At 39.3% G+C, this 144,179-nt stretch overlaps 1 protein-coding gene across 1 annotated transcript; it reads left to right on the forward strand.

Moving 5' to 3' along the window:
- Positions 1-1,863: 1,863 nt before the first annotated feature.
- epha8 (eph receptor A8) lies at positions 1,864-119,637 on the forward strand. The gene is made up of 23 exons (XM_040159805.1): positions 1,864-2,038; positions 28,552-28,616; positions 54,811-54,864; positions 56,210-56,353; positions 57,415-57,477; positions 57,883-57,956; positions 58,657-58,660; positions 64,739-65,054; positions 90,839-90,994; positions 91,208-91,365; positions 91,447-91,633; positions 94,975-95,099; positions 97,866-98,028; positions 100,557-100,653; positions 105,716-105,814; positions 106,093-106,226; positions 106,804-106,989; positions 109,363-109,424; positions 110,301-110,510; positions 114,115-114,264; positions 114,347-114,537; positions 115,451-115,600; positions 116,556-119,637. The coding sequence occupies exons 1-23, from the start codon at positions 1,951-1,953 to the stop codon at positions 116,668-116,670; spliced, it is 2,991 nt and encodes a 996-aa protein (XP_040015739.1). The 5' UTR covers positions 1,864-1,950; the 3' UTR covers positions 116,671-119,637.
- The last annotated feature ends 24,542 nt before the right edge of the window (positions 119,638-144,179 follow it).

The following is a 144,179-nucleotide window of genomic DNA, read 5'->3' on the forward strand; positions in this document are numbered from 1 at the left end:
ACTCATCCTGTACACATTAGACCGGAGTTGCAAGTTACCCCCATGCCCGGGGTGGGATGAAAATAAACTATAAACCAGTATATGGCAAAGAAACTAATAATAATAGAGACTCATGTAGCCTTTAAAATGATTAAATAACTTATACAAATACCATAATCATTATTATTGTTATTATTATTAGTAGTAGTAGTAACAGCAGCCGCAATAATAATAGTAGTATTTGTAGTGGAAGTTGTACAAGCAGCACAAAGTACAAATTATTCTATTATTACTATTAGTGTATACAATTAATAACACTTGATTTAATAATAGTAACAGCGGTAGTAGTACCTGAAAAAAAATTAACACAGTATAAATGATTAATATTATTATAATATTAGTACTTGTAGAAGTAGTAGAAGTGGTAGTATTAGGAGTAGTATTTAAATATCATTATTAATATTATTATGAGTAGTATTAGAAGTAGTAAGTTAGTAAAAAAAATGTATACATCATGATTATCAGCATTATTAGTAGTATTGTAATGGCAGTAGTTGCAGTAATATAAACCAGGTACTAGAACACAATTATTATTACTAGCTGTAGTAGTAGTAGTAGTAATAGTAACAGCAGTAGAGGTAGTAGAAATAGTAATAGCATTTATTACTAATAAATACAGAATGCATCTGATGTTAATTGCCATGGTGACCACTATAACTGTGTATTATTGTTGAACTTATAAGTTCATTGTTGAAGATGTAAACAACGTCTGAGGAAACAATCTCGGTAGCCACTCTTTGAGTTTCTGGAGCGACTGATTCGTCAACTGTATATTATTTGTTTTACATCAGTTTAGAAGCAGTTAACCTGAATCTTACCTCACAGTTTTGGACGGGATGACACAGGACTAAAAATCTCATTTCCTATCAGGTTTGTGGACCACAGTGTGTGTGTGTGTGTGTGTGTGTGTGTAATGATTTTACCTCAACAGCTCAGGTCACTGCAGTGGTGTGTGAAGGAAGTTGTGCGTGTATTGTGTTGGAGTGTGACTGGACTGAAAAACCAATTGATTAGGAAAGGTATTGTGATCTGGCACATCACACCACCATCACACAAATCAATACATGATCACAGTCCTTGAATAACCGACAAACGGATGAGCACACACACACACACACACACACACACACATACACACTCATTTGAGGTCACACTCTGCTGCACCTGGACTTACTGTAGATAATAGCTTTATGAATACCAATACGGTAGATCGATGACTGATCACTGTACTTGAGCCTTGCAGAGATGCTGCTGTTTCCAGTTCATCCCATCACTCCGATACTTGCCACTGGGGGGGGGGGCAATGACAAATGAGGGTAAATTACAGAAGGGGAGGGGGGGGCTGCTCATGACCCGGAGAGATAAAGAGAAAGTGAGAGTTGGCCAGGCAGGTAGGACGAGAGGGTGTGGCAACGGAGGGAGCGTTTGGTGTGCAGCGCCGGACGATCCCGCACTCTTATTGGCTGTTGGGACTTTGACAGACGCGCTCGTCCCCCCCCCCCTCCGGCTGCCTGCCGAAAGTGAATGTATGTATTTGTGTGTGTGTGTGAGGGAGCCGGCAGACTGAAGCAAGCCACAGAGGCAGGCTCTAACACCAACCCAATGAGCTTGCAGCCCTCACAGTCACACACATTCCTCACACACACACACACACACACACACACACACACACACACACACACACACACACACACACACACACACACACTCTCTCTCTCTCTCTCTCTCTCTCTCTCTCTCTCTCCCCAGCGCCGGCTCTCGCTCTCGCTTCAACCCTGGGACACAGAAGAAGAAGGAGAGGTGAGAGAGGCAGCGAGTGGCAGAGAGGGTGAGTGAGGGCGAGGGAGTAAGAGAGGAGAGAGGGAGAGAGAGAGGCAGAGGGAGACTGGCGGGGTGTACCGGGAGAACACCATGGCTTCAGATCCGGGGCTGGCTGCGATGCTGCTATGGACTATATCACTCCAGGCTGTGGGCACGGCGGGAACTAACAGCAACGAAGGTAAGAGAGTGTGTGTGTGTGTGTGTGTGTGTGTGTGTGTGTGTGTGTGCTCATTTGAATAGATAGAGTTAAATAATACATCTTCTCTGACAGAGGAGATTAACTTCATACATGTGGAACTCCTGGAAAACACACACATTAAAACAAATGTGAACACACACACACTCACAGACAGTGTGTTTGTGTGTCAAGACCAGAGCATCAGATCAAAGTTTGCTCCGCACAGTAACTCAAGGAAATCTGTGTGTGTGTGTGTGTGTGTGTGTGTGATGTCTGTGTGAGTGTGTGTGTGTGTGTGTGTGTGTGTGTGTGTGTGTGTGTGTGTGTGTGTGTGTGTGTGTGTGAACTTGTCTTGACATTGCTCATATTTGCGTGTCAGCTGCAGTAACAGCGCATGTGTCTGCTGTGGGGTTAAGGCAGTGATGTGAAAGTGTGTGTGTGAGGTGAACGTCTTTATGAATTTCACTTGTGTATTTCCTTTTGAGCTCCTTAAACGATGCACGTGTGTGTGTGTGAGTGTGTGTCTCTACATATGTGCACACACTGCACACTTTTGCTCCCTTAAGCCCAGCCTGGGTTTGTTTACTTCCATCCTCCTGTCCTTCATCTTTCCACCACGAGACGGAAAACTGTTGTTGTCACTTGTTCAACTAATGCCACACACACACAAACACACCACAAAGTCCCCCGGCGCCTTTCTGTGTGTGTGTATGTCTGCTCGTGTGTGTGACACACACACACACACACACACACACACACACACACATAGATCTGGTCTTGACATAGGTCTGGTCTCAGGAGGCTGAGTGACAGCAGCAATTCGACTGTAAAGGCCTTCTTCGGCCCTGACGGCGACACTCAGCTTACCACCGCAGGGAAAAAAGCAGCAGCCGAAGAGGAGAAGATAGTGGAAAAAAAGAGAGAGAGATCAGTACTTTGGCTCAGGTGGGATCACCTCAGCGTCGGTGAGGTGAGGGCAGCCACTTATCCTGTATTACACTCTGTAAAGTCGGGATGGGAGAGTCAGACGGAGCAGGAGGCATGGACCCACATGCAGACAGACTAACAGACAGACGGACGGTCTGTCCAGTCGAGCTGCCCTCGTGTGTGTTGCCTCAGTGACCATCGCATTTATAACCCACCATTAAAGGCCTGTGTTATTTACATGTCAGATTTTATTCCGTTGTCCTCCCCACTGCTCCTGATTGGACCATAATTTGACTCACTGACTTCCATGTGGACTGTCCTCATCTTCCCCTCTCTTGTGTCTTTGCTATTCAAATTCAGTCAACTCCTCCCGCGATGATTGTTGCTCTTTGCCGATGAGCGCTTCGGTGTGATTAGATAAATAAGGCGATAGACACACTTCATTTTTGTCCCGTCACCTACTCCCTGCTCACTGAATTTAAGAAATTGGTTTATGGTCCTTTGTCCCAGTCCACGTTAAATAAGCAAACCTGACAGTCTGAATCCAGGTGTAACATTAAGTCGGAAAACAAGAGTTCCTTTTGAAAAGTCTCATTTTTCACGAGTCTGTTTTACCGTCCATCATTTGTCTGCCGGTATGAATGTGTTTCCGCAGAGTACAAGTGCAGGAGGAATCAGTCGCTTGAAACTTATGATTAACAGACAGACTGCTACTAAGACCAGATCGCTACAACAAAGTATCTGCAAAACCGATATCAATGTCATTTTTTTTCAAGATTGAGAGGCAGATTTTTAAACCTAAAGGATCCACTTATCCACATTTTTGCCTTCATTTGAATTGTTGACAGTGCGGATGTAAACAGGCAACTGTGGGGAGAGAGAGAGAGGGATGTGACATGCAACAAAGCTCCCCGGCTGGAATTAAACCAGGGACATTGCGGTCATATCTTAAGCGCCTTAACCATTAGGTTGCAACGTTCCTCTTAGTGTTTCTGAATGTGGTAATTTTTGGCCCAAAATTGTTTCCTCAGATGACGGAAAATGAGTGTTTTCGGGGTTGGAAATCCCATTGAAACAGCAATTAGACATGTCTCACCTTAACAAATTCCTTTTAAAATGTTATTTCTCCTATTAATAACAAAATAATTAATATGAAAAACATAATAATTTGCAAAAATATAATATTTTCACAGATGGCTTTTTGGAACCCATTTATATGGTCATATATGCTTGAAAAATACAACAGCAGATGTCAAACACAGTGCTGGAAAGTTGTGAGTAGAAATGTTAAATGGTTTCCAGGCCTCCCCTGGGTATACTTCTTTGTTCTGTCAACTGAAAACTGTGTAGCTTGAAGAATAATATAATAATAATAATATAGCGGGTTTCAGCAGTTCAGTTAATGTGAAGGAATCAGTTGGTTTTTATTCACACCAGCTCATCCCATAAAGACCTTCTCGCTCTATGAAAAAAGTCAGTCAGAGAGTTGTGAATCTAATGTTCCCCAAAATTAGATTTTACTCTTATCCCGCACATTAATTCATCGAAATAAACAAAGAAGAAAAACCAATCATTTTTCAAGATCCTGCAAAGCCCTTACCACTGTCTTCAGTCTAGTTTGGAAGTGATTAGGGGCAACACTGTTGATTAAGTCCAAGAAAATAGTTGATGTCTAAAAGATATCTGATGGCGTTCAAAAATGATAGTACCAAAAATTTAATTTCTCTTCTTTGCTTTGGTTTGGCCGCAGTCCGTCTCGAGGGCAATCACGAATATTACATGTACATGGATGAGATAACCTTTGGAATAAATGAGGAACTGGAAATTAAATTGGGAGAAGAACAGGTAACTGTTCACAGAAACCATTCAGAGCTCCGTTTTGACAACACGCACGCTGCTACACACACGCAACGCTCACGAACACACACACAGGACAGACACTGTGACCGGTTTTTGCACGTATATATGATGTATGAGCAGGAGCCATGGCCAGCCATTTTGTTTTTCTTCATCGTTCATATTTGCAGTCGTATTCATCATGTGTGACTATACACTCCACTACCACTACTCACTGACAACAGTGAGGTCTTGAATCATATATAAGCTTCTAATAATCTTCGATCCTTTTCACATCATAACTTATGTGTCCTTCAAACCCTGTAATTTATTTATTTGTGTTGGAGCGCTGTTTGTGTCTGTGTCTGTGTGGGTGTGTACATTTATGTGTGTGTGCATATGATAAGGAGGGTCAGAGCTAGAGGAACAAAGAGACGAAGGGAAAGCTAGTCTTAATATGTTGACGTCTCATAACACGTTTTTGTATTTCTTCAATAGGAGATGTGAAATATTGAATCTTGCAGTGGGTCCTGAGAGATACCAGTAATTATTATAGAATCGGATTGCTGCATTTTTTCTATCCAGGAACAGAAAAAAGAGAAAGCGCTGGAATCAGTAACAGACCAGCAGGGATGTAGAGGAGGAAGGTAAAGCCTCCTCAGCTCAGCATTCCCACATATTTCATTTGCAGAGATGGAGTTTAGCACCTTATCAGCTGGTTTAAAGCTTTATTTTCTTTATGCAAAATTGTAGCAGAAATCACGGGAGTGCTGCAGTATCAGGGGTAAAGTTAAGATTATTTAATTGCAAAATCGATTCTTTCATGATGTACAAAGTACCGTGAAATAAAGCGCTTTAAGATGCATCCCTTTGCTGACCTGTGAAAACCATGTATGTCCAAAATTTGTCACGAGTTAATAAAAAACAGGTCTTTTTTTGGCTTTGTAAGAAAGCATTTTTTAAATAACCCAATGAGTTTTGAAATAGTTTGTTTAGTGCTATGACAATTTCCTATAAAGGAACAAAAATAATCCTTCAGTTTATCTAAAAAAAATTTAAAAAATCATAGATTTTGGAGATACATGGTTTTCATTGGACAGCGATGATACTATCAATTGTCAATCTATCTCCACAGTTTTACTTTTTACTGTAAACGATTGAAAAATGCTTTCAGCAAAATGCTTAAAAATAATTACAAACAATTACAAAAATATGATTTCTGATTAGATGATTCTTCAAAAAGCTAATGTGGGAGGTTTCACCGCATAGCACGATCACCAGCATATTTTAGCATCCTATTTATTCATCAATATGTGAGATATATGCATGCCAATATGAGAATTTATTATTACTATTATTATTATTATTATTATTATTATTAATTTATTTATTTTTACAATTTTTTGGCTAAATGGAGGCCCAAAGTGTTAAAAACTCTATGAATAAAAAAGATATTTGCAAAACTAATTATATGAGTAAATACAAATCATATACATATACATATATATATATTTATATATGTGTATATGTATGTATATGAAACCAAAACATTGTGAAATATTCCTACACATTATCACTCATCACTCGGCTTATGATGAAATGTTACTGTACATAAAATGACAGTCCATTATTATTCACAAGGTCTTTGTCTGCCAGTGAAGACAAACAGGGTAAGCCAGTTATGTGATTGGCTGTTTGCTCATTCAGCAACAGCCAGTCACACAACTGGGGAAAAGACATTTTGAGTCAAAAACTGCTGCCGTGTATTTGACAAAGTTATGGTTATGTTCATTATCTTTATTTATAAATATGATTGTTATAGTGTTTTTCTTTATTTATTTTCGAACATGTCGGGTCTCCATAGAAGTAGTATTTTCCTGCAGTACAATGGCAAAATTGAGAAGCTCACATTTTACATGTCGCTTCAGACACTTCTTCACTTCCGCACTGACAAAGACAAAGAATCAATACACATTACACACTCATACTAGAAGAGAAACTTTCCTCTTGCGAAGTGTGGGGAAGCTATAAACTGTAAACATCACTACAGCACTAAGAGTCCTTCAAACAGGAGGTATTTAGTGCAGAAATTATGTTTTCAAGGAAAAAATTTTTGGAGAGAACACTGAATCTCTGTTACCTTGGGGGCCACATTAAATTATTGGCACAAAATAGCGAACAGGGAGTAACAAATGAAGACCAATCTTGCTGTATTTCCAGCATCTCCCGCATTTGTTGCGCGTGTGCGTGTGTGTGTGTGCACTGAATCATTTGCCTGTATGGAGCTGGTGGTTTCTCTGACCAGCTCCTCCTGTGTGCAGGCGGGGTCCCCGATTCAACTTCGGCACAACCGTTTCACACCGTCACATTTCCGGCGAGGATAGAGAGCGTTCCTCCAGGTTGTTGTTAGTGCTGAAGAACATGAAAAGACCCATGCAGAGAGCAGGACTCGCTGCTAATGAGCAAACTGTAGCTGGATGATTATTACAACATACCTCTGCTGTAGGAGGACACACGGGAGAAATAGAGACAGAAGCAAGGAACAATGAATAACAGTAAAGATTTTTTTTTTTTTTGGCATTATTTTAAGATTTAAACATGTAATTTTGAAGCTACAAAATCACAGGGAAAACAGGAAATGAAGAGGGAGAAATTGAAAAAAGGCAGGCTGCTGGGAGCTGCATTTTTTTTCTCTTTGTGCAATGAAAGGCAAAGACAAAGTTTTTTCTGTGAAAAAAAAAAAACAGACAGTGAGGCTTTTGATTTTTGATCACTGCTACAGTCGACTCAGATGCTGCAGTTTGTATTGATCTCTCCTCAGTCAATAGAGTACCTGTTGCATGTTTGGTAACATCACATGAGAGAAAAATGCATGAGATTTTTTTCATAATTAATGGAGGGGAAATCTCTCTGCAACAGATTACCGAGAAATAAAACATTTAAGCTACTGTACTAAGCACTGAAGTTGCTGCAGTATGTGTTGGTCAAGCACACTTTAGCAGGTTTGCTGGCAAGGAAAGATGTTTCCCTTCGTGGAGTCTGATATTTCAGCTCCTAACGCCTTTTATTGACTCACAGAGCTGCTTGTTTCCACCTCCCCACCACACAGAGCGGCCAAACTATATCCTGACGCCTCGCGCATCAAAAATAGATCACCCGCCCCATCAATCAGTCTGTCAGTGTGTTTCTTTCACACGCAAACTTGCCTCTTTTGTTTGTTTTGCTCAATCACTTACAGCTGTCAGTTCCTGGTCACTAATAGATAGGAGAGCTTTAGGAGTTATGGTAGGATCTAGGAAAGGACTAGGAAAAGGGTTGTGCTTTGTGCTAGCACAGCTCTGATTTTAGTTACTCAAGATTTTACCTTGAAACTGCGAGATGATCTTTTGAATTTGAGTTATAATAATTGTATTAACAGCAAATGACTGCAACCTACTTCTCTGTATCACTTTAAAAGCAATAGTTCACATCAGTCATGTCAATAATCATTCAAATTGTATTCTTCCTTGCCTCATGACCCATTCTAACTTTCTGCTCAGTAGTAAAACTTTCTTGTGTTGCCCTGAAGGGGGAAAGCCTAGATATGCAGCGTTGTGGGAGTGCATTAAAAAAGCAGAGAGGGGGGCGTGCACCTTCCTCTACCTCTGTCAGCTGGTTTGTCTTAAAACAGGTTGCTGTTGGCTGACCGGCTGCTGCCCCTTTTCTCCCTAAGGCACCGGTCTTTATTGAGACATCAGCCTTGTTAGCCAGCTGTCGGCAGGAATACAGGAGCTACCAGATCGATACAGCTGGGTCTGCCGGTCCTCCTGAGCTGCGGCCAGAAGCAAGCAAGGCCACACAAAGCACGGGCCTCTCTTGAGCCCTTTAGCAGGACCTGATGCTGGGCTGGCCAGAGTTCAGCAGCCCCTGGGCCGGCTCTGCCATGCTCCATGATTTCAGCTGTATCATTGGTATCATCACTGCTAGAATGTGTGCTAGAATATATCATCACTGCTAGAATGTGGGTTAGAAGATCCCTCACTGAAATGGCTGAGGATAAAGCGAAAGAGTGAGACACAGGGAGAGATGGTTGTAGGCGACACTTGACAGCTCTGTAATGGGCTGGTGTTGTGGTTGTGTTAGCCCATCCCTCCTGGAGAGAGATCTCTATGATGTTCCCTTCATGGGGACTGATGAATGACGGAGATCTGGCTCTGCAGCAACAGCCTCCTCTTCTCTGTTAGAGACAGACAGAGGAGCACAGCGTGTGTTAGAAACAAAAGAGAGGCTGTGTGATAGAGGGATACACAGAAAAAGAGAGAGAGAGAAGGAGCAAAGGAGAGAAACAGGGGGAGTGTGAGATGGTCATGGCAAGAGAACAGTGAGATGAAGAGAGGGAAAGAGGGGGAGGCTGCTGTCTGAAATGCGTCTCTTCAAGTTCCATCGGTGGGTGTCTTTATCAAGAGAGCGTCTAGCTGATAATTTGCCGCTCTCAATTCCCTTCAATCCATTAAAGGATTTAAATGTTCATTAAGTTTAATAGAAGCCCAGCGAAGGTCTAATATGCTCTGATAAACACTGGCAAACCTGCCAACCTGTTCCAATTGCTGCAGCAACTAAGAGGCGTCCGACTAATAAGGTCAAACTCAAAGTTTGTGCTCAGCTCACTTTGTGAAGAGTGTTTCCTCCGAGTCACAGCAGCTCAATAAGCAACGAGCTGAGAGCATAGTGTGTGAATTCATCAAGTCCTCTAAACTGAATGATGAAATAGGTTGCTTGTCATTGCCTTCCAGAATGACTCATACGAGATTTTTCTCCTGACGCCCCTATCGGCAGGACGACGTTGTTTGTCAGTGCGTTCCAAAATGCGAAAGACTGTTCTGAGAATGATTAGATTGTTCTCTGATCTGCCACCTCTGTTGCTGAGGTTTGGTTAAGTTTAAGCAATTAAAAGTACTTGGTTGAGGCTCGGGAAAATGGTGGTCATGGTTCAATGAAACAAACTTTACTGTTGATAGGAGATTGTGATTGAACAGTGATCTTTTGATCTCTAAGCAGTGGCGGAGCCAAGGGGTGGCCTTGATCACCACAGACTAAGCCCGGGAGCCCCTGTTTCTAGTATGTAACCATTTCTTGCGTGTTTGAAGAATTTGAGCAAAAACACATTTTTTTGGGTGTCTACATTGTGAATTTTAGTGGAATACCCAGCTGTGTTTATGCTTGAAGTTCTTTGATATTTTTTTTTATGTATAAATACTAAAATTCATCACTATTATTTCTGCCCACAAGACTCTTGGGAGCTTAATTTAGGTAATATTACCATACTTTGGCTGAGAGATAACTTTAAAGCCAGACTGTCATTTTTAAGAATAACTGACTTTATGGTTCTTCGCTACTTGTGGGATGGTCACACTAAATTAATGTAAAACATCTCAATAGTTTTATAGGTACAATTTGAAGTAAACAGTCTGTGCCGTCAAATATTAGTATTGTGATATCAGTATTACAAATCGGTTATATAAAAGAAAAGCCCGACAAATTATGATTCCTGTTGGTTTACTTGTAATACCTGTGAGCTTCAGGGTGCACATTTAACAGTCGCTGCTACTGATGAAAGAGGAAGTGACTTGAAACTACTGAGAAATCAGCCTAAACTGCAGAAAAATACAAATCTGAGCACGACTCCTGTTAATGCTAGCACACTAGAAAGAAGTAAACTCTTTGTAAATTCTTTGCCCCGCCCCTGCTACTCAGTCATTTGCTTTGTCGGCCCAACAAACTCCTCACTAAGAACTTAAGAGGTTTTCCTTCTGCTCGGAGAGTACACTCAAAAGAGGTCCGTGCCAGGTATACTTACACGTTGGCTGTGTTAGGCATTTTGAAAAACCGATGCTGTCATTCTTCTCGTGAGGACAGTCTCGAATTCATACGGTTGTAGGAGTTTAGATTCCCTCTCTGATTGTGGCAGGTAAGCTGGATGCTCACGCATGATTTAGTGAGCCCCAAACCAACCGGGATGCGAGCTGATGGATCTCTCCCAGAGCCGGTTTCCATATGGAAATAATGCGTTTTACACCCAGTAATCTGTCCATATATCACGGGCCTGATGTAATTAATATGTTGCGAGGGAGGGGGTGTGAAGTAGATAACTCATCTCTCATCTGATGAAAATCCAGACACACATGCACACACAATCCAAACATATGTACACGTATATGTATACATATGCTTGCTCACACGCACACTCCACCTTACCGCGTTATCTCTGTGGCGATGATATTAATGCCTGGTATATGTGAAGCATTAGTCTAAAGGGAAAGGAAGCGTTTGTAATGTCTTACTTATGTACACAGATGGGGAAAAGGAGAAACGGAGGAGAAGAGGAGAAAGAGAATAAATAAAATGAAAGGTATTTTGGAAAAAGATTTGGAAAAGCCTATTTCATTGTCTTGCATCAGCGCCTAGCCTTTGAGTTACCTCCTGCTGAAGTAACCACAGCTTTTAGCGTAAAAAAAGGTAGTTTTAGTAAGACCCTCTCCTTGTTTGGAGGACAGGACTGTTTGTGTGGTAAATGAAGCCTGAAAAGGACCTGTGCCTGTCCTTAACCACTGATTTTAGAGTGTACTATCACCATTTTACAGCGAGTTCATCATTACGTCAAGACATTCAGTGCACAGGCCAGGACACAAAGAGCATTTCTAGATCCTTTTGTCACATGATGTCAGTCAAAATACCTCACAAAGGTTAGAAAAAAGTTGACAAGACTGCCAAGCTGTGCCAGCTGTGAGTCATTTATTTGATTTATTACTAATTGCAAAAATGTGTATAATTTTCTTTTATCTATTCTCTTTTGCTCTGTGTTTTATCACTTTGTGAATGGCTAACATGACAAATCAGGGCAGCCTTGCATATGTGAGGTCCTGCAAAACTGCAGGGAGCAAATTTGAGGATAAACAATATCATGGTTGATTCTGGAAGGTTGCCAGAAAATCATCATCAATCATCCAAACTGCAATAGTCAAGCCCAGAAAGAGTAAGACGACTGGAATCTTAGAGACAAGATAAAGATCTTACAGACATCTGTTCCAGTGATGTTTAATGGAACGATTCAGTAGCTAACCTACAAACAGAGCCTAAGCAGGGAATCCAAAACCTCCTTTACTCTTCTCTCTGATCTCTGTTCCCTTTTAAATGCATGAAGCTAAATTCATTCATCTACTCACATGTGAACTAGATTAACAACAAAGCTTATGTATCCCCGAGAGGCTTCGGAGCTGAGATAGTGCTGGTGACTCTTTTCGGTTGTGATGACAGAAGAGGAAAAGCTCGAGTTAGCCCAACAGTGCAACTTTCCACACTCTGACACATCATTCTGTGGGGAAAACAAATGAATACAGCAGCATGTCATCGCGTTAAGTGTTAGAGTTTACGCTTTGATACTGAGTCATACGCCTCGCTTCTTCTTGCTGATGTTTCTATCTTCAGACTATATTAGTTGTTACTAATAAGAGTGAGAGTCAGTGCGTTGTGTTGCGATGTCACTGCATGGACAGCTGGTGGCTGCGTGACGGCGCTCATTCGGGTGCACAGCATCAGGATTTTACCCCGACTGAGCTACGCTCACACACGCACAGACAGGGACATGTGGGAAAAGGGTCATACACGTGCATGTGAGTGCATCAAGGCTGTTAGTGGTGAGAGAACGTATTCATTAATCACAATCATCATCTGTTGTCCCCTGGGGATAACTGGAGTTAACTAAAACCTAAGTAATCCTGGTCCAAAAAAGTGATATGTAGGATGTAATAGGTGCACTGCATCCAGTGGCTACGTTGGTGATGATGGACAGATAAACTCAGTTACAGAGGACCTAGTCTCGCATAGCCGGGGTTAGAGTTAGGGTTTCTCCACGGTGCTGTGTCAGTGCTGGAGAATGGTCAGGCTGCACCCATTATCATCCTGCTATAGGGGAAAAAAATGCTCCGGCTTCTTTATATTTCTCGAAACAAATCACAATCATCTTGGCCAGTGCTAAGCCCGGGATGCAGCGATGGTGCCTCTGCAAAATATTGCCAGGGGGAACTTGTTTTGGTGTTTGCATGTGGGAAGGTGACGAATAGCGATTAAAATGGCTACTTTCCGCATAGGAAACGCCGCAAAAAACAGTAAAAGACGTACGTCGACTTGTGTGATTGCCCAACCCTTCGTCAAACCTTTTCATTTTCAACATGTAGGTTGCTAGCTCGGAGGTTGTTGTTGTTTGCTATAGCGAACAGGCAGGGGTAGCGGAAAGGGAAAATGCTGCGTGAGACATGTGGCAAATGGCAGGCTTGTACCAGCAGTCTACAACCGGTGAGGACGGACTAGGGACGACCTAAAGTAGCTCAAAATCAGTATTCTTTTGTTCTGGGCTTGACAAAAAAGACTGTGCTAAGTCAAGGTAATTACTGCAGAAATAGTCTATTATGGTGTATATAAAGTCATCTAAATGTATTTAGGTTTTTTCTTGTGGCCTAGTAGCAAATGTTTCATGGCCAAGTGCTAGTCCACTGTCCAGAGGTTGGGAACCACTGCTTTAACTAACCTTACTAGTGTACCACGTATATGTCATGTGTTACTGGAGGTTTTTCATGAAATGGAGTCATGACCACGTATGTTGAAGTACAGTAGGTGGCCCACTTTATTATGGTATGCAGCTTTGGATATTGCCGACTCTTCTCTCTCTTTAAGCCCACACACTCCAGAGCAGAAATAGTGATGTGACCATGGCACGTTAGACACACTGACTGACAGTAATTATCACCATTCATCATTAACGGTAAGCCAGGGATGATAAGAGCTCTTTATGTAAAATGTCAGCTCACTGAAATGATGAAAATGATTAATCAGTGTGAAATAGAGACATACATACTGCTCAAGAGCTGAAAACGAGCTGACAGCGTGGTGGCCTGCGGCTGGAGCAGGGAGTGGGAAAATAAATAAAGAATAAAATTAATTTTATTTATTAAAGGGGGAAGCAGAGTGAGAACTGGGCTGGTATATAAACCTCACAAAAATCTCCGGGCTGCGAGTTGAGTCTGTATTGATAGGATATCGCCGCGGTCTTGTTTCAGCTGTTCTTTCTGCTGTATTCCGCTCCCTCTCAGTTCAGCACAGCTAACCTCTGTGTGAACTCTCTCTGCACTAGATCAATAAGTTGAGGCATACTTTGTTAGTGTTTGCACCAGCAGGCCGTGCTAAAAGTCAGGGGCTCTTTTCTGTTCCGCAGGTGTTGCAGACAACGTCAACCCAGATCTCTGTGGACTCTGTCGGCTTCCGATATCACACTGTCGTCTACTTTTAGACTCTTCTGTCTCTCCTCTTCTTGTTTTCAACTCCCCTGTTCTATCTCACTCCCCCCTCTCTTTCTTCCCTCACCTTTCCGCTTTACCTGCTCTATAAATAGCTCCACAAGCCTCTCCTCCACTACATCTATACCCCTCTGGATCTTTTCCCTGGGGAAGCCAGGCAGGCCTAGGCAGCAGTGTGGTCTGCTATTCACTCCTCTCCCCTGGGAAAGGATAAGCTTCGCTGGCCCTGAGCATCTTCCACCCTCTGTCATGCAGCAAACACGATGCCTTGCAGGGATACACAAAGCAAGGTCCCATGCCCCAGCCTGGGAGCACCTGCTAAAATAAGATATGAGGGATTGTGCTGGGGTGCGCTGGCCAACATAAACCGAATCATCTAGTCACCACTCCAGCAGAGGAGCAGACAGTCCACTGCCCACTCTCTCTGACCTAATCTTTGGATTTTGGAAAGGGATAAACTGGGGTGTGTATATTCATTTTTTTATTTTTTATTTCACTTATTTATTTATTTAGTAGAAAAAAATGCTGTCTCTAGTGCATTTTGTGCTGATATTATAAAAAAGTTGCACAGTGCACAGTTCCTCTCCTCATTTCCATAACAATTTTTTTATGCTCTGGCGGTGATGATGATGTGCGCTGTTGCGTCTCCAGTGTAAACATACTTGTAGGTTACAGAAACAGCAGATCCATATGTGCATGTAATGGATGGACCATTTTTGGATTTCTGTGTATTTTGTTCAGCCACTTACAGTTTCGGTGATAAGCCTTTCAGGTGAATGAATACCTGATTGGCTTATCAGTCAATAAATGGCACATGCCCATCCACACTTTGCATTTGCAAAAACACATGTACACCAAAAGCATAAATAAATATCTACACTTCATATTTCCTAATTAGATGATTTGTTAATTATGTAGGAGGAAAAAATGATCATAAAATTCTTGCCATGTAGTTTGACATTGATACATCAGTAACATATTAGAATTCTGTGCTCTGTTGTCTCCTTTTGTCTCCTGTAACATTGATCTGGCAAAATCAACAAATCAAAAATGCATGAGACATGTATCAGTTTCATCAAAAAAGTATCAAGCATGTGCCAGAGTCCTATTACTCTGGGGTAATGCTAGAAACAGTTTAGTACGCCAAACAAATCAAGTCTTCAATCCCAGCTCTCTGTCTTCTGGTGGTCCGAGGGGCCCTCCTGTGCTGCATGGTACCCAGTTGCGGCCTGTAGAGTCAGTTTGTCTATTTACTTATATTTTCATGTGTGCTAAATGTCAAAGACTTGATTTGTTAGTCATATTGAACTTTTTTTTCTAGAATGATCCTAAATCACCTAGACAATGTAACACAAATCACTGCTTGACAAAACAGTGGCTCGTGCATTTTTTATTTGTTCATTTTCAGACTTTGCCAGGTCAGTCACAGGGATTCATTACTGATGTGTTTTATAGCTGATAATAAACATCTCTGCTTCAAATGCATCCAGTCATATCCTCAGTATGACAGCACTGTTTGGATATTTTCCCCATCGTCCACGGATCATTTACTTAAGTAACAAGCGCCAATATAGAAATAAAAACACGCTCCATTACAGGTAAAGGCCCTGCTTTCAAACCCCTGCAGAAATATAATCAGCAACATATACTTAAAGTATCAGGTGTAAAAGTACTGGTTGCATAGAAAAACGTCCCCTGTGACTGGCTTTAACTACTTTCTGAACAGTTAGAAATTTTAGTTTCATTGGTTCCAAACCTAGGGGTCAGGCTCTTCCACCAGGACACAAACGAAATCTGGGAGGAACAGAGATGATTAATGGGAGGAAAAGAAGAAAAAAGAAAGTCTTGCTTTGCTCTTTTGCTATTTGCTATTTTGTATAATACTGGATAATTTTACCTCCGTAGGTTTTGAAAAGTGACTTAAATGAAACCACGTGAACATTTTAGTGGGGAAAATGTCGCTTCAGTGGAACAGATAACAATTCATAGACATGAAAATATGAAAAATGGCAACAGGCCCCAGCTACACGCTGTTTTTTAAGGGTCACAGAAACATTTTCGGAAAGATGCTTATTTGCTTTCTGGTTGAGAGTTACATGAGAGGGGTGACACCACTCTCATATTTTCCATACAAATGGAAAACTAAAGTGTAAAAATGACAATTCACTGTTTTATTGGGGATATATGCTCCCATAAAATATAAACATATATATAAAATGTCAAGCTATTCCTTTAACAAGGCATTGTATATTTATAAGCTTGTTTAGTTTTTTTATGTAACATTTTGATCTGTGAAGTAATTAGTAACTACAACCGTCAGATAAATGAACGATATTTCCATCTAAAATGTAGTAAAGTAGGAGGATGATGCACCATAAAATGGAAATAAGTACAAGCACATCAAAACAGCGCCTTGGTACAGTACCGTGTTGCTTTCCACCACTGATCAAAATATTTTCAACTGAAAGTCAGTGGAATGAAAATTATGCTGGGCCCTTGTCCTAAAGTGGCCATTTTCAGTCTTTGCACAAACAGTGGGTTTGTTCCGCTCTATTTTTTTTTTAAACTTTGATGAAAACGGGAAAATCACCACACCTAAAGATACAGGGTTTTGCCCCAGATATGCTAAAATGTATGGATGTGGCTGTGTGTGTATGTGCTTCGGGCTGGATACTGTTGTTTGCACTTGTTGGCTCTGTTTACCACTTTAAACCTCTAAAATCTCATTCCCTGCACTCACCATACAAACAAAGCAGAGTTCAGAGGGAGAAGATGAAAAGTGGAAAATAAACTGTTTTTTGGGGGGAAACGTCTGCAAAATAGTGTCATCAGTAATAAGTCTCTCAGCAGTCTTCTCCCTCCGTCCGTCTGTGCTGCTTTCTCTGCACCAAGGACAAAATGCTTACACCACAGTGGAGACGCGGGGAGAAAAGAAGGGCCTCTGGGGAGAAAAACTTCAGGGAGAGTTTGGAGAAAGATGAGATGGGGAGGAGGAGGAGAGAAGAAGGTGAGTGTAGGTGTAGAGGTAATGAGATGAAGCTTTAATGATCCCCGTGGAGAAAATAGGCCACTGCTGCAACAGATACTTAGAGGATACAGCAAGACAAAAAGAAAGAAAAAAGGACAGAAAAAGAGTGTCACAGCAGAGATGAAAAGACGTTACCATATAAGTGCAACACCACTGACCAAACCACAGTTTTAGCTTAACATTTTAAATTAGACATTTGGAAGAGTTTGTATGGAAAGTCAGGGACTGCAACAAAGCCTATGGTGTATGTGAGAATAAACCTAAAACATGAAAATGCTTAGTGCCTTGTATTGTTGTCTAATATATACCAAATTGGGGAAAAAATGGGTTCCATGCTAGCACTCCATAGCGTGCACTATTTTGAGTGAGTTTGTTATCAACAACAGAAACAGTCATTCCAGCAAGTGCCCAAAAGTGATTTACTGTGATGTTGTTACAGACCGTCAAAGTCCACATTGGGAGCAGGTCAGGGTGGACGAATATCTCAAGAAGGTCATCAGACTTTAACAAAGGGGACCTCTGTTGGTTTCCTGTTTGAAACCATCTGTTTTTTCTAAAAGCATGACCACGATCGTTACCTTAACTACAAGTTTATTGTGACCAAGATGACAGGGAGTCCCCTAACCTTAACAAATGTGTTGCCCTAGAGGGCATGGACAAACTACATAAACACATCCATTTTGTATAAATTTGGAGAACTTGTTGCTGGTCTCCTATGACAGTCCAAAGTCAGTGACATAGAGTTGGACACTCTTAATTGGTTGTAAGTGTGAATGTGAGTGTCAGTGTGTGCAGCTGTTATGTGTCTCTGATACACTGGTGACCTTTCCAGGGTGTACACTGTGCCCTGCCCAGTGCTTGCTGGGATAGGTTTCAGCCCCTTGTGACCCTGAATAGCATGAGCAGGTACAGATATTGGACTGATGAAGAAAGCTGAGTGGCCTATTAGTTACTTAAAAAAGTTGTTGATTTATTATTTACATATACTGTATGCAGATGAGTTTAGAACATTATATTATTAAATACATCATTATTATTACTAAATTACGGATGTATCCATGTTTTCTTTTTGGAGCAAATGAAGTTGCTTCTGATTACAAAACAGAAAGTCTCTCTCATGTTCATATTCATTATAAACCAGACCATTCACTAATGGATAACCACCACAGTGTATTGGTGGTTTCTCCTCTCTCATTCATGGGATAGGGTTAGTGTCTCTGTTATTTAGTACAGTGTAAGCTAAATTGTTAGGATGGTGTATGCCAACAATCTCCTGGAGCCACATAAATGATTTTTGTCTTTAAAGGATCAAACTGGTGACACGGTATTTTGTACAGTATCTTTCTTACTGTCAGTAAATTCCATGGATAGACCAACAATGAAGCGATCAAAGCACCAAGTAGGGATTCTCTGATCTGAACCTGTTTTTCGTGATTGTATCCAAAACCTGATATATCTTATTACTCTGTGCCATAGAGCTCCATTGTTGTCCAAACACTCTTAAAAACACATCAGAGAACCACACTGTTGGACTGGGTGAAATGTAGAGACTTTCCTCCCTTAAAAAAACGACCCTACGGGTCATCTGTGCAAGCAGCTCATTATGACCCACAGTTGCGTATTATTGTTAGGCGACCTCTTGTGGTGTTAGTAACTATTACTGGAGCAAAGGAGGCAGTCAGGTGATGTTGTAAAAAGAGCAACAAAGTCTGCTTAGGGAGGAGGTTGGGGTGGATGGATGGGTCAGCAAAACACAGGACTTTTTCCTGTTGACATGGGAGACCTCTGTTCATCTCCCGTTTGAAACTAAAAGTAATCATTGTTTCTTGTGACCCGTTTCCACAGCCTTAACTGCTTGTTTACTATCGTAATCATGACGACGATGGTCCTCTAACCTTAATGAAGTTCTTATTTTAACCCAAACCACAATCTTTCCCTAAACCTAACCATGTGTTTTATTGCCTAAACCTAACCAAATCACGACCGTTCCATAAGCTTCACCGCATGTTTATTATCATAACCATGACAATGAAGGTCTGGTACACCTGCTGCCATAGGGGCACCATTTAATGAGATGCTCCTATGAGTCGCCTCAGAGGGTAGGGACAAACAACCTATATGGTCGTACAGGTTGGAGGACTTGTTGGAAATTTTCCTTCATGACCATAAATACACATACTTTAGTTTATTCTGACTCAATCCCACATTACATAAAATACTCACTAGAGCACCAAATATGTATTAATCCGCAGATGAACTATTTACTCCCATTTTAGTATCTTTTGTTAAAAACTACAGAGCCCAGCTGTTTAGAAAATATTAGAAATTACTGAGCCATTTTTAAAAATTAAACTATAGATTTGTTTTGTTGTTAAAGATTTACATCTTCAGTGCTAACCAATGACTTGGGGAGGATCATGTTGTTGTAAAATTTGCTCACATCATATTCCGCTGCCAGGAGACACAAATTCTTGACACAGCTGGTTCCAAGAAAATCTGCCCTTCTGTAACATGCATCCCTGGTCTTATTGATCATCCCTTCCTGCCGTAAACAAGGGGATGTTAATAAAATACAGAAAATTGCTGGTGTTTTGTCATACTGAAATTAGTAGAGGTGCGTCATTTGTGAATAAATATCTCAGAGTAGCTCTGACACACACTGTATTTGACTTTGAATGATCATCACTGATAAAACGGTAGTGATCTCTGACGGGAGCAGCAGTGAAGTTAACTTTACACTTAAGGGAGGAACAACAATTGATGCAATGATTGTTTTACTTTCCTGAAGACTTTTGTTTCAAAAATGTGCATTATGTGCATTGGGTTAAGTGAACTGGATAAATCTAGTTTAAGTGTAGCCATTTAGCATTTATGGGCAGTACATAAACACTTAATAAATTGCTATAAAACACAATAATGCAGTTGTAAGCAGATATTAGATTTATAGTGTTTATAATTGTATTTGTAAGCTATAATATGTTTTATAAAGCATTAGAAAGTGTAGTCTGACAAAAATTTCTTAACTCAGGCTCCACTTACTATTTTTCTTACAGAGGTTTCAGGTGAATCTCATGACCTTCTTCAGTGGACAGGGGAATATTGAATAAATCAAGACAAATAATAGTACACACTTCATATGTTCCAAATCATATTAAAGATTAACATTAATTTCATATGATTACAAATGTATAATATTATACTGTAAATAAATTAATTATCTATTTATAAACTAGTTATGGATGATCCACATCAGGAGTTGACAGTTGTTGACAAATTCATAAATAAACACTAAGTTATTCTTGTATTGGGTTACACTATAACATTATAATGTGTTATAGTGTGTTGTAAACTATTTATTAATTGTATATTAACTGTTTATAAATGCTAAATGTGGGGGGGGGGTGTTCCTTAATGAAGACATTTTTATCAGTTAATCAAGTTTACAACAAAAAGTATGTTATGAAGTATTACTATTTCGTGACATACGTCAGGGTGTGGGTAAGCAGATGAAGCAACACAGCAACACAAATATGTTATGTATTGGGTGTGATCCCAGCTTTGAGTTTTGCTCCCATGTGTTTTGCCTTATTTACAGCCCATTTGTCAACTAGAAAGCCACACAATTTTGTTCCCTAGTCTATAAAATGAAAGGGATTGCTGGCTGAGTAAACTTTGCAAAAATCACTTTAGAGTCTGTTTTTACTGATGCACTGTTTACATCTTTTCAAACGTAAACCTGGCTCTTAACTTGGTGCAGCTGCCATGACAATCAAATTTATGCACAGATACAAAAATTGGCGAGGGTGTTGCTCCTCACCAGGGTGGTGAGGATCTGCAAGGTAGAGTATGGCTTGGATATTTCTAATTATATGTTCAGGGCCTTAGCTACCGGTCATTTCTAATAAGGTTAGATCTGTGATATCTGGGAAATCTGGGGGTTTGAATGGCATTAAGAGGAGTTACATTCTATACACATTCACATATTACACATGTTGGTTTTTAAGGCTGATTCTGCTACGTTTTAAACATAAATGTGACCTGTGGAGTTTAAATGTGGAGTCTTTTAAATAAACAAAAGTTACAATATGTTCATATTCAGTGTTTCTCACAAAAAAACATATTGTGTGTCCCTGATGCCTAACAAACATAATAATCACATTTCTTTCCTCATAAAACATTTGCCAATTTTTTTTTTTTTTTTTTTTTTTTTTATAATTTGGATCCTGCATTGTTTACATTTATATATACGTGTTACCTAAGTATGGTTGTTTGCTAGTCATCTTCCTCAGTGCCTTTTTTTCGTGCATTGCTATAGTTATTGGCACTTTACAGCCACCATCTGTGGATCAACGGATCACTTCTGCCGGTCCACTGGCAGGATGTGAATTGCCTCAGTCACATGCTCATGGACAAAATACAAACAAAATGGAGACCCAGTTTTAAAAACATTGCTCCATTGCACGGCTAATGCTCAAAAACTCCACAGGGCACCTTTAACAGAGAGGAGAATTTAAACCCTAACTTAGGGAGATACAATATAATTTACATAAAATGTAAACGAACAGTTAAATAATAAATAACGTGAAATTGCATGTAGTATTTAATGTAAATGGTAAATGGACTGCATATATATAGCGCCTTTGTAGTCTAATTGACCACTCAAAGTGCTTTGCACTACTGCCACATTCACCCATTCACACACACACACACACACACACACACACATACATACACACACTCACACACCGATGATACATTTGGGACAATTTAGGGTTCAGTATCTTGCGGACAAGCGGGCCAGAGGAGCCGGGGATCGGACCACCAACCTTTCAGTTAGTGGACAACCCGCTCTACCACCTGAGCCTCAGCCTCCCAAATGTAAATAGGTCAAAACTTCCTTAGATAAGATGGGTTCTGCTGGGGGAATGTGGACTCACCCAAGTATTTCTAGAATCCTGGCTACAGATCTGGATATGTTCTTTTTAAAGTCAGAAGAAATTTGTTTACAGATGTTTGGCATCTATAGTAAATGATGGCTGTACTATCCAAAATAAAAATCATACTTTTCAAATATTGGCATGCACCACAGTCATGCATGAGGAAACATGAGCTTGCCTTTCTCTTACCTGATGGTTTTGATCTGAAAATGCTTGAAGAGACTTGCTTTAAGCATTGCTTTGCTTGTGTGCTTGAGGGTCCTTATGTGCTGCAAAAACACGATCCACTACCCCTGTGCTCCTTTCTCTTCTATTTGCTAACAGGCACCAAATGAACAATTTGTAAATCAAAGGAGTCATTGAACATCCTTAATTCTACACCTCTCTAAACCTATCACTAGCCATTATCAGGATTACTATTGAAAAAACTGTGAAAAATAAATTTGCATCGAGGAGGAGGAGGGGAGGGGCTACCACTGGTGATGAAAACAATTATTTCTTGTCATTTTGTATTGGTTTGTTGCCACCTTGAATGAGCAAAGGCTCAGGAACATTTTCTTTTTTCTTTTTTTTTTGAGAGGTAGTAATTTGTGTGGACTTGCTTTAGTAATTGGAGAGTGGGGAATTGGCGTTAGGACTGTGGAGCAAATGCAAAACAAAACTGGAAAGGATAAAGATGGGTGTCTGTGTGTGTGTGTGTGTGTGAGAGAGAGAGAGAGAGAGGGTTCGGTATTTTGGTGGAGCTCCTCTCATCTCTGCAAAGGCTTTTATCATCTCCTCTGGTTGCAGCGCTGATGAGACGCTTTACAGGCGGCGAGAGGAGAGAGACGAGAAGAAGAGGCTTTTTAGAGAGGGGAGGTGTTGATGAGATAATTACACCGCTGTCATAGTTTCTGTCTAGCCCAAGAGCTATGCCATCAATGTGTCTGTGTGTGTACATGCAGTATATGTCAGCGATGTGTGTGTTTGTACATTTTTGGGAGGGTGTATGTTTGTCAAACTCATGTTTGTTAGTGTTACGTTCTTTTCCGGAAATCGGTACAATGCACATTTATGATTGCCATCACATGTTGTCTGTTGTCTATGTGTATGTATGTATATACTGTGTGTGTTAGTGAGTGTGTGTTTAGACACTTGGTGTAGAATAATGGCTGCACTTTTTCCTTTGAAATGTATGGCCATGTCTTTTTGGGTGGAAATGAGGTTTAGACCATCTGCTCTACTCTGCCATTTCATTATTTCATTATACACCCCCCCTCCATGTGTTTTATTTTTTAAAGGCAATATTGTTGTCGTCAGCTGTATGGAGTCACTGCAGGCGCTGCAGACAAACTCCACTTCCTCCTAGACAGCCCATAATTCTTCTATGACTTCAGATGCCTGCACTCTCTCTTTCAGCCTGGCATGACCACTGCTAGAGAAAGAGAGTGTGTTTGTGTGTATGTGCGTGCGTCACTGCGTTTCAAAAGAATCGGCGGGCCTGGCTGATTTGATACATGCCTGAGACATGAATGGCAGGCCGCAGGCGTCCACACACCCACTAACCTACTGGCCAGATTGAGTTGCAGGGCGAAGGGGAAAAGTAATGGTGGAGGAAAGTTGACCACCGCCCTGGGAAATATGTGGCGTGTCTCTGAGCGAGCAAAAACAAGTTTTCAAGTCGGCGGACAGCTTTTTCATTCGGTGCTCTCCAAGATGTGGAGGAGTGCAGGGTAGAGAGGGTGAGAGAGAAATTGGTGGAGGTGGTGGTGTGGGGACACGCGGAGGGCTGGTATTGGTGGTTTGTGTTTCTGTTATGAACAGAATGCTGAGAAGCAGGAACAAACTCAATTTCAAGCCTGCAGTCCTTAAGGAGAAGCACTTGGTCCCTCCACCCGCCTCCACCGCCAAATGAAGACTTTAACCTCTTCACTGCTGCAGACTGTTTTTTTTTTTTTTTTTGGAGCTCTTTTACCAGACCCTCTAGAGCTACTTCTCATCAATGTGTCCTGAATGTCACTTAGAACCCATAAAAACATTGTGAAGCACTTTTTTAACTCACTGTCATGACAAAGCCTGAAAATTAGGGTGGAGAAGTCAGATGCAAAAACAAATGCCTTGCCATGAAGGTGGAAGTGGGATAGAGAGAGAGAGAATTGGTCCTTACTTCTGTTTTCCTGTTTATTTCACATAGTTCCTATCACATTAAAGCAGAACACCAGACATTCCACTATACAAGTCATAATTCAGACAACTAGAGCAAATTAGATAAATGACTCCAACCACCTTCAAAGACAGTGGTTTCTCATTAGAGTGGAAATTATATTAATACCACAGGCAATGGTTCATGAATCGTCACATGGTCTGCTGTGCTGATAACACACTACCTTAAAATGTTTTTTGATGCAGGGAGGGGATCTATTTGTCTTTTTTTTGTCCTTTAATAATAACAGTATAGCAGAGCAAAATTCCCTCGGTGCGTTGAAAAATGATTAAATCCACTTTCGCCAGTACACTGTTTTTATTATGTCACTGTGGTGGGCCGATGAAGAGCACTTAGAGGAGTGCAATTGGCGGTATCCATTTGTGACCTTGGCTATAGCGTGAGGGGCCATCTCATCATCAATACGAGACGACGGGATGTCGGTGCCCTGAGGAAGGCAGAGGCAGAAAGAAGGCTGGATGGATGGATAGATGGGGAAGGGATGGATGGAGGGATGAGAGGATGGTGGCACTGCCATCTGTCTGTGTGTTCTGACCCACTGCTCTCCTCAGCGGCCCAGTGCCCAAATTAGGAGAAGTGACACACCAGCTAATTGCAACACGTGAGTTTGTGTGTGTGTTTGTGCGAGAAGCAACAGTCTTTGCACAGAGAAATTAGAAGATCATGAGGCTCCACTTGGCAAGATTTTTATGGAAAAATACTCCCATCTTATTAGCCTAAATCATGAAGTAGACAAGAGTACTCTATCCCCATTACATTTTACACTCGTCCCTTGCGCCTCTATGAATTGCCGGTGTAGACACTTCTTGACCCATGTTGTGGGTGTTGTGGGTTGTTTAGTGTTGGACTAACCCAGATGAGATCTCATCTCTTCGGTGTGATTTTGTACAGGTGCATCCTGTGTGCAGTTTACTTTCACGTTACAAAGGTTTTCGCTATTGAAGTTCATTATTTTCAGAATGGCTGACTTCTGCTATTTGGAGCCACCAAAGAGACAGACTACCTGGAATAGTTTTAATAAAGTGATGTGCAAAATCAGTGATAATTTTTGGACATCATTTGTGTTAAAGCCCTGTCAGCCCACATAGGTATTTTCAGTTATTGTGGCTCATTAGATCTTTTTTTGCAGGGTTAAGTTGGGCAGAGCTGAGAGTTTGTGAAATGCACAAACTTTTAGTGCTTAAAGCTACATTAATTTGTATTTTACATATTAACATTGCATCATCATAGAATTATCAGCCAGTTCTGCAGTGACTGGTCCATCACTTTGGTCTAGGCTGAAATAACAACTGGATGGAAAACCAGTAGATTTTGTAGAGACATTCTTAACGATAACTGTAGCTATTGTAGAACTATTCCCTGGTTTCTGTCTTTATCGCCATCATCAGGTAGAAATTTAAATTTGCAGGCATTTACTTTATGACCACAACTTATGGCATTCGAATTGGGCCCAGCTATACGTTGTGGTTAGTGAAAATTAGCTCATGTTAGCATGCTGACACACTAAACTAATGCAATAAACATGGTAAGCATTACTTGCTAAACATAATCTCAAGTTAGCAACCAGCTATTTTAAGCTAAAACAAAGCTAAAAGTACTGTGGGTATTACATGCAAATCTATTTGGATGATGGTGCCTCATGTCTACCAGATGAATAAGTAAGCAACTGCTTGCAAACACAATAGCCCAAACAATTTTTAAGGCAATAATATGACAGAGCTGACTGTCTTTTAGCCTGGCCTGTAGTTCTTCTAATCCCTAGTGATCAAAAGAGTATTACTGCAGTATCAAAAGAACAAGAAAGGCGTTTGTTGTCCTGATCAACAGGTGAAATAAACATTTCCCGAAAAGTCAGGCAGAAGAGAAAACACCTGTATGAGAGTCATTTGGCTGTGCAGACACAGTTTTCATACTGCAGATGCTGGGAGTCACTGGTCAGCCCAACTGTGTGGGTTGCTCTTGTTTTGATTTTCTGTAGTTTGTGCTGTTTTCTTTCTTTTTCAGCCATGATAGTTACTAATCAATAATTAAAAAGAAAAACTAACGTCATAATTTCCTTTTCGCCAGTGGACTTGAAAAACATCTACCAAACTGTGCATATTCAGAGCATCTAATGTCAAGTATTTCTTGAACTTTCAGTTTGCAACATTTCCAAAATTGCCACAAATGGATACTAAATAATCCCTGAATGTTTATCTGCAATCTCATCAGTATGAGCAAAAAGTATCTGGACATGACCTTGGCCAGCTGAGGGGGAGTAGGCCAGGCCTTGCAGTTCACTTCCTGCTTCAAGGCAAAAACATTGCATATTGTAGCTTTAACATGCAGTAGAGACAGGAAGAGAGCAAGTGTCAGATAGAAAGATAAAGGATGAGAAACTGGAAGCTAAGAACTGTGAAGTGTTTTGTTAAACTCATTCTAATGTGAGGAACAGCACTTGGCTGCCTGACAAGCAGCCCTAGGGCAGCGATCATATTAGGTGTTGAAGGGGAGAAACACATACACACAAGCCCCTGTTAGAGTGAAAGATATGGACACTGCCATTGGGTAGAATTTGTTTTTCTCTAAGTTCTTCATCCATCTTTTTCCTCATCTGTCCATTCTTCTTGTAATATCCCGTCACTCAAAGGCTAAAGGTTTGCTCAGACAGGATGTGAACTGAATTTTAGATGTGGCAGGTGTGCATACATAGAGTAGTTAATGGAAAGATGTGAGTGGACGCAAATAGATGCAAAATAGCTCTAGGCAGAGAAGACACATCTGTGTGACTTAAATATGTTACAACTTAATTTATTTATCACTGGACTTTATGCATCTAATTCATAAATACACAGAGAAAATAAGAAAATGGAGAGAATAGAAGAAAATAACATAAAAGAACTGGACTTCCCGGAGAGCCTGGAGATCAGTCAGAAAAATCAAACAGCAATTTCAGCGGTCAACTAGCAAAGTATGGTCGGTCTGTACGTTGCTAGCTAAAATCTGTACTGGCCATATTGGCTGTTGCTGCACAAAAATTTTAGCATACCCTTACAGACTGTCTGTGTTTACCATGAAACTTTTATTTTAAATTATAAGCTCAGCCTAATATAGCTAATAATAAGCTAATAACGCTAATCATCAGCCATGTTGTATTTAATTTGTATTCTCACATAAAATAAATTAGTATTCAAAAATGATGAATATTAAATTCAATAATAGGTGGTAGTGACATTTAATAATACAGTGAATATTAGTAAAAATATAAACATGTTTGAAACAGATTAAACATGTATGTTGCCTGGCAAGATGCTCAACAAACTACATCCAAGTACTTCATTAATATACAGAGACGAGAAGAAAGTGGAGAGGAAAATAACATAAGGAAAATAACAGAAAGAAATGGAGTTTCCGGTGGGTTGTGAGATCTGAGGCTGAGCTGATCACGCTGAACACGCTGTTTGGGATGATGCACAAATCCAGTGTTCAAATTTTACTAAGGAACATAACGTATAATTCACATTGTGTTTAGGTAGCTAGCAACAGCTAAATTTGATACTGGCATTTTGGAACTGAATAAAAGTGTTAGCGATTTGTAAGATTATTACTTAATTTCTGGTACGTTGGCCATATTTTGTTAATTTATTATACTGTCAGTATGCTTGTCTTCAGTATATTTTATTCCTCGTTGTCTGTTTGGTTTTATTGATGCACGCTGTTGTTGTTACTATATGTTCTTTTGTGCCCGACTTTAAATGCATTAAAATGTTTCTATGTTGATCTGTCATTTAAAACTTTAAAAAAAAGAAGAAAAGAGGAGCTCGACAGAATAGTGCATGAATTGCAGTCTGACAGGGGATCTTGACTTGGACCCTTCGTTATCAATTCAACAGTTTATTGGATATTTTACAGTGGCTTCCAGATAATTGCTGCGGAGATTCTATTTCACACTGCGCATTCAACAGTAAACCTTTTGTTTCCTGTTCTATTCTGAGCCTGGACCACTGAGGTCTTAGCTCCAAGGGCTCTGTGGTTGTACCAGGTCAAGGTGACACCACACACTGTGACACCCGGCCCAGAGTTGCCGTGACGAAAGTCCTGCCTCATCAATCACACCTGTCAGACACTTGTATGCGTGTACGTGCGTGACTCTGTTGAGTGCCCGTGCACACAGAGGAGGATGATGATGGACAGGATGGATGGGGGAGGATGGGAAAAACAATCATTTAAAGTTCATCACTTACCTCTGCTGTTGATTTGTTCTTTCTCTACAGTGAATCTACTGGACACGACAACGATCACAGGAGACTGGGGCTGGCTAACGTATCCGTCGCATGGGGTAAGGTTTCAGAATATAGCACAAACAAGATGTCCACTGGGGAATTTATCAGTGACCAAAACTTTCACATGATAGCAATGCAGTAAACACGCATACTACATTCAGATGTTGAATCAACACTGAATCAACATCTAGTTAGGATCAGCATGTTTGCAAGGTATTTCTCATTGTATCTCTGTGAAATCCCAACTGTACAAATTTCCATCACAAAGCAACCCCTATTGCAAAGGTTTTCCTATTTTAATTCAATCGGAAGGAAAGTGAGGCAGTGATTTTCCAGTCGAGGGGGAGCCTGTGCTTTTTGAACGGGACCTGGGTTGTAACGCTGTCACCATAGGCTAATTACATGTTCGTTACTTACAGCCAGACAACTACACGCAATGCTCACCTAATTCCAGCATCAGCTCCGACATCGCTTTCAACCGCCACCACATATTGGCAGTAAGGTGCATATCACAGAAGGGGGGAACTTACAGCCCTCCCAGGCGTGGAAGATAAGAGGAGGGTGGAGGGAGGTGGGAGAAAGATGAAAGGGAGAGAGCGAGGTGACGGCGAGGGCATGGCGTCGCTACATTAGCATATTGTAATGCCACATGATGATGCCTGGGGTGATGAATTAGGACTCCAGCCGTGATCTTTATAGCAGCGAGATGCCACCGTGTCCCCGACACCCCCATCTCTCCGTGGAATGGTAGAAGCATTTAACTCACCTCCAGCCCACACAACAGAAGGCGGTGTGACTGAACAGTGGCCAGAAGGAACAGATGGATTGTCTTTCAAGTCCTGAGAAAAGAGGTGGAAGAATTGGATTAGAGTTTTTGCGAAATGATTCCTTCTGTGTAAAGTCATCGTGAGAAGTGAATCTGCTCCGTCCTGACAGGCCTGTGTTATAACATCTAGATTACATAAACTCACCCTGTAGTATTTCATATAATTGCTTCAATATGCCAGAAATATTCACTCCTAACTTGATGAGAGATGTTTTTTCCCTCTGAGCTCCTGCACATGAAATGTTCGATTGAATAGATTTAGTGCTGGAGCTCAGATTTGTGGCGTTATGATTAGATTACATGAGGTATGCATCTTTTGCTGTATGGCAAGGATCTGAGGAAGGTGAAACAAGCTGTATGATGCTTTGTACTCGCGGCATACATCTACAAGGGAGAAATGACCATACTGTTGTCTTTTCGGGTGAAGATGATGGTTCATGTGAATTACTTAGTTACTGGACTGTGTATGAAATCATACCCTTGTAAAATCCTTCGCTATTCTCAAACTTTTTTAAACCACGGCACCCCTTCACGGATATCCATCCACAAGCAGTCAGAACTGTAAAGCTGTGAGCCAAGTAGCTTTCAGTGCAGTCTTATTTTACTTCTTTTAATTGCCTCAGTTGAGGACTTTTCTGACTCTTTCGAGGGCTGAGGTGCATCAGCATTTCTTTCAGCTCCGTTTAAAATGACAAATCTTTCCATTTATTGCTGTGAAAGCTGCTATGTCTCTTGCTGGGTAGCAGGGAAAACTCAAGCCAGAGAACATGTTGTATTACTATGACAACAAAGCTGTGGCATAATTACAAAGGTGATATTTACTGCCTTTTTTAGTCAATTTGAATATGTTTAAAAATGCAATATAAAATTGTTTCCACCAGTTTTTTTAATGTTGGGAATAATGTCAACAAATCTTAATGGGCACCTGCTTTTGGGAACCACAATACTACATACTGTAATTTAATCTACTGATCAGTAAACTGAGACTGTGGGCACTTACAAATAATCCTCATTTTGCGTCATCACTGACGGATGTACTCTTTTGTAATGATGGCATACGTGAAGAAATTGCTTTTGGGCCAGTGTGCATTATGTGACGTGGAATTCTGACTGTAGCCGCTGCGACAAAATACACCTCACAACCCTGCACTGTGAGTCTGCGATGGATTTCATTGAGTGACTGTTAGCAGAAGGTAGTGTACACGCCATGGACACTTTCTTGCTTCATGGAAATCTTTGAGGGCACTATATAGCACATACATTTCACACTCACATTTCAGACACTCAGATAAAATGTTGGAAGGTATACCGTATGTAGTGCACTATATATCGAACAGTGTTATTTTTGACATGGCCTGATACATGGCTTGCATAGCTTAGTTTCTCTCAGCTTGCAGAAAATAAGTAAACGGCCAACTTAAATGTGTCATTGTCTTTTCCAAGTCTTTTTGGTGAGGTGTTTATTTCAGGTCAGTTCCCTGTAAGTGAAACCTTTTAGTTTTGCAGGCAACATCCTGTCTGCCTTGTCAGTTAACTTTTACAGGTGGGATGTGCACATGAGTTTGAGAGTGTTGTAACCCATGGCACATCTGATTTTCTGATTTTTATTATTCTTTTATCAAATTCTTATCTCATTTTATGTTTTTATGGTTTTTCTTCAGTGGTGGATATTAACTAAGTGCATTTACTCAAGTACCATACTTCAGTACAATTGTACTTTACTTGAGTGTTTAAATTTTATGTAACTTTATACTTCTACTTCACTACAATTCTGAGAAAAAAATATTGTAATTTTTACTCCACTTCGTTTATTTGACAGCTTTAGTTATTTGGTACTTGGCAGATTAGTAGGAGTGTATTAAATATGATTAAACTAAGTAGTAGTGTATAAAGTAAATCTTAAATTCACTAAACATTGACAAATTAGAAATTACAAACATTAAGTAATAATATCCAATAATATAACATATTATTAATAACATTCTAAAAGTGTTACTGCATATGTAAATACTTTTACATTTAATAATTTATTTACATTTTGTTTTTGTTTGTACTTTTACTTAACATTGAATACAGGACTTTTACTTGTAATGTGTTTTTAAACTACTTTATTTAAACTTTTACTTAAGTAAACAATCTGCATACTTCTTCCACCACTGTTCTTATTGTTATATCATATGACATATACAACTGGTGTAACGGTTTAATGATGCCTACCCATCTTTAAACTTGTTACTGAATTACAGAACACTCACTGTGCACTTTATTAGGAACAACATACTAATACTGGGTCAGCCCTCGATTTACTCTCAAAACAGCCAATTCCTCATGACATGGATTCCACAAGATGTTGGAAACATTCCTTTGAGATTCTGGTCCATGTTGACCTGATTGCATCACATCATTTCTGCCGAATTGTCAGCTGCACATTCATGCTGCCAATTCCCTTTCCACCACATCCCAAAGGTGCTCAGTTGGATTCAGATCTGGTGACTGGGAAAGCCAATGAAGTTCACTGAACTGTCATGTTCATAAAACCAGTTTGAGACGACTTTTGCTTTGTGACATGGTCCATTATCAGGCTGGCAGTAGTCATTAGAAGATGAAAAACTATGGCCATAAAGGGATGCACATGGTCAGCAGCAATACTCAGAGAGGCTGTAGCATTCAAACAATAATTGATTGGTATTAAGACGCCCAAAGTGTGCCAAGAAAACATTCCCCACACCATTACACCACCACCGCCAGCCTGGACTGTTGACACAAGGCAGGTTGGGCCCATGGATTCATGCTGTTGATGCCAAATTCTGACTCTACCATCTGCATGCTTTACCAGAAATTGAGATTCGTCAGAGCAGGCTTCGTTTTTCCAGTCTTCAACTGGTGAGCCTGCACCCACTGCAGTCTCAGATTTCTGTTCTTGGCTTACAGGAGTGGTGGAGTGGAGCCCAACGTGGTCGTCTGCTGTTGTAGCCCACCCAACTCAAGGTTGGAGATGTTATGTATTTTGAAATACTTTTCTGCTGACCACAGTTATAGAGAGTGGTTATCTGAGTGAACGTAGCCTTTCTGTTAGCTCAAACCAATATGGCCATTCTCCACCGACCTCTCTGAATGTAAGGCGTATCCATCCCCAGAACTGCTGCTCAGTGGATGTTTTTTGTTTTTCTCACCATTCTGATATTTGATGCGAACATTAAATGGAGATCCTGACCTGTATCTTCATGATATCATACATTGTACTGCTGCCACATGATTTGCTTATTGGAATATAGCATGTAAAAGCAGGTGTACTGGTGTTCCTAATACAGTGCTCAGTGAATTCATTTCTGGGTAGAGCCATCTACCTAAAAGCACTCATAACATAATAGAATGTACAGGGTTTGACAAAAGGAACTTATACACAAAAAGAACATTTTACACACATACACTTACACAAATGTATAAATTGAAAATATTTCTTTTAAATAGTTCCTCAATGTTTCTGAAACCCGAAGTTGATATGGAAAAGCCAAAATTCTTTTTCTCTCTTTATAAAATTCTAGGGGTTTCCCTTTAATAATATAATATTACTTCAAGCGTTCAGTATTGTGAGTTCAATCCGCTGTTGTGAAAGACCTGGTAAAATCTCCAGGAGATGGTAATGCTTTTTCTAGCTACAAATAGGGCTAAATCTAACTATATTTTATAATGCAATTTCTAGCTGTCTAATAGTACCTAGTACTAATAGTAAAACAAAGTCAAGACCACAAAGTTTAGAAGGTTACATCACAGGACAAAAAAACGACCTCTTTCATTCTTCCAGCATTAACATATACGGTAAATGACATTTCACTTTCCATGTTGTGTATTTTCTCTGGGGTACACTATAGTATATCCTATGCCCCCTCTTAAAGGGAATTAACTTAAGTCATAAGTTATATCAAATTCTTAAATGATAACTTTGAAAGTCATGCTTACCTGTAAATATTCTCAAAGTGATGTTTTGGGAAAAACATTGAGTAAAACATTAAAGAAAAGTTTTATGTAAGATATTGGGAAACTCGGGTTTGGAAGAAAAATGCCAAATAACTCTGAACAGTGTTTGCAAATTGCCTGAGATCAGCGGCATTTACAGCATTTGGTACCTCCGCCTTGTCGAGATCAAATATTAAGTATACACATTACTGTAGGACTCATTCATCAGTGCATTACTGCCCACATACAGAATTATGATTCCTTACATTGTGGCCACTGACAGTTCCAGGCTGTGTTTTGACATTGTCATTTTTGTGTACATTGTGTGTGATAGCAGGATCTTGGCTTGCTTGGTGTGAGTAAGTCACAACACTGAAGGAGCTGCTCTCCTACAAGTGGGAGGCTTGATTTACTTGGAGAACTAAGTGCCACTGTAGACTGGGTATGTTCTGAGCTTGATAATGATGCATTAAAAATGATTCTTCAGCAAAGCAATCAGAGCAGCAGCAACAGCACTTTATTGCTGCGGGTCTGCTTCTGCTGTCAGTTTTTTCAGCCACACTGACTGGAAACCAGAATAGTACCAATGTCTGATGCTTTGAACACACTCCTTTGCACTGCTAAAGACAACTTTCTCAGTGCTTTTTCTCCAGAATAAAATGACTGTATTCTTCAAATTAAAGTTATCATAAAAAAAATGAAAGTACGTGACATATAGCTGTTTACACTAAATGACTGTCAGGATATGATAAGAATGATAATGAGGAAAACCACTGACCTCAGCCTGTCCAAATATAAGGTTCAGCAACAGGTAAACAATAGTTAGACAAATCAAATGATCTTTTCAGAAAAAAAATTGTTTTCCTGGATTTTGTTTGTTTGCTGAGCTGTGTCTGAGGGTTACGTCCTAGCACAGGGTATCTGCAGGTCCTGAACAGTCTTAAAAAGCATTGAATTCAGTTCTCTCAAATAAAGGTCTTACAAGGTATTAAAAAGTATTACATTTCATTTAAAAAAGTTTTAAATATTTTTTCTTTCCTGCTGTAATGTTAGTTATACTGTCAGGATGGCAAAATGACCTTATATGGGCATGCATTGTACCTTATTCCAGGCTGTCTGGAGATATTACACACTTATACACTTATAGTGGGACTGTTGTGACAGTGGATTGTGCTGTAGGAGACTGTTCAGTTTCAGTCAGCACCATCAGACCTGTAGCAAACACTGTCACTGCTGCTAGCTACAGTAGCTATGAAGCTCATTAACTCATAAAAACTCACGTGTCAATTTTAGAAAAAAATAGTATCAATTTATCATTTTAGGTGGTTATCTGGGCCCAGGTTGCATTCATTTAATAATTTATATTATTAGGAATTATCATCCTGTACTGCTGGGAAGTACTGAGAAAATGTGGTATAATAATAAATAATTTTAGACCTTATCAACCCTACTGGTTTTTGCAATATGTGAAACAGGTACGAATTTAGATTCTATGTGGTATTAATAAAGTCTTAAAAGATTTACATTTAACTAGGTGAACTGTGCAGAAATCTTGCTGGTAGTCACATACACCAGTAATAAACTTACACACGAGTATCAGGACAAAGATATCCACTTCAAGTGACTGACTCAGACTAAGCAGAATGCATTTTTATTCGCCACTTATCAAGCAGTTGCCTGTTTACACATTCAGCAGACACATTAATATTGGCATTCATTTTTAGTTGTGTTTCTGCCTACTCAGCAAACTGTATTCAGGCTCTTTTAGCTCTTTTTTGGGTCTCTAACAACTCCTGAGGGAAATATTTGGGTCTTTAACTGCTAATGGCTGCACTATGTTCATTAGCTAGTCGCTAACTGTGTCTGTCTGTGTTTTGTTACCTGAAAACAGTCGCCTGCTGCTGTAAATTAGATTCTTAAGAGCAGTGATTGTGAATCAAAACATTAAAGTTGGGGGCCATACAACCAAAACACTGAGCTTAAAGACACAAAACCGCCCTGTAGAGCTGAAGGGAACTGCAGAGAGAGGTAATAATTTTCAGTGGGTCTGTAACAACATTATACACCTTTCACCTTGTTTTGATCTTTTGTAAAAATAAAAATATCTATTAGATTTAATTCTGGCTGATCCCTTCATGATCAGTATGGAAAGAAGGAATTACCACAGTGAACTTAACTCTTGTGGCTTCTGAGTATTATATTAAGATAGGCTTGAAAAAAGTCTGAACCTTTTCTTTAACTGAGACACTATTTGTCATGTCAGTGATATGACAGGTGCCTCAGTATACTGTATTGTGTGTGAGAAAGAGAGAGAAAAACATTGCTGAGATCTCATGGGTTGTTTGATAAATGGATGTTTTGACAGGTTCTAACTCTCTCACACTCTCACTCTTTCACATTTACACAAACACATTCACACATATAGCACACATATAAGGTCATTTTGCCATCGTGACAGTTTACAATGTTATGAATGTGCTATGCTGGCAGCATCAGTTTTTCAGCTGCCATCTGCTCTGGGCTGGAGCAGCTCTTTGATGGTCTTAGGTCAAGAAAATGCAACTGCCATGGATTGTAAAGATTTCTGCCGTCACAAAAAGCTGTGATTGTTTGATTCTGCAAGTGACCTGTGTATGTGCGGTCAAACTGTGTTTGGTTCACAAAATCGCTGAGAAGTTTGGATTCCGCAATATCATGTGAAATGTATTGTTACATACTTTAAACTTGGCTCTGCTGTTATCCTGCTGGTTCAATAATGTTATTTTTACACTGAGGTATTGGTGAGGAGGCAACACACATGTCACCGTGAGCGAGCGATTAAGGCAAAGGTGAGACGGGGAGAGAGAGAAACAGATAGAGAGGTTGCCCACAGGGAATACAAGAGGAATAAGTGTCAAGTCCACGCTGGAGGAAGATGGATTAAATTGTCCGAGTGTAGTTTCCTGAATGTGAAGTCACTTTCAGACAAAGGAACAGGGGTTGGGAACGGATATTTCAACTATGTTGCCACAAAAACTTTTTATTTTTCTTTTATTGTTTTATTTCTTGCCAGATGAAATCCCTTTGCGTTTAAGTCAAATGTTTGTGTTCAGTTGGCAAAAAAATGTCCAAAAGAGTGTGGTTGTCGTCTATTCATTTGTCCTTCATCCTCTGCTTCCTACTATAAAAAAGGGTGAGGCGAGCAGCCTTCTGTTGTCACATAGTGGGGGTATCCCATTCCAAACTGCTGTGCTACCCCACAGTCTCCATGCTCACTATATCAAAGCCACCTTTAGCAATCACATCAAATCCCTCTTGAAATGATAACCCCACACAAATTAAGTTTCTCACGCCACGTTACAGAAACTAAACGTGCTCTAACAGCCACTATATTTGGACTTTAGCTGCACTAATGAATTGTTTATATTGGCAATGGATCTTAATATTGTACGTGTATGTAAAGCCTCATATATCTTATTCCTCTGTGTTACAGAGCATTAAAATAGAAAATACCAAAAAGTATTATATTAAATTAGCCACACTGTTGCACTGGGGGACATGTTCACACACACTGTAGTTAATTTTGACTCAATCTCACATACAGAGCACCAAATGTGGAATAATTTGCGGCTGAAAATGGTCCCTAACCCTCCTGTTTGAGTAACATTTGCTAAAAACTAGAGTGCCCAGCTATTGAAAATAGTTGGACTGCCATCTTAAACTTACTTTTCAATCAATGATGTATGTAAGTATGAGTGTGTGTGTGTGTGTGTGTGTGTGTGTGTGTGTGTGTGTGTGTGTGTGTGTGTGTGTGTGTGTGTGTGTGTGTGTGTGTGTGTGTGTGTGTCTGTTAGGGTGAGGTCTTTATTACCAGCCTGACCTCTCCCTCTATGCGAGTCTCGTTTAGATGACATCATGACAGATCACATCTTTGACTCAAGGGGCTTCTTTCCATCCAATTTATTCAGGCAATGGTTAGCCTGTGGGTTGTCCCAGGAGCATCTCTCTCTGTTTTTCTCTCTCTTCCTCTGTCTCCATCTCACACACACACTCGCTCACTTCCTCTCATAGCTTGTCGGATGGGGCAGGAAGACTTCATTATCCTCCAGTCCGATCTATGTTGGCCATGACAGGTTCATCCACCGGCCACCCCAAAATCGATACAGCTGACAGAACAGCGTGTGTGTGTGTGTGTGTGTGTGTGTGTGTGTGTGCGTGCATGTGTGTGTGTATGTGATGATTAACATGGGCTGTGGAAGCCATGACGTGGATAAGCAAGTGATGAGTGTCAAAAGCCCACAGTCTGTAGCCATTACTAACTATTTCTCCAACTTCTTTTACTCTCTCACACTCACACTCACAAACACACACAGACACACAATTGTTTTGTTTTTTTTGCATATTGCTGTCTGCACTATCTGACAGTGCCTTCCACTGCTGGTTGTTAAAGGTGAGTTTTATCTGATGACTGAACAGGCCAATCACGGAGGCACCAGTGTAGAGCTGGATGTAAATATAATAATATTCATTTTCTTGCCAACCATGAATTCCTGTTTTAAAATACTATCTGAATTTAAATTCATTAATTTTATGTTATAACTTAATCTAGCCTGTCCTTTAACAAATGTTTTGACAGTTACATCCCAGTGTAGATTGACAGATGGGCAGGCCTACGTTTTATTGCCCTTATGTGCTTGTTTGGCTGTCTGTTCCATTTCTGATTGGTTTCTTAGCTTCCCATCTCTGCCACAGCTATAGTAAACACAAATCAAAAGTCTTGGTCCTGATCAATTCACACAATCCAGTATAAATTTCTCAAGTTGGAATTACACATTCACATACACCATATGGCCTGACAACAGCACATTCACCACAGATATCAGAAATAAAATTACGGTCTTTGCTGCAGAGTTAGCTGTGGCCTTAACTAGTTCACAACAAGCTCCCCTATCTTACTTTGTGTGGTAGCAGTACCTTCTATGGTGACAAATTTTAAGAGCACTGATTCTTATGTAGTCAGTACGATGATGCATGTCATTAAGTTATTAACGTTATTTGAATATGTCACAAATGAGCACTAAACCAGCTGTTTGATAGTTTTTTGGTTTGTTTATCTGGAAGCTGATTTGTGAAAATGAAAAAAGATACAACTTTGTGTGTTTTTATTAATAGTATAATTTGGAATAATCAACTTGTTTCACAATAAAATGCCCATGTCATGGAAAATATAGACTGACATTGCAGATAGCTGATTCACTGGACCTCATACAGATGTATTAGATGGTATGAAAACAAGCCTTCCTTTTAAACAAGCGTGGAAAAACTTTGGTTTGATCATATCACTTTTTGATATGCATCCATATCGGATCATATAAACATCCTGCATAATGTATTAGTGTAACTAGAAGTCATCTGGACTAGAAACAACGATGCATGGCAAGTTTTATAACAAAGGAGACAAAATGCCACTAAACAGATTTCAACTTTATTTTTCACATTAACATGTCCTTTTAAAATACACTCAGTAACAGCACTTTGCGCAATTATTATATGAATCAAGGGTGTGAGCCGGTATTAGTTTGCCTTTCTGAAAACCAATTATTGCTATGCTCTTATTATAGGCTGTAGTTGTGTGTGTTAATGCATGTCTGTACTTTTTTTGGTAATGTAAGATGATAGGGTGCCCCACAAAAAGTGAAGCCTAGGGACCCCTGACCACTTTAATCGGGCATATCCCTGTCACATCGCGCTATCATCCCCATTTTCTAATTTTTTTTAATTATAATTGTCTTGTCAGTTTACATGAGAAATGAACTCATCCAGATGTTTTCTCAGAGTGGGAGTATTCGCTCTCCTTTGACTTTATCCAGCAAGTTTGAAGAGAACACTGATTGCTTTTCCTTATCATTTCACAGAAATGAAACTGCTCTTTCACCTCTCCACCTCACAAAATCCGGATCAGACAAAGACATATTACAATTGGTGACAAAGCAAACAGTGAAACACAGGGTACTGCCATACACAGAACAGTGACTACTTTATTTTACTTTATTGTGCTGAAAGTGAGCTGGAAATAAAAAACTCAGTATCAACTCTCAGCATTCTGGGTGCCTTTCTGCTGCTATCAGGAGCACCATCCCCCAGGTCTGATTACATACTTTCTTAAAACACCTTCAGCTAGTCTTTGAACTTCCTCTGTTGCCCTCTCAATGACTGTCCGCTGCAGTGTAATTGGCCATACAAGCTCCCATGAGACAGTGGCATGGCCGACACAGCACGTCTTCTGCTGGCTGATGGTGGTGCTAATACACCTCTGCAGCTGCTCTTTGGAAGTATCTCACTTAATAAACAGGCCAGGTGAAGGGAAAGATGTGCTGTAGGTGCTGGATCACTGGAGGGTTTTGATGTGGCGTCTGTGAGAGCTACAATGTTGTGTATGTGTGGAGGCGCCTGTGTGTGTGGATGCATGCGGGTTGGTAGATGGCAGGATCAGTATAGAGATGGACCATCTAGATTTTGAAGGATCTGGCACCAAAGCTTCCCCAAGGGAAGCTGAAGCCTGCTGATCCAGGTGTCCTGATCGGCGCCTCAGTCCTCAGCAGGGCTGAGAGATTTGAGGCAGACAGACCACCTCAGCCTCGTCAGAGTTTGACAGACAGCTCCATTCTGCTGTCAGCTTTAACAGCAGGGATGATCTGTTCGGAATGAAAGGATCTTAAAGGGGTCTCAAGTGATCAGTCTTCTTCCGTCTTTGTAGCTTCTTTTAATCTTGTAGAGACCTGTGGACCGATGCACAAGCTACAGTTTGTGTAGGTTCCCATGTGTTCTTATTTTTCCTTGATTTGGATCTCCATTCTTCTTTTCATCCCTTTTTTCCCCCCTCTTTTATTTTGGTGGGGAACAAATTCTACACAGAAGAAGCTCTCTAGAGTTCATACAGTTCATACAGTTTGTTCTTGGATGTGGCACCGCAAGCAAACCATATAACTGTTGGTGCATCTCACAGTGAAGACATAATGTGGTTGCTCTGTTCTGTGCAGTTTAAAGCTTTTTTGAATGTTTCTCAGCAGCAGTTGACCAAAAGACTGGGCAGTGCTCCAGGTGTGACAGAACAGGTTACCAGACACTGTCAATCATAAAAAAAGATGGAACATATGCAGAACATTCCCTGACGACAATACCCTTTATTATCATGGAAACAAAGTGATCAGTCTGATCAGATTAAGACAGTAAATTATTGAATCCAACACCCAGTAATTTGGCAAGGTCCAGTACTAATGTTATATTCTCACCCATTTAGTAATGGTATGCAATCCAACATGTGAACCAGGGTTTTCACTACTTTATAAGACTTTATAAGACACTATAGGTGTTTTTCCGCAGCGCCTAACCCGAACGAATGAACAGAAATAAACAATGCTGAAAGTTCTCCACAGCTCTTGGGAGAAAGGCTTTAATAAAAAAAAGCGAAACCTTTTGTGATTGAACTGGAATGATCCTTTGAGTTGGAGCATAAATTGGCACTGTGCAACTAAACAAAGTGGCAAGTTTAGTGTTAAATTAACTAGTTACATGACAGCTAATGTCGACTTGACATCCCAACTTCCTATCAAACTTTTAAATCCTCAGATGCTCAGCTGGTGCAAGAGGCTGCTGATGTTGAAGAGGTTGGTTCAAACTCTGCACACCGGTGCTGAAACTGTTCAAAGAATGGATCTAGATAGGTGTATCTATGTTTCTTGGCCACATTCGGTCTATTGAGCTATTATCTCCCAGTTAAGCAGGTGATTAATAAGAAAAAATCAAATACTTTGAAACCAAAATCGATTCCCCAAATGGCAATAAAGCCTAAATCACACACATAAACTCTACTTTTTAAAATTTTTTACTGAAATGCCAGAATAAAAAAAAACATTACTTTATACTCTTCTTCATTTAAGGTGTTCCCATCTTTTTGCACGCAATTGCACACTCACACACACACATACACAAATGCATACACACACATTGTCCTGTAAAAATTGCATCTCAGAATAGATAGCAATTACACCATCTCCCCCACTGATCCCAGACCAGTGCAATTAACACTCCTATTCCAGAAAGGTTATTGCTGTCAAAGAGCCCACAGACAGACACACACACACACACACACACACACACACACACACACACACACACACACACACACACACACACACACACACACACACACACACACACACACACACAAACATACACACCTACACACACAAACACACATAAACACACACGCACACGCACACGAGAGCAAAGTTATTAAGTCTGTTCTGGTTGTGTGGCTGATAGTATAAGAGGCAGAAAGGTGTTGGGCAGAGCCTGATATTTCCAGTGAGTTAATATGCAGACCTGTTACTTCACATAGAGCCCAGCATTAAGCCTGGAAATGCCACCAGTGAGCACACACACACACACACACACACACACACACACACACACACACACACACACACACACACACACACACACACACACACAGCCATCACACCCTCTCTGTCAGTCTTTCTCTTTCTTTGATTCCTAAAGAAACACCCATCAAACATACTAATCTCAAATTAGATCTTTCAAAAGACGCCATTCTTCGGCTTTGTCTTGTCTTTCTTTTGATACCTCTTCTGCTAAAACATGTGTGTGGTCTGCAGCTTTGGCAAACTTTATTGCAAGAGGGAGAGTGGTAGTAATGGATTACAAGCAGTTGAATAATACAATAATCTGACCACTATGTCCTGAAGTCTGCCAGGTAGTGCATTATTTATTGGTAGGATTACTTAATGGATTGCACCAAAATGTATTAGGGAAAAGTACATTTCACTCATCTGTTGATATGAATATTTTCTGAGGTAATCAAATAATAATTGAGTAAGTTTCCATATGAACGAATAATCCTTTAGTAGTTTAACAGTCCCAACTCAAGGTCCACTCTCTAGCGGAACTTTTAACTGTATCACATTGTCTTGGATTTTTATTCCGATGTCATGAAGGTGGATCTGTTGACACGCAAGCTCAGAATCTGTTACGAGTCCATAGCACTTTTACAACTTCTCATCCATGTTGGCTTAAAGTTGAAGCATCACGTTTGCCTTAGAAATTGGACCCAAGTTCAATTTAGTAACTTTTTCCAAGGCTTCCAGCCATATCACATGGTCCTCATTAGCTACTGAGGTCACATGACAACAGATTTCCATCTTCACGGCAACTGAGCAACTTCTTTTTGCTTATGAGGACTCTGTGATACAGTTAACAGCTCTGAAAAAAGATCATTAACTTAGATGCTTAACTTCTTGCAATTTGTCACAAGTTATAAAAAATATGTTATACATTTTGCTTCGGAAATAAACCTCATAACACTTCTGCATTTTGCATTCAGTACTGTGCTGTTCAGTGTAAAATCCTGCAGTTTTCAACATCCCATTAACTTACTTTAATTTGATTTAATTTATTTTAATAACTGAAAAAAATCAGCAAATCTGCTCCATCAGGACTGTGTGGGTGTGCCCTGGAAACATCAGCAAACAACCCAGCAGTCATCAGATTTTGATTCAAATGTTGCTAAATCCTGTCTGGTGCCCAGAAGTACTTGACATCATCTTTTTTGAGATGAAACAACAACAAAAACAAACACAAAAGTACTGAAATATCAGATATGAAATAGTCAATGCTGTGTTAACATTTGTGTTTATGAATTACCACATTGCTCATTTTGGGATCGACAAAATAGGTTTTCAGGGCCTTTTAAGACCAAAATGGGCATTAATAGCTCAAAGACAGTGATTTGAAAGGTAATCTGTAGATCAGATTTGTTTTTCTAGTGCTTACCATGCTGGATGTGTTATTGTTGTTTACTTTAATCAGAAGACAACTACAGGATACTACAGGTCATAGATAACATAATAGCAAGCGTGGCTTGTCGGTCGTTTGTGCCGCACTGTTCTTTCTGTCTTTTCACTTTTCAACCCTGTCTTCTAAAAGTTACATTATACACTACTACTACTTATTTGCAAATATAGCAATAACATTTTTAGAGAAACATAAAACTCTTTTTTTTTTTGCCAACATAATGAGGAAAAGTTTTAATGAACGTATGAACACCACAAAGTGTTCATGCTGAACATAACTGCCAAACATCCAGTGACAATTCATTTTACCTACAACATCTGCTTGTTGCACCTAAAGCATGATTAACATTTTTTATGTTTAGAAAACTCAAAGCACTTGATTAAGGTGGGGAAATATGATCATTTTGGTTAAAGATTGAAAAAAGGCAGTATTGACTTGCGGCACAAGACAGTACGCGTTCACTTTTCTGTATTTAATCACACCACAATCTCTCCTTGACCTCAACCAACATACTCAAGTAGCTTAAACCTAACCCGACATAGGATGCAGGAAACAAAGCCAGGTCTCTGCTGTAAATTTCCTGCACGTTGACGACCCCCCACCCGCCACAACCACCTGCTCAGGCTTCTGTCCGCTACAAGAATATGGCACTTACTGGACTGGAACAAATGTTTCCAGTGAAAGTACTAAAGATATCAATTATATCTCCTCCAAAATGTACTAGGCAAATCCATTTAGTAGTTTCTAGCATCATGAGAAAACCCTGGAAACGTCATTTCTAGCAGACGAGGTGGACTAATCTTACTTACATACCTTTATTTTTGTTATCTATTTTTTTTTTTTTTTAAAGTTATTTCACGAAAACTATTCTTATTTTAATAGGAAGAATTTGCATTACCCTAAACAGAATATTGCTGCCTAGGTGACATATTTTTAAAAAATGTAATCATTATCCTTTATTAGCTATAAAAATCACGGAACACTTAGTTCCACATAACCATGCACCACCCACCACTATATATTAAAAATTAATATTTAAGTTAAAAGACTTAAGAGATTTTCTGAACGTAAGTTATCACAAGCTGCCACATTAGCATAAAATCCTCAGTTCTGTCAGTCATACTTGTTTTTCTATCACGGTTTTAATTTTGATGTATTTTTTTCACAAATGCAGTCAAAATTAGTGGGGTGTGCACAGGAAATTTGAAAGGTAATAGGTCAGATTTGTTATTCCAGTGTTTTCAGCATTGATGTATCTTTTTTTTATGTTAATTATTAATGGCAGTAAGAAGCTTCTGTAGAGTGAGATAAATAGAGTACAAATAAGAACATTCAGTCAGTCATTAATAATAGCAAGGAACCTTAGAGCACAGAGTTACTTGTGGGTCATTTTGGTCTAACTGTTCTTTTTAATTTTCATTAAAAAGTTAGTAAGTTCGACATCAGTTTGTGTGTTTTTGTGGTCTGGAAGCCGCAGAGCAATCATTATTAGAAATGCAAAGTTGAGCAGGAAAGAATTTCTCTCAACACACCAGACTCCCTGCAAGAATTTGTGTGTTTATAGCCGCAGCTGCCTTCTGCTTCCTCCGAAACAGCAATGATGAATAGAGCCTTAAACAGGCAACTCCCTTTCTATTGTTCTGCAGAGCAGCAGCAAACAATCATCTCTCTCTTTCCAGCCAGTTTTCTCTCTGTATTTCTTAATCAATCCTTCATTCTCTCTTTCAACTTTTTGGGCATCCAGTCTCCTTCATACCATACGTTATGAATAGAATGATATTGATTTCATGCTACAGGGCGTCAGACTCGTATGAGAATAGACCCCAAGATTGGGATGCCAGCTTTAGAGGCAACTCTGCTTAAAAACAGCTTCTCTGATCTTCAGGCAACTCGGATTGCAACTTCTTTATCTAAGTGGAAAAGCTAAATGGTCTGAATAAAACAAAAGAGATTAAAGAGAGAAAGCCGCCGTGGAGAATCAGAGATCGAAGGATGTGGATCAGACAAGACTTGCCACGAAGAGTTAGAAGAGGCTGAGCTGTTTGGCTGTTTGACCCCAGAACATCCCGATCAGAAACACAATTAGCAGTAAATGAGAGAAGAAACTATGATCAGGCCGGATTTTACAGCTTTTGTCTGTGTTTGTGTTTTATGTAAGGAAGACAGCGATGATATCAGTCATGATATCAGTTCACCCAGGGCAGTCTGGGGGATCAGTGGACGGAGGCACAGATGAGTCACAACATCACAGCTTCACATTTGGTACACTGAGCTTATCATCCACCCGCTTATCACAATTCATCCCTGTCCCCTCTGTTTACTGTGGTACCACTTCATAGAGCTTTTCAAAACAGTGCTGCAAAGTGACTTCCAGGTGTGTGAGGAAGACATAATAATAAATAAAAGAATAGAAATTAAAAAAAAAAAAAAGTTTACACAAATCAAACACAGCAAAACAGGAATATGCAACTAGAATTCAAGGCCCTTTACATCAATGCTACACCTACTGAAGTGGTTTCACATACATTTGACTGATAATTCGCCCTCTCAGGACTGTTTGGGCCTGTACAGTCAGAGCTTGGTTGACATCCCCCTCTCACTCCGTTAGCTTTGCTGCACCTGTTAGGGCTGGACAGCTTACATCTTTATGATTCTTATTGGTACCAGTGGCTTGATGACCTCACATCTCCACCTGAACAGAGTTTTAATCAGCTAGTGAAGTGAAAAACCCTACGTGGGTTCGGAGAGACTTTAACCTTTATATGCACACCTCAGGTCTTTAGTGACCTGGGACTATATAACACCCTGTCTTATTCATTCATTTAATTCAATTAAGCACTTAACACCCAAGAGAGCATTGTTTTAATCAAAAAAGTCTACAGGGTCCTTAGAGACTGTGAATAGTTGCAGCATACTATGAGTTAATACAGACACAATGATAATGATTAGGCTTATATTAGCTCAAAAGCAGAACTGGAGCATGAGAATGATGCAGCTAGCTCAGACGATATGTGCTCTGAATGTGACAGTGGTCAAGATACCGTCCACATAGTGGCCCCAGCAGAAGTAAGGGACGATGAAGGAATATTATACAGTTGGCTCAATATATACGTAATGAAACATGACAGTAATTTGTCAACATGATCCTCAGGCAGGATTCTGTGAGGTTGGGCTGGGCCTTTGAGGAGGCTGTACTGTATTTTTAAAAAGTGATAAATGACAGCCAAAGGATGCCATCGTGCTGCTACGGGCGCCAGATCAGAAAACGCTTCTAGGTGTCAGTCTGAAGGTCAGATACAAACAACATGTTTTGTCATTTAATTGTGGAATTTTCTGAAAATTTCATTCATAAATGATACACATGATACAATTTTTACAAAAATGTGTTGTCCAGTTTAAGGTATACTTTGGAGCACTTGACCTCTATGGAACAGTGGATTGATGAGAAGATCCCAATTTTGTTTGCATCTTGTGCTCTATTACCACAAGGACAGACATGTACTGTTAGTCAATGACCATGCAGGTGATGAACTACATTCCTGATGACAATTTTCAACTATTCCACTGACTGACAATTGGTGGTGTTTGCGTGGCAAGATATGTCACAGTGCAAAGGCAGTGGAGGAAAGACTATTTCAAATATTAAGAAAAATCAGCTATCCAGATGTTTCATGACGATGGAAATGGGTTCGACACGTTTGTTAGGTCGCAGGGATACACACAAAACATTTTGTTGAGGGACACTGAGTTCAAACACAATTCCAAAAAATACCTATAATAATTCCAAAACTGTAATGTAAAATTTACAGAATGAGTTATTAGAGTTATGGTTGTACATGTATGAAGACTTTGGGTCTTATGTAATGCATAACAGTGGAACACTGGAACACAGTTCACTTAACATTATGGATTATGTTATTTTGCACACATTTGCCATATTGTAATACATGTTGGTATTGGAAAAAAATCATAAAATATTTATTTAAAATTGTCATGTTGATTTTAGCCACGTCACTAAGCCTTACTCTGAAACACAGTTGCTTGGACTCAAACCTGCTGTTGAGTCAATTTAAAAATCCCCATGAGACAGTCTACTATTACGCACTACAATTTTCCATCAGGAAGGAAAAATATTATAAAACCAATATAATAACATTTTATTTATCTGTACACCACAGACAGTAAACGCGTAAAGAAATGGAGGAGATTTATGTACATTTATTATGTTTTGACTTGGAAACAGTACAGAAGTCAGCCAAACTGAGCAAACTCATTTGGGCTTTGTTTACCTTTGATGGACTTTAGCCAAATTTGAACAAATATGAAACTTTGGCAGAGGCAGTACAGGAGTATTATGACCAACACCTGAAACAAATGCATACAGTATATTACCTTCAACAACTTTTTTATCTCAGTTTTGTCTGCATTTAGTTTGGAGATGTTTGAAACATCCAGTGTTTGACAAATGCCATGGAAAATGTATTTTTAGACTTACTGTTATGAACATTTTTATAGTCATACACTTGTGTGTACCTGCAGTATATTTGCATTTGTATATATTTGCACTGTGTGTTTGTCAGTTTTGCTCTCTGTCTGTCACAGCTGATTTCTTCTGATGAGCGACCTGATGAGTTGACAGGCAGGAAACAGATGTGCAATTTACAGCCAATTAATTTCTCAATCTGTCTCATGCTCTCTCTCTCTGTCTGGCATACACACTGTGCACATTCACACTGCATTGTCAGCCGCCGCTTTGTGAAGCACAGCCTATCTGTTGTCGTTATGATAGAAAACTCTCTTACCGCGCTCTCACAAGATAAACATGCCCTGCTGAATCTTTCTGACTTCTTCTTCTTCTCCTTGCCTGTCTGCTGAGGACGAGCAGAAAAGATTTCCATTATTCTCACGACTAAACAACAACTGATCTGGTCCAATCTCATCCCCTCCCTATGTGCCGTACAGCTCCTAACCCCCCGAAAATCTGCCTTCAACTCATTGGATTCTTCACTCCTGGACAAAATTACAAGGAGCTAAAATCCACGATTTCCCAAGGAAAGCAAAGAAAACAAAAAAAAAGGAAGGTTGAGAGCAAAGCGATGGCAAGACGGGAATAATGAGAGAGATAGAGAGGTTATATACCCCACTAATTAGCTGGGGTCTTCACAAGTTCAAGGACGTTTCAATTTAGCTGATAAAGATGAGAGGATGAGGAAGGGAGGGAAGGATGAGATGGGTAAGACTTCCTACATCTTAATTATCCCAGTGGTTTTTGGCTGGTGGCGCCTTGGGGGAGTGTGTGTGAGTGTGTGTGTCAGGGGGGAGAGCAGGGTGAGTTGGGGCTGAGGAGAGGGGTTGGAGGGCTTCCGTGGAAAGCCCAGTCGTCTTATCCAGGGCCGATTTCAGCTGGGCGCGGCCCAAAGCTTCCCGGGGTCGGCACTTTCCCTTTCAATTACTCCACCACTTGCATAAGAATCCTCAACCCAGGAGGATCATGGATAACACCAGGGTTAAACAGACATGCATGTCTTCATTCATACTCGCACACAGATTGACTCTGCCCATGCTGGTATAACTTGCAAAATAATCAGTGCTGTATATTGTTAAAGGATGAAATTCACTTGGACCGTGATTCAAGACAGTATCCGTTTTGGCTCAGATGAATATCAGTTTTCAGTATCCAGGACACCTTAACCTGTAATCCTGACTACAGCTCATCTGAAGGAGGGAGAGCAGGAGAATTGCTTTTCTCTTGGTAGAGGAGTAGGAAATCATATAGTTTGGCACTGAGTGAGTCACTGGCTCTGTTTACATCCACTGAGATGCCTCTTTTTCCTTATTGCTTTTTTTTATATCCAGGAATGAGTACCGTTCTCATTTCCTGCTACAAAATGCTTTATATTAACACACAGGGCTGGCTCTTGCTCGTCACGTTAAAAACAAAATTACATGGCATCTTTGCTTTCTTAAAGGGTTACTTTCTGCTAACTGTGCTTGTTACTGTAAGTGCAATAAAAAACAATATGAGTAATTTATGAAAACCATACATTTGCAGGAAAGCAATACTTTCATTGTTAGGCTCACAGTCTCCTGTCCACCAGCAGTCTGTTATAGCCATACTACGCTCATTAGGCTAATAGCAAAATGTTATAAACTAGCTAAAAAAAAAAGTTGTCCAGGAATCTTAAAATATGGTACGTATGGTACGACTTACTGGCAGAGACAGCAGCCCCCACGCCCAAACCAAAATTCTAATCCTGTTCTAAATGTATTCTTTTTCCACAGTAATAAAAGATAACTGATAAGAGTATCAAGAAAGTGCTGGACCGATGAGGAATATTTATAAGAATGGTAGTATCTATAAAATCCCATTGATACCCATCCACATCCATAATGCAAGTCAATACATTCTTTCGTTAGACACAGAATGTATTTCCCATTTCTTCAAATACCACCCAGTTTGTAATGCAGGCTTTTTGTTTGAACTTTAAGTCTTCAGACCAAGCTTAGATAACTCTGTTGACTTCATCAGGGTTATTTTCTCAGATACAGTGGCATGAAAAAGTCTGGGCACCCCTGATCAAAATTTCTGTTACTATATACAGCTAAGAAAGTAAAACATAAACTAATTTTTAAAAGGCAAAAAGTTAAACATTACAGATTTCTTTAATGTTTTAGACAAGTTTACCTTTTCATTTCCATCTTTTACAGTTTCAAAACAACAAAAAAGGAAAAGGGCCCAAAACAAAAATTTGGGCACCATGTATGGTCAGTACTTAATTACATCCCCTTTGGCACGTACCTCAGCTTGTAAACACTTTTTGTAGTAGCTAAGACTCTTTCAGTTCTTGTTTCAGGGATATTTGCCCATTCTCTCTTGCAAAAGTCGTCTAGCTCTGTGAAATTCTTGGGCCGTCTTGCACGCTGCTCTTTTGAGGTCTATCCACAGATTTTCAATGATGTTTAGGTCGGGGGACTGTGAAGGCCATGGCAAAACCTTCAGCTTGTGCCTCTTGAAGTCCATTGTGGATTTTAGGATGTGTTTAGAATCCTTTTCCCGCTGTAGAAGCCATCCACTTTTCATATTCAGCTTTATTATAGACAGTGTGATGTTTGCTCCTAATATTTGCTGGTATTTAATAGAATCCATGCTTCCCTTCACCAGTTCCTCGTGCCATTGGCTGCAACACAAGCCCCATTATCGATCCACCCCTGTGCTTAATAGTTGCAGCGTTGTTCTTTTTCATAAAATTCTGCACTTTTATTCTCCAAACATACCTTTTCTCATTGTGGCCAATAAGTTCTAATTTAACTTCATCAGTCCACAGGACTCATTTCCAAAATGCATCAGGCTGGTTTAGATGTTTAAAACCAGATGTTTAGATGTTTGCAAATTTCTGACGCTGAATTTTTTGGTGAGGATGCAGGAAAAGTTTTCTTCTGACGTCTCTTCCATGAAGGTCATATTTGTGCAGGTGTTGCTGCTACACTGCACGATCACTATAGAGTCTGCTTAATCTTCCTGAAGGTCTTTTGCAGTCAAACATTGGTTTTGATTTGCCTTTCTAGCAATCCTATGAGCAATTCTCTCAGAAGGTTTTCATGGTCCTCCAGACCTCAACTTGACCTTCAATGCAACAGCTACCTGAAAACGCTTTGCTATCTTCGCTATCGTCTTCTTAGCAGCTACTTAGACGAGCCCATGGCTGCTGATGATTGGGACAAGGTTTGAGGAGTCAGAGTATTTATAAAACTTTGAATTTTGCATCACATGGTCTTTCCAAATAATGACTGTGAACAAGCCATGGCACTAACAAGCTAATTAAGGTCTGAGACCCTGGTAAAAGTTATCTGAGAGCTCAAATCTCTTGAGGTGTCCAAACTTTTGTATGGTGCTCCTTTCTTTTTATCACTGTAAAATTGTAAAAAACAAAAATAATACACTAATCTTGCTTAAAATGTTGAAAAGAATGTTTCCCCTTTTGGAGGTCAGTTCATCTTCTACTCATGTAACTATTCACAGTAACAGAAATTTTGAGAAGAGGTGCCCGAAATTTTTCATGCCACTGTATAAGAAAGCTCCTCAAATGCCACAGAAGACACTGCATGCTTAATAACAATCCTAATGATGAGTAAATCTAAGTCAGGTAAATCAGATTTACATGTGTAAAAGTGTCCCTTTAATATAATGAATTTCTTTTGAAATAATTTGAAGGGAAACATAATACAGTGAGGGATGAGGCTAAACTGCAAAATAATAGAATATTAGCTAGGAAGAGAAATGCTGTATGATTTGATTGGAAGGGGAGAAGGGTGGGATCTATGAAAAAATAAATGTGATGGCTTTATTTTTTTATTTTTATGTTCATGCCTTCTATTGCAGGATGAGGTCACCATTAAAGACTTAGTCAAATACAAAATAAATTTTCCAAGTTCTAAGCCCCTTTCTCTGTGTTAATTGTTCAGGAATCTCTTGGTATATGCCAAATACAGTATGTGCCAAAAAAATAATTTTGAATATTAATATGTCAGAATCCCTCACTTTTCTCCTCCTGTAATATATATATATATATATATATATATATATATATATATATATATATATATATATATATATATACATAAACATAAAGTTATCAAATGTGATTTGGGACAACCAGCTGCCCCCTCCCATCTTATAAAGATCCAGTGACCTGCTCAGACATTGGAAAGTTGCCAGGTTTGGGTCTGGTTTCTTGCACCAATGGACCCATACAAAAATTCTAACCAATGATCACAGTAATAATCTCATTCTGCTTTCCCTTATATCAAATAAATCATGTGTTTCTTTTGTTAACTCATATTCTATTGTTTATTGTTTGTCTTTTGAATGACCTCTGCTTGCTTTATGTCACATGCAAATTTCCTGTTTCAACAGGAGTAGAGCAGGAAGAAAGCTGCTCTCCAAATCCCATTCCCTTGCAGTTTAGATTAAGGTGTTTGCATTTGACACCCTGCAATTGAGTCTCCACATTACCATGAATAAACCAGTTGACAGAACATCTATTTCCTCTATGACTGAACTGTGGTGGGCTATTTCTAATACTGGAGCACAAAAGGATGATATATTTTTCCTCCTGACATCAAAATATACCATAAAACTGTGCAACTGGATTAGCATTTACAATGAAAACCATAAGTAGAAGGTGTAAAGTGTTTTTATACAGCAATAAGCTGTTGTACAGTAAAGCAGGCAACGTTTACTGGGCTGGATTGCACTGTGTGCATGAAGGGAAATTACACTGTTTTTTAAAATGGTTCTGATTCTGCTTATTTTTGTCCATTATAAGTCATGGCGATATTTTACTCACCACCTCTGTTGTAGAGATTTGGGAAACATGGACCCTGATATGAAAAACACTTATTGGGCAAGGAAACTCAAAAAAATGTTTGTCATGTTGTCTTAGTTTAGCATGTTAGTATGCTAACATTTGTTAATTAACACTACACACAAAGTACAGCTGAGGCTATGCCATTAGTTTTGCAGTTATTTAGTGATAAACCAAAGGACTGGACAAAACTTAAATTTTGACTTGATGGTACTGGAGGAGAAGTCAGAGGATCATCAAACTCTTTAGGATTCACCCTCTGGAGACCATGAACGTCTTGACAAAATCTTATGGCTATCCATTCGGTAGTTGTTGAGATAATTCAGTCTAGATTAGAGTGGTGGACCGACAGAGAGACATTGCCCTTGAACCAGTCTGCTGGCATGGCACAAAACTTCAATTCAACAGAATTCTCTTTCAAACATCGGAAGTAAACAAAGAAAATAAATCCACTGAAAATCCCTGTAGCATTAATAACTTCGAAAAGAACCAGTTCATATGAAGTTTTGTCCTACTACCTCGGGAAATCAAAAGTATTTATAGCTGTTATGAATGGCCACACAGGTGGTGGAGGTGGAGTGACAAGGCGGCCATCATAAAGAGAGGTGGGAGACGAGTTATTGTTTAAATCTGGGGATAACAGCAGACATTTTCAGACACTCTTTCCTGGTTAACATTCATAGTGTTGCACTCGGTTGTTTGTAATACCAGTCACAAAAATAATTGTGTCAGGAAAGAGAAAAAGAGAGCTCGAGAGAGAAGTTCACAACCTGGGCCCTCTACACAACTGACCAGTCAAGGCGTGACCTGGGTCAAGGAAAGTTACAGAAAGTGGTTGTTCATAGCCCCCCTAATCAGAAAGGTGTGTGTGGCTCTGAAATTTTTTGACCATCCAACTTCTGAAAAAGCATACTGGCAGCTTTATTTTGCAGATGACTTGACCTTTGACCTTTTCATGCATTGACCCAAAACCAAGCTCAAAAACTAAATTTAGCATGGATGTACTTTACACGTATCCAATTTGTGTTTTAAGTTGTTTATACACTGATTTGGACAGATGTCTGAAGTGTTTTCATTGACTATTGACTATTTAGTCAGGATTTGACCACTAAGTGACAACTAACTATACAGTTTCAAGTGTATCTTTCCAAAACGAAATGCTAATGCATGCATATGTAAATGTCTTGTTTACATTTTTACCGCTTGTGAACACTGGAGCAAAAATAGACTGACTGGTATGCGGAGTAGGGCTGGGATCTGTTCACAGAAAAGAGATCATTTTCAATCATCTTGTCCTACACTGCATAGGTGTTCCTGTGTACATACCCACTGATGCATTCAAATAAATCAGAATTTTGAGTTTAATCTTCTTCTGCGTCCTACCACACAAAATCTGGGCATTTTCTGGGCGTCTGTAGATAGAGGTTTTTGGGAGTGAATCTTATATCTCCCCACCATACACACAGAGCAGGAGCGGAACAGACTGTTTCCTGTGCTTTCTTCTGGTGCAGGACCCAGTAGATGCAGGGAGATGTAACGCACATCAACACATTTAGAAATACCAACACATTTCACTTACTGTTCCTCCTCGTAACTCTGTTATTGCCTGCCAGCGGTATTCAGTAAACAATGTAAATCTAATCACATACATGAGGGGCATCTCATTAAAAAGAAACATGTCCCCTTGGAATTACAATAAGTGAATTCCAACATGCTGAAATTTAGAACACATGATTGCACGTGTTAACCGCTGCTCACCAGAACACTGTAGTGGAATACATCAGCATAATTAAAACTAGCACTAATCCCAGTTTAACAGTGTTTATCGAGACTTTAGAAATAACATTTTTAGATGAATAAACATTAGAAACTGAATGGGAAGGTGGACTTTTAACCTCATGCATAAAACTATCTCTACATTTTGTCGTACAAAGTCATATAGATAAGGACATTTGAAATCACCGCAAATCATCTGGAAAACCCTGGTGTTCGTCCTCTGAGAGAAGACAAACAGTGGGACTGTTGCCTGTGTGACAGGAGTCGTCCTGTGTTTCATTTGAAATCGGAGCTAATAATCTTCCAGTGTGGTTAGGGAAACACACAGTCACAGATAGGCACAGGCACAGATAATCATATGGGAAATATAGACAGCAGCTGAAGGATATGTTGCATATGAATCTGAAAATCCTGGAGGCGTGTGAACATGTGACTCACACACGAATGTTTCCCTGTGTCTTTGTCTCTGCGCAGTGGGATGCCATTAATGAGATGGACGAGTACTTCAGTCCCATCCACACGTACCAGGTGTGTAATGTTGTCAGTGTGTGGGTTTAATATTTTATTAGAATTAATTATTATATGATAACCTCAGTTGAATATATCACCTTGGACCTAGGGAAACTTTGTATGCTAGACAATATCATTAAACAGTTCACTGGCACGATGACGATAATGATCATAATGATATTGTCTATAATACAGCTGAAATGATGAGTTGATAAGTTAAGTGGTCATTCAACTGTTGACAATTAATCATTTAACTCCATTTATAAGCAGAAATGCCAACAAATTCAGTTCAAGTTCCAGCCTCTAATATATTCATACTTGCTTGTTTTCATAGTTTGCTATAATAGTAATCTTTAACTTGACATTCTGACAAAACAATTGATTACTCTTGAATACTCTTGTAAACTGTGATAGACATTTTTCACTAGTCCCTGACATTTGAAAGACCAGATTTTTAGTCAATTAATCAAGAAAATAATAATCAGTGAAAATGAAAACTGTTATTATTTGCACCTTGGTGCAAACTTTTAATTCCCAACATGAGGATCTAAATGCTATTTCAAAGCTTTCTCCATTAACACTGGTGGGGAAAACACAATTAATTTTTATCGATAAATCTAAATGCAGTTAAATTTAAACGGTTTGAGTCACAAAATGAATAAAAATAGTCCTGAAAAAACTAGACTCAGCCCATACGCTATCCACCAAGTGGTAGTTTTTAGTTGTAGCGGACAAATTCCCACCAAGTTGCTAACCTGCAAAGATAAACAAAAGAAAGAAAGAAGGCATTTTCATATTGTAGTCATTAATAGCTAAGACCCAGACAGTAGCCAGTCTTGTGAATATGAAGCCATACAGATGAATGGACAGAGCATGTAACTTATGTATTTCTAAAATACTACACCAGTCTTAAAGATGCTGTGTGGAGCCATCAGCAAGTAACATCCACATAAAATCGAGGTTATTAGCATAATTACAATAAACCTACCAGACCAATGCATAACGAACTCTCAGCTTTTACCACTGGGCTAAATGAGATAAAAATATGTTAAATTGTTTTACACAAAACAAACTAGGAAACGCTTTAAGAGTGACACATTTGTACCAGTTCTATGTCAGCTCTGGTCACTACATCTGAATGCATATTAGCTGTTGTGAAGAGCTGGGAGCAGCAGTTCCACTCTTCAAAACAAATACGGCTACTTATTAGAGGCCTAAATCACATCTTTGAAACAGAACCACAGAAGTCTAAACATTTTGAAAAAACCGAATCCACTCGTAGCATCTTTAGTGACTGCGATGTTTATTTTTATTGATGGCGTTGATGCTGCTGCTGCTGATTATAACAGTTACTCTGAATCAGGTCTGTAACGTGATGAGTCCCAGCCAGAACAACTGGCTGAGGACGGGCTGGATCCCTCGAGAGGGAGCCAGGAGGATCTACATTGAGGTCAAGTTCACCCTGAGAGACTGCAACAGCATGCCCGGAGTACTGGGCACCTGCAAGGTAAATCTCAGACAGAGAGGAGAGGCTGGGGAAGTCGGGAGGGTATAGATATATGTAAGAGAAAGAAACAAAGCTGCAAAGTAAGAGTTCTTAAATATTCTGTTAAATATACAGTTAGCATTTAAAAATGATCAAATTCTGAGATGAAATCTATTTAAACTTGCACAGCTCAGAGACTCTCTGACTCAAATTGCTTCACAATGGCCTTTAAACGTAATTAAGAAAGTACAGTTTTGGCTCCATAGGACTTTTGTGACATTTGGGGAGTTTGATATATTGCTCATTTTACCTAACAAGTGAAAACTGAGAAAATGAGAACCGGTAGCAGCTCAAAGGCCATTTTAATGACCAAATATAGACAGGACAGAGCTTGTGGTAACTGAGGTGTGAAATTGACCAAACATTTTTAAAAGCAGAGAATACAGAACCTTCCAATGTTTAAAGTCTTAGTTTACTCGGGAAGATACATATTTCTGTACTGAAGTGGTAACTTTACAACTTAATTTCATCTGCCATCACAGGGTTAAGGTCCTGTTAGTGGTCCTGTCAAACCATTTCCTTAGGTGGTTTTAGTCCATCTGTAATGCTTCCAGGTTGCATTTACACTTTTTTGATATTGGATATGTCAAAGCCCCATTGGAACTATGATACCAAGGGAAGGTGTATAAATAAAATATTCATTCTGTTCCTGAGTAATTTCACTCATCGTTCTGGACAGTATTTTTAATCACTGGAAAATTACAGTATTTGACAAAAATAAATAAATTTAATAAATAAATAAATTTAAAAAAATTCCCTTGCCTCTCAGAGCTTCTGTACAAAGCAGCTCTTCATGCAGGAAGACCACCTCTCACAGAAGAACAGTAGTTAACTTGGCTGTAATTATTACTGTGGTGTGGGTGAAAAATTACCCCAATACACACTCCAGGCGGGATTATAATGACTGACCAGCGCAGGCAGTGTTAGAGTCACCTCATCTCCCCTAGAGAAATAAATCAAGTCTGAGGGTTTTTCTAAAGAACACACATACGGTACTCAAACTCACCTTGTTTGTTCTACAGGAAACCTTCAACCTGTACTACTACGAGTCTGACAGAGCGGCAGGCTCGGCCATACGAACAGCAGTTCCACATCATAGAAGTTCAAGACAGGTTGGAAACATTCACAGCCCTGAGGCCTGTACTATGAAGTAAATTCAGTATAACCTGATATTCGTTATCTGGCTTCACAACATCAACAGAACATAAGCTGCTGTAAAGCAAGCTGGTTATCAACTGGCTCAGTTAACTCTGGGGCAAAGTTCTCCGCTACATATAGCCTTCCGTGAAGGAGGAAGGAAGAGATTTTACAACACACAACATCCAGAAAAATGATGAATACTTATAAATATGATATGAGAAGAAACTGTCAGGACGGTAAGTTTGGTTATAGTGACAGCCAAAAAAAAGATAAGCAAGGGTGAAAATAAGAGAGATGTCATCAAATAAGAAGATAAAAAAGAAACACTAGAAATAATTTCCAATTGCAAGGTGAACCAGTTCATTAAGATTGATACCTGGGAGTGGGATCTGGGAGGGGGTAGACGTAGACTTCAACTCAACACGTAAAGAATCAGAGAGCTTAAACAACAACAATCATCCAAATGTCATCCAGGCTCTTTGAAACAATATCTCACTGTGGATAGAAAGTTTACGCTTAAGTTTCTTCATAATTCTTTCAGCATTCAGTTCACAGCACAACATTCACAGCCCTGAGGCCACAGCCCTGAGGTAGGTAATAGCAAGATATCTTTTTCGTTATCTTATTCAGCTTCACTGTCGCTTGGCTGAGCTGTCCAGGTAAGCTAGATAGCTGCTGCTGGTTATCAACTCTCCAGTGGCTCTGGGCTCCGCTCCTGTCTACATACATGTCACACGGAAGAGAAGAAGATTTTAAGATTTACAACACATTACAAGCAACAAATGAATAAACAAAAATGAAGTAGAATGATAAAGAAACTGAATAAACTATGAGGGTTATTTGGTTAGCCAAAAACAAAAAAAGGTGAAATGAAATGATGTGATAAGATGATACATAACTAGAAATAAAAAAAGAAAAAAGAAAAAAAATTATTAAATTAAAGCTAAGGATATACTGTAAGTACAGAAATAGAAATTTTATTTTTACTTGATTATATTGAGTTTTTTGTGATTTTGATGATGAACAACAATGAATGATGATGTGATGAAAAAAAAAAAAAAAGAAGTAAGTAAATGTGTTTTGTTTCTCTGCTGCAAAGCAGAACGGAGAGGAGAGAACAGAAGAGAAGTAGTTCATGTCTGATGAGGTCAATCAGAGTGGCATGTTCATTTATAGTCATGAGAAATAACAGTGTGTGTGTGATTTTTTTTTTAATAAAAAGAATCAGAGGGTTTTTTTTTTTTTTTTTACTGTAAAACAATTATTATTAAGTTTCTTACTGGTTGTGTTTATTGTTTGTTGATTGATGATGAACAAACTATGATGAATATGATGCAGAAAAAAAAAAGTTATAAGTAAGCGTCAGACTGTTTTTTCTGCTGCCAAAAAAGCAGAGAGGAGAGGAGAGAGAAGAGAAGAAGTAGTTCATGTCTGATGAGGTCAATCAGAGTGGCATGTTCATTTATAGTCATGAGAAATACTTAACAGTGTGTGGATAATTTTCCTAATAAAAGACATCAGAGGGTTTAGTTTTTTTTTTTTTTTCCAATTATGGTCAAAGAGTCTCCTCATGTTATTCTGAACTGCAGTGATGGAACAGGAATGTAAACGCATCAACACTGTCAGGAATCCTGTCAGGAATCAAATAAAGTTTGACAAAATAATTCAAATGAAGCTTTTACAGTTATTATGTTGTTATTTAGTGTGATAAACTCTCCCTTTGTTCTAAAACCAGAGTGAACATATGAAAAGCCTCAAACGGCAAACGACTTGCTCAAACAATTCGACGGATCTATAAAAATGTCTGTTGCTCTTTATTAAATGTCACTTTATTGTAAACTCCTGTCGGACTCCTGGAGGAATGATTACTTAGTTTTTCCAGTAATCTGATTGGACTGTTGTAACCCTGAAAAACCTGGGTTAAACCTGAAGTTGCCTTGCTAACCCCAGATCCTGCTTTGTGGTACAGGCCTCTGAAGCAGTTTTGTGCTCGGTTATGCAGAACTGTAAAATAAAACAAACAGCAGGGCTCGGATCAGTATCATGGGAATCAGAAGCGGATGTGTTTGTAAAGTGGCTTTGCTGTGTATTCTTTCCATCATCTTTTTCTCTTTTGTGCTTACAGTAATGCCGAAGCATGAACATTTAGACAATGTTACACAAATATGTCCAATATGCTACTTTGCATTGGCTGTTGTTTTCTATGCTTGATTATTAGTTCAACTTCAACACATTTAATTTGAGTTCAAAACAATGGTGTTCAGCCGAATAAATTGTGAACTGACAGAGATATTCTGTTTGCTGCCATTACAGTCAATTGAGACAATTTAGAGCTTCCACAAAGAAATGTTTGTTTTTTCCATATATTTTTCTCAGTACCAACAAATCCCATTACAACACCCAAGCCAACAGTGAACTGACCTTATTTACAAGTATTGTGTGTGTATCTGAAGCCATACATATTTTACTCCTCTGTGCCATCGAGGTCCATTGTTGTCCAAAAACTATAAAAAGCACATCAAAGAGCCACACTGTTGCACCAGGTGATGTTAAAATACTGTGGTTTATTTTGACTCAGGCCAACATACACCATTCTGCTGGCGTAAATACTCACTTAATCATCAAATATTACCCACAAAAAAGTCCCCAACAAATGCACTATTTCCTCCTGTTTGAGCAAAGCTTACTAAAAACTACAGTGCCCAGCTGTTTTAGGCAATAACTGAGCCTTTGTTAAAAATATTGTGAGCGGTTTTTGGTAATGGGCTTGGAGCTAAGAGCCACAGATAGGGTTTAAGAAGTCAGAACGAATTTGAGGCCACACTAACACATTTTCTGGTGTTGTATTTGTTGACAGTAAGAAAATAAGATCACCACCCTTATCCTTTAAAACTAAATTTCATCCTTTAAAACTGAAAAATTGGCCTAGTGATGCAATTCATAATAGGTTGTTGTGTTGAGCTGATTTGGGTGCAGGTAGTGTAAAGCTGGATTACTGAAATTCTGTCATGCTCTGTAAGCATTCAAAACATATATATCGTCACCTCAGTAAATTTAATTTTTATTTGATGAGCTGAACCTGGAAAGATCTGCATAGTAGCTTCTCCACACGGTTCAGGTGCAGCTTCTACATACAGCATATGGCCAAACATGTGTGCAGACACTTGTAGTTGAAATGCAAGGTAAATCACAACAAGTGTCATCTGTCAGTGACTTTCAACTGAACATTACAAATAACAGATTGAGTTGCAATGCAACTTGTATCCTTTGTTTTTTCTTTGTTTTTTCTGTTTTTCAGTGCAACCAATTAATAAAGAAAATCCTAGCCCAACCTGGGAAACAAACAGAAAATAGAAGCCACAGATGTCCATACATGTAACCATGCCCCTATCACAAAACTATATAGCAACGCTTACATCGTGAAACTGTTTAGCTTTTCTTTGGGGAAACCTATATGTTTGGCTGGTAAGGATGCTACTTTTGTGCAGTGTTTTTCAAAGGTTAATTTGCATTATATTTAATTTCCAGTTATTATCGTGTAGCATGTTTACCGATCAACCGTATTTGACAATAATGTGATTCTAGATAACACACACATAAACATGCACACATACATACTGAAAATGTAGATATAGTCTATCTATCTATCTATCTATCTATCTATCTATCTATCTATCGATCTACTCACACACTCACACAAACACACACACACACACACACACACAAACACACACACACACAGTCAAACACACACACAGTCCATCTGTGGTACATTCAGTTGATTGGACATGATTTGGAAAGACACACACCTGTCTATATAAAGTCTCACAGCTGACAATGCATATCGGAGCAAAAACCAAGCCATGATGTCGAAGGAACTGCTTGCAGAGCTCAGAGATCTGTGTTGAGGCACAGATCTGGGGAAGGCAACACTGAAGGTTCCCAAGAGCACAGTGGCCTCCATAATTCTTCAATGGAAGAAGCGTGGAACAACCAGGACTCTTCCTAGGGCGGGCCGCCTGGACAAACTGAGCAATCGAGAGAAAAGGGCCTGGCTGAGCTCCAGAGATCCTGTGTGGAGATTGGAGAAACTTCCAGACGGAAGCCTCTCCTCAGTGAAAGACACATGAAAGCTGCTTGGAGTTTGCAAAAAAAGCACCCAGAGGACTCTAAGACTGTGAGAAACAAGCAGTCTGAGATATATATATATATATATATATATATATATATATATATATATATCTTGCAGACGTAATGCAGCAGTTATCTCCTGCTCTCTACATACCACTTGATATGATTCTTGCATAGGTGGTAAAAGAGGTTAGTGGTGTTTGAGTCTGTTATAATGACCAGTCTGTGGCATAATTTGCATAGTACAGTTTTCTGGTCCGTCTCAGTTTGTCTTAGCTGGTCAGAGTCCTTCTCCTGTTCAGAATGACCCCGTTCTGTGTCCCGTTCACTCTCCTCCATGTTTTTTTTTGTGCTGCCTTCAAGCAAATTACCTACCTACATCTGTGCCATGTGGAAGAACGCAAAGCATCGTCCAAATGACGAAAAATATTGCCGTTAAGAGTGTAATTTGCGACACAACAAAATGAACAATAGATGTTTTTCTATCATCACAAAATATATATCTTCATATCGCACAGTCCTACCTCCATGCTGAGAGAGTGCCTCAGGCAGCAGACGACAGAGGGTGATGAGGAGGAATTGAAAATATTGTGGAAGACCAAGCCCCTCCATGGGATGTGTCATCGGCAGATAGAGGAAGTGGCTGACATCAAGAAATCCTACCAGTGGCTAGAAAAGGCTGGCCTGAGGGACAGCACAGAGGCTCTGTTCATAGCAGCACAACATCAGGCCCCTAAGCACCAGATCCAGATAGAGGCAGGGGTCTATCACAGCAGACAGGACCCAAAGTGCAGGCTGCGCTAAGATGCCCTTGAGACAGTCAAGCACATCGTAGCAGGATGTAAGTTGCAAGCTGGGACAGCGTACACTGAGAGGCATAACCAAGTGGCTGGGATAGTGTACAGGAACATCTGTGCTGAGTATAGATTAGAAGTACCCAACTCCCGGTGGGACACACCACTGAAAGTGGTTGAGAACAACAGAGCTTTCAGTTTACCTCCACTGCAGAAGGTAACACGCCTTTATTTGAGGCAGACTCATATTAGAGGCAGGTCTTTATCTATAAATCCCTCTGTCTGATAAGTAGAATTTGTCATATTTTATTACGAAGCCTGATTTTTATCCCCCCCCATTTGCCCTGTTAGAGTTATTGCATTATGCTCTTAATACAAACACTTCCCATAACCACTAAAATTAAAAGCCCTACAGTGTTTTAGTGGACAGAAACCTTTCATTACGTAACAGGGCTTTTGTTGTTAAATATTTGCAGGCATACCATATGCAGCAACAGCCGGACGAGATTAAGCAAATTGGATCAGAATGAATGAAACAAACACCACCATTGTGCCAGCAAAGTGTTGAGAATAGCATAGCAGCCATTATCAGAGGCCCTGCTTTTAATTGACTACCTGTTTTTATTTGAGGAAACACGGCATTTGTGTGTGTGTATATATATATATATATATATATATATATATATATATATATATATATATATATATATATATACACACAATTATGACATTTACTTTATTTTATCTTATCTCACCTTATTTTGTCATTCTTTTTCTTTGGTTCCCTGACTATTGCTAATAGTCCTCACGGTTAAAATATGAAAGACTCTTGTGATTCTGGACATTTAATTCAGTTTCTGTCAGATTAGATATTCACCTGTGCTGTACCTTTACTCTTTTACAGACAGATGTAGTTAATAGACATTCGTATTCTGTTATTTTTCCATCCATCAGCAACCATACAGTGTGTCCACAACTGAAAAATGTTAGCAGACAGTGCTAGGAAAAAAAAAAAAAAAAATCCTCATTCCTGGTGATACTTACTGCACAACATATGTTTAATTTCTATCATTTACCTGAAATATTATCAAAAAAATGAAAAAAAAAACCTCATAATTAGCTGTCTAATTAGCACACGGTGTTGATATATCAGGAGCTTGGTGAGTCTGTATGACAATGAAAAATCTATTTAATCCATCATCTCAGTTTGTAAACAAAGCTAGTAGTTGGGCAGCAGTAATAGCGTGAAAAACAGATCTTTGCTTTTCCATCCTGTGAAGAATGAGAAACAGTGGATAATATCATCAGACAGGGCTGAAAACACAATGTGAACAGAAACTGAATTATTACAGCTATCATTACAAATTACAAAATTCATCATTACAATCGAGCTACAGATTTCTATTTCTTGTTGGTGGATTAAATGCTCTACAAAAAAGAAATACATCTTTTGAATAACTTGTTTGAATTCAAAATGGTTTGCAACAGTGAACAAAACACCAGGTGATAGTAAATAGAACAGCAGAGAATGTTGCAAAGACACACAGGTTAATTTATGATATTAATATATTTCAGTTTAGTGTGACTTTAGATGTTGGCTGAAAAACCAGCTGTTTCTTCAAGTTCAATAAGTAGTTTATTTGCATATTATGAAAACTGGCCTCAATCAGGTTAATAATGGAGTCCTACATGAGCACACTATTTTCTGCCACATTTAGATCATCAGCGTGTATCAATCAGAATTTAGCAACATGTGAACCAGAACCTGATGATAGCAGGTGCAGTGTTTGGTGACTCCCACACAGTCCTGTTTAAAAAGATTAGCTAAACTGTGGACATTGTTGCTTATCTAGTTGTGACTATTTAATGTCATAGATACCACTGCATATCTGAAAAAAAGTGCAATTTAATGTACCAAAGATCACTGCATTGTTTAAACTGCATAAACAGAGGCACAGTTGTGTAGACTGCAGCCAAAAAGAAGGAATGAAGGAAAGCATTAAGCTTTCCTTCATTCTTGTTAAGACAATGACTTTGTTCCTTGTTCTTTGGCTTCTAGCTTCACCTTGCTATCACATCCAGCTGGGTGTGGTTCCAGCAACAGTAAAGAGTGTACACCCTCAAAACAAGGAGAGATATGAACACACAGACTCAGACACACATATGTGTTAAATATCGTACTGTATGTAATATTTGTTGTTATTGTCAAAAAGAAAATAACACTCCCATGATGACCTGAAATATCTGAGATGAAGTGTCAACTGCTCCTCTCTCCTTACAGGTGCGAGGTGTGGGCCCTCTAAACAGACGAGGCTTCTACCTGGCCTTCCAGGACATAGGTGCCTGCATTGCCCTCACCTCGGTGCGGGTCTACTACAAACGCTGTGTGGGTGTGAGCCGTAACCTGGCCGTGTTCACCGATGTCGTGACGGGTGCCGACTCGTCCTCTCTGGTGGAGGTCAGGGGTCAATGTGTGGATCATGCCGAGGAGAGGGACACGCCCAAGATGTACTGCAGTGCCGAGGGAGAGTGGCTGGTTCCCATTGGGAGGTGTGTGTGTTCCGCTGGATTCGAAGAGCACAGAGACTCCTGCGTGGGTAAGTTAACTGAGGATGCTCTCATACCTAACCTGTTTGGTGTTGTTCAAAAGAACTCCGGCGCCTCTGTCTGTTTCAGTTGGTCTCCTTATGTTGTGCAAGAGCTGTGATTTGAACTCTGGCGCAGACCTGACAATCACACAGAGAAATCTGGCATAGTTTGTTCGTGGTTTGAAGGCAAAGAGGACTAGCCTAAGGACTCTGTGGTTGCAGATATGTGACTTTAGTTTGAATTTAAAAGCTAAACTACAATTAAATGTACTCAGTCCACATGCTGATTTCTGCAAACTGTCAAGGTAATTTCCTAGGTGATCTGTATAAGCAATCTATAAAATTATGCAGGATTATTTAGTAACCATGATATGTGCAGTGTATTAGTGAAGTACACGTTAAAATAGTGTGTTCTGTGCTTGTGCCCTGCTCAATGTATTTTGGCAATTTCTCACTAAAAAGCGAGTGAACTGTAGTGTCGACAGTAATCACAGTTGAGGTCCAGTTTCAGTTGGAGTCTCGACTAAAGATGGGTACAGACCTTAAACCTAGTTGAACGCAAATTCTCACGTGATCTTTTACGGAAACAAAAACAGACATTCATTAAACCTTTATAATTTATACTGCGAAAAAGAGAAAAAATGAAAGATGTTAAAGAGTGGATGAGACAGTGGATGGGTTGATGAGACCAACACAAAGTGTAGTCTCCAGAGAGAGCTGGAGGTGAGTGAACTTCATCAGAGTGATGGGAACTTAAGCTGAGCTGTGGCTCTGCTCTGAAACCTGATAAAGTGGATTATTAAGCAGCAGTATGCTGTTTGCTTGCCATCTTTTAAAAAAATATATATTTATTCAAATTTATTTTTTTGCTTATACATGTGATGCTAACAGTTCTGATTCCAGTCGTACAATATATTAAAAAGGATAGGGTTACAGTCTACACAAAAGTGTATCTTGTGACAATACTGACATGCTATTACAGTGTGTACACTGAAAGAGTTACAGGTTGTTGCACAGTAATTGTTCCTTCTGTCTATACTGGCCACAAACCTACAGAACCTTGTTCTGGTTAAAAATGCTCAGAAGTTCAACTGAAGACAATGTGAGGACTCAACAGCCTCAGCTAGTCAAATCAAGGGGGTATCTTTCGCTTCCAATTCTTCCTATAATTGGTCCCATCGCTGTATGACAGCGAGCTATTCATATTAGATTATGACAGCAACAGCTCGGCAAATGGAAAGAAGCTTCTTCAGGAGAGCATATTGTTGTCTGGATGCTGCAGAGCGACACAACCTGAACACACTGCATGAGACATGTTTTTTAAAGAGTCAATTAGTGCCATAAAGATAGAAACAATATTTTAAAAAATAGCTCGGGGAAGTTGTTGAAAGGATCACATCAACCAGATTCTTTTTCAGCCTTAATTCTACTCTATGTCATGTTTTAAATGGTTACATCATATCTTAAAATGTGACACAACAGTGTCTGCCTCATAATGCATTTCACGAATAAAACAAGAAACTCTGTTATGATGGAGCAGTCTAATGTGTGTCGAGGTGTGTGCGGTTACTTTGTAGCAACCTGGTGCCATTTGACCCTGATTTAATCAAGGTAAACACGGTGGACAGCCGTGCGTACTGGCACCGTGCTCGGATGCAGCACTTCTCAAATCAGAGGCTGCAGATTTATCAAGATACTGTATGTGTCCTGCTGCCCTCAGATGGCTGCAGGAATTTAATGAAATGAAGGAGAAAATTTGATTAAATTTAATTGTCTATTTACATTTTAAGTATTAGTCTGTCATTGTATTTAGTCTACTCTTATTGATAAAATCACCAAACTGGCAGCAGACTGATGTTGCGTCAGAAACATCAGTCACATCTAAACATCTAAGATGTCTGATCTCAAAAGACACATCTTCCAAGACAATACTAACAAACCGCTTTCCGCCGCCTCATTTGGATGAATCTCCCACCTGTTTGCACCTCTATCCCCACCTCTGCACTTTGTGCTCTGCACTGGGCACCAACGTACCCCGCAGATGGGCAAAGTGAATTTTAAGGTCAGGAAAAACACTGTCTGAGATTTGCTCATGCTGGTCGTCGCACTGCTACAAAAATAGGGCCCAAGTAAACCAGAACTTGAAGCCAACAATGTATGATTTGTGTGTAGTTTGGACAAACTGACCCAAAACAACAGTGTGAAAGCAGCTTAAACTGGGTCCATTCTGTGAGAGGATGCTGGAAAGTACTGGTACATTTTTGCAGATTTGATAAAACATTAGCCAAATTTGGAAAAAAGTACTGGTACTTTTCATGATCAATATAAAAAAAGGTCATGTAAGCATCAGAGCTGCTCATTTATTTTAACGTGTGAATTTTTTCTCTGAGCTCAGAGCATCGGCAGAAATGTCTCTAGAATAAAAAAGCCTTCAAAACAACATTTGAATTTGGAAAAGTTCTAACCGGTCTACTGAATCAAAAAATCTGAAGCTCTGGCTGTGGTTCATGTAAAACGTGAAGTGAAGAAGTTCAAGGTCTGGTCAAAAGCTTTCTAATATTTCTCTCGAGTAGGTAAATACTGAAAAATAGCCATGATTCTGTGGTGAATGATAAGTGAGACATTTGAGATGCAAAGATTCTTGATCCTCTCATTTTTTAACCACATTCTCTTAGTTTTGGCTTTTTTGATTTTTCCATGGGGTTTTGATAGGCTCTGCATATTTCAGGTTGCCATAGGTTACTGTAATTAAAACCTATTAATCATAGACCGATGGATAATTAAATGCTAAAAGCAGTTTGTCAGCTAAACGAGCCGAACGAGACACCAAAACACTGGTTCGCTTGCATCCCCCCTCCCTCTGCCCCTCCTCTTCCTCCTCCTTCCAACGCCTGCACACACACACACACACACACACACTCATACACACTCTCACAAACCTCTTTTGTGTCTTACCAACCAGAGGCCAGCAGCAAACACCCTCTTGCCTCAGCAGTGAGAGCTCCTTGCTCAAAAGTGTAGGAAGTGGAGTGTATGTTCATCTGTTTGTGACTGTGTGTATAATTAGCTGCAGGCAATTAGCATCAGCAAAGAAAAACAGAGCCCGTAAAGAAAGCAGAGGAAAGGGTGGAAAGAAAAGTCACCTTGAGTCACATTTTGTTTATGGAACTGATTTTATCCATATATTAAGGCTGATTTAAATGTAACATACTGATTTAAGTTACCTGAGGTTATAAAAATAGGATCTTTTAAGAGAAAAAAAAGCATAAAAGCATCTGAAAATAGAATTAATTTGCTTTATGATAATACTCAGCACGAGGTTATGATTTTAACCTGTGTTTTATTTACTATTACATCACCGCAGCCAGAGCAGAAAGTGAATTTTAAGTGGAAGGAAATAAAAAAAGAGCTCTTCAATATATCCTCCGCTGATGTCTTGTCTCTTCTGGCACCAAACTGGGTCGCTGTGCTAATTTACCCTCGCCAAAGCCAGCCACAGTCACGCACACACGAGACCAGACAAGACACAGAGAGGGAGGGGTGGGCACGAGATGGTGAAAGGAAGACGGCTTAAGTGGTGTGTGCACAGGGAAAGAAAAAAAAAATCAGACATGAATGTGCGTGAATATGTGTGTGTATATGAGCGTGCTTAAGTGGTTCTCCCCTGACAAAGGTGCAGAGCTTTGGCTGAGAGCACGACATGGTGAATGAAAGTATGTGTGTGCGCGCGCGTGTCTGAGCACAGGATTGCGTGACATGCCGTTAAAAGTGTCACAGGAAGGGAAGCAATGAAGGACGAAGAGAAAAAGAGAGGAGGATAGAGGGAGAAAGACTGGTGGGGAGGCCGACTGGACCCCTCGTCCACTTGAGTTTACATCAAAACATTGAGTCTCTGTGTGAGTTTAGCTGTGCATACATGTGTGCAGGTGTGTACTGCGTGTGTGTGTGTGTGTGTGTGTGTGTGTGTGTGTGTGTGTGTGTGTGTGTGTGTGTGCGTGTGCGTGTGTGTGTGTGTGTGTTTGTGTATGTGTGTCAGTGTGCCTCCCGGTGCCACTGAAGAATGGACTAAAGTGCCCCATACAGTGAGAGCGATCGAGGACACACTGATATGAGACACACACACTTAGGCTGGTCACATCTACTCAGCTCAGTCAGCCCATCCAAGCCTGACCCCCACACACACACACACACACACACACAAGGGGTTGATGCGTACTCATACATGTGGGTTAGCTCTCTCCTCTTCTCAGTCAATGGACCACAGCCTCTCCTCCTCTTCTGTGAACTGCACTATGCCTCAGATACTTTCATGTGGTTTATGATTGAGTGTATAGGAAATAACATCATCTAGCTACCAGAAGACAAATTGAAACATTTACTGGATTTAACTACATTCAACTATACATATGAATAAATATACACTAGTTTTACCCTTGTGTTTCACCGTGAAGTAGGTTTAAGGTCGTTAAAATCATCATTCCACACTGCCGGACAGTATCACGTATATATTCTGTATCGCCTCTTCATTAAAGGTACACAGTATGTTTGCATGGACTCCAAGACTTTTTATGCTGCACCATTCCATCGAATAGAAATATTCTGTATTTTTTGCTTACTAGAATTTAAAGCCCCTGAAACCTCTGGTTTTCAGCGGAAAATTGAAATTGAAATATATCATTGACATAAGTATTCAGACCCTTTACTCAGCACTTAGTTGAAGGACCTTTGGCAGCGATTACAGCCTCAAGTCTTCTTGGGTATGACACGATAAGCTTTGCACACCTGGATTTGGGGATTTTCTGCCATTCTTCTCTGCAGATCTTCTCAAGCTCTTTCGGGTTAGATTGGGGCCGTCACTGGACAGCCATTTTCAAGTGTCTCCAGAGATGTTCTATTTGGTTCAAGTCAGGGCTCTGGCTGGACCACTCAAGGACATTCACAGAGTTGTCCCTAATCCACTCCTGCGTTGTATTAGCTGTGTTTGTAGGGTAATTTTCCTGTTGCTAGGTGACCCCCCCCCCTCGCAATTTTAATTATAATTCCCTTGGAAACAGTCATTCAAGATATATTTTTAAATTGAAGACTGATTTTAGAATGCAGTGCTGTTGCTGATACAGTCATTCTGTTTTAGACTCTGTGTCCGTTTGTGCGATCCTGTTAGGTCTTGTAATTTGTCACCTCTCCTTAAGCAGATAACATTTACTGGCTCCTCCAGTCACTGAGGGATTGCGGGATTGTTCAGAGCCTCGTTGACTTTCTTGTCAGCAAACTCTCCTCCCTGACAGTGAGAAAGGAGGAGTGACGCTCAAAGAATGGAGGAGAAGAGAGGGATAGTGAGAGCAAAATCACCATGAATAAAGGGAGAGGTGAGTGAAATGAAAGAATAAAAATACAAAGACAGAAAGACAGAGATTTTGAAAAAATGAGAGAAGTGAGGCTTCAGAAGAGAGAAGGTGTAACACTGCCTCATAATGTGATCATTATGAGGCAGTGTTACACCTTCTCTCTTAATATCAGAGGAAGACAGCAGCAGGTAAGAAGGAGGATTCAGTATTCCTCTATTACATATTTATTTCATCACACACGCACACACACACATACACACAGAGGAGCGGAGGGCTTTGTCCTTTCACCAACCTGTCAGCGCTTCCCTCCTCTCTGCTGTCACTCCTCCTCACTTTTGGTATTTTCCACTTTGAACATATGATGCACATATGCAGAGGTGGACACACGCACAAACACACACACACACACACACGCACACAAACACACACACAGGTCATTGAAACTCCAGAGACAAAGCTTTGCATGGCGGTTTCTGACAGGGTGAAGCAGCCCTTTTGGCCCGGTGTCCCTGTGGTCCAGACAGGTGAGAATAGCTGACACTCAGCTGTGGAAAAAGGGTTTAGACTAGTGTAATAGCTTCCCTATATACTATATGATTAATGATTATCTGACCAATGTTGTGGTCAGATATCACCTTGCCTATTGGAAATTATGATGGGTATTTTCCACTATTTTCCAGCATTTTATACACTAAACAATTAATCAGTGAAAATAAGAAATAGACCGTCTAGAAAAAGCAGAATTTTTTTGGGTTAAATGGAAATAAACACACTGTGTCTGAGGTCACCGTTAATGTTTTCTGTATTAAAACCAGGCCACATCTTTCCCTAACCTTAACCAAATGCTGTGAGTGCCTAAAACATAACCATGAAAACGTTTAGTAATTCTGTAGTCACTACAAGCAGATACTGTACTGCAAGATCGGATATTTTGGCAGAAAAAAACAATAAAGTTGTCTGTGAACATTTTACTGATACGATCAGTATCAACATTTATTTTTCTAGCCATAGCTTACATAACAACATCTCCTAATTATTCGATGAATGGGTGCTGAAAGCAGTTGACACGTCAGTCTATATTCAAACAGTGAAAGTAGTTGAACTATTGTTGAAGTGTAAGAGGTGAGCGGTCAGCTGAAGACAGCGGCTGAAATGTCGGTCACTGTCTGAGCCATGAAATCAGTGGAAATGTCATCCAATGAATAAGCACTGAAATCTGTTAAACTGTCGGTTAAAATGTAAGATGAAAGCAATTGAACTGTCATTTAAAGAGTAAGAGATAATAAAAAAAATAAAATGGATATTCAAATTAATAATTGGTGAGATATGTGGAGAACATGCTGTTTTAGATGCTTCAGTGCTGACAAGTCAAATGCTGTTTCATGTGTTAGTACTAAATTTCTACCCTTCAGTTTTGGTAGAAAATGCCTAATATCACTGATTTTGATATTTAAAAAAAAAAAAAATAGTATCGTCTTAAAACTGATTAAACCTGAATGTACGATAAAAATTACTGCCATGCAAACCATCATGAAACACCTTGTACAGACAGCTGTCTTTATAAGTCATGTGATTTAGGGTCAGTTAGAGAGTTTAAGGTGAAGTTAAACCCATAAATCAAATTCTTTGGCATATACCGACCATGTAGCTGCTATGTCTTCCAAGGGAGTCCCACTATGATTTCCTAGTTCCTAATGAAGATGCAGTTAAGTGATTTGGGGAACAGATGATTTGGTGAGAACTTCATTATTCCCTGGCTCTCGACCACTTGAGTGGAACACAATATTCATAATTGCTGTCAGAATCAACTTGTGGCGGACTGCTATCGAGAACGTACGAGGAGCTCAAATTGAAACGGTCTCAAGAGAGGGAGAGACGGGGGAATAGTGAGTGATCAAATTAGTTCCATCCTCCTGGCGGTTTGTAAACAACTGCTGATCAACAACATTGTTAGTGTTTGAAGGCAAGTGACACCGATGCTCCAGAAACACACCCACACACACAGCCTCGGGGAGGGAAAGCTGCCCAGCGTGAGCACACACACACATTCACACAAACATATGACTTCTCAAAGAGTGACACAAACTCACACACACAGATTTGAATCCTTTAGTACCATTTCACCAGAGATTTGTTCCAACTTTATTTGAACTCTGAATTGAAGTAATCATATTTTTCTCTTAAAGTAATTGATTGCAAGGTGGATCTTATTTTATGATAACATTGTAGTCACCTCGCTGACTGACTGACTGACTGACTGAGTGATGCAGTTACACCATTGGTCGGCCAGCTGGTTGTTGGAGTTCCAAATTGGCCGTTGCTCTTTCAAAATAAACTGGCACAAACAGCTACTACTATGACTTTTCAGACCCCTTAAGTGACTATTTTTCATGAAACAACTTAGTGAAAATTCTTGTGACTTTTTGGACAAAACTTAGCTACTTTCCGAAGAAGAGAGTCGCCGGTATTGCCCCGTAAGCATGACGTTGGGCTTTCCCTCCACAGGCACACCTCTCTACACGTCTCATTCAATTAACCACATGGCGCCTGCATAGACATGAAAGAGCTTCTAAATTTCTCTCTGAGTGATCATTTTACGTAATCATTTTTAAGTAAATATAGCTAAAATCACAGCACAGACAAACCCTGTTGGACTTCATTGTAGCGGTGTCAGCATGTTTCCAGAGGTCTCAGCAATTATTTTTTTGAATACATTGTTGTCATAACTTGATAAGACTGAAAGTATCGAAATAAAACCCAAGTTGTAATAAACTGGAATCATCGGACAAATAAATCAGACAAATAAAGTGCAGCCAATAGCAGGGCATGACAAGCAGCCAATTGAAATTTCTCAATACGCTAAATTAGAATATTCAACTTCATAATAACCCTGGAAGGTTTCCTCACAAGCTGGGGAGACCCATCATGTCCAAATCTTAACAAACATACTGATGTGGCTAAACCAGATCTTTACAAAAGCACAAAACGACTGCTATCACAGCTGCTTCGGCATGCTGTGCATTGGGAAGAGAACATGTGTGTTAATGTGCAGATGTGTGTGTGTGGATCTCATAAAATGTGTAAACACTGTACAACTTTTTGTTAGAGTGTTTGAGCATCAGAGCTACGGGATTTGTTGTCGCCGTGCCAAGACTAATTATTTTTTGTGTGTGTGTCTGATTGGTACTTGTTAGTGGATGACGAAGGATTTTGATTGGTCAATCAGGAGAGGAGGACAGAGGAGAGGTGAAGAAAAGGAGATGAGAAAAGGTAAGAAGAGGAGAGCAGATAAAGAAAGGAAAGAAGAGAGAAGGAAAGGAAGCAAGGAAAGAAGAGAGGAGGTGAGAGGAGAGGGGCAAAGAAGAGAGGAAAGTAGATAGTAGGAAATGATGAAAGGAAAGAGGATGGGAGAGGAGGTAAGAGGAGAGGAGAAAGGAAGAAAGGTAAAGAGGAGGGGGGGTAGAGAAGGAGAAAAAGAAGGAAGAAAGGGGAGCAGAGGAGGAAATGATGCAAGGAAAGAAAATACATGGGGAGATGAGAGGAGAGTAAGAGAGGAAAGAGGAGACAGGAAAAGAAACAGTGGATGAGAAGAGATGGTATTATGGAACATTTTAATGTTGTTGAGCCATCAGGACTGAGTGTTTGTTTGAGTGTGTTTGTGTGTGTGTGTGAGTGAGAGAGAGAGAGAGCGATAATAGAATGAATCATATCTCAGCCAGACACAGCACTGTTGTGTCACTCAAACTTCCCTCCAATCTTTGTTGTGATTGGCCGAAGCCCTATCTCCACAGCAGGTGCAGAGGGCTACACATCAGTACACAAAGCAACTCTACAGACACACACACACACACACACACACACACACACACACACAAACTCCCACTCGTTGTTACACAAAGACACACTCTCACAAACAAATCCTCTTATGTGCAGCCCATATGAATGCTTAATTCAGGACAGAAAACACACGCACAAAAGGCCGAGAGCTGCTGGGTAAATTATTGATTGAGTGTGTGCCACCCTTGGCCTGCAGTAGCCACCCATGTCCCAATCCAGTGTCTAAGAGCTATTAGTGCTGACAGTAAAGAGACAGGCAACATGATAGCAGATCACTGAGAAGTTGGCAGCCTCCGTCTGAAGGGACTGCGGGACGTCTTCAAATGATTTTCTTCCCTGACTTCTTGTTGAGTTAAACTGATGTGCACACAGGGCGCTGTCATTTAGTTCTCCCTCCTCCAGGCCTCCACTGAAGGGAGCGTCGTTTGTAAGGATGTGGATGGTTGAATGTTTGTGTGTATGCGTGTATGTGTGTGTTTTGAATTGTAATGATGTTGGCATTTCAAATATGGGGACCAGTTAGTGACATTGTTGTTAAAGAGACTTCCGTCATAGTCAGTTGATGGCTTGCATAAATAAAACTGACACTATAAAAATATGTTAAACGTTAGTTTATGTTATGTAACCTGTCTGTCATTTTTCATTGAAAACCAGAGTATGCTTTAATACATTCTGGTAAAATGTCATTTGAACATTCAACTGGCATTCAATTCTTTTCTAATAGTAAGTTAAATTCTTTATCTGCAACACTTTGGCTGTTTTTGCTCATTTAAATTTGCCAAAATTGGAGTTGAAAAACATTACATTGGTATTTGTCACACTCTATGCCTCTGCTGCAGCCTGGACTGGAGAACCTGCTAGGAGGCCCAGCGACAAAACTGAGAGGTGGCCCCTAATGACAACCACTGTATACAGTTTCTTTTAAAAAATAAGCTTCAGTTTTGCGTACATGGTTATGAAGGAACATGCCACCCAGTGCGTTAGTGTGGCTCACTGATGTGTTTTTAATAGTTTCTGGATAACAAAGGAGTTCTATGGCACACAGGAATAACATGCATCAGGCTTTGGATAGACAGACAGTAGATGTTAGTTAGATCATCACATTGTGGCTAATTTATAGAGTGGTATAGAAGGTCACCATACCTCCTTTAAGTAGGAAGTATCCTTTAAGTGTCCGTCAGGTGAAGAGCACACATCTGATTACACAATTTTATTTCATTTTAATGTAATCTGTTTGTAATGTTTTTGGCATTTTCAGGTTTTTAATTTTCAGGAATTTGTGTATAGTAAACCACCAGTTTTGAGCAGTGCAGTAGTGCTTTCTTTTATTTATTAAATTTTGAAATCTAAAAATTAATATGTAGGAAAAATAGACCTGCAACCTTTAAATGGCGATTTTTAACAGAATACAAATATAGAACTAGTTTACTACTGTATTATTTGCATCGTAGTGATGATACTGTATTCCCACGATTTAGATGACTTCTGAACTTACAAATAAATGACTGAGAAAATGACCTGATGATAAAAATTAATGCTAGGGTAATGTTTTTAACCAGCATTATTAAATATAATCATAAGTTTAGATTGCAAAGTAGCCTTTTGATTAAGACCTGTTTTTTTTTTCGTGACATGGAAAACAATGTTAGTTACTGTATGTGGTGAGAAATTTAGCTTCCTAATGCTGATGGAGTAGTGTTGTGCAAAAGCAAGAACATTAAACTTATTTGTCCCTTTGGCCTCAACAAACAAAAGATGCAGAGCAGTGAAAAACTCATATAGTTTAGCTGAACTGCAGGTCACAATTACAGGTATCAAAGTGTTCTTGAGCAGTTTTGATTGAGCTTCCGCTTGTTGAAGCCCTGCTTTGCTCTTGGTGTATTCCATTCATCCGTTTATTTTGTCTTGGTAATACCCATCCTTCATTCTCGAGATTTTACTGTCCTGTGAGGAATAACTATTTGACCAAACCTCTGCTCAAACACACGAAGAAATACATCTCAAAACAGGAGTTCCAAAGTTGTTCTGTCTGTACTTCCTAATCCAAATGTAGACTCCCCCTTTGTTATGTGAGCTGCTTGATGAATCAGAGAGGACTTGTACCTTGTTTTGAATGTTAAGTGTGTGAACTCTTTTTTTCTTTTGCTCTTTCGGATCCCTCTCAGACGGATATGTTATGACTTGAGCTTCCTGGTAGACCGGCTGTGACCGTATTAGCGCAGTTTGACTCCTGCCTCTGTTCAGCTCTCTCCTCAGCACACTTTGTCCTTTTCAAATATATAAATAATCAAAAACAGTTGATTAATTTCCCCTCTGATGCACCGCTGCAATTGCTAGTGTCGGAAAAAGGGAAAAGTTTAGCCTCCCCCCCTTACTCACTCACCCCGTCCTTTTCCTCCCCCCCACTTCTCCCCACGCCTTTTCCCTCTTGCTTGGATTTCCGACATGCGCTTCACACTGTCTGATCTTCTCAATCTGCTGCTAACCAGTCTTTCAGAATGCCCATCGTTTTTGAGCTACCCTTCCCCTTCCCGACCCTCTCCCCCACTCTCCTCCCTTCCTCTCCTCCTCCCACTCCTTCCATCAGGCACAGTTTAATGGTGACAGTCATTCAATCGGATAATTAACATCCGTTTAACGCTCATTACCCGGGATGTATTTGTCTCGTTTGATTTGTAATTACCAGGCCTTTTTCAGAGGAAAACACTGCGATAATGTTCCCTTTGTGATGGCTTCATTGATGGAATTGATTTGAACCCAGCAGGGAGGCCAACAGAGAGGCAAGAAGAGGCAGGAATATATATGGACTGACAGGTTCTTCAGGCAGACAGAAATGCTGTCTGCTAGAGGACCCAATTGTGCCATGAAATATAGCAATCTCCACCCACAAATGTCTATATCTATGAAATACAATCAAAAACACGATTCACATGTACTGTACATGTAGAGGAGAATATTCCTAAATTCTTAAAGTCCAACTGAAACTACATCCCTTTTCTGCTACAGCATATAGATCCGCTCTGTGATGAATTCTCAGAACATAAATAAGGGAGAATTGTATACCTGGTTTCTAAGTAACACTTTACAATGCAAACAAAATTGTACATAGTTACTAAGGAATGAGTGAGGAAGGATTCAGGAAAGACCTGATAGTTGATGAGTCATTAATAAGTAGTTCCCTAATGACTCAGACACCAGGACTAAGAAGTAGATAAGGATGAGCTACTAGAGAACAGACTGGAAGATACTATAATAATGAATCGTGAGGTAATAATTACTTTATCAATATCTGTGAATCAACATAGTGACCACTTTCTTCATGACTCGTTCCTTATTAAGTCTGAACCCAAAAACAGAACCCAAAACTGCTCGTGCATTACTGATCACTGAAACATTACTCTTTTTGTCCACTTTGAAATAAAGTGATACATCCTATGGAGTAGTTACCAAGTAGGCTCTCCCATGTCTTCGCTCCAGCCGCCTTCAGCTCTTGCTTTTTGTGGGGTCTGTCCGTCTTTAGTTTGGTAACCAAGTGGAATGGTGCTCAGCCTGAAATCAGTTGATTGTCTTGGCCTGTCAAGGATCATTCACCTCTTCACCATGAAAATCTCTGTGGTTGCTTTGGCCGTATGTTTAGAATCATTGTCATACTGAATGATGAATTATTCCAGTGAGTTTTCATGCATTTTGCTGAATCTGAGCACACAGAATGCTCCTGTATATCTATGCATTCATAGTCTGCCAGTTCCACTGGCAGCCATACATGCCCAGGTCATAAGAGAACCACCAACATGTTTGACAGATGAGGTGGTGGCTTTAGCTCATGAGCTGTTAGAGGTTGATTTTTCAGGTCTTTCTGTTTCTGAGGCTTGCCAGGGGTTTGCGTCCTGTGGGGAATCCTCGGAAGTTATGGTCATGAATTCTTCTTTTGATTCTTGACAAGGAAAGTCATACACCTACATCCTAGAGAGCATTTTTGACTTACTGTGCAGTCATAACGAGGTTTTTTTTCCATTATCACAGCTACAGCTAGCCTTAAAAACTTGAATGTCTGTGACTGACTGACTGACTGACTGACCAAGTGATCAAATTACACCACTGGTTGACTGACCGATTGTTGGAGTTTCCCCATTGAATTTAATTGGTCTGAACTTTTTTTATTGGGTCACCGGGGAGTGTTTACAGGCAGTGATGCCAACTCAGCGCCTTTGTCACTAAATTTAACAACTTTTCACACCCACTTTAGCAAAAAAAACAAAAACAAAAAAAAAAAAACCTAATGACAAATCTAGTGAGTTTTTGGAACTTTCTCTCTGAGTGATAATTTTACAAGTAAATATAGCACAGCTGGTATCTTTCACTCACGTTAATGATGATTTTGCCAGACGTCATGGTTTTTAGTCAGGATTTTAGCAGGGCAGAGCAGCAGCTTGGAAATGGCTTGGAAATGACTGCTGGTTAACATGTAGTCTTAATGGGCTGTGTTTCACTATTTCATACTAACAACAGATTAGTATATTATGCAATCCAGTGACATTTAACAACTTTTCGAGCAGGCTTTAGCTATTTTCTATTGACAGTAGTTGTTTACAGCGGTTCCATAACAGTTTTAAACTACGTCCTCAGGTTTGCACATTGAACATACACGGTCCAGCTACATACTAGGTTTTGACCTAGTCTTGTTTAAAGTATACCCAACTGTTGATTTTGATAAACCAACAACCTTTGATATCTCTCTGATAGATGTTTGATTTTTTTACCATCATTACTAACATCTTCCGTCTTTACTCCTCACATTTACAGAGAACGCCACCTCAATTGAAATTGCAACTCTCAATTAACTCTGAGCCACGTGTGAGCTCTTTTGCGCATGAACTAAAACCGAAACGACACACAGCTGCCCAAGTAACATTTAGTGGCCAAGTGTCCAATTACTGTTAGCACACTAAATGGCTCTAAATCTTACATGCAAATGTAGGCTAAATGATGTGGTACCTATTCTGCAACAGCACTGCTAACACAACTCTGGCTGCCCTTGGTTTGTAAGCTAAAGTTAACAGCTGAAATTGATTAACTTTCTCTGTTGATTGACAGCTGACTCTGCCTGCTCAGTTGTCAATCAAATATCTACACATGCCTGCCCACACAGAGACAAGGAGGCAAAAAGAGTCTTTTTTCCCCTTTTTTAATGATAACAATATTAATTAAAAATTTGGAAAACAATTACTTGAAGTGGAGAAATGCTGCAATGTCCACAGTCTCTGTAATGTTTTTCTCTCTGTTCACACAGTTTTTCTCAATAAGGTCAGCTAATTACTGTATGTGATAGATGACTTTTAATAGGTGCTGTGATCATATTGCCAGAGGAAACTCAGGGACCCAGTGGGATACATAAATACTTTTTCTCTTGGACAGTTTAAAGTTTGCCATTTTTCTTCAGGTATTTTTTTCTCAGTTGGGGTTTTGATGTTAGGCAAACTGTGGCTCAACACTAGGCTTTAGTTTTTATTACAGTGTTTGGTCTCATTTGTTCCCATTTTACAGTCTAATAAATGTTCCCACAGACTGGTTGTTTCCCCTGCTGACATGTTTCTGATGTTTTACAACCAGGAAAAGAATTTATATCTATCCTTAATGTTGTTTTTTTTTTTCATTTTCTAGTCCAATTTCTGTGCAGTCTTGTATCATTGCTAAAGTCATTACCACACATTTTCACCTCCATCTATAATTTTTCTCTATCAGATGCACTAAAGTATCTGAATATACTGTACTGTAGCAAACTACAGACAACACTGAATAGGATTTTTTTTTTAATTTTCTGTAAATTGTAAAGTTTTTTTAAATAAAAAAACTTCTATTTTATTTGTATTTTTAAACAGAAATCGTATACCATTTAAAAATGCATTGATTGGATGATAATATCAATCTTACCACAGCCATGAACTGACATTCCCAAAATGCCATAAGACTGTTTTATTTCCAAGCAACATTTAAAATTATTTATTTGCAGTGACTTTCTGTTTCTCTTGTCTTCTGACCCCAAAACAAACAGGCTGAATCTATCCATCTATCCTTTTTAACGTTCCTTTACCAGCCCCATCCATTCTATTCTCAAGGTCATCTATCTCCATGTACCTGGACATAATGCTGACTAAATCAGGCTTACCCTAAATTGGAAGGAGACCTTCGTTTAGTGGGTTGTAGCAGAGCGACAATCCAGCTGTTAATATCTGGACTAGCAATGTAAGAGGAAGGACAATGTGATGATGAGTGTCCCATTTCACAGCCGATCACACCAACACATGCATCCATCACTCACACAGCTTTAGGGGCTCGCTAGTGGCTTCATGTGCTCCCTGGGGAACCACCTAAGGAGCTTATGGCTAACTTTGTCACAAGGTTTTGGCGTGCGCTCACTTCTTTTGCAAGGTCAGCACTGCACGAAGTCTAGGACATCAGAACTGGATAGGTTGTTGAAGAGCATTTAGAACTTTTAGATCTGCTTTTGTTGACAGATTAAGTTTATAGGTCAATTTAGAAGTAAACATATTTGATACTATGTATCACTAAATATCTATTTTTCTACTCTCTGTTACTTATTGATACAGCACAATAGTGGTGCAACTTGTATCCAGGCAATAAAAGATACTGTATTTGCTGTTCTAAAACCCAATGTTTAGTTGGTCTTTTAATAACAAAAATAATATGGCACACAGGAAGTGGTTAAATACCATAACCTGCAAAAGCCACCATGAAAAGACAAAAAAACTGAAACATCACATGTTCTTTCTATTATGTGTCTGACAAGCAGGGCTGTACTTCTCAAGTTAAGTCTTGAGTCAGGGCTTGAGACATTTTTTCTATTATCTTGTACTTGGCCTGGTCTCATGGATGTTTTGTCTTGGATTTGTCTCTGGCCAGCCAGTCTCACCTATTAGTATCTTTTTGGCCTTTCCTGCCCAGTGTTGCTGGCTGTTCTCGTAGCAGACTGGAGAGACTAATTTACTGTCAAGTCATCTGTCAGTTCCACACAGATGCAAAAGTCCTTTAATGTTCTACACAATAATTTCGATAATGATTCTGCACTTCAATTCAACGGTCAGTGCAGGAAGTAGAGTGCCCTTTATGTACCTTTAGCCTGGTAATGTGGATTTTGGGGTGGGGAATGGGTGAGGAGCGTGTCAGACTTTTTTGTGTTCCAATTAATGTACGCATTTATATTAACTTTAACCACAATCTTTCCCTGACCTTCATGAAGTGTTTTAATATGAAAGATTTTAAATGTCTAATAAAAGAAATAAAGTGAAATACAATACACATTGTTATATGTACTTCCTTTTTATGTATACATTTACTGTCACAATTAAATGAACAATATTTAAAAAGGGCAATTACTTATCCTTTTGTCATTGATAACTGAACTAACTGATTTTCCATGCCACATTAAAATCAAATCACATCACAGAAAAGAGAGTGAAGAGGGGTATTACATTTCAGTGTTGTCCAGCAGAGAACTAAATAGACCTGCCAATACTAAAGACAAAGCAGTCTCATTAGTATCACAAAGAGGTGCAACAGAGCCTTTTCCTTTTTTGTGTTGGAGAAGCATCGTCAGTGCCGAAATGAAAAACAATCAACTGTCCAATAACAACTTGAGGGCGCAACCACTGGTGCAGCTTGTCACTGCTGAAAAAAGCTAATGACAGCCACAAATTGTTCCCCATTTAATGATAGCCCAGTATGTGCATACATTAAAAGAAATATATATAACAGTGTGAATTGTCTTTCACCTTATTTCTTTGTTCGATTTTTTTTACTTAAGCCTGTACATTTTCCATATTTTTGTTGCTTAACCCCAACCAAAACTTAACTCTAGTTTTTTTGCTATCACCCCTATCAGTCCCCTAACCACAGTGTAGTTGCTTTGTGCAAATATTGCAAACTGAAAGAACTGGAAAAAAAATGTTTAAAAAAACCTTTGAGGGGTTTTGCGAAAAGAGTGTTGCCAGGCAACAGCCAAGTATCTTATACACAAATGTGTGTAATGATAATTTCATATTTTTATAGTTTGCTTGTTACATTGATAAAAAGAACAGTTCTATTAGAAATGTTTTGTTATCATTGCAATCACAGTTCTAGCAATTGATACGAAATGTAGGCAAATTGATGTTGTTTTCTAGTGCAATCAAATTTTAAACGTTTCTAAATGCAAAAGAATGTACTGAATAATCATTTATATCACAGCTGAATCCTCAACTATAAAGAACAGTAAGAAAAGTCTCTTGAATTTACATTTTGTTTTGTTTTGTTTTTTTATGTTGTGTTGTGTTGTGTTGTGTTGTGTTGTGTTGTGTTGTGTTGTGTTGTGTTGTGTTGTGTTTGTTTGGACACCACCTTGACCCTGTCTCAATCCCCATTTAGACTGAGTCTTAAATTGATCTCCAAACTGTTTGGACATGGACTTCTCCACTGACTTGACTTAGGTTGTCTTTACTATAGCTGGTGACAACTGGCTTCTGGGACTGGCATTGCCACAACACCTCAACAACAGTTCCAAAGATGGAGACTAAAGAAAAGGAAGAAACTTTCTGATTAGCATCTTTATGTCTGATTTAAGAGCATTAAAACATGTCAAAACTGCACTGAGAGAAAACCTGAGTTTTTCGAGACTTTGTTTTTACTAGTCAGCCTTTAGGTAAGCAGAAAAAAATGGACCAAGAAATCAGAGCCTCAACTGAAGACCATTAAGAAATAACTAATGGAGTCAAAACAGCAGAGCACAGTTAATTGGGGGCATACAACCATCAGAAGATGCTAAGGCATTTCAAATAGCTTCATTTTGGCATTAGTGATGTTAATGCATTCTTAGGTGCCATAAACCTACTTTACTGCCTTTTACCATGTTAAAAGACTAACAACCAAAATGTTTGAACGTTTCTTTACATATTTTGATCTTCTATAGCAGTGTGTCAGCCTTCACGAGTCAACCCAGGTTGCACTACACTCCTCCCTCAGTCTCCTCACGTGTGGGACGATGATGTGTTTCTCCAGCTCCCCCCTTTTTTCCAATGTATTTATTTATCCACTTATGCAGGGAATAAATCAAGGTCAGCACACAATGCTGCACACGGCTATTAAGATTCATTGTAATGCAAATTCTCTTGTAGCGAATGCACTACATTGACAGGTACTGACATGCCGGGCAACACGCAAGCAACCACACGTGACCACACACACATGTATAGATATGCACATTCACCAAAGTACAGATTCTGTGAACCTAAAGGAGTGGGACTAAACAGAGAGGTATATGTCTTTTCAAACTAAACCTCCCCTTCTATTTCCACCACTTTTTCTATTCATACTCCATATTTCAAACATACAGTTCAGGCTCTGTGCTCAGAGCGCACATTCAATTTGAAGCATTCTTGACTTGCTGTGCAGTCACAAAGAGGTTTTTCTTCAACATCCAAATGATTTTCCCACATTTTTGCATTTTTGAGCCTCATTATTATCTTCTTCACTTGTATTGTCACCTATTTCCTCCACACATTGACAGACGGTTATAACTCAAAGTAAATGGTAACTCTATCAACTCTGAACCTTGTGTGAGCTCTTTTGTGCATGAACACTGAAACGACACACAGCCACTAAGAAACATTTAGTGGCCAAGTGTTCAATTACTTTAAACACTTATACATAGAATTTTAGACATATCAGTCTAAAATTATTTGTATATATAATTATTTTTATCATTTGTTGGAATTCTTGCCTTTTTTAGACAGCAGACAATACGAAGGCAGACAGGAAATGAGGAGAGACATAGGGTTATGGCATGCAACAAAGGTCCCCAGCTGGAATCAAATATGTCTTAATCATCAGGACGCCCATACATGCACTTTGTTAAATATCAAAGTCCACTGTTAAATGATTGTGATAAATTTGTGTAATTATTGTAAATAATTTAGATCATAGTGGAGATGATTGGCCACTATCTCAATTCACTCTTAGTTTTTTTTTTAACATATTGCAAGTTATTTTTCTGTGTGTTAGATAGTTTGAGGCAATTAGATTAAACTAAACTAAAAGTCTTTATGTGCTCATGGAGCATTTTCCTACAAAAAAAGGCCACAGGATAAAGCAATAATGCAGGACCTGCCTTAATTGATATACAGTAGATCTTAGGTAAGTAGTAGGTGTTGTTGTGAAAATTCCTACACTCCTCATCCAAATAGCATACAACAAATTACGACAAGTGAAACCGGGGCTTTTGGGTACCCACTTTTACTGTGCCCTGCAGCAGTTGCCCTTTTTGCTTTGTTGGTAATTCAGCTTTGTCCCAATCAATTGTTCTTATTTAAAGTATCTGCTGATACTGAGTTCTCTCCAACATGTAATTTAAACGCACGGTATGTAATTTTCTGATGCTAGAGGTCTCTCAATCAAAACAGTAAGAAAAGATGGGTTTTGTGACATTGTGAAGTAGTGTGGGATCATGGGAGTTCATCTCTTCACCACCATTGCCGTCATTGCAGTCAGCTTCTCCTGGTTAGGATTCCCTCAGTGTTAATCGTTCAGAACGTTTTACTGGGAGCCGAATTATCCGCATAGCTCTCCTCCTCACCAAAGCAAACGGACCAGGTGACCAAGATCTAAAAAGTGTATCGTAAAAATGTGGCTTAAAACGCTTCTGGCAGATAACCACAACGCTGACTCGTGGGCAAAGGGATATACAACCATTGACAGGAAACCAAATGAAACGGACCATTACCTTGATTAAAATTACAGATTTTAATCAAGGTTAATTTGATTAAAATTGCTAGAAATATTTGGGATAATGTAAGTACACAACCCAACAAAATATATAACATAGGTCTAGTTGTTTTTAGATATTTCAGTGCTCCACATTGTAGTCGGCACATATTAAAACTAGTGAGGAAATTGTTCAACAGATAAATAGTTGTGAATTTTAAAAAAGTGTAACCTGCATCAGAGGCTTTCTTAAAAAGGATACGTAAGCAATTTAGTATTGCACTTCTGCAAAGTTGGGGGACTCACAAGAGATGGATTAAAACAAAGAGTAGTGAAAACAGAAGCAGTGGAGGCTGCGATATCTTAACTTTTAGTCCTTGGTATGCGTAAAGCTCCAAAAACATTGGATCCTACAGTTCCCGTAATGCAACATAATAGTATCTTTCATTATATTCTTTTGTAAGAATGTAATTAACTGGTCTTCATATTTCAAATGATTAATTGTATATTGTATTATAGTATTTTGTACAATATCTGTGGAGAGAGGGAGGGCAAGAAGCTTGGTACATCCGCTCTTCATCCTCAGAATGGACAAAATAGTATAGTTCAAATGTAGTTTTCAACCAGCAGCAGCACTTATAAGTGCGGGACACCACTGCAAAATTTCACTGAAACTGATGCAAAGTAATTGTTCACATTACTCACTTAAACTCACTGTAAGTGTAGATAGTATAAATTTAGACTACTAATTGCCTTGCTTGAGCCATACACAGTTCACCATGCTCACAATAAAGAAATCTGACATCCCAAACTGTTGCCAGAAACTGTTAAGGCTTGGTTTTTGCTGGAAGAGCAGCCGTGGCTTCCTGTTTTGTGCTGTAAAGCAATCTCTCAGATTTCTTGCCAAATCTGTCTTGGTTGCAGAATGTAGAAAATGTCGAGCAGGGCTAGAGGCTAACCTCAAGCTAGAGGCTGGAAGTTGCTGATCTTTTCATCAGGGATTTAATTGTACTAGTCTCTCAAACAATTATATAATTAATTAATGTTAAAATACTACATCCATCCATCCATCCATTTTCTACCACTTCTCCAGAGTCGAGTCGCAGTGAGGCAAGGTTAAGCAAGGTAGTTGCTGGGAGATGCTCCTCTCCTCAGCTACGTTTTCCATCTCCTCCTGGGAACCCTTAGGCATTCCCAAGCTAGATGAGATATGTAGTCTCTCCATCAGTCCTGGGTCTACCCTGGGGCGTTCTACCAGTTGGACGTGCCTGGAAAACCTCCAATGGAGGGCGCCTAGAAGGCATCCCGATCAGATGCCCGAACCACCTCAACTGGCTCCTTTTGACTATCCTATCTATAATGGTGACCCCAGCTATCTTGTGGCTGAAACCCATTTCAGCCACTTGTACTGCGCTCACATTCTGTCGGTCAATACCCAAAGCTCACGCCCATAGGTGAGGATGGGAATGTAGATTGACTTGTAAATCCAAAGATTTGCCTACAAACAATCACTTGGTCATTCTGAGGCATTTTTCAGTGTTTTTTATTTTTTCAGTCCATTATTCAATAGCTGTCATGCCTCTCATTGATCACATTCCCCTTGTAGTTGTTAGTCTTCTTAATCTCCTTCTGATGACTGAGATATTATTATACCGGTTTACATCTTAATTTTTCCAAAGCACCAAACGAGCAGAACATCAGAAGTGAAGTGATGGATTATCACAGCTGGCCTTGACACTGACCACCCTCTCTTTTTTATTGCATATTCACCTATGTGTTGATCAATTCATGTTGCGTGTGGTTACTGTGGCTGCGTCAGACACACTGTGTGTATGTTTTGCATTATCATAACCTTTGCATGTGTGTGTATTTGTATGAGTGTGTGGAAAAACTCCTGGTGAATCTGTCAGAGACTTCAAAGTACTTGCTGCCTCGCTCCTTGATGAACGAGCTGTTCCGATGTTTATCGTGACCTGCTTTTCAACTCAGGGGCTTCACAAAAAACATCAAGGGATGGAGGGATTAATGGGATAAAAAGGAGGACGAGAGAACAGTCTGGGATAAATATTGCAAATAGAAATAGTTTCTGGCTCCTGTGGGGGCCCTGACAGTGAAAGAGGGGAGCATATCGCCCCCAGTCTGTTTATCTATAGTGATACACTTAGTGTATTGTGTGCGTGTCTCTATATACAGTACATATCTGAGCATCCGCTCTGTCTTTTACATTATCAGCAGTTGTTCAAATCTGTGTGTTGGTTTGTTTATGTGGTTTGTTGGACATTTTAGGGGGTAAAGCCGATTCTCAGTAATAAGTTTCCCAGTTAATGCTAGAGCTTTAACTCCGGATATGTAATGCAAATCAATTAAAGGCTCAATTTCCCAGTACTTAATGTCACTTAAAGATTAAGATGAAAGAAGAGGAAATTATGAATAGAATCTAGCATTATAAAAAGGACCATTTTGAAAATGCCCTATGGGCACATATTAAGACATGTAAAAATTATATTTGTAACACGCAGCTTCACGGTTTTTGTGTCGGGTTTCACTAGCAAATTTAAGCATACTTGAGAATCAGGTTATTGGCAGAGCCCCATAACCCATGGACGTCTGTGTAAAATTCTTCAAATTGTCTTAGCTGAATACACCGCATGTCCCTCAAGGTTTGTAGGCATGTCAACCCAATGTCTGTAAATAAAATCCAGACATTTTCGTCTCAGCACACGTTTCCTTGGTAAACACTATAAGGGAACTGAGCCGGTAAATCCTTTTCTGCAAGCTGCTCCCAGCTCCTCCTCATCTTACACCTACTGGCTTGCCCCCCGAACTGCAAAATCCATCATGTTTTGCTGGTTTAAAAAGTTTGAGCACTCTCCCAAGTTACTGTGTCACACCACTGAAAAGGTTACTTTCAGGTTTCCGTAGTGCCAGCTGAAAATATTAATAAATGAGCCACATGCCTGTCTCCCAATCACCATAAATTACATCGAAACAAGTTTGCACAAAAAACACATTAACTACCAAACCAATCCAATATCATCACAAAAGAATTTCTTAGATTATGAGTCTAAATTACTTGCTCTCTTGCTGTCTCTCTTTCACGCACGCTCTCTTTTCACATCTCATCTAGAGAATGTGTGTGTATGTGTGTATGTGGTGTGTGTGTGTGTGTGTGTGTGTGTGTCTGTGTGCACGCGTGCATCACACTGTCCATCAATGTTCCCTCTCCATCATTTTCAATCTTAAATGGTCCTGGTTCCTCATAGAAATCTCCTGTTGCTCTTCAGCAATGCTGATAACGCATTTCCACTAACTGATGCACGTTTTGGTTGCATCAGGACTGACAGCGTTCGTAACACAGAAGAAGGAGCTAGGTGTCATACTCCCTCTCTTTCTCTCCTGCTCTGTCCACATCTACATGTTGCTATCTGACTCTTAATGAAAACCGGTCATAGGTCATTTTCAGCAGTGGTGCTGACAACTTGGATGTGGTGCATCATATGGCGAATCACAAGTGGCTACGTAGGAGAGGCTCTGCTGTGTAAGCACTAGTGTGTTAATGTCTTAGTTAAAGCATCTTAAAAAGTGACCATGATAATTTTGATTGTCATGATTCACATATGTTTGCATATTGGACAATGATGGCCCTCATCTCTTTGTGATGTCATATTTAGCCCTCATACATGCACACCTCTAACTCAAGTCTCCGGTCATTACGTTTAACCTTCCCCTGTCAACAGAGGAATGTTTAAACGGCCTTTTAACTAACTCTCCATAGAAAACAATCTGTACATTAAAAGTCTTTCCATAAGAAAGAGTTTGAATTAGAAATAACACATTTCTAAGCAGAGTAATTTTAAGTAATTTTTTTTTTTTTTAAACTGTAACCATGTAAGAAGATATAGTAAAATGGAACCTGAAAAATTGTGGGGATGTGAAAAAATATCCTTAGTAGTGTCATGTATACAGTGGGGTTTGCAGAGTATTTTGAACACTGTAGTTGGTCAAATATGGGATAGAATTTGCCTTTCAGTTATGCTTTGTCATGTTAAACAGATGAATATTGATAGTATCATAGCCCATCTCAGCCCATTGTTGTGATTTTTGTAAGCTTGTGGTGGCTTGTAGTTGTGTCACATCCCAAAGAAAAGCAGTGACAGTGATATTTGACCACAGGGCGCCTTAGGAGTGGAAAACAACATGGTGCCAAAACGTGTCAGATGTTTTTCAAAGTCTTAAATAATTAAGCTGGTGCTCAGAGACATTCCGGTGGCCTAGACTTCTTTTCAATGTTGCACCTGTTCATGGAAAACTGGGAAGTTTAGTCAATTGCTGACCTGTCTTCATGCAAAAGAAAAAAAAATCACAGAAATAACACCTTTGTATTTTGTAAGTATTATTCAATTTATGTCAATATTTCAGTGTCAGATTTCTTCTTCAGTTCCCTTCTACCAGTTTTTAGTTTTAACTACCTAATGTTTTCTATTTAAAATTTGGTTTGTTTGAGTCTGTACAGAAGACTAGATGGTTCTGTTTTTGTTTTTGTTTTTTTTCTGTTTGTTTGTTTGTTTGTTTTGTTCTTTTCCCCTAGTATGTTTCCTGCTGAAACATGGAAAGAAATTTCTTAATTTAAAAAAAAATTATTTTAATTGAATGAAGGCAAGAAATGAAGTGTTTTTATCCATCCCTAAAGTTTTTCTTTCTTCTCTATTCAATTTCATTCCAATTTTATATGCCTATCAAAACTTATGTAAGCATACTGTGGGATGACTTCTCACTGCCAGAGAAACCAGGCAGGGGCTGACTCCTGGCAGTGGTACCTCTGGACATACCAATAAAAACAACTGCCGGTGTTTGCAGGTGAGGGATCATGTCCTGGTTTTGAAAGTAGCAGGTACTCTATTCGGTGGAGAGTGGTAGATCGGTAAGGGATAATGTGAGCCTTTGCACACTTTACTTTGCGCGTGTCTGTGTGTGTTTCTATGCAGCCATGATGAACATGGCAGCATGTGTACTTTTTTTACAAACATGGGAACATTTTACTAATTTTCAGATGCATCTAAAAAATGTCTCAGCCACTTATCCAGAATACATTTTAACTTTTTGCTTTGTTAGAATTTCACTTATGTTGGTTATCCAATTTAATAGTTCTTTCAGCACCTTTGAAGTCTAAGCACCTAAAATGGTCTCCTATAAAATCGACAAGGAAAGGTTAGGAAAACACTGGATCCGTAAACTAACACAGCATTCTGGGGAAGCATACATAAATTACCCTGTGAAGAAGAGCAAACATAAGCACGTCAGTGTCTACTGCTGCTTTCTGAGTGTATGCGAGGTTTACCCCTGCCCCATTTACCATAGCAGAAGCCTATTAACTGCCTGGAAAGAGAATATATTTATCAGAGCCCCCTCCATTATTAATCAGCGCAGAGTTAAAAGTGAATATGTATCAGAGGAGCTGAATAAGGTTGAAACACAGTCTGGATTCTGTTGCTCTCACTGGGAGTATCAACAGTTCAGAGCCTTTTCAGCCCAAATCTGAGCAGAGAGAAGTATGACTTTCATCTCGCCAGCTCCGCGGTCTCTACGGTTACACGGCCTGTAATTATACATAGATTTAGAGAAGGCGGGGGGGGGGGGGGGGGTCTATGTCCTAAATCAATTCTTTTGAGGAGATGACACAGTTTTGAAAAAGGTGAAGCAGCGTTAATATGCACAGCTTGCTGTAGGACTGTGATTCATGCCTTTCTGGCTGCACTCTCTCTCAATTTTGTCATAGTCTGAGTGATTATGGGAGTGCAGATCCCCTCCCTGCAAGCTCTTTATTTACCCTATTTATTCTCTCCCCCTCTCTCTCCGCAGCCTGTGAGGTGGGTTTCTATAAGCCGGTGGCAGGTGATGGCCTGTGCGGTAAATGTCCTCAACACAGCCATTCAGAGGCCAGAGCTGCCCTCAACTGCCCCTGCGATTCCAACTACTATCGAGCGACAGATGACCCACCAGCAGCTCCATGCTCCCGTAAGCACAAACTCATGGTACACACGATCACCTAATCCCACAGGCAAAAAAAGCTCAAAGTAGTCCAAAGACATATATACACACACTCACTCAACCCACAACACCTCTGGAATTATGTGGTGAACTTGTCTATACCTGAAAAATACAATTTATTTTTTTAGACAGTGATCCAACCTCGGAATGAACTCAAACCTCGGTCTTTCTTTTTTCCAGGCCCTCCATCTGCTCCAGTAAACGTCATTTCCTCGGTCAATGGGACGTCTGTGAATTTGGAGTGGGATCGCCCTCTGGATACTGGAGGCCGCAGCGACCTGCAGTACAGCGTGTTGTGTCAGAAATGCTCAGGGGAAGGGGGGTCCTGCGAGGACTGCGCATCCTCCCCGGGAGGCACTGGTGGAGGGAAGGCAGGTGGAGGGGCAAGCATCGGGGCAGGAGGAGGAGGGATGGTGGAGCGTTCGGGCACTGCAGCAGTGCGCTTCATCCCCCGCCAGACCGGGTTGACAGAGCCCTGGGTGACAGTGCTCAATCTGGTGGCCCACACCAACTACTCCTTCCGCATCCTGGCCATGAATGCAGTGACGCACGTGAGCAATGAGCCATCACTATATGCCTCGGTCAACATCACAACAAACCAGGCAGGTAGGGTTCAGAACAATGACATACAGTTTCCCATCATGAAGGCTTTGTCACATGTCACATGTAGGTCTTTTCCACTAACTTAACAACCCGTAATTTAGTGTGGATCCACTGTCACAGCTTCTGCCTTTGTTTCCACTGTTCCAGGGAATAAAGTGGGAGATGGAAATCAAGCACTTGTTTGCAGAGGTAGCATAACATTAATAAAGCGTGGGTGTGTTAAGTTAAACACTGCAAGGAAGTGTACTTCAACATCCTAGTGCAGGCTCTTCCATTAATTTAACAATACCGAGGTTTAAAAGTAATTTAACTTGAAAGATAGTCAGTATTAGGGCCATGTATTCTATTGTTGTCTATTCTACATCTGTCTTTTCCTACAAAACAGCAGTTTTCAACGATGTATATCAGAAAAATTCCAGTTTGGAGAACACATTGGTGACGCAAGCCAGAACCTAGCATCAAAGGCTCACAGGTTCAAGGAAGCTCCAGGTTATGGCTCACTGGTTCCTTGGCTGGAAAAACACTTGAAGACTTTAGGAAACAGGACAGGTCAAATGTTTAATATTAAAGGAAGTGTTCATGCTGCCGGGAATCCAGGGTGGCGCTGATGACCGATGACCTGTGTTCAGATCTGACCTTGAATCACTCTCTGTAAATTATCCAAAAGAAGAGAAATGTCACAAAAATAATCTTTGAAAAACAAAACATTAATTAAGCCCACGGCCATGTTGATGGATCACATCATTTTGGAATGTGATTCCATCCTTGGCCTAGGATCACACATCTTTCTCTTCTCTCCTTGCTGTCTCTCTCTGCTGTCAGATTTAGCAAAAGTGCCAAAATAACAATCTTTAACAGAAATGTGCTGTCTCAACGACACGTTGCCCTGATAATGAAAAACAGGCTGTGGCAAAAACAATTTGTTTCCATAAGAACTATTTGGAATAGCTGCCACTGTCAGCAAACAATACTCTTGTCCAACTCTGACACGTCTGTGCTCCATACAGACCATATGCTACCTACTTAATTCTGATTAGTTTTGAAGTCGTATTAACGCGGTCTTTGATTGTGGACACACAGCTAAGTGTAACCTGTACTGAAGTTGAACTTTTTTCAACTTTACAAACAAAAAAAGTTAGTATTTTTACTGGAGCAGCTTATTTCTGTCCCTTCTGTAGCCAGTCCTCAATTAGTTTGACATAGAAAAGATCCCAGCAGTTTGAATACACTGGAATTGTCTGAATACATGGTTTTATTGATATTTATTGATGGGTTTTGGAACTGGAAGAGCCAACTTTTGTTGATTTTTGGTTTTGGACTCCCAGTGTGGCATGCCATCAGAGGATGTAACACCCATATCACAAAATATTGTGGAATAACCTTCCTTTGGGAATCAGGCAAGCTAACTCAGTGTGTTCTTTTAAACTCTTTTAAAAATTAATTTCTATAAATGGCTTTGAATTAGTTTTCCTTTTTGTTTTATGCTTCAACTCATTTATTTGTTCTTAAGATTTTCCTGATTGCATCAAAACTATTTTAATATGTAATTGGGCTGTGTATTTTCTGTTTTATGTCTATGAAGCACTATGTAAACTTCCTTTTGAAAAGTGCTATATAAATAAATTTTATAATTATTATAGTGATTGACTCACACTGAGTTCCAAATGTTCTACTCTACCTTAGAGTAGATTAGAAAAGGATGGGAGGTCATTAAGACTTGCAAATAAAATTGAACATACTGGAAAGAAAAGAGATCTATGTGATCATAATCCTACAGCAGGTAAACTGCACCAGTTTTCCATTAGCAAATCAAATCTCCGCCCAATCTGTGACCTCAGCAATTCATATATTATCCATGATTCGGTCACCTAATGTTCCCTAAGCAACCCATTAGGGAAAAGTCAAGATTTTTGAAGTGTTCTCCAGCAGTAGGTTGTATCCTCAAATTTTTTTTCGTGATTTTACAGATGTCTTCTGTCTGTACAGATTATAATATGTTTGCTTTGTTTTGAAAGCAGGGTTTCATTCCAATATTTCCAACTACTGCACTACTTTTCCCTGCTCCCTTCTTCCTTTGGAACGTACGCTGAATACGAGAGACTGCCCTCATAAGAAAAATCTAATGTCTCGGAAGTCGCGTGATGTTGTTAAAGTGCGGCAAAGTTTCTTAGGGAGGCGTGTGGGTTGATTGTTGCGTCTATTATAGCAGTGGAAACCGGAGATCACCTTGCTGATTCGAATCATTTCATTCAGTTCCGTTCAAAGATTCATTGGTCATTCAATAAGTTCAATAAATGAACGGCCACAAAGTTCAGCCATTTAAGTAGTACGTTCAGTCTTCTAGTCCAAGCTGTTAAATTCAGTTCGGTACAAGACTAGCCTATACACTATACATGAGGTTAAAAGCTCAGCAGCCTATTATTTCTGACAGGAATTATGAGATTATTTCAGATAGTTTCTGTGGCTCTTTTGAAAGGATTCTAACAAGTAAGTAATGTACTGTGAATCACAGCTGAGCTGGCAGAGGTGCACTCAGTCGCCAGTGAGGGGAGCTCCGTAGGTAAAAGCTACCAATCCGGTCAGTAACAATGGTGGTTCAGTATAGTCAGTTCAGTTTAGGGATTTGTTGTTAAAGTTTTATTCGTACATGCAATGAACACCTCTAGTCTATAAAGCATGGGACTGCTGTTTGTACACTGTTTTCATTTTAAACCAAACCACCATCTTTCCCTAACTTTAAAGCTGTACTAAGACAGAGCTGCTGTACTAAGAGTTGGTGCAGACCAAAACAGAGCTAATAGTAGACTTACATTTATCAGGAGGCCAGAAACACATGTTGATCTGTGTCTGCTTGATGTCTAAGTAGGCATCTTTTAGCTAACTCGTTAGCCATAAGGACTGTATAAACTAACCAAACCTTCACCATAACCTTGGCAGATCAGCAAACAGTTCTAGGCATAATTTTGTAACAGAGGTGTCAGATCAGAAAGGGGTCATACTGGTCATTTTGGAAGACAATGACAGACTGTGTTTCATTGTTTAATTTTTCAAGACTTGTGGGGACTAAAATCACATGGTAATCACATCTGCCAGAATAATCCAAATTCCCCGAAGTGTCTCAAAATCAACACTAATTGAAGTAGCTGTTCAAGTCACTAGCAAATGCAAGTGTTAGGATCTTAATCTTAGGTTCATTCTCATTTTATCATCTTGTCTAAGTGTAATTCATGAAATCTAGGATTTCTCTGCAGGACAATCTCATTACGTTGTTATACAGTATGTGATTTCACTGAAGAACCACATCTTGAACTGACAGGCAGTAATCTTTCCTGTTTCCTGTGCAGCCCCGTCTGAAGTGTTAGCCATCCGCCAGGAGAACACCAGTCAGAACAGCGTGACTCTGCTGTGGCATGAACCCAACCAGCCCAACGGAGTAATTCTGGAATACGACATCAAGTACTATGAGAAGGTACACAACTAACTGCTGCATCGGTACCACTCACAAAACTGCTCTTACAGAGCCCAAAAGACAGATACTGTAGGTATTTGTTGTACAGTTGTGTCAACATATTCTGTTTATTTTCCAAAAGCAGTTATAATGAAACAATTGAGGCATCTTATGTGAGGAAAAAAATGACACAGTCCTCGATATACCTGGAGAACATAAGCTCATTGTCTTCAAAGGGCTGCAACTAAGCTGAGCCATGATATTGTGAATGCAGAGAAGTGGCGGTTGGATAGACTCTGGATAACTTAATCCAAGAAAAAAGATCCTACTGGCAGCTCAGCTAATTGAAAGGAAATGGGGGTCGAGAGAGGGAGAGCAGGAAAGAGGATGAGACGGTGTAGATTCCAACATAGTGAAAGTGACAGTGACAGCAAGCGGCTGGCGGGCGCATAAACCTTGTGACAAGCTAATTGCAGCGAGTTTGTGTGTGTGAATGTGGCCTTGCATGTGTGTTTAGGTGGGAGGAAGTATATGTGCCTGTGTCTCTGTGTGCGCTTGTGTGTGTGATGATAGAAATCAGCTAATTGCAGAGGGAGCGGCCTGGGAGCAAGCAGTCTCATAGCCATACAAGCAGGATGGTGTGGGGAGAGCTGAAGGATTAGCTCGTCTCTTGCCCTGGTGTCTTAATCTGGCCTCGCTCAGGGGGCGAGACGCCTGTAGGGGATTTCAAGTGGACAAGTCAGCAATGTGCTTTCTTAAGGTTTCTATAGTACTGTACTAAACAACAATGAGTCACAGCAAGAGTGGCGGTCGTGGCTGCTGCAGCAGCACTCTAGTTGAGGATAATAATGAAGACAAAAAAAGGCTCTTACTTCCTCACCTAGCACTTCTTCATAATTAGGCTCTTATCCTTTCCAAGGACACATGAGTGATTCACTTTCTGTGCTGTTTAGATGCACCTTGCACCTCCTATTGTTGCTGAACTTATTTTACTTCCAAACTTATAAAGTATCTCTGAATCAAAAGACAAGGTGAGGATGGTAGTGATGATGATGATGATGAACTTTATTAATTACTTTGTTAATCGAGACTTCCAGAAGAAGAACAGTAAACAGTAAATGCAGCCATGTTTTTAATGAATATGTACATTAAAAAAAAAACTAAACTTTGAAGGTAGGTGTAACAAGCTTGAAAATTAGCATCTGAACAAATGATGCATGATAAAGGAAGCAATAATTTGAAAGGAAACACGAAAATAAGACAAACACTTTTCAAAGCACCTGTCATTTTTCTGGCTGATAGAAGCGGATCAAAAGATGTTTGAGTTAACTGCCTGCCAATTACGTCTGACTGGCAGATAAGGTGGTATTCATTTATGATAACATTGCACAGCATAGGGTTCAACAAATCTACCTAACATAAATGAGTTAAGAAAAGATTAAGTTAAAAAAAGTGTTAGTAAAACTCTTTAGTTTAGTGTGATCTGCCTTTCTCTACCTTCTTCAAAGATGCTTTACGGACCTGACTGGTGTTATTTTATATTTTTCTGATCAACAAATCCCATGAAAAGACCAAAACTAATGACGGTGTATTTGGGACTGAGTCAAAATAAAATGCAGTGTCTGTGTTCATTGTGAAGGAAATCATGAAATAACACGTAACCCATTGCAAGAGTGTGGCTCACTGATGAGTTTTGAATAGTTTTTACACAACAATGGAGGAATTACTTTTGGCCTTTACATGGGAATTGAAAAATTAAGAATATCTGCACCCATTATCATTTGTTTTGTTTTGTTTTGTTTTGTTTTGTTTTGTTTTGTTTTGTTTTGTTTTGTTTTGTTTTGTTTTGTTTTGTTTTGTTTTGTTTTGTTTTGTTTTGTTTTGTTTTGTTGTGTTGTGTTGTGTTTTGCTCAAAGAGTCTTGAGAAACAGCTCAGTTGCACCAAGGTTAAGTGATCAGACATCTGAATATTCATGTTACCAGGGATCATTTGCTCTATGCTAACATTTTATCATAAATTATGAGGGCCACTGACATTATCTCAAAAACTATAATAATAGCTTGGTTAACTCTTAAGTTATCTAAAATCATGTAGTGCCAAATATTGCAGTTTAGTTTTATAGGGGATCCAATTTAACCCCATAGGAGTTTAGATTTAGCTAATGGGCAATAGGAAATGAGTCATTTGCATTTATATTAATTTGCTGTTAAACTCAGAGGCTAAACAGGTGCTTGAGCTACACTAAAGTCCTCTTGGAATATGCGTTGGTGTTACTAAAGGTAATGTGCCCGGTTCATATGTTGTCTGTTGTGACGTATTTGACTTATATCTCTTTCTTTTTTACTGTACATGGGCTACTAAAAAAGTTTTCCTGTGGAGATTAATAACATTATTTATCTGTCTACTATCTGGAAATAAAGTGAAAGAAAATAACCAGACTGGAAAGACAGTTTTTGGTTTATCGCGGAAAATTAAATACCTGCTGAACCATTATCATATTTCCCAACTTTACTCTTGCACAGTGCAGTGCATTAATACATGGTTTTTCACCTTATTTATCATCAACAATAGACACAGCTATATCAGATGTATTTACTTCATGTTTTAAGTTGTGAAATGTATCAATCTAAAGTCTACATCCTATGTTATAAACCACTATGTTTACCGTGTTAATATCGAGCTGCAGAGCTTGTGTTTTCATGTGGAAAATTTTAGTGAGTTCTTGAGCTGACCAGCATGCCAATTTCCCCCAAACTAATCTTTAAGTGTGGCTGTTTCTCTTACAGGATAATGAAGAGCAGAGTTACTCCACTCTGAAGTCTAAAAATACGAGTGCCCGAGTGTCAGGGCTGAAGCCGGGAACTAAGTACATCTTCCAGGTCCGAGCCAGAACGTCAGCGGGCTGTGGACGCTTCAGCCAAAATGTGGAGATTCAGACCGGGAAAGCAGGTGTGTGGGTGTGTGTGTGTATGTGTGTTATTATATGATGGTCTATAATAGACAGAAAAACAAACATACGAGGACATACGGTATCAATGAATTGCTGCTTAAAACCACCTGCTTGCCCTGAACCTCAGGAACCCCTCAGCAATTGTATGTTGTTTAATACAGTGGAAAAAGTAAGGAAACATTTTTTTCTGTTAAAAGCCTTGGAACACAAAGCTTCTCAAAGCCAGGCAAGACTGCACAGCAGGGTCCAGGGCTAAAGGGGCTTGGGTGTCAATGAGCCCGATAACCACCACATTGCATCCCTCTGCTGCATTGATCTGTACTTTGTTAGAGGGTCACCCCTGTCAGCAGAACTGCAGCCTATCCCAGCTTCAAACAGTGCTGGAACAGGGAAGACGTTTTTCATGCGTCTTTCTACCAGAGGCAAGTGCAACACCGAAAGTTAGGCGTTACTAAAGAAATTTTTATTAGAATATTTTTCTTCTCTAATAGAGGTTTTGGCAAATAAGTTGCAGAGTTGCATGGCTCAACCTCCTGCCCGGTTGGAGTCCCGGTGCTGTATCATTGACTAATAGTCTCCCTTCATTCTGCTGCTCACTGTATCCCGACTCTCCTCCTCTTGATACTGATTCATTTTTATACTCTGAAAACAAGAAGACTGCACTTAGTGATCAATAAGTCCTAAAGTTTATTAAAAACAGACTGAGTAGCCTTTTTCAAACACAGAGTCGTGTCTGTTATCCTTCTGCAAACAGCACTGTACTTTCTTGGTGCTGAGTTTTGTCCAGGTCTGTATGTCGCTAAAGAGTTAACATGATTTAGGTGTGACGTGAGAATCAGACTGAAATGTCATTTAGTTTTCACATCAATATTCAGTCAAGCACGAACACGTTGTGTGGTCATTGTAGTGGTTTTCTGTTGGGGAGGATGTGTTATTTTGCTAACCAGTCACTAGTCACTGATGTATCTGAGCTGTCAACATCCTTTTTCAGCTGTGTCAATGTGTTTGCAGTGTTTTCTGGCCGTAGCACAGGAAGGTGACGGTACTAACGGAATTTGGTACTAATTCTGTGGAAAATAGAAAAAAACTGAAATTTGTCTACAGGGAAGTATATAATTCAACACATGGAGACTTAATAAATATTATGCTAATAATTTTTTCACGTATAGTAAAAGACAAGGTCGTATATCAATCGTTGTCATTTCAATGCAATTTTTAATAGTTAGGTTAGAGCTGCATTACATTTTCTTGGACCACTATCGAAAGTTCAACATTTAAAGCAGGTAACTGTTGCGGACTTTTCGGGGCTAAGAAAAGTTCATACCGGCCTCTAGACAAATTTCACAGGTTTTGAGCACTGTCTCTATTTGCAGCAAAATTGGTACCAAATTCCGTTAGTACCTTCATCTTCCTGTGCCAGAGTCAGAAATTATAGCCAACACATTGACACAGCTGAAAAATGATGCTGACAGCTCAGATACATCAGTGACTAGTGACTGGTTAGCACTTCTTTTTTTGAATTACACATGCGATGCAAGAAATAAGGATATAAATACTGAAAAAGCTGTGTGTAATGTAACAAAAAAAATTAAATGCTGATAATGTAATAGCCTGCCTATAATATAATAAAAATGTTCAGCACATAACATAATAATCAATGAAGCCTTTTTGGCCTCAGGGACCTCACTGTGCCAACTCATCTAGACCCCATTCCCCAAGTAGTAACAAGTCCTAATGCAAAGACTCAGACATCATCACTGACTTGCTTCCCACCTACCAGCAGTACCAGCTGTGCTGCTTACAATACCTGACCAAGGAACTGAACCCTGATCTTTGCCGTGCTTGGCTTCTTTGACTCTATGACAGTTTTAGGCTTACATACCCATGCTTATTGAAAATTCTATAAAATCCTTAAAATGCACAATTGCTTTATCTATTGCACTTTTCATTTAATTGCCACCAAAAACATACTGTATAAAATCACATAATAAATGTAATACGTTATTAATTTTATTACATGGAAAAAGTTATTACATTGTGTCAACATTCTTATTATATTGTAAGAGGCTTTGAGGGGCCTATAACATTTAGCCTATGACAGTTAATAACATTTTGATTGTGTACCTGATAGCAAAAGTGTTGTGATGGGGTTCCTTTGCTTGTTTTGTTTTGTTTTTTGGCCATACAGTGTATCTAACATGTCCATGTAAATATTTATTACAGTGTTCTTAAAAATTGAGGCTCAGTCACTAATGAGTCTGGGACAACATTCAATCTTTCAGAATAGATGACAGCATTGGGCTGAATATTTCCTACCCATAATACCACAGACACACTTTTAAAACACAAACAGGAGGTAATTGGAAAATGCTGAGCTCTTTAATGAAGCTTCAAATTCTTGTTTATCTTGTTTAACCAAGACCCAGCTACCTGCTGCCTGTGTTTGCCAGTGTCGGTGTTAGTGTAAACTGGAAACTGTTGGTGGCACTTTTTCCTCAGCTAACACAGTGTGTTTGTGTGTCTACAGCTCCTCTGCGCTACAACACTATGACCATCTTATGGATCTGCATGGCCCTGGTGTCCGGCCTAGTCGCCTTTCTGGCCATCATCATCTGCAGGAAACGGCAAGGCTACACTTTACCACACTACCCATCGCTGCTGTGTGTGGAACACTTTATTACACTTCTCTACCATGCCTCTCTTTGTGTAATGTTGCTTGTGATCAACACCCCGTGTGCACTGTATTGCTCCCTGCTTTTGCCACATGTAGTATTTGCTGCAAGTAAAATGAAAGTAAGGTTGTCATCTGAGTCAAGCTCTTGGAATATAACCTTAACATCTTCTCCAAAAATGGGGAAGGATCTCCCTTAAGCCTGTGTTTGAGAAGCTAAACTACCTTTAGTCCCACTTGTCATGTTTAAATGTTCAAAATGTCGCAGTGCACAAATAATCTGCATGCTTTTCTATCAGTAATAAGGACGATGAGTAGAGAGGCGTTCTGAAAATCAATGCTTCAGCCTCTCTCATTTCCGCAACCCTCCCTGTTTTCTCACTGTTTTACTGATCTAATTTTCTAAGTCATAATTTCCACCTCATATTGGATTTAATTATGTTGATTCATGTCCAGTAGCTTACAAGCCAAACATTCCCACTTATCCCATCAGCCCCCTCTTCCTCCCTTTTGATGTCTTCAACTTACATCTCTGTAGTTCTGCACCAAATAATTAATTTCATTGCACTTAATTAATTCATATTTCAATGCATATTAAGTTTCCATTCTGTTTGAGTGGAAAAAAAAATAAGTTGGAGGATTTAAGGATGTTATCCAGGCAAAATCATGTTATCGTGACTGCAAAGTCTAGTATATTTAATTCCACAAAGATTTAGGATCAAAAAGAACATCGTCACTGATGTTGGAGTTTAGAATTTAAAATGTTCCTTTTCAATGAATACACTAAAATTGAAATATATTAAACTGATGAGAATATACCAAAAGGTCCTTGTGACAGAAACCCCCAGGGAAAGTTTTACTGTTTACACAGGAAGAAAACCTGAATGATGAGCAAAAAAATACCTCACTGCGCAGCAGATGAATTAGTGGCTATACTTACTAAATGAGATTTTAATCTTTATGAAGATAAAGGCCAGTTAATAAAACACAGCACTTTGGCTAACGCTAGTGCCCTGCTATCACTTAAGATTGTGTATGATAGCATGCGGGAGATCTCTGGATGTTTTTAATGTCTCCATCTCATCACTTACTGGGGCAATTTGCCCAAAAAAATGGGTAAATTTGCTTTTAGCAGCTCTTCTGTCAACTGCAGCATTTGGTTTTTACTTTATTGTTAGCATCCACCATCATCTGTGGTAGCTGGGACGAATCAAGTATTTTAGTAGAAGAGGCGGTTCATAAGGACTGTCATTGTGGATGTCTCACCAGCCCCGTCTGCTTTTAAAGTAACTATACAGACAGAAAGAACATGTGCCTTTTAGAAAATTCGAGTTGAAACGGACTAACAAATATACTATTTTAATAATTCATACTTTAGTAAGGTGGTTAAATGCTATAGCAATGGTTACTATCACACAAAATTAATTCCCAAGAGCTTAGAGGTGCCTAATGCCGCGTTCACACATATGGACTCAAACACTGGTGAAGTGAAAGGATGCTGATGTTGTGAACTGAACCTCAATACATGTGTTTCCGCCAGCCGCCAAGACAATAAAATTGCCCAGGGGCTTAAAGACATAGGGAAGTTTCCAGCCAATAGTGCCGATTTTGAACCCCACAAGAAACTGAAGCACAGAGCTGTTTTTACTCCTCTGCACCACATAAAGAAACTTAAACATGAAATGTAAACTAAAATAGGAAGACCCTATATAGAGTATTGGGAAGTAGAGACACTACTGGTATTGAAGTAATGTGAAATAGCTTAAAATAGCTTAAGTGTGTGAAGCTACTTTTTCAGTAGCTTATAGTATAGCTCGCTACCTTCAACGGAGGTGTAGTGTCAGTGTGGCTTATCTACCTCCAAAGAAGACTAGCTTGTAGCATCACCAGCTACACCAGCTACCAGTACCCACGGCACTACACACGATGAAGTTGTTGATTTCTTGTTGTACAATGTGTTTCCTGAGTTACAGAGTAGCTTTTCTCTGTTGAAACAATTTTAATTCAACAATGGCATCAGAGCTGGCAAGACTGATCAGCTTTGTGGTCCCGCATCTGTGCTGGAAGGAGTAGTAAACAACTCTGCGCCTCTGTTTCTGTTGGCATTAACATGAGTGTGACTGGTTCTCACCTTGTTGTTGCTCAACTTGCGTCAGAGGACATCTGCATAAAGTTGAGGTTTTCACAACCCCTGTAGTACTGCTGGGCGCCTTTTAAAAATCTGTAGTTCAGTGGGTTGCATTCACAATGAGTAGCAGCCTATCACTCTCCCAGGTTTTGAGTCTGTGGGCTCTTAGGCAAATCTTTTCGAGCCAGCGAACACAGTGGCGCACCAGAAACCTGGTATTTTCCTGCGGTGCACTGAGATTATTTCCTGGACTGCAACGCGTTGGTACCTTGGGGGCTCGCTGTGCGACCCAGTGGGAGGAGAGCCATGGCAGAGGGTGTCCCTGCGTGAATCCAGTGGTGTATTGCAATCAGCTGCTCGGTGCACTTCCATTCCATAGTATTTTGGTCACATTATTTGGTAAAATCCCACAACCCCCTTTATTCATGTTTTGCTTTTCTTTCCACCTTTAATTTTTTCAACCAGCTGACATGTCATCAAAAAAGTCACATTATAATATTAATGTCAGCCAGACAGAATAAGGATTAATGAGTGAGTTCTTACCAGCTCTGTAATTCCTTCCTTTACTCTGATGAGTCTCTTTAAAGCCATCTGAAGGCAGCAGGTATCTGCTCCACCTGCAGTGTCCAGCAAGAGTGATGTTGCGCACTTTCAATCCACAATTACGTGCAGCAGATCCACTGGTTAAATTTGAGACCATCCTCTTTTAAAAAACGATCCCATAGGTCATTCATGCAAGCAGCTTATTATGACCCATAGTTACGTTTTATTGTTAGGTGACCTCTAGCAGCCGTGTAATTATGACGGGAGCAATGGAGGAAGTCAGGTGATATAGCATGTGGAGCGACAAAGTTGGGTGGACGGATGGGTCAAGAAAACACAGCAGTTTCACCAAGAGTTCACTGTCCATTTCCCGTGTGAACTTTGTTTCTTTTATTCATGACCATTCCACAACCTTAACCATGTGTTTTTATTATCATTGTAAGCATGACAACAAGGGTTTTCCTAAACCCTAAACCCAAAACAAAGAGTAGCCAGGGTGACGGCTGTGCGCTTCATCTTCTTTTTAAGAAGTCTGGCCACACCTGGCAATTTTAATAACAGTACATGTCGCTGCAATCACCAACACGATGTGATAGAAACTGCGTGGGGTACATTTTATAGTGTTGCTTCTAAAACCAAAAGTGGCATTTTAAAATCCTTCTTTCTTGGTGGATCGGAGAAGGGATCGCTTTTATATCACTATATAAAGATGAAGCAGGCAACTGTTTTTTTACCAGGTTGTCAGCAATCATTTTACGTGTTAAACAGGCAAAGCTAGACTGAATTAAACATTAAAATAATTTCAGAAATAAAGAAATACAACATAAAAAAACTTGACCGCATTTTTAAATCTACCTTCACTCTACTTACAGCAATATGGTTTTATTTTATTTAACAAATGATTGTGGATAATTGTATGACAGATAAAATGTCAAAATATTACACAAAATATACTATAACTCCACACCGAAAACCCAGAACCTCCTTGCTGTGAGACGACAGTGCTAAACACTGCACCACTGTGCTGCCCATCATAAAGGTCTCAAAAGTGAACTCAAAAGTGAATACAACTTAAAAGACGCATCATCTGCTCTTGGAGATATATTTGAACTGTTTTGTTCATATTTTGAAACCCTGTACATCACAGACAAGGAGGAGTTTCCTCTGAGAAAAACTGTCCATAGGATTCCCCAACTGTTAATGTGTCATGATGGGGAGAGTCCTGTGTTTAAAGGGGATAAACGTAGTGCATGTGATTGGCCATGATCGTTACTACCCCTAACACCTCCACCTATAATATATGATAATGCAATAATTCTAACCCCAACCCATTTCCAAGTGCACCGCAGGTTTGCCAGGTGTGCCTGGCAATGAAGTACCAAAGTGCGCTTGGCGTGCCCCCAGCACACAATTGACAAAGGTGCAGTTGACTGCGGTCTGTGCTCCAGAGCCCTGCATGTGTGAACAGCTCATCACAGTACAGTTTCGAAATAACTTCCCCAACACTGCCCATACCAAACAATGCTAGTGCGGGGAACATTTAAAGTGAATACAGGATCACAATGACAATCAATCATGCAACTGGCATTTTTTTTTTTTTTGTACTTAGGTTAAAAATATGCCCTATTGGAGTTGAACATGTGAATTTCTTGTCGAATTTCATTAATTGTATCTGTGAATTGGGTGTTAAATCCTTTTCCCCTTTCTCTCCTAATTGTCCTCCTGGGATGTGTTTATTGTGACTTATTAACCTGAATATTTATGTTAATCATTTTTACTTGAAGATATGGAAGGATACCCATAGAAACAGGTTTATTACTATAAAAAGGTAATAACCAATAATAAAAAGGTAATGGCCAAACAAATTTAACTGCTAGCTGTTTGGCTTGATACCACAGAAGTAAATGAGAACATATTTATGTCTTTTTTGATCATTTGAATGTGCTGACTCTTTAAGTTCATGTAAGAGGGTAAGGGTGACCTCTTACCCTCTCCACCCTGCTGCCTGTGCAAAACTGAATTAACAGGTTGACTGTTTTTTTCCCAACAATAACTAATCACCACTAAGTGATTAAAAGCTCTGTTTAAGTTAATAATTCATTATGAACAATTATGAATTTATTAATTATTAGCTGTGGTTAGAGTTTGATAGTACAAATGTTTCACTATTGTCCTGTATTCATCCCGCTATATGTTTATGTGTGTGCATGTGTGTGTGTTTTGATTACTGGCTGTGTGTGTGTGTGTGTGTGTGTGTGTGTGTGTGTGTGTGTGTGTGTGTGTGTGTGTGTGTGTGTGTGTGTGTGTGTGTGTGTGTGTGTGTGTGTGTGTGTGGTTTGTATAGACACTGTGGCTACAGCAAAGCCTTCCAGGACTCTGATGAGGAGAAGATGCATTACCAGAATGGTCACGGTATGTTTGACCCATTTCTCAATTATTACCAATAATAGATTAGATCGCCTTCCTTGAAGAGGTCATATTTTCATCCGCATGTAATAAAGTTCATTCTTAGAGCAAACAATTTTCATCACACTCTGAGTGATTGCAGGAGCCCACAGGCCTTATTCCCTAAATGCTGTTTATTATCTCCCTCTCTCTGTCTGCTCCTTTCTCCAAGTCATTTCATTCCTTTCATCAACTTTCCGTCCACACAACAGTGACAGGGGCTCAGATGTGATGTTGCTCTCATTCTCCGATATGTGACCAAATGGTAATGTTGTTTATCTTAGTGTCATTCCCCGACGCAAGGTTCTATATCGACCCGCACACATACGAGGACCCCTGCCAGGCGGTCCACGAGTTTGCCCGAGAAATTGAAGCTTCCAGGATCAAAATAGAGAAAATCATTGGTTCAGGTAAAACCATGAACTTATGTGCACTCTCTCTCTCTCTCACACACACACACACACACACACACACACACACACACACACTGAGAATCATTGGTTGAGCTAACTTAAAATCATTGGCTGGTGTAAAGGCTGTGGTGTGCAGCAGAGAGGAGGATGGCAGAGCGGAATCAGTGCTAGGCGTGGGGCTGTCAATCAAAGCGCCTCAGACAGGCAGGGAATACTAACACTGTGTCAGCTCCACATGTGACTCCTGTAGACATAAGAGAGGTATAGACCAGGTGAAGACAAAATAACAGAGAGCACACTTAAAGTTCGTCTGAGCTAAAGATAAGCATTAATGAGAAAGAGGCTGATGGATGATTAGCTTACTTCAGGTTTGGCACATATATGTGAACAGGCAGCCTCTAAGTGGATTTGTTTTTCTTAACTAACCTAGCAAATGAACCTAACACACATTCTCATTTACAACCATGGTTTAAAAGGGGGTGAAGGTGCAGCCAAGCACAGTGAATTTTCAGTAGAGTGGAATTTTTTTAAAGGTAGAATGTAAAGTGCTGAATTAGCCTGATCTTGTGTTTAGGGGAATTTGGGGAGGTGTGTTACGGGCGTATGAGGCTCCCAGGGAAAAGAGACATCCCAGTGGCCTTGAAGACCCTGAAGGCAGGATACACAGAGAAGCAGAAGAGGGACTTCCTGGCCGAGGCGTCCATCATGGCCCAGTTTGACCACCCCAACGTCATCCGCCTGGAGGGAGTGGTAACCCAGAGTACGCTGCCACTAAAACTATATATCAGTACATACTGTATAATGCTGTTTTTACAATTGTTGACTAACGTAATAAATATGACAGGACATCTGGAACGTAGCATGAAAATAATGAACAGTAAAAAACCTAGGCTAGCCAATGCATAGCACACGTCATGACCTTAATTTACCCTATGTATAGACTTCATGTAGGCAACTTTCCTAAAGATATTCTTATATCATCCCCTCCTAAGCACTTACTAGCTCTTGAGCTTCTTTGACTTCTAAGTACATTTTATTGAAGTAAGACCATAGTTATTCTGAGGTCTCGGGCTGAAGAGTTTAGAGGGAAAAGTTTTCTCAAGTACCTCAATGCTCATGAAAAGTCATGGAAAGAATATATTTTAAAAATATTTTCCAGGGAGCTTAAATTAAATGGGACTATCATAGCATGTAGTCATTTTTACTGGGATCTTAAAAGGTGAAATTAGGTAAAAGAGTAAAAAATTCTCTAAAGATTCTCAGTGCCAGGTCCCACTCACAATGAACAGTAGCCTATCACTCTCCCAGCTTTTGAGTCTGTGGTCTCTATCCTCGTGCTACTGCACAGGGAGAGGCGCAGTGGTGCAACGATGAACTGGTATTTCCTGGGGTGCACTGATGTTATTTCCTGGACTGCACCAGATTGGTATCTTGGTGACTCGCCATGTGCCCCAGTGGGATGAAGGGCGCAGAAGAGGGGGTAGTGGCGTGAATCCAGCAACGCACTGCAATCTTGGTGTAAAGAATGAGTGCGCTTTGCGCTGGCTGCCGTCCACCTGCTCAGAGCAGGTCAACTGCACTTATTCCATAACATTTTGGTCACTTTATCATATAAACCTCCCTAAAAACGCACAATCCCCTTTATTATTGTTTTACTCATCTTTCTACTTTCATTTTTATGTTTTTCAACCAGCTGATAAGTGATTATGTGGACAAAAAGGATTCTGATTATGGCATCAAAACCAGCAAGACAGAATAAAGATTAATGAGTTAGTTCTTACCAGCTCTGCAAACACCAGCCAGTTGGTAGTCTGTGCTGAACGCCTTTCCTCTAACTCTGGTGACTTTTAACAGTCATCTGAAGGCAGCAGGTATCTGCCTCATCTGCAGCGTCTAACGGGAGTGATGTCATGCACTGTCAAGACACAGTTACACATGGCAGATCGGCTGGTGAAATTTTGTGCAACACGCACCTCACTGCTGCAAAACATCCAAAGTTTTCTACGGCAAATCAACAGGCGTGTTGGAGACTGGCACCTTGGAATCAGTCCACATAGCCTCATGAAAAATCCTAGAATGCAAACTTCTGTCTCCGCTAATAACTCCCTTAGGGCCACCCCCCCCCCGGAGACACTGGGGGAGGAGACACTGGCTGCAACATCTATCTTCATTTTAACAAGTCTGGCCAATGTGAGAGATGAAGCGCCACGTTTTTAATTACAGTACAGGTAGACATATTGCTGCAGTGACCAACATGATGTGAAATAGATTGTCTGGGTTACATTTTATTGTATAGTGGTGGCTCCAAAAACAAAGGAGTGTAATTTTAAAAATCCAGATTTATTCGTGGATCATGCTAGGATCACGTTTTTGTCGCAATATGAAGATGAAGCAGACAACTATTTCTTTACCAATTGTCAGCAATCATCTAGACTAAATTAAATATTAAAAATAATTTCAGAAATAAAGAAATACAACATGAAAAATAATAGATTGCATTTTTAATTGTACTTTCACTGTGCATATGGCAGTACAGTGGGATTTTATTATGGATTGTTGTATGATGAATAAGAGATTTCGATACCCTTTTCGTACCAAACTTCATGGCAATCCATCTAACATCTGTTGAGACATTTCATTCAAAAATGACAAGCTGATGGTTGTACTGGAGGAAAAGTCTGTTCATTCATCCTCTGGGGAATAAGAATGTCTCAACAAAAGGCCATCTCAATACATCCAATAGTTGTTGTGATATTTCAGTCTACACCAAAGTGGTGGACTGACTGACAGACCGACGTTGAGATTTCTAGAGCCAGGCCACTAGCGTAGCTAAGAACACAACAATATCTCTCTGGTTACCCAGAGTAATAAAAATAACTACCAATGTACAGCTGCCACATTTCTTACTGGGAAATGTCTCAGTGGGAGGTCTATGAATTATTCAGAGAACCTGTGACTCATTTGTACAGATAATTATTTTAAACAGGACGTCTTTCTTTTATATGTACATGTGCAACACGGAGCGTAAACTACTGTTCACCCTGCATGTAAATTAGTTGTTTATATACTCTATTGATGCTGATATTTAGTGCAGCACAGGAATAATCCCGTATGGTTTTGTTTGTTTCTCCAGGCAAACCGGTGATGATCATCACAGAGTACATGGAGAATGGCTCTCTGGACTCCTTCCTCAGGGTTGGTATTGATACTTTTGACTTGAAGTGCATTTAAGCACTAGAGGTTCTTGTTTTGCTTTTAATTTTGTGTCAGTCTTCGGTGCTAATTTACTTTTTGCTGTATTTCTCTAAGTTCAATTGTCCATCCAACTGTGTGGACATTAGTGTGTGTCCTTTTTTCCATGGACGAGGACATCACTGCTCATTGTCCATGTCCAGTGGAAACAATGTATCACCAAGACGTCAGCTTCCCAGCAACTTTAAAGGAAAGCTTTGATTTAAGATAATAGCATCTGTTCCAATAATCCTGTGGATTTCCAAAAGGTTTTTATTAACACATAAAGAAAGATGTAATTCTTTAACTTATGTGAAAACATAAATATTTCCAAATTTGGCAATACATATATAAAGTGTTCACGGGAGAGTGACACCATGCTTACATGCTAATAAATTTTTTCTCAGTGTACCCTTAACTACCAGTAGAGGGTTGGAGTCAGGGCTGGGGATTTAACAAAGTAAAAATAACACATGCATCACCACATGCCAGGAGGAAGTTATCAGGCACCAGTGGTTGAGAGCATCAAATGTGAAAGTTTTCTTGTAGGTTGATTTAACATTGTATTACATTGACAATGTCAAACAGTCCCAGTATTTGCTTATATGAAAATACTGCAGATTATAACTTAGAAGCAAATCCTTGTCATGTTTTATTCTCTTATCTTTACTCTGTTCTCTATCTTGATTAAAATCTTTTCTATTATCGTTCTCTTCATCTTTTCTGCTGCAATACCATCACGTTTTTGTTTTTTGTTTTTTTGATCTGCTGGTAAAACTTTCTCCCCCTGCCTCCTCCTTGCTGATCTTTCTTTGTCTTTTCTTTTCTGCCCTCCCGTAGAGACACGATGGCCAGTTTACCATCATCCAGCTGGTGGGGTTGCTGCGCGGCATTGCGGCCGGTATGACCTACCTGTCTGACCTGGGCTACATCCACCGAGACCTGGCCGCCCGCAACATCCTAGTCAACAGCAACCTGGTGTGTAAGGTGTCTGACTTTGGCCTGTCCCGGGTGCTGGAGGATGACCCCGATGCTGCATACACCACCAGTGTGAGTTTTCACATTGAGGCAAGCATTAATGCAGTAACACACACAAATTCAGACATATACACAGTTCTTTAAAAGAGAGGGAGAAGCAATCACAGCTAAAAAGAATGGAGGTGTATATACATGTCCACTTACTGTAAATTAATGGCATTTTATGTCAGAGTTACAGATACAGCCTTGTGTTCACTTACATAATCATAATGAGATCCATGCAGTGAGGAAGCTTTATGCAGATTTTAAAGGGGTACTCCAGTGATTTTGCAATCTACTTCCATAATGTACTTCAATAAAGTCGGGGGACTCACAAGAGACAGATTATAAACTTAAGCCGCAGAGGCAGAGATATCCTAACTTCTAGCCTCTAGAATGAGTGGTGCTCTAAAACCCTGGAGCCTACATTTCCCATGATACAACCAATAGAACACAAGGGATGCACCAAATTCTTTTCTGCTACAGAGAACCTATCTGCTATTGTGCTCTTTCCCAGATTTTAAGAGCGACGCTGCCATTTTATATATGAAATTCAATTTTCTGCTGATGGTAAGTACGTCTCAGCCTGTGGAAACACTTGTATAATGTCTTCCATGGATCTAATGGGAGTTTTCAAAAGTCTGAAAAAAATAACCTTGATGAAATCATCAGGGTTATCTCTGCTTGGGACTGGACATTTATGAGGCACAGAGAGTCTAATAAAAGACACTATTCAGTTGCTTTATGGGAATTACAGCACATTTGGAGCTTGACCCTCTCTAGGGACTAAAAGTCAGTATATCTTGGCCTCTTCTGCTTCTTATGAGTTCCCTAACTTTATGGATATGCAATACTAAATCGATTACATTAATCTTTAATTACATTGTTCGAGACATTTTATGAGATTGCTTCGTCATCAGGCATCAGCCTCAGTTAAATTTTACCATATCCTTCATCTGTGCTTGACCAAAACCAAACTGCTATCTAACTAACGTTAAATAGCTCCTCCATAGAGTTTTTTTTAACTCCTGTTACTAAAAATTAGTTGTTAATAAGATGTAATGTACTTCTCACTATCCTTCTCTCATACTTTGTGAAACATGTAATAAAATCCAATGTTACTTTGGCCATGTTAAGATTAAAAATGACCTGCTGACAAAAAGTACATAAAATGTACCTCCTAGAATAACAATGTCGATATATGTCAATGCCTAACAACGAGTCATTTTTTGGTAAATTTAGCTTACTACGAATGGCATTATCAGCACTTAGTTTCACAAAAAAGCCCTACCACTGCCCTCACATTAACATGTATTTATTGTGAAACACATGCAGGAAGTGATGAGTAACAGCAGTCGCTTTAATGTGGATCCGTCATAGCTGGATGATATACAAAAGGGTCAGTATCTGAGCCAATACAGATTCCAGTGGGTCTGGTTGGTGAATCCTTAGTAAAAGTTCATAATGTCACTAGAACTAGTTTTCTTAAACCTCCAGAGAGTAGGCACCTCCAGAACCACAGAGGACATAAAGCAACTGTTTTCACTGAGTAGCACTCCTTAAACAAGTAAACTGTTATTTATTGATTAAACGCTCTCTGGAGTTCTTCCTTTAAGGCAGTTTTATGTATAGTAGCGGCCTTGAGCAGCAATTATTTTGAGTTTTGAACTTCAAAACCCACAAATCCTATAAGATCTTTTCAATAAACTGCACATGAAAAGTGCCCAAAAAGACCAAAAAATAAAATCTCAAGATTGATGAGTTCCGCTTTCTCTTGGCTTAATGTCATCGTAGTTGCCAGATAATTTTTTGGGGGCAAATACATATCGTAATATTTTGTGAATTAAACTGACAAGTTAAGAATTTATTTTGTATTTTTATATAACCTTTTTTAAGTAGGCAGTTCCACTGAGAGCTAGCGAAGAACGGAGCAAAAAGTCAAACATAAAAGTTAGAGATAAATACAGCTGCACAACAGCAGTCCCATAAAATTGGGAGCAAAGTTAAATCATTTTTGTAAGAGCTCCAGTTGAGAGCCGCCTGATCTTAAACCTGCAGCCTGATGGGAACAAATATATTAAGTCTTAACTAAAAAAGGCAAAGACAGCTCCTTCCAGACTCCGATGCTATCAGCTTACAGCCCCAAGATGGAAATCAGCGTTTGACACATTGTCTGTTAAAGTCTGTTAAAGCACAGCAATCAGATTACAGAAAGCAAGGTGATTACAAGCCGCATCAATCACACATTCTGAAGGGGGTGCGGACCATAGATTGTGATATTATAGACACTATATTGTGATTACAGCACATCTCGAATTAATTGTTGATTATGGCTGAAGATTAATACAGTTCACTGTACAGCCTGGAAATTTGACCAAAATGAACAAAGCTGCTTATTGTATGAAATCAAAGTGGCAGCAAAGTCACTTTGAAGAAACCTGCAAGTATTGCGATAATCAAGGTTAGTGATTTCCACTGGGTCATGTTGCTAGTTTTAATGTTTAGCGGGACATCAGGTATCTGTAATGAGCTACATTTTGAGAGTGACCTTCAGATGTTTAAAATAAACCACAAAGAACACTTTGTTTGTTTAAGAAGTGATGTATCCATTTGTCAGACTAATTAAGTGTCAGCTTTATATCAAAATAATGTAAGTGGTTCACTTACTTGCTAACATTTGCAAGTCTATTCTTGTCCTGACTACATGTCCACACTGGCTCGCTTTAGTCTTTAATGCATTTACTCAGTGGTAGACAGTAACTAAGTACATTTGCTCAAGTAATGTACTTTGATAGAAATTTTAGGTAGTACTTTACTGAACGTTTTCCATGTTATTCTACTTTTTACCTCTATTTCAATACATTTCAAGGGGAAATGGGATACTTTTTTGCTCCTATTTTTATTTTAATGCTTCAGTTACCTGATACTTACACAATTAAGATTCTACACATAAAACATATGATTATGTTTATTCTTATAAAATATTACACAATGTTACAGATTAAGCTAATCAATAGTATATAAAATAGTTAAAATACTGTTTACAAGTTAAGGTATTGGTAATAATAAAGCAATAATTCTATTCTGTACACAATAACCTCACAGCATTAACGGGCCTTTCTGCTTGGGTACTTTCAGTTGTTATTTTAACTAGATTTTGCTGTACACCTTTACCTGAGTAAGGAATCTTTCATCATTGCTTTTAGTTGTTCGAACAGCATCTGAGAATATTTCTTTCCTTTTGCTGTTTCTTTTTTGTAATGAAGTGTGTCTTTGAACGGCCCCAGCTCTACTGGAACAGTTGTTGAGGCTGAAGAGAGCATGTCTTTTTCACTGTTTCCACCTGGATTTTTAATAGTTTCTGGACAACAATGGAGCTCAATGGCACAGAGGCATTAGATATATCATGCTTTGGATACACACACGCTTGTTAGTAAGATCACTTCTTTGTTCGTTTTGGTCTTTCCATTGCATGCGTGTCTATGTGCGTTGACAAGAATAGGAAAAATATAGAATATAGTCAGACTCACCTTTCGAATTGTGATCATGAGTTTGATTCCGTAACCTCAACATGTCCTCTGAATCGGTCTCAGAAAGTCTGATACGTCCTGGTCGAACTTTTTTATGTTCCTGACAGGGCGGGAAAATCCCAATCCGCTGGACAGCCCCAGAGGCCATCGCCTACAGGAAGTTCTCTTCCTCCAGCGACGTGTGGAGCTACGGCGTGGTCATGTGGGAGGTGATGTCCTATGGAGAGCGACCATACTGGAACCTCACCAACAGAGATGTGAGCAATGTTTGTTGACCATAACTAACATTCAGTTTATTTTCATGGTAGACGCTGTAGCCTCATCCGTATTTTGCTGTAGGTGATCAAATCTGTGGAAGAGGGCTACAGGCTGCCTGCTCCCATGGGCTGCCCTGCTGCTCTACACACACTCATGCTGGACTGCTGGCAGAAGGATCGCAACGAGAGGCCACGCTTTTGCCAGATAGTCACTGTTCTTGACAAGCTAATCCGCAACCCAGAGAACCTGAAGTCTATGGACACGCTCTGCAGGTGGGTGGGCCATTGAATAGGTCCGTATTTTTATCAAAGCTACAGGAGTGCATTGTGTCACGTGCCGAGGAGTCTTTTGATTTAATTTGGCCAGAGAGTTTTCCCAAAATTTAATCAAATATTGGTTTATGTGATTAGCGGATTAAACTGAAAATCAAAGCAAGAAACCGCCTGTGAGGGGCCGAGAAGATGATCTCTTGGACAATATATGGTGACAGACTGTTAGGCTACTAAGTAACTGTCCTAGTGGCGGAGGCAGAGTAAATCCAATCTCATCCCGCTGCTATCGAACATGAGCGCGGTGGGATAAAGTTGCAGCATAAAGTTTCCCTCAAAGTTCTCGGGCAGATGAAGCGAGCGGTCGTGTTCGTTTTCCAATAAGCTCATCTCTGATAGACGCGGTGTGCGTTAAGTAAAAGCCTCGCTGTGATATTGACATTGATCCGCGTGAATGTGGGAGCAGCTTCGAGAGGACAGCCAGGCTGAACCTGGACTTGTGTAAATTGCTCAGTTCAGATCCTAGATCGTACGGAGTCAGTGGTGCATGGCATTGTGCTACTGCATATGTGTGTGTGAGTGAGTGTGCAAGGTGAAGGAAATGGCAGGTAGAGGAAGATGCAGAGGAGGAGGAGTGTTAAGGATTTCTCCCTTTATTAATCTACCAAAGCAGCCATCCTGCAACCACAGCCGCCACCTCTTCTCTATCATTTTAACTGCTATTGATTTTCTGCCGCAGTTACTAGTGCATTTCAAAGCCCTCTCTCCCCCATTCACTCTCCCTCTTGCTCACTTTTTGACTCTTTTCTTGTTTTCGGACTCCCTCCAACTAATCTTTTTGTCTTCTCATTCATCTTCCTCTCTTTCTCTGTCTATCTACGGCCATCTGTCTCTCTCTGCGCTGCAGTTTAAACAGTCCTCCGCTGATGGAGAGAGCTATTCCCGACTTCAGTAGCTGTAACTCAGTAGACGAGTGGCTGGACACCATAAAGATGGGCCGCTACAAGGACCACTTTGCAGCAGGGGGGTACCACACTCTAGGACACGTCATAGGCATGAACCAAGGGTAAGTACTTACTGTGATGGAGAGTGATAACAGCTCAGAGATGATGGTGAGCTCTTAACTTTGCCAGTATGTAGCTTAAAGGGGTGAGAAATCATTGCACACATTGCTTAAACTGTTTGACTGGCCCAGTGGTGACACTGCAAACCACGTTAACGTAACATTACAAGTTCAATTCGGGCTGGGAATCTGCCATACGCCTCTCTGTCCTCTCATTTCCTGTCTATATCTACACTGTAAGCTGTTTGAACCTTTGATAAGTGATTTTTTGGGATGTGAACACAACACTTACTCTTCAAATCTTTTTAAGTTGATATTGCAAACTTGTTAACAAACAACACTTGAAAGAGAGTGAGAGTGAACCAAGCCAAGGGAGCAGTCACATAGTTTTCATATGGAAGATTATAGCTACTTCAACAAAGGTAAAATACCCCCCAAAAAAGTCACCACAGACGGTACTTTAATACTGATCGAAAGAACAGCAAAGTAGATAATAGACTGTGTTGTGATAGTGATAGTGTGATAATTAATGCTGTGAAAATGTACATTATCCTACATTTATCAAAAAAACTTAAACGTGGAAGAAGTGTTGAGTTTGCATTAACACAAAACAATATCAACAGCAAATTAAAAGATCACATTACAGGATAGTTATGGTAAAATAAAGTTAAAAATTGTGGAAATTAGGAAAACAGCTTGTATATAATAGAAGCCTGTTTCAGATAAAGGACTCTGCAATTGAGGTACTGTAATTAAAGACCTTGCCACTATCTGAGTTTACAGTCAGATGTGGCAATCCAAGTAATTTAAACATGAACATTTTCATGAAAAAAGATCTAATTAGAATATGTCTAATATCAGTGTTTTTTTCCCGAAATTGTGACTGAAACAACATTTAGGCCACGGTGGATCGGTAAAACAGATTTTTTTGGTGTGTTTATATTTGTGTGCTGTACAGGGACATCCAGAGGCTCGGTGTGACGCTGATGGGCCACCAGAAGAAGATCATGACCAGTGTCCAGCTGATGAGGGCACAGGTCCTCAACAAGAGTGTGCCGTCAGTACACGTATAACTCCAATGCTGAGGTTTCTTTCTACTGAAATCTAGAAACCTAGTCTTCTATAAGGTCTAGAGGGACTCCGTGGGGAACAAGATGATCAGATAAAAGGGAAAAGATATTTGGGAACTTTACGAGACTTTTTCCTCGAGAGATTGAAGAACAAAACGTGAAAGGTTTTAACTATGGAGCAAGTAAACATGACTTCTTAAGGACAAGTCCGACCTTTCATTTTTTTCGTATCCGATTACATTTCTGAGTTTAAATGTCTTGTTTATAAATGGAAAGACTGCCTTAATTACCACAAATTATTTTAATTTTATTGTCTACAAAGAGAAGATAATTTATCAATCAAGAATTTATCAGAGTACTATGATTTACTGAACCAGGCAATAGCAAGAGTACATGGAGTGATGTATAGGGTGGAGGGGAGGATTTGGGTGTTTTCAAATGTTGATGACACTCGCTGCCTCTCCTGCAGTAACAGCTGGAGGAGAATGACGCCCAGAATGAGGCTCAAGTCAGAAAAAGTGGAGAAAAGTGAGATTGGGCTCACCTGTGTTGCCATCTCCAGAGTGGAGAAGACCTATTTCACCCTAGGCTATTAATACCAATATCCAGGCACGTTTCTCCGTGGTCCAACCTTGATGAATGACCCCAAGAGAGCCCTAGAGCCCTCTGCCCAGTCTGAAGCTGCGCGGCGCACAACTAATGTACTAGGAAGAGGTATATGATTGAGTTACAGTGCACTTTATTCTACAATCTCTCTGTGTTGTAAAGGCTTTGCAGTTGTGTCACAAATCTCCTTGTAGCCACAACTGGAACCAGGATGTTGGCCTGTTAAAGAATTAGCTATTTGAATATACTACATAAACAATAAATAACTATACATTATAAAACCCAAGAAGAAAAAGAGATATCTAAAATTCATTATTGTTATATGTAGCTTGCTCTTGACATTTCTTTTTAAATTTCCTTCGCTGTAAGAGTAAACTGAAAGGACAATATATTTGAATTACATATGTGTTTAGATATGCATACAAAATCATTTTGGCCATTTCAAATATTGTCATAAATAACGCATCAGATGCATTTTCAGTATGTTTGGGGACGTGTTACCAAATGCACTGCTATTTAAAATGCATTTCAGATTGGGTTTAAATGTAGAGTAAATACATTTTAAATGCTTTTCAAGTAAATCAAACCTATTTCAACTTTGAGTGAAAAAATGTATTCTTGACCTTGGAAAGAGCAGTTTGATGAACTAACCTTCACTACAGGTTCACTTATTAGTCCCTCCCTTTACTGGAGAAGAATATGAGTGGGGGTTAAAGGCCCCAGAAAAAGAAAGAAAGATTATTTTGTCAAATTATTTGAGTTCTATTGTTTTCTAGATCAAATATATTTGAAAAAAGCAGAAAAAAAATTTAAATATATTATTTAATACAAAAAAATATAATGCTTTCACAGCATGTCAAGCTACATGCTTTTCCTCTTTTACTTTCAAATGCAGATATACATTTTTAAGGAGTTTTTGAAATTCATTAGCAAGATCCCATATATTGGAAATGTATGATGGCCAAAATTATCCTGGCTTAATCTTAACATTTGTTTTTTTCAGTTGTGTCTGCTAACTAAGTAGCTAGCAGCAAACTCATTAAAGCAAAGCAGCTGCTATTAATGTTAACTGACAACTAGACGCTAACTCTAGCTTCTACTACATTGTTTAAGTAAAGTTTACAACAGGAGAGTGCTAATTAGCGAAGCAATATATTGGTTTGTTAGCTAATCTGTGCTAAAAATATCTAAATAGCAAATCAGTCACATGCATTTGTGAAAAAATATTAATTAAAAGCTGCAAAAAATGTCTTTATGTGCTGAAATCTGTTACGACATTGAACAACGCCTGTTAACAGTGATTGTAAAGGCCTCCAAAATGGCTGCTAGTGTCCCACCAAGCACCCAATGTCGGCTAAATCTATTCTCTCTTGGGACCGTCATTAAACAAAAAAACAGTTGAAAATTTGGCAGTGGTCTGTTAGTTTATATCACAATTTATCCTGAAGCACTCCATGACTGCCAAACCTGTGAAAATTCGAAAAACATATTTCCTTAAATAATCTCCCTTAAATGTTAATCCTTGAAATTCCTTAAATATTAATCGAATATTAATATACTGTTCGTCTCTTTAGCTTTCTACCAAAATTAGACATATATTAGGGAGGATCATCTAGTATCCCCGAGTTAGTATTTCAACATCTGCGTAATATTTTGCCAGGAGGGGTGTGTTACACCTGAAAGCCCTCTTATTCTCTTGGCATTTAGGAACAAAATGGTACAGGAGTTTGTTTATTATTTGGAACTTACTTTTGTGATCAAAGTCGGCACTAATACTACTCAGTGCAATAATTCTGTACCCCAGAGTACATATCTGAACACATTTTTATTGTGAATGCTGGGAATATAGTACACATAAGCTACGCAGACTGTAAAATAAAGTGTAACTTCTGATTAAATGTGATTACACTGTTTGCCTCAGTGTTGATGAAAGACAAACATGTAAGTAGAATGTTTATATCTAAATGCTCTCAAAAGTACATAATCAGCCCTAATTTATACCCCTCCTCTGTGCCATCAAGAGAATGTCTTTTTTCTTGTGCACCTCGGTAGGTTTTCCTCTAGATGGTTGATGTCAGTTTTTATTAGAGAAGAACCTCATGATATTTCTTGAATATGTATTATAGTGACATTTCACTACTGGTTTCAAAAGATACCTTTTTTCTTTAAGATGCTTTTGAAGACACTGGACTTGACTGAAAACCCATATTTTATAAAGTTAGGACATGTTTTTGCTAGATGAATTGATTTATAATGTATACAGCAAGTTCAGTCACTGGAAGGAAGAAAAAAAAACTACAACAAGCAGTTTTATTCACTTTCATTATTTATTCATGTTCATTTGTTTTCCAAATAATACAACTCTGAGAGGTTTTATTACAGCTGATGAATCATTCTTGTTGCTAATGATAAATCATAAATGTGCAAACTGTCCATAAATACACAATAAAGGAACGTTTGTCTGTGTGTGACTGCAGCAGTGATTTTCCGCCTATTTATAATACAACAGAGAGCTGACATCCTACCTCACTTCAGTTCCACTAGATTTCAGTTGTTAACAAATGCACACTCTAAACCACATGGGAGCTGTAGTTGCTGAATGCAAAAAAATTATGGTTTAAAGCTGCACTAATGAATGCTTTTTTTTTATTAATAATGGCTCACATGACTATATGTAACGTGAAGGTGTCGTAGTGTGAAACTCATAGAAATGTTTCCAACAGCTGTACAGTCATTTAGTGTCTTTTAGCTCATTGTTTTGTTTTTCTGGTCCACAAAATCTGCTCTAAGGATCTTTTTTTTCAAAAGGTGCAGGCAACTGGTGTCAACATTTAGCAGCTAACCTACATATAGCAGCTTACAAGCAACATATTTTCTTCTCAGAAGTTGGTGGAGACCAAAACAGAGAGAAAAGGACAGTAAATATTGAACTTACATTTATGCTTGCTTTTCTTCTATTGCTATGTAGCCAAAAATTTTGCAAGAAATTCGGATTTTACCATCGAGAACATTAGTAGATGACCTTTAACTTAGAATACTGACAGAAAACACCAGTACTATGTATTTTAAAAAGACTGGTCATGTGACATTAGCTCTTGATATGGCCAGGGCTAAATCTACAACTAAAAAAATTATGTCCATTACCCAAAAAAAAAAAACATAAAAACAACTAGCTGAGTGCCTTAAAAAAAAAAAAAACTGATTTCTATGGATCCATCCAAACATAAAATACATGAGCATGTAGTCCTGAATGTGTCTGCATCACAAAAGGCCAGAGAGAGAGATTTACTTGAGTTGTGCTGCATCATTTAAGCTATGGCCTCATGCGATAAGATAAGATAATTTGTAATGAATATTTTTTCCATGTTCAAAGAGGACAGAGCTCAAGAAAATGTATCTAGGACTCATCTCTGACAAAGCAAACCATCCTTACTTGCTCTGGTTGGTCACATACAGGAAGCATATTTATATTCACATTGAGGTGTTTGATCAGGACTCGATCCGAACTTTGCAGCACCATTATGCTCACTCTGCAACACTCAGGTTGAAAACAATCGACTTTGACTTCCTTAATGCTCATTGCCGAGTTTCTGAGTAAATTGCTTTTTTTGTGTGGGAATGAGGCCTGACCCAGCTCTGAAACAACATTTTGAATTCAGCCTGAATGGGGAATGGGCCTGATGAATCTGTGTCTGAGTAATTGTCCTTTCCTTCACCTTAGGAAGGCTGTTAGGAGATAATCCTCTCCTTGGTGAAACAAGACCTAACACAACATCATTAATCTCATTACCAAGGCCGTGTTGCTTTGTTGCCACCGAGTCCCATGCCCAATTATCAGCTGCAGCCTTGTCCCCACGACGACACAGAGTCCCGCCCATCGCTAGCGACCATCTACACTGTCCCCTGACTGACTTCTCTGAGAACAGTGGTGATAGCACTTTGTATCTGCAATCAGGAACTCTCCAAGCCTCGGCTGTGTCCGCGTACTCGTGTCCCTCGGATGTCCCCGTGGTTGACTGCGAACGGAGCACAAAGCCAATCATGACAACGAGTGGTTTTGGGGTTTCTTATCGCCTCACAGCAGGTCCACATCATGAGGGACTGCCAGACAATACAGATGGATTTAAACACTCAAACATTTATTGTCAAGTTTGCTTCTATCATAAAGTAGCAACAATACAAATTCATTAACAAGACTACAAATCTGTGTAAATCTCTGCACAGTCATAATGAATTCTTTGTGAACAACGTTGGAACAATGATGTGTATAGCTTGCAGTGTTGTAATTCTGCCAGTATATTTCATCAAGTAAACAATCCGAGAGCTGAGCGAGAAGAAGTCACTGGGGATTGCCTTTTCAGATCACTGTTCCTGGCACTGTATAGGTAGTTTTAGTTTTGTTCTTTATTATTTTTACATGTGTGTGGGGTTGTGTTGGGTCTTTTCCTTAACAAAACAAAATATATCTTTCAGCTCCACTATTTTAGAACACTTTATTTGACAGAATAGGAAAAAGATGAAAAAAAGCTGCATTTTACTGGATTGACCTGCCACTGTTCTACACTAAATGTGATTAATAAGCTATAAGAGCAATAGCAAACTGTTGAATAAACCTAAAGCTCACACCCTCCCTTTACAAAAAAGGAGCAGTAATATGGAGGCACTAAATTTTTATAGAGGCTTTCCCTCTATCAAAAAGGCACCTGGGTTAAATTACCAGTCTGCGTGTTTACATGCCTTTAGGTCACTGTCAGCTTTCTGCAGAGTTCTTTACCGTCATGTAAACGAGAAAACTGGTTTCCTTATTCAGAGTAGGGGAATAGAAAAATTCAGTTTCAACTGCGAGATTATTCCTGGAGAAAGTAAATTTCTTGGTCATGTACAAGCGGATTTTTAATCAGGTTCTTGCAAGTGGGCATGTGCATGAAAAAGATTTCCACAGCATTTGACTTTTGACTAAAATTCAGACACATTCGTGCTGTGAGGAAAAACTGTGTCCTCTCTATGTACTGTCAGTGCCAAAGCTCTGATACATGTACAGTGGGGTTGAAAAGTCTGCATTTATTCGAATGTGATATGATTTTTTTTCATTATAGATAATAATATCAGCTTAACAATTTGAGTGATACGTTTAATCTTTGAAAAATGTACATGTATTTCAGAATATCTTAGTATGTGGTTTGTCACCCTTTTGCCTTAATGACAGCAGGCACTCGAGATGGCATGGACTTCACAAGTTTGTGCAAAACCTGATGACACATATTATCTCCTTACATACACCTTTTGTTACTGCCATAAATCTCAAACTTGGATTCCTCAGTAAATATGACTTTTTTCCAGTCATCCAATGTGAAATGCTTCTATTTCATTGCCCAACCCAAGCATTTGGCCTTGTTTCCCCTCCTGAGAATTGGTTTAGAAACTGCTACTTGTCCTCTATGACCATGTGTTCTTCATTCAGCAAATTCTGTATCTGTGATGAAGTTGCTTTTCTATGTCTCAGGGAACTAAGCTTGATATATTTGGACACTATTTGTCTGCCTGATCTTGCTTTGGATGCAACTGATCCAGTTTCTGCAAGTTGTTTTAGAGTTCCATACACGCAGAGAAAGCCCCTCTTTGCTTAAAATAATAATTAAATGCATTTAAAACAAGTAATTCTTTCAAAATAAGGTCGGTTTAGGGGAAGAAATATTTACGGCTATTCTAATGTTTTTCATGACTGACTCAGCCTGTATGTTCCTTTCAGTAACATCAGACACATTCATATGAACGGCCCAGTAAAACAACAGTATAACAGCACAGCACACTTATCTTGCTCAGTTACATGTTAGCTATTTGAACCACAATAGGAAATGAGAGATGATGGCACTTTGTTCACTCTAAAAGAAAATTTGAGGCGATGCTTACTATATGTAGTAAATATTGTCATTCTCCAATAAAAAACCTGCATGTCTAATATACAGTTTGAACTTTTAATGAAATCAGAAAATTAGCCTTGTTTTAGGCTTCAGGACAGTATATTTTTTGACTAAAACATGCATTTGCAAGGTTTTTTGTTTGTTTCATAGAAGAATTGTCTGAACCCACAAAAGAGGGTTTAATCATTAAGATTATTTGAAAACTTAAAAATTGAAAAATGTGGATACACCTGCTAAGTGTATATATATATATATATATATATATATATATATAGATAGATAGATATATATATATAATTAAACAGTACAATAAAATAGAAAAATACATAGAATAATATATAGAAAATAAAATAGTATATATACTATTTTATTTTCAATATATTACTCTATGTAATTATTCTGTTTTACTGTACTGTTTTATTTGATACATATATACATCAACCCCCATACCCACTCCGAATTGAGGCTGAAAGTCTACACTTCAATCACATCTTGATGGCTTTGTTTCAAATTCATTTTGGTGGTTTACCTAACTGTATTATACATTGAGATTAAAAGGGGGTACAAAATACAAATGAAAACATGGATGACAGAGTACCGGTTTTTATATTATAGATTATATGCAATGAATATACAGTGCTGAAAGGTGCTTCATTGTTACTATTTTACAAATGTTACAAGTTAAAAGGACAGAAATATGAAGTATGAATAAAATAATGTGAAATAAGAAAGAAAAGAAATTAGTGGGTTTGAACAACAATAACCAATAATAATAATGATAATAATAATTTGACTAACTGATTAGGGTCCAAGTAACAGGAGAAGTGATTGCCACAGACAATCACAGACAGTATGTTTGCTATGCACCTTTTTTGGACAAACACTATTATATTATGCATATATTCATAACTTAATGGTGCTGCTCTCTAAATAGACCATATATAATTCATGAGGTACACACAGCCTGACAAAAGAAATATAAATATATAAATTCAAATGAAACACAGATGCATAAACTTAAGACTAAACATTGTGCTGAGTCCTTTAGATTCTGTTACTGTGTCACAGGGGTGTAGATGTGGTCAGGTCATGTTGTTGTTTCAACACGGAAAAAGGTGAAAACAGAGAAAAGAATCTGTTGAATCTGTTGTTCCCAGTTACAACAGCTTTTCTTCACCCCAAAAACCAGATTTGTATAGCACTGTGTTTAGCTAAAAGCTCTAAGTGTCAGCACAAGTGTTTACCAAAAAATATATGTATGCAGATGTATGAATAATAATCATTGTGTAAATGTTTGCCACATGGTAACAGATTTAAAGTTGCACCATTATTCATGTGTTTGTTCAGAGTGAATCACATTAAGTCATTATATTGACTTAAAGATTTTAATCAGACTCCGCTGCTGGACAGTATTTTTCTCACCGAATAAACATTCCATTTGCTGGCAGCTTCAGGCTGAAATACAACCTCAATTATCGGGGACCTATTAAAAGTGAATCGTTAAGATATTTAATTGACAGGATTGTCATCACACATCAGACGAGTTTGACTCCCGTTGCTATAATGGATAAATATAACTTAGGATTTGAAAATGCCTTTTCTTAAACTAATTTTCAATGGATGTACCTTTCCATCCATGAAAGTTTCATCGGTCCATTAAATTTGGTAACCTGTAGATTGTTTCTTTCATACATATATTTGTCTGTCTGATATAAAAATAATGCCATTATAAAATTCAAGTCAGAGGTCACTTTCCCTGAGAGATTCTATCTATTTATCTATCTATCTATCTATCTATCTATCTATCTATCTATCTATCTATCTGTCTGTCTGTCTATGTTAATGGATAGATAAGGATAATGGTATCGGCCTTAAGCTGAGCTTTGATGCACACCAGTCAAAGTCGATAATCAATAAAACAGAAGAAACAGAATCCCAAACACAGAGTCTGAACTTTTGACAGTCCCAGGGATACTAGCCCAATTTCTAAATCAGTTAAAAAACAAAAAAACGCTGAGTTGTACGGGTTGCATTCATGTCATGATGCAGTAAAATGGAGAAGATGTGAAGATCTGCACTCATCAAAAGATTTCTAGCGAACTTGAGAAGGGTAGTTTCAGCACAATCATATTCATAAAACAGACGCTATGTTGATGCAATACTTAAGCTGCACTAATCAAAATTTTTATATCAACAATGGATCAAATGACTATGTAATGTGAAAGGAGTTGCTAGTAGTTATGAACCCAAACAGAATTATTACCCAGTTCTGCAGTTTCTCTCTATGGAGCTTAGTGTCTTTCAGATCATTGTTTGGTTTTACGTCCTGCAACTTAACTGTTTTGGCTCAGTCTTACAGCTCTTGCCTGCAGTGTTGTTTCCACTGCAGGCAACTGTTTTCAGCAAAAATCTTTGCTAAACGCACCTTCCCAGAACCAAACAGCAGACAGACAAAGTTAATGCTTACCTAGTGAATACAGTGGAGCATTTAGCAGCTAAATAGCCAGATATTTCTCTCAGTAGTTGGTGGAGACCAAAACAGAGCATAGAGGAGAGTGAATATTTGGCTTGCATTCATCAGGTGAACAGAAACACAACTCCAAATAAAGGTTAATGTTCCTATGTGTTTGCTGGATGTGTACATAAGCGACTGCAAGCAAGCGATTAATATTACTTTAAGAATAGACCAACTAACACATTTTGTTCAATAGTAGCAGTCTAGCTGCTAATTTGAAATATTAGAAATGACCAGTGGATTCACAGATAATATTTGGCCAAGAAATGATTGAACATAGATTATGCTGACTTGTAAGAATTAGATATTAACTGGTTTGCTTGTGATCATCCATCTTTTCAGCCACATTCTACACAATCATCCACCCATACATCAATTTTCATTTTCAGGTCACAGTGGCAGCAGTCTAATCAGTGTAGCCAAGATGTCTCCCCGGTCAAGGACTCAAGCTTTTCCTGGGGGATTCTGATGCGTTCTTGGGTCGACTGGAATTTCTAGTCTGATCCCTTGAGCTTGTTTGGGGTCTCCTCCCAATCACCCTGGAATACCTCCACAGGGAGACATCCAGGAGACATCTTGATCAGATGCTAAACCACCTTAACTGGAGCAGCCGCTCAACTCATCCACCATACAAAAGAAAGTCACTTTAACCACTGTATCTGTTGTTATTCTTTCTATTAGTTTAATGTGAATCTGCATGCTTTTCCTACGGGAACAGCTTTTCACAAGTAGAATAACATATATTTTACTTGAGTCACTACAATCAGTCTGTAAATAAGTCAGTCATTAGTGAAAAATACAACGAATCCTCTGTGACTAATTCCACAAGATTCTCCTTGGTTGATTCCAAGGCGGACAGAGGCAAAATTACAAAAATTGTGTCACTGTCCAAATACTTATGTACCTAACTGAACATCAAAGTAACTCTATATTTATTACTCTGTAAAAAGCCTCCAGAGCCTAATTTTTAGATGGCCGAGTTCTGGCAGTCTTCAGACAACCCTGATTTAAATTCTTTCTGTTGAAATAACGGCACACTACTAGCAAAACAAAATATGTTTAAAAGATATTAACCTCTATCTGTTCAATACATTTGTTCAATGACATCAAAGAGATCCAATAAGTATACAGAAATTGCAAACATAATTCATTATGAATTATTCAGATGATAATGAGCAGCACTATGTGGTCACTCACTGAGCAAATCAAATTATACAACAAATGGGGAGAAAAAAGGTTCTTCACCAAATATGATTACAGTACTTTGATAGCCTTGATGTGTTTTGTTTGTCACAGTGGTGTGCAGATAAAGGAGTAGCGATTGCTCCAGTCACACATGATAGTACATCAGTTAGCCAGTCAAAAGCTGTGCCTGTTACAAATAAACCCCATTCATCTAGCTTTTGAATATGATTGTTTGAACGGCTGAAATTTCATGACCCAGTTCCCATGCAGGTTTTTCAGAAGCGGAATAAAATGAACAGGGTAATCATGTGGTGTTAGCAGAAACATCAATGGTTCACCTCAATGTGCTCCACATCAAACACATCATTCATATCAGCACTAACACAGACAATAGCGGGAAATCAATTGAGTGTGTGTGTATTTTCTGTGTGTGTGTATACAGTTTGTGTGTGTTTTGAAGCAAAGTCAATGCCTGAAAAAAAAATTCAGAGACTGTACTGTTTTCTAACCCTGTCTGTCCTCTTCCCTGCAGCCAGGACAGCTCATCACTTCATTACACCATTGGCTGTTTCTGCACAATAACAAGAATGCTATTAACATATATGGAAATACTGTGTGAAAACAAGAAGCTACCCCTTCCCTCATGCCCACTGTATGCACCCGAGTCTGCGTGAGTGTACGTGTATGCCTGAGTGTGTGTTTTTGCATGCATGCCCGCTGCTTGCACTCAGATTTTGTGTTCAGAGGGAATTGCTCGCTTTGATGTTCTCTGATGCAGGCAACTGCTGATACCCCTATTAGCTTGCACAGAGCTGATGCAAGCTACGCTAGTGCTAGTCCCCAAAAACTGGTTCATTTCAATGTTAAGTGGAGCAAGATAGAAATAAACTACATTCAACTGCAGCCTGGGGATGTCAGCACAAAGAGACAAAACCACACTTTATTTAGGAAGATAAGGCTTTGGAATTAACATGGTGATAATGATGATGATAAACTCTTCTCCCTGCAACACAGCCAAAGGGGCAGTGCTGAATCAGAGAGGGGGAGGGAGACAAACATGGTTGGAGGTGAGGAGATAGGAGCCGACTCACAGAATAAGACAAGGATAGGAAAAGTTCAGGAGAGATAAAAGAAAGTGGAGAGGAAAACAGAAGGGGAGATGGGAGCTGGGTACGGGGACAGGTTGATAGCAAGGAGCTGAAGAAAGAGCTTGGAGAATGGTCGGTGATACAAACACACTGGTGTGGTCTAGTAGTGCCTACAAAATAAACCAAATCTTTGTATTGTATTTTTTGAGTATTCTATAGCAGTTTAGGAGTTCGTGTTGGTAATGACCCATGAATGTACAGACAACTAATTCTGAATTTCTTTGATACTGAAGAAAACTTGAAAATTAGAAAATTCTCAGGCAAGTTTTGAAGGCTCTTTTTTTCTATGATTTCTAAACAGGTTTATGGATGTTTATTTACAATGGACATTGGGGACAAAGATATCCTCAGGAAATGTAAGTCACACTGAATGATATCAGTATGTGTTTCATGTCTGGGTCTTCAGATGCGACTGAGTTATGACTGAGAAAGAGCACAATTTTTAATTGAAATTCACCTCATACAGTATCTCTCACCTTCAATTCACCGACATCCCTCTGGAGAGGCTTTGGGCTTTGTCCAGGGGAATGTCCATGTCTGTTGCAGACCATATCCTGTAATTTCCCGGTGATTAAAATGCCATTCGGAACAATGAGTTAAATTACTGAGGAGCATATTTTATATTGCACTTCCCACCACTCCCTATAATGTTAGTTCTGCCGGAATGTGGCATAAAAAGGCTTTAAACCCCAAAATGGCTCCAAGTAAAGTCACAATGGGGCCAGACTGGCTGTAACTTGATGTTTAGTTTGCGGGAGATAGGAGCACTTGATTAATTGTCCAAACAATCAGCAATGTGGACAATAGGGTGGATTCCTGGCATGATTTCCTATTTTTCACATGTTGGGGCTTACTGTAGTCTTGACTGAGACTCGTGAAAAACACCTTAAAATGTTTTGCATCTTCCTAGCCATCTGCAGTATGCCTCTGGGAATGGCAGTGTTGGGCTGATGCTCTATCACTTTGATCCAGACTGAACTATCTTGACAATTATTGGATTGCCGTGAAACTTTGTACACATTTATGGACATTTATAGTTCCCAGAGGATGAATCCTACTGACTTTGGTGATCCGCCATTATACTGGATGTGAGTCCCATCTTAAAAGGAGTCCTGCCGTAGATTTTATATAGAGTCAAGCATCACATTTCACCTGTTGATATCACCACCACAAAACTAAATCTGTGATCATATTTGAACAAACTGTATAATGCTTTAATTATACCTCCCACAGTGAGTGTGTTTACAGTCTTTCATTCACATTGTAATTGAAGCAACAGTGGGAGAATTTGCCTTGTTTTATTACTGAGTATGAGACTATTTCATGCGGTTGCTTTCTCTATGTTCTTTCATTCACCACGCTAGAGAGCTGGCGGTCACAGTGAGTACAAGCAGTGGAAATGGCTTTGCCAGATGTGTGGTACTGAAAGGGAGAAGATGACTGAGCCATTCTCGACATAGTTCATATTGTATGTACTCTGCAATCTTTACCAGCATCAGAAATTGTAGGAAGAAAACGCAAGTGGCCAGTTGCAGGTCTTGCAGGCCTGATGTGGTGTCTCTGTAGCTGCCATAGCCCAACATGTAGCTACACTTTTGAGGAGGCGCACGGTATCCTTCACATACCCCACAGTGTAGCTTCAGAGCCTAAGTATGAAGCCGCTGTGTATTCAGTGTAACCCCTTGATGTATATAAAGCAGTATAAATAAAGCTTTAGTCTTGTTTCTTTTTGCTTTCAGTTTAAAGTAGAATGGCACAAAGTAACACCATCTTTTTTATTTTTTGTCAACATTTATTGGAACTGTCAGTGGATAAAAGTGAGTGGGATTCCACGTTCATGTTCGATGGAAGAGCGTTAGCACAGACCCCAGATATACTGACCATGGAGAAAGGCTGATTAAAATATGCCACTTCCTAGCATAAGACTCCAAAATTCAGAAAAACCCAGACTTCCCAGCACTAATTCAAACAGTGCCTTCACCCTTACAAGTTCACAAGATCTCATTCATTTTGTTAAACAACTGGTCACTTGTGTTTTTGGCTTCTATTTCCTGCTCATTCTAGCTTTCCTCCCCACAGAGAAGTCCCACTGTCAAGGCAGAGGCCAGAGCCAACCTCTCAGGCCCCCCGCTCTTTCCTTGCCCTTCTTTCCCCATTGCCTTGCTGTAGATGATGCCACACATGTATTGTTAAGCTGCTGCAGGAAAACTTTGTACTCAGGAGAAATAATCTGGGGGCGAAACGGCCTGCAGAACATAAATGGATAAACTTTGAACTTGCAACTCAGCAAGGTTTCTTTGTCAGATGTAAGCCTAGAGTGCCTTTCCTGTAATAAAAAATACCCACAAGTTAAACTTCATGCACTAATCCAACTTGACAGCATGCTTAGTGTGATGAGAAGTTCAGATGCCCAAAGCCAATGGAAGGGAAATAAGAGAGAAGAATAAAAAAGACAAGATGTGACTTTCAAAGTCATTTCACTAAATGAACACCAAAAATGTCTGGCAAATTGTGGCACTGAAGTGAGATGGGGAGAGTATTAATGCCCAGAGAGCTGACCTGATGAACACTAACTTTTGCATTTTGGGGAAAGGTTACCGGGGATTGCTTTAGGAATTGTAGAAAGCACACAAGGAGCAGTGAACGCCTTCAAAAATGTTAAGAGCAGGCACAACCTGGCAGAAAGATTAAGCTGCAACAAAAATCGATGCAATAAACCGGGACGTAATATTGCAATGAAAAGCTGGGAGATGGATTGAGAAGACAGCTTGCTCTTGTCTGTCGCTTCACAATATGTCATCTGCGACTGCCAGCGCTTGCAGTCATTTTAACTCGGCAGAGATTTAAAAGGCTGGACGTGGAGGAACTGATAACAGCATTTATCGGTTCGAACTGCTAGAGGGTGAAATGTTAAATCTGAACACCAGCACCTTCTGTGTGAAGATAAAGAGCTACTTTGCCTAAATTTACCTTTTAAATGATGTTGATTCAGCATTATTAAAGCTACAGATAATGTGTGATGAATGTGGAATGTGTGTCCTATTATTTTAGAGATCTATTATATTCTTGATGATACACTTTTTCATCTTGTTACACTCATTTTTGCCAATAGTGCTCATACAAAGACATTAAAAAAAAACTTTAAATTTAATTCTAGTAGACAAGTAGTTCATGTTTGACAAGCGGTGATATGTTGAACAGCAGGTCAAAGGCTACTGGCGTTAAACTGGTTCTCTCTGCCAAGAACCTCCAAAATACAAAGTCCACTGCCTTACACACACACACACACACACACACACACACACACACACACACACACACACACACACACACACACACACACACACACACACACACACACACACACACACACACATCCTGCCCCCAGATTCAACTTTCCAGGGCTTAATGGGAAACCTGATTTTCAAGCAGTGCCAAAGGCATGTCGCCCTGACTAAACTAACTCTTTCCATTGGAGGGAAAAACAGGAAGGGTGAGGAGAGGATAGAGGAAGAGTTCAGAGAAGGAGGAACGAATGCAAATGCAAAACACAAGATCTCAGCAAGAATATGCAAGGCTAATGAATACGAAGATGAGTATACGAGGATTTCTAGGTGAGAATTGAAATGAATGGAATGTTTCAAATTTAGCTCAGCAGTAGAGGAAAACAAGCTAATTTGTAGTGTTGTATACAGGAGTCGCAGAGCAATCATATGCTGGGTCTCCATCTGTTTTCTCAAGACTCGTGTGTTTGAACATTAGAAAAGCTAAAATGAAATAGAACAATTGAAAAAGAATTACAAAATAAAATTAAATGGAACAAATTCATTTTCACAATATCACAAAAAAACTTTTATTCTCATTTGAAGGTGAAATTGTACTTATTACAAATGAAATAAGGTGAAAAGTTCTATTAAATAGAAAACCATCTACATACAGTGGGGTCACTCAGTTCCTAGGATCCAAGACATGATTCAGTACTCACTCGGGTCCCCATTGTACCCGCAGACTAATGCCTGAGTGGATCCGAGTGGAACTATTTAAGTACAGGGGAAAATAACATGTATTGCTGCTCTTTTCCACCGAAGATGCTCAGTAATTGTTGACACATCATCTTGGTGGCAGTGTTAACATTCTTTCTTTATTTGCTTAGACCACATGATGGATTTGGTCTAAATATCGTGAGGTCTGTTTTTATCTGATCCAAATTCAATCACCACTGAAGGGTGAGCCTTTTTTGAGGCTTTGTTGTGGATTAATCCCACTGAATTTAGAGCATCAAAATATTTTCCTGTGAAAAAAATCCATCTGAATTTATGCTGTTCGTATTTGTCCTTTGGGAATAAGAAACTGAGCCTGTTGTTGTTGTTTTTTTGTTTGTTTGTTTTATTTCAAAATTACCTGAAATTACTTTCTGAGGGGAATTCAAATCACATATAAAAATAGATCAGTGGTTAAATGGTTAATTAAACTATGCCAATGCTATAAATTAAGGGGAATTTGAATTTAAATTTAAATTTTATATTAAACGTATTCAGTAGTGATTAAATTTTAAAAATGGGGTACTGAGTTGTTGGTATTTATTTTTTTTTTTGCCTTTTTTTGCTTCCATACTTCTAGTCTTCAAATTAGTCTTGAAAGAGTATTGATTTAAGTACAGATTTCTTTCATTCTTCATTTCACACACATTTATATGTCAACTTCACATGCACGTTGAAAAAAATGTTAGATTAAATGTAAAATTAATGTTGAAATTGGAAGTGATGTATCGATGAGTCAGACAACAGAAGCTGACAGGAGAAGATGGAGGTGGAGAGGAGCTGGAATCCAATAAGAGGCTTAAATAATGTATAAGCAGGATATGTTGGCAATAAAGAAAAAATCTTTTTTCTCTTATGGGCAAGCACTGAAAACAAAAATATAAAAATGCACAGCGACTCATTTTCATCAAGCATGAAGGGAAATAAAGAAGAAAATACCAAAGTAGAGTATAACTTTATATAAATAAATAATCATCCACAGAAGAAGACATGGTGCAGTGGCAGAGCATGCCTGTGTCAGCATTTTACATGTCATGTGTGCAAGCTTGCATTCAAGTTTGCAGGTATAGGAATGTCTGGAGGTATCAGCATGTCTCTGTAGCGTGTGTGTGTGTGTGTGTGTGAGTGTGAGTGTGAGTGTTTTTCGTGTTTGTCTCGCGTGGCAGTGTGTGGAATGTCCCAGTTTAACCACAGATCTCACCAGTAGTTTGTGTTCACAGCATGTGACGGCACCCCTGCTGCTATCTGAGAAGAGAGTCAGAAGAAGGAACACACCAAGTGGGGCAGTGTCTCGCACACACACACAAAGAGCCTGGAGAAGATACAGTACATCGATAACCTCGTTTAACATTTTGTGATTTACGGGGAATAACAAAAAATGGCCTTTATTATAGTATGAACTGCAGTATTAGAGTATGTTGAAACATTTATTCAGCAGTGGCTTTATTTGATCTATTTGACTTATGTAATTTTCTATCAATGACGTGGCTCTTGCTGCTTTCCACTATGTGGTATACTGAAACTTGTGGGATAACACTTAGCTCATTTTTCTTTTGTATACTTTGGAGATGAAACTATGGAAAAAGAAGCAGAGGAGGTGGAAACAACCCCAGGGAAGTAAACACAGAGTCATCCCAGCTTTTAGCTATGAATGTGTGTTATTGGTCTTGTTGTGCGTATGACTTAATGGATTTTGCATGCCCAGCCAAGAGCGATTAAATAGGTCTCCTGCCCAACAGTGTAGCTAACTGTTAGTTACAGCAGATAGCCGACGCTAGCTAGGCTATTTGGTTGCTAGGCAAACTAGGTAGCTAACAGTTTTGGTTTGCTAACAAAGAGCTGTCCGCAGCATTACTTGTTTTATTATTGTCAACTAATCTGCATTTTAGTGGGAATTTGCTAACTTAAAAACAGGTAAACAACAGAATACACAAGATAACAGTTATACATTGTCAAAATAAATACATCACTAAGACATATCTATTGTGTCAGTGTATATGTGTTTTTTCAACTTTATTTTCAACTTCATCAACTTTGTTTCAAAATTATGCAATACTACGTCAGTTTTGAATGTCGCTGTCAAGATTATTTACAGTAGTACCTCATTTTTATATTGGAATTTTTATTATTTAATATTACATTTATTTTTGTATTTTCTTGTCATGAATGGACTTCCCTAACCGATACAGGTCGTCAGAGATAAATCCAGAGCCTGCATAACATAATGTTTGATCGCTATATCTACACTATATCTTGTTCAGTTTCACACTTGCAAGTATTTTTTGACCTATGGTCAAAATTTATGTTGCTGTGAATAGCTAAGCAAGTAAAAGATGAACTGATCTTAAGTTAAAGATGGACCATTTCTTTAATGTGTTAAGCAAGATTTTTTTTTTTTTTTTTTTTTCCATCTTTTACAGTTTCAAAATAACAAAACATGAAAAGGGCCCAAAAAAAATTTGGGCACCCTGCTTGGTCAGGACTTAGTAACAGCCCCTTTGGCAAGTGCCACAGTATGTAAACACTTTTTGTAGCAGCTAAGAGTCTTTCAGTTCTTGTTTGGGGGATTTTCGCCCACTCTTCCTTAAAAAAGCCCTCTAGTTCTGTGAGATTCTTGGGCCGTCTTCCATGCACTGCTCTTTTGAGGTCTATCCACAGATATTTGATGATTTTTAGGTCGGGGGGACTGTGAGGGCCATAGCTTTTTCTTTTTTTGTTGGATGATCCAAATGATTTGCATCAGTCATCAATGAAAAAAACAATTCCTCCATGTTATGCTATGCATATTAAGCTCTGCTGTTTTACATTATGAAAAACGATTAGGCTGCAATCACATATCCAAAGTATGATAGAAAATGGATCCATGGTGGACTTCCATAGGAGTTAGATTAATGTTATCGTTAGAAAAGGAAACAATCATAAATGGAAGACTGATCAAAACAAAACAGAAGAAAAATATGACTTGCTACTTTAACTAATCAGTATATATGGTAAAAGTAAAAGTATTTCGGTAGCCAGCACCATGAACCCATAGTTTCACACATACTTTTCTAAACTTAGGCTCCCCTTTGTCTGATGTGTCAGGCAATGAACTGTATCCAGCCACCAAGTCATCTGCTGATCACATGATCTGTCATGAATTTTTTAACCTTTTCTTCCCCACCAAACCTCAGGAGATCAATAAGAAACACTTTAAAGCCTTTCTTTTTTTTTAAAGTACAGACCTTGTTGACCCGTTCCTTTCATATCCTCGAGTTAATTTTGAATTCAAATCAACTGTAAAAAATAAAAAGGCTTCATGCATATAATTCATACATTAAACACAAGCACCACACTATTCTTGAGGTGTTGTGTTTTTTTTCCAGTAGCCTGAAGCTAGAGAAGGAAAATTATTCCTCTCCAGATGTATTGCATATGGATGACTGAACAAGTGCCAGGGAGATCAGGCGCTACCAATATGCAAATGGAGAGACTAATCACTCCCAAAATAAAAATGACCAACATCAGCAGGATTCCTGCCTTCCCTGAACAACACAGCTGAACACTAGAGTTCAACCAACATGGGCTTTTGAAGGCCAATAGCAGTTATTTAGCAATGAAACTGCTTATAGGTCAGTAGCCTGTGCTTGTATTCTATGACTTTAATATCCGCTTTGCCTTGCAAGAAATCCTGCACAGTTGCCTAAAGTCAAACAGGTATTCACAGAAACGGTTAAAGCTGCGCCTATGAATATTTTATGTGAACAATGGGTCAAATTACATTGTGTAATGTTAAAGGTTACTCTAAGTAATGAACCCCCACAGAATTCTTTGCATTTTCCCTATTTCTACCCAAAGTTTTGCATCATCTCAGCTCACTGATTTGGTTTTCCAGCCTGCAACTTCAGTGTTTTGGTTCCTTCTCACTGCTGTTATCAACCTTGTCTCCACCAGCGGGATGCAGCAGCTTTGACAAAACCAATTTACCAGTGGCGTGCTGTCAGGACAGGCAAGGCAAGCAGTGCTTGACCAGTTAGAGCAAAAAATAGACATCAATTAGAGTGATGGCAAAGTGGAAGCGATCTCTCTCCCTACATCTCAGAACAGTGTCCTGTCCCAAAAAGGATCTGATATTGCCTGTTTGCTTTCATGTTGTAATTGACTGCCCTCTCGTATCTGCAGTAGGCCATTGTCTCTGGAAGCTAGGTTGACTACCAGCCGTTGCATCTATCATTGCTGTCATTGTCGTGGGCGTGGCCTTGTCCCATTGAAAAAGTGTGTGATATGTTATATCCCAGCATAAAAATACATACTAATACCAGGCGTGCCCGCTGATTGCATCAGTTAGGCTGATGACACACAGAGCTACACAACTTGTAAGACAGAGCAACACATATCAACGCCACATATACTGTACATCAACACATAACAACAGCCATGCAAACTACTTAAATTCCTCAGAAGCTTTATGGCAAATGCTCCTTTAAAATTTGCCAGGGTATTTACTTATGAATTATTTCTGTGTTTGTGTATTGTCTGCATATAAATGCCTTTTCATGAATTGTCTCCAACTTTGCTCTAGGCATCAAGTCCAATTCAACAGGGACTTTCATACTATCAGTAAGATGTTTAAATTCATTACATGGTGTTAAATGTTTATAGACAGAATTGTGCATATGTAATGCAAAAAAGGAAAACCGTAACAGCACAACTGAAGATGTTTTTATTTAAGGAAATAAAGACTACATTTCAGACTGCAACGGAAAATTAACTTAAACGAAGATGGAGTCAAAATCTTACTTCCAAAATTAAGTAAAAATAAAAAGCTGAAAAGCCATTATGTGTAGGAAATTTCAGACATCAGTGCAGTCTGCTACCCCTAAAGCCAATAGATCTGAGCCAGGGACATTGAGATCAATGGGATGAAACATAGACTGCGCCAATTTTCAATGGGATTTTCTCATAATTCGAAAGATGCTTTAAACATAGAAAAATTCTAAATGTAGTGCCTTTGACAAAAGGTCAATATAAAAACTATACAGAACAGATCTGGTCAAAATAACAGTACCCACTGAACACACTCGTAGTAAATATGTTCCTGCTATTTCTGATACATACAGTAGATCTAATTTTCAAGGGACTCGTCATGACGGTGATGGGGAATTATGCCTTACTCGTCGCTTCTAAACTGGGTTGAGATCTGTTGAATGTGAAGGCCAAAGCGTGGGATTCACATCACTCATTAAACTATTCAGTGATCCCTTGAGACGTGGATGGAAGTACCTACACTGTGTTCCTCCATTCATTTGTTCAGGCTTTTCTTTCTTTTCTTTGTATTTTCTCCATCTCAAAACTCACAATGTGCACCAATATTTTTAACTTTGTGATTGTGTGTCAGTGTCTGTGTGTGTCTGGTCCTTTTGCCCTCAGACACGACATAGAAGCCAGTCTAATCTAGGTTGATGTTGGGTTAAGGAGTGCTGCACGCAAGCACTGGCCCAAATGTGTGTGATATTGTGTGTGTGTGCCTGTGTATCTGTCTGCCTGCCCCTAAAACAAAACATCATGACACGGAAGCAAGCCTCAGAGGAGACGCAGGGTTAATGAGCAATTTGAGCATACACACATACACCGACACACACACACACCCATCCTGAAATATGGAGGATCACGTCTCGCAACACACCCCTTTCTCTACTACAACTTTCTCCTCTACTTCCCCAGCCTTTCATCTGTTCATCAATTAAAAATGCATGTATTCAAATGCTAGTTTGTACGTGTGTTTGTGTGTGTGTGTGTGTATGCGCGCGTGTGTGTGTGTGTGTGTGTGTGTGTGCGTGTGTTTTAGACTTATTCCGTGACAGGCATGCCTTTAACCAGCAAAGAGAGAACGGGGAATGTTCATGAATGAAATACATACAAGTCCCATATACAGAAGGGCTGAATGGCGGAACCCCAGACAGTGACAAACTCACGGGTTCTTGACACATGCACACACACACACACGTCCACACACACTTTCAAGAGGCACCATCAGCAGAGCAATATGGTAGATGACAATACTATATTGTTATTACATCAAAACAATCCAGATTGTTTTTATGATGGTGACTAATTAAAATCACTTTGCTTTTAGAGAGCAAAAGAAAATTATGGATCTTCATATCATTCACTTTTTGTCACTTCTCAACCAAAAAATGTTGGGAACTTTTGGGATTATTAATAATATTAAAGTCTGACTTTGAAAATTTGGTTTATTAAACATATCCGGTGTTTTTTACAAGCTTATTTTTGTACTTTCGGTCATCACTCCAAGTGTGTCTTATTTACCAATTTAACTATTCAAATCCGGTTACATAGCACCATCATCATCTTTCTTGTTAAACAGAGTTTAACAAGACAATAAACACCAGTTGTCAGAGGATCAGCCAGGTCCCGAGTTTTTAGGAAGGGAAAATTAAGGCGAACACTGTTTACTGTAATTTTGTGTGAGCACAGTTTTTCTGTGAAATAAGGAAATCTAACCAACATTTCAGATTTTCGATTCAATAAGGGGTTTAGATCATCGGGCTTTACTTGGGTTAAAGTTTTCGCACCTGTCTGACCGTCCAATCACCTCCTTTCCCACCATGTTACACTGTTACAGTGATATCACCATGACTCCAGATGTTGGCAATCATCTTTGTGAGTTACTATTATATGTAAAAAGAAAACTAGAACCAGGTGGTAAAAAACTCTTTTTCTTAATTATGAAATAAACCAAAATTAGTCTACAAAGGCAGGATGACAAGATAATTTTCAATCAGTGTATCAGAATAGTGCATCACATTCATTTAGATTTTATTGATCTTGTGTTAAGTTGATAACTTTGTATCAAGACTAAGAAGTAAGGGTGTGTATCCATCAATCTCAGACAATCTTTTCATATTTACACACATGGTCCACATTCCAATACAAAATCAATATAGATAAATTTGTTATACATTGTTATTTAAATCAAGTTTCTTACAGTTCTATTCAGTTGTGATTTAATATTCAGTTGAATCTGAGTTCTATTGAACTCAGACTCAGATTTTTACTGTTATTTTTTTATGTTAGTTACTTAAAGTTTATTACTTTTAAGTAACTTAAAAAAAAAAAAAACACCACAAAAAAACTTTGTGTTCAGTACCCTGAAATTTTTCACTGACAAGCTATTGACTGGGTATTGTTTACTATCTAGATTTGGAATTTTTCAACAACACCAAAAGGCTGCATGTTCTTGTAAATAAAACAGCTCATGGCTTTGGTTGTTGCCTTCTCCTGGGAGGAGCTCAGAGCCAGTGTGCATTAGCTGCTATCGCAAACATTACTGGCTTTGGGTTGTTTGCTGCTGTCAGTAACTTTACCATCAGCGCCTATGTCACCTTCAAGTAATGAGGTTTTGTGGTGCTACAAGAATATTTCATGATACTCTGGCATGTTTTGCAGACTGCAAGTGTAATGTAAAGATGTACACTGTAGAGTCTGACACCTCAGACTTTTCAGTGTGGATTTTTTTTTTTCCAGGGAGTGAATGGCTTGAAATAGATGATTGGAAACATACCTACCTATCAGGAGAGCAAATTTAACAGTTCTTACTGGTGGGCCAGGGGAGAAGGGCGTCATTACAATACAAATGAAACCTACAATGACCTAAGATTGCAAGCAGTAAGAACACAAGTATAAAATACAAAACAATACAAAAACATAAAACCACCATAGGTTTACAGTAAAACAGAAATGATTCTTTTACTCTTTAGCATTTTGTTCAGGTTTTTGTTCAAGCATCATATATATTTAAATATCCATATATAAAAATCAATATGGTACAGAGGCATGGCCTTTGGCTCAAACTATGCAGGAGAGGGGTGGGTGACAATAAAGGCAACAGTAAGACAGAGTAACTTGAAAAGAAACAATTGACAAATGCCAAAAAGAATTTTTGGCATATCCAGATTGTTTCCAGAATGAGAGTCTGGACAAACACATGAAATGAGATTTTTGCAAATTAGATCCAAATCACATTTGGAGGTGGTTTGAAATGCAATTTCAATCAGATTTATATTGATGTGTCTCAGTCCAGATAAGCTGGCTGCTCAAATTGGATTTCAGAATTTCTTTTGAGTCACTCAATGACACAGCACACAATGACAACCTCAAATCCGGAGACACTAGCTACAGACACCTACATTGTTAATACATTAACCCATGCAGATACAGTGGGGTCCAAAGGTCTGAGACCACTTTCCCATTAGTAGTTTCAGACTTTTGAACCGCACTGTAGTTTGGTGATGCCTGGACACACAAATCCAATCTGATCACTGGCAAATAACGGCGTAGACAGTCTGTCCTAAAGATTTGATTTTAGAAGCTAATCTGATTTGCCTGCAGTCTGAACAAAGCCTTGGTTGTGTATAGAAATGGCCAAATCTCTGATTCTTTTTTTTTCAATATGTATTGTTAATCTTTGCACTCCTACTAACAAGTTTAAGGAGAGGTTGACATATTATTGACTAGTAATCAGTGCATGAATATGATGAAAAGAACGCCCTTATTTTGAGTTGCAAACTCAGCACCCCTCACACACACACATGCTTACCCCTTTCAGTGGCAATCAGTGTCATTTTTCAAATCACAGAGATGTATCATTTATAAACGTTTCCTCACAATCTGATCCCTGCAGCATAAGGCAATGTGGAATGGATGGATAAACTAACAAATGAGTGGAGTCCACTCCATATTCCCCCTAACCTTGTGATCAAATAAACCAAAATACTGTAACCACGCCACTTTATTTCTACAAATAAGAGTGGCAGCCATTCCATTAGCTTTAGCAGCAGTATAATTAAATGCCTGGTGACAGCCATTTAACAGTGATGATCCAAGGTCATGATGCCTTAAATGGTGGAGCAGAGGTGTGACACGGACTCATAGTGGTTCATGGCAGGTCATAACAGGTATTCGTTTGATGCTAATTGGAGCGGCTTTACAGTGGGCAAATAAGGCAGTGCTAATTGGCGGTTAGGGATACCTTTCAAGGACACCTCAAACAGAGGCATCTGCCACACTCCTGAGCAACTGTAAACAAACACACACACATATACATGCCCAGTCCTTGGACAAACAGTGGCATCTGTGCTTCTCAGTGGCAGTCTGAGGCTGAGCAGAATGCCTGGTTGTTTTCTGCAATGAGCTACACTATCTTTCTGAAGGGATCCCGCATTGACTACAACTTTATCTGTTGAGACAGTGACTTCATATGGGTGTCTGGGTCCACGCATGTGTGTTTGCGTCACTCCAATCCTGCATGCCACAGATGAGTCACTGTCAGTGAAAGGGAAAGTTCCAGACATGCGAAGGGCAAACTCATCAAGCCTGGAATCCGGCAGGATAGAAAAACACAAAAGCCTCCATCTCTTCCAGCCTGCTAAGAGCAGGATTAGGCCTTCTTACCACAGAACAATGGGCAGACTGTTGTGCAGATAACATAATGTTCAGTAATCAGTAATGCTTTTTCTCCCCTTCGTCCGTTGGCATGGGCTTCATGCTTGCTGTTAACTGTTTGAGAAACACAGGCAATGTCCATGCCGTCATCCCATGATGTGATATGCTAACAGATGGTAAGGCTCGGAGGCTCCACAGGGCCATCAATTCCTTTATTTCCTCAATGAAAAGCACAGGAATTGAAAGGTTGAACTGAATTATGTTGGCCTTGATGGGTATGGTGCAGTTTTTTAATCATTATTATATCTCTGTCTCAGAGGAGAGTTTTTACTCTTGGTTTCATGCTGTTAAAGTTGCTTTCCCACTCTGCTAAGAATATAACCGTAATTATATTTCTGTGTCATGGTGTATCGTGGTCCTGCTGTAGGAACTAATTTATAGTTCAGCATCAGATTTCACCTGTCAGTAGCACTATTGCAACACTAGACGGATGTTTTGTACATTATCAGGCCAAGAGAGCAACCATAGGAAAGTTTGCCTTGTCTAGCTAACTAAATGATAGTAAAATCGATCATGTTTACATTCTTTTATTCACTTTTTGATGAAGAGCAACAATAGCTGTGAGCAAAAGACTGCTGAGCTTCAACTTGCTCTATGCTGTCTTTGATTTCAATCATTTCCACCTGTAGCCGAAAAACACAAGCATCCCAAGCTGAAAATCCCCACGTGTTTTCTCCATAGCTGTTTTAGGCCACTACTGTAACTACTGTTTTTAAGAAGTACGGTTTAGCTACAGTGTAGCCTACTGTGTAGTTGCAGAGACTACATGTGTATGCTTTGGTGCTACACTGTATCCCCTTAATGTACAAGCACAGTTACAGATTATCCCTTCCTGATAGCAAACTAAAGTTTTCGCATGAGTAATGCTGCATTTTGTCGGCGTACAGCAATACAACTCAAGCATTACAACAGAGCAAAGTTGGGTTTTCTATTCCCGACTTGGGTAGACACTCCAGCATAACTATTTTGCTGGTGGGAAGCTGGTGAGGGATCATAATGGCCTGAATTTCAGCCTATGGAACTCCTAACTGACGGTGAAAAAGAAGCAGATAGCAACTCCGTGGGGGCTGATCTGTCTACACTTTCAAAAGAAAAGGCACCCTCTGGAGTCATAACAGAACCTTCAATTATTAGACATGCCTCCTTTAACACTCATCAAATGCTTCATGCAGACAAAGTAGTTAAAGGCCCTGCATGCACAGGTGCTTTAATTTATTCTGGTTGATAAGGCCTTTGCTCAGATTGAAAATGGGCTGAGACATGCTGAGAATTACATGAGGTCACTAAACTCCATGTACCAAAAAGAATGATAGCGGTGTAATTTGCCCTGTCCTAGCAGTTGCAACAAAGCTACCTGAGAGGAGGTGTAATCAATAAAAAAAATAAGACAAATCACCTGTATGGGTGAGAACACGAGTGTAACAGGGTCTTTAGGGCATAGTAGCTAGAATGTAAAAATCCACAAACAGAGTTTGATTACATTGCTTCTTTTCTGATGTGGATACATACTGTAATATGAAATAGGACAGTGGTTCAACCGGATGATATGACCCTATTCAATCCATGATGACACACATTAAGAGGCCACAGATCTGAATGCTTACATAGAAAATAATTGGTGCGGTACAGTTTAGGAAATAAGCCCTTTTCTGATCTCACACCACAGTTGATAAGTCAACTGGCTAAGGTTAAAGACAGTTTATGGTTTGGTCTAAAGTGACTTTGTTAAGGCTAGTGGACTTTTGTTGTCATCGTTACACTAATAAAACATTTAGCTAGGGAAGGATCATGGTCACAGTTAAAAGAAACCCATGTTGACTGTCGGTAGAAAAATGGAAAACGAAAAGCCCAAGGTTTTGACAACCATTCTATTAATTAATTAATGTGGCCAGTAGAGGGCTTTGTCATTTCAACACAAACATACAGTGTGTTGTTTTGGGGGATTGGCTGAAATGACTCATGTGACTGATGCTCTTGGATGCACATTATTCACCACTGACATTTGCTGTTTTTTCAGAAAGTCAACAAAGGACGTTAGTGATAGCAAGAAGAACTTTAGTATTAAGAGTTAGACACTGTAATGTGAAGAAAGAGAGTGGATTCCAAGAAACAGCAGTATCGGTTTCTGCCTTCAAAACTTGAGTTGAACTCTTGCTGAGTTCTCCGAGAAGCTCTGGAGTATGAACTGTAGTGGAACTCTACTTCATGCTATTTATATGTGTATGGTGAATACTATACATTACTTCTCCTAAGATATCAGTGGTTTCAGAGTTGAACTTGTACTCTGCGTGGTAGTGTCAGGTCAGAAAGGTCTTGCCGCGCTGCGTGTCTGAACGGGACCACTGCATGACTGATTTTCCAGTCTGAAACAGTGTGTGTCTGCTCACCAACTGGTCAACTTACTCCAGTCTCCTCTCTCTTCTCTAACTGCACGCCTCACTGGGCTAACACTGTCTGGAGCTCCTCCTGTTTGAGAGAGAGTGTGTGTGTGTGTTATAGAGAGACAGAGAGAAAGACAGCCAGCCCCTGGGAAGTAGGATGGTGTGATAACACTCAGAAATGATAGTTTAGCCCTGGAGAGCACTTGACACGC

This window comes from Xiphias gladius, chromosome 21, assembly GCF_016859285.1.
Source record: "Xiphias gladius isolate SHS-SW01 ecotype Sanya breed wild chromosome 21, ASM1685928v1, whole genome shotgun sequence".
Classification (NCBI taxonomy): Eukaryota; Metazoa; Chordata; class Actinopteri; order Istiophoriformes; family Xiphiidae; genus Xiphias; species Xiphias gladius.

Coding starts and splice junctions, on each gene's coding strand:
- epha8 (XM_040159805.1), top strand. CDS start 1,951: ATGGCTTCAGATCCGGGGCTGGCTGCGATGCTGCTATGGACTATATCA. Junction 91,366..91,446: donor GGGGGTCCTGCGAGGACTGC/GCATCCTCCCCG, acceptor GGGATGGTGGAG/CGTTCGGGCACTGCAGCAGT. Junction 114,538..115,450: donor TCTATGGACACGCTCTGCAG/GTGGGTGGGCCA, acceptor CAGTTTAAACAG/TCCTCCGCTGATGGAGAGAG.